This window comes from Aptenodytes patagonicus, chromosome 2, assembly GCF_965638725.1.
Source record: "Aptenodytes patagonicus chromosome 2, bAptPat1.pri.cur, whole genome shotgun sequence".
In the NCBI taxonomy this organism is placed as follows: domain Eukaryota; kingdom Metazoa; phylum Chordata; class Aves; order Sphenisciformes; family Spheniscidae; genus Aptenodytes; species Aptenodytes patagonicus.
Window position 1 is genome coordinate 35705932 of NC_134950.1, and position 144179 is coordinate 35850110.

At 40.2% G+C, this 144179-nt stretch overlaps 1 protein-coding gene across 3 annotated transcripts; it reads left to right on the forward strand.

Moving 5' to 3' along the window:
• Positions 1–2178: 2178 nt before the first annotated feature.
• JPH1 (junctophilin 1) lies at positions 2179–94610 on the forward strand. 3 transcript variants are annotated; one of them, XM_076329533.1, is made up of 6 exons: positions 2179–2601; positions 9262–10018; positions 62850–62968; positions 83094–83755; positions 91961–92056; positions 92222–94610. In XM_076329533.1, the coding sequence occupies exons 1-5, from the start codon at positions 2223–2225 to the stop codon at positions 92039–92041; spliced, it is 1998 nt and encodes a 665-aa protein (XP_076185648.1). In that variant the 5' UTR covers positions 2179–2222; the 3' UTR covers positions 92042–92056; positions 92222–94610. The 3 variants fall into 3 exon arrangements, with proteins under 3 accessions (XP_076185648.1, XP_076185649.1, XP_076185650.1); XM_076329534.1 differs by having other exon boundaries at positions 93926–94610; XM_076329535.1 differs by lacking the exon at positions 92222–94610 and adding an exon at positions 92163–92220.
• Positions 94611–144179: the final 49569 nt, after the last annotated feature.

Consider the following 144179-nt stretch of genomic DNA (forward strand, 5'->3'; position numbering starts at 1 on the left):
AAAAGCCACGCACGCAAGCAAAGCAAAACAAGGAATTCATTCACTGCTTCCCATCGGCAGGCAGGTGTTCAGCCATCTCCAGGAAAGCAGGGCTCCATCATGTGTAACAGTTACTTGGGAAGACAAACGCCATCACTCCAAACATCCCCCACTTCCTTCTTCTTCCCCCAGCTTTTTATATGCTGAGCATGACGTCATATGGTGTGGAATATCCCTTTGGCCAGTTGGGGTCAGCTGTCCCGGCTGTGTCCCCTCCCAACTTCTTGTGTACCCCCAGCCTACTCGCTGGTGCGGTGGTGTGAGAAGCAGAAAAGGCCTTGACTCTGTGTCAGCACTGCTCAGCAGTAACGAAAACATCCCTGTGTTATCAACACTGTTTCCAGCACAAATTCAAAACATAGCCCCGTACTAGCTACTGTGAAGAAAATTAACTCTACCCCAGCCAAAAACAGCACACCCATCTTCTCAGGGACAAGGCACATGTCTTTGATCTTGCCTTTTTCTCTTTGCATGCGTGTCTCCAAACATGTGCGCAGTCTTTTACCTATGCATTTTCAAGCAGAACAAGAAATCCCAAAGCCCCTTTTTGGAATGGAAACAAGACTTCATAGCACATACTTCCTCTGATGCAAGAGAAGACAACAGGTTATAGTGCTCAACTCACTCCTGGAAAGAGCAGAGATACTCCAGCACTGAACTGTGCGAGTGTGGCATAAAAATGTACACAGAACGGTGCCCTGTGAAGCACAAAGCTTGAAAATTTACCCAAGTTAAATGGGTATGTTTAGTATGTGCAATAGTTTAATTTCATTTAGGTTTAAGTCAAAACTGCTTGTAACTGGGCTGAATTTGGCATAAATTTCTGAAGCTTAACTGTCTCAACTTCCGATGGTTTGTGTTCAAATCCTTCATTTGCAATTAAGTTTCTGCCTTTAACTCACTGCTACCAACATAACCATTGCTATTTCCCCACTTCTCCAAACCATCTGTGTCCAGATAGTACCACGCCCCACGATTTAGAAGTATGATTCATGATTTTAACAAAATCCCCATTGAAGAAGAACATTTGCTTTCAGATTTTCTTCCAGTCCTGGTCTATAACTGCGAAAGAACAAAAAGCTAAGATGCCTTATGACAACAGCTTTCAATGCCATCTCCACTATTTTCTCTGCTATTTCTACACTTCCATGTTTCTCCTGTCATTTGCCCTTATATTTTTATCTGATTATCAAGTATCTGGCAAAGGAGTACTTGGCAGGATTTAGAGCTATTCAGTCACCCAGTGGCCATGGGGCTGAAGACATAATGAGAGATTCCTTACCAAGTTCCCAGCAGCACTGTCCTTGAAAGGCCTTGATACCTCTCACGTTCCTTGTGCCTCGTGTCTCTAGACCCATAGTACTGCTGGTTTGCCCCTTCGGGAAGGCAGGCTCCGGATGGGGTTTGGAAAAAGGGACAAAGCACAACCCTGCTGTGCTCTGCAGCAACAAGTTCAGCTTAAAACTAGTCTTAAAGCTCAGAGAAAGTAAAAATAAAAAAATAAAATTAAAAATCACAGGTACCACTTGAAAACGCTCTCCTGTTGCCTACTTGTTGCAGGCGCTGGCAGGTGCACAGAGGCAGCAGCAACCTGTCCGGGAACCCAAGGGACGGGCGGCGCTGAGGCCGGGCAAAGCGGCGCAGCCGGAGCACGTTGCCGCCAGCCCCGCCGGGCCGGACCGTGCCCCGCCGCCCCCCGGGCACCGCACGCCGCGGGGGGCCCCGGCGCGGCTTGCGCGCACCCCGGCCTTCCCCCGCCCTGAGACACGCGCGTCCCCGAGCACGGGGGGGCACCTTTCCCCGGGAGGGGAGGGCACCCGCCCACTCCCCGTCGCTCCCCGGGGACAAGCCCACCCACGCGCGGCAGCGGCGCGGGCCCCCAGCCAGCCCGCGGGGCGCGCACCTGCCCCGCGGCAGCGGCGCCGGCCGGGGGCGGTCCCGGGCGGGGGGCGGAGGGGCGGGCAGGGAGGAGCGGGGGGCGGGCGCCGCTTGCCGCCGCGGGGCTGCGGCTGGGCTGGGCGCGGGCGGGCGGCCGGCGGAGCGCTCGTAGTCGCGGGGAGCGCCGGGGCGGTCGGCCGGCGGGCGGGCGGGAAGGGAAAGCAGGGCAGGGCAGGCAGGGAAGGGAAGGGAAGGGAAGGCGGGCGGGAGGCGGCGGCGGCGCCGCGCTCGCCCCGCTGCCCTGGATGACGGGCGGCCGGTTCGACTTCGACGATGGCGGCACCTACTGTGGCGGCTGGGAGGACGGGAAAGCCCACGGCCACGGCATCTGCACCGGGCCCAAGGGGCAGGGCGAGTACGCCGGCTCCTGGTCCCACGGCTTCGAGGTGGCGGGCGGCTACACCTGGCCCAGCGGCAACACGTACCTGGGCTACTGGGCGCAGGGCAAGCGCCACGGGCTGGGCGTGGAGACGAAGGGCAGGTGGATGTACCGCGGCGAGTGGTCCCACGGCTTCAAGGGGCGCTACGGGGTGCGGCAGAGCCTCAGCACGCCCGCCCGCTACGAGGGCACCTGGAGCAACGGGCTGCAGGACGGATACGGCGTCGAGACCTACGGGGACGGAGGTGGGCGCCGGCGGGGGGCGCCCCGCGCGCGGCGGGGTCGGGGGGGCGCGCCTGCGTGGGCGCGCGCGCCGCGGGCAGGGCCCCTCCCCCCAGCCCCGTGCCCGACCGCCGCCCTCACACCGGCCCCGGGCGCGGCGGCCGTTTCCCCGGCACCGCCCGGCGGCCCCTCAGCGCGGAGGGGTCTCCCCCCTCCTTTCCCTGCCCGGCCCCGGGCGCCGTTCCCGGCGGGGAGCGTGCTTCTCGGTAGTCGGCCTCGCCGTCCCGGAGGCCGCGCTGGCGGACGGCTAGCGCCACAGGTGCCCGGCGCTTTCCCCGCCCCGCTCCGTGAGGAACCTCCCGGCCCCGGCCGAGCGTGAACGGCCGCGCCGGGACGCGGGCTGGGCTCCGGAGCGGGCGGTGCTGCCGGGCTCGTCGCTTTCTCCCGGCCAGCTGGTAGAAATCCGCATTACGACTGCCTGCAGACAGCTTTCCTTTTTCTCTGCTGAGGCGGCTGCCGGGCTCCCCGCCCGTGATAACGATAACCGGGGCCGGCAGCGCCTGTCTCGGAGAGAAAGCAGGCAAGCGAGCTCGCTGGCTCTCTGGCTTTGCACCGGTTTCCTGGTGAAACAGCAAGAAGTTAATAAGCGAGCCCTTGCGCCCTGGCTTTATACACCCAATACGCTCGGCTTGTAAACAGGACGCTAAAGGTAATGAAGTGGGTACGCAACCTGCGTAAAATCGACGAAACTTGGGTCCACCCTCCTGTAATAACTCATATGTTATTAAAATATAGTATAGTTTTAAACACACTGTTCTAAGTACAAGCTGTGTTGTGAAATTACACAGGCCTGCCTCTCACAGCCATCACCACAAAAAAGCAAATGTTTCTAGGGCTGAGGTCCCGGTAGGTGTGCAGAGAGGATCGGGCAGTCTGCCCTCCCCTTGAAGTTAGGAGCGGTCAAGAAGTCAAGGTTCAATAAGGTCACTTAGGACTGGAGCTTATTTGGGTAGTCAGTTACAGTCACCGTACCGCTGTCATTTCATGCACTGCACGAAAATGCACCTGATATTTTTGAATTCATCCTCTGCTGCTGTAATGTCATTGGCATCAGTGGAAGTGCCACCTGCAACTTCTGTGGAGTTGCTCTTCAACTTGGTTTGTTCCATTGTAACGGGAAAAGCTGGTCTCAGTTTTAGGACTAGAGAGTTGTTGGGTTTTTTTTTTTTACAGAAATGCTGCTCGCTTCAGCTTTGAGCAACGTGCTTAGGTAACATGCAAGAAATAGAATTTACCAAAATCAGAGGTAATGTTCACATGATGCGACTAAAGGACTAACCCACGTATCAGATCTCTTGATTGACGCTGTTGCTGGTTTCTTCAAGGAATTTTGGTAAGAGATTTGTGGTCAAACTTTCAGGATCATGTCAGAGAATAGGTATTTTTCTGTTAAGCAGAAGAAGAGATGTTTTACAGTTGGGGTCCTTTTTTTCCTTTCCGAAATACAAAATGTAGCGAGTTGGGTAAGATTCATTTCCTTCAGAAAATGAAATGTACTGTGGTTTTTGTACATTGAACTCTTTTAATCCCCTTGTTTATACATATTTGTAGCTGTCTGAAAATTGTTTTCTGGTGTGTAAAGTTCTGATGCTCAAAGTCAGCTGAGATATGTGTTTGGGGATTTTAAAAAAAAAAAAACAAACAACAAAGCATGAAAGAGATCAGAATTTTAGTTTCACTTTCACCACACAATAGACTTTTCAATATTTATTATATTTGTTTTGGCTAGTAAATTAGAAGCTGAAGAATAGGTGAATTTGCAGCGGCTGGCTGTCTTTTTTTTTTTTTTTTTCCCCCCCCCTTCTTCCCCCTTCTCTTTCTTCTTTCCGGAAAAGTAAATTGCTGTTCCAGTAAATCTTCTAGGAGTGATTTTCTCAAACTAAAGTTCCTTTTATCTTTTTCTTTAGGCTTCTTGTGGAATTTTTAAAATCTCTATAATACTGAAAATTGGAGGTAAATTCTCTAAATGTTTAGACTTAGACCCCACAGGAAATCCTTTGTCCGAAACAGCATATGAAGTGTGCAGTTTACACTGTAAGATTTTTAGTCCAATTAACTGAAATCTGTTACCATGGACCCAGTCTTTTACGTGTTGCAGTTCATATGAACAGAGGGAGTGAAGTCCCATTGATTTTAATGAAAGTACTCATGAATGAAGCAAAGCAGTACGTCACAGGTGTTTGCAGATGTGTTTTTGTTTTTGTGCTCTGGGTACAATAGCTGTATTTGTACACCAGAAGAATGTCTGAAATGTTTTTAGAAGGAAACCAGATTTACATACCTGTCTTTAACATACTGTGAAATATTTGCAGGAAAGTTCTTCCTTTATGTACAACCTGAGAATACCAGCATAGGGGAATAACTGTTTAGACTATGCCAACTGCCAGTTTGTTTTCAAGCCCACTAAATCCAGGCCTCTTTGCTGCTATTTTTTTTCTTTTCTGTTTTTTTTTCTTTCCTTTCCCCAATATGTTGTTTTAAAATGCATTGGTGGTATTAGATGTCGTTGAGGGAGGGAAGAGGAACATAAGCATTGACAGTGTTCCTCGGTGTTTCTGCATACACTTTGCACGACATGAGTAATATATGTCATGCTGTGTTTAAATGCTTAAAATTGTCAGTCAGTCAAATCTCTGAGGAAAACACTGTGAATTATAAACCATGATCCTCCATTCATTGCATGGGCTTATGCTAGGCCTTCAAGTGGCCTGTCAGGTTGTTTCCTGCAGCGGTCTGGACTTTTGTGCCTCCTTTAAACTCCCTAGGTTTTGTTGAATCTGTGTGAATCTGCGAGCCTGCCGGAGCATTTTTCACGGAGGGAGTAAGGCCTAATTGGAAACTTCAGTATGTGTAAATTAGTTAGCGGTTTATGGTCCTGCCAACAATAGCAATAACAGGCATCTTGCTGTAAGGTTGTGCGTTGTCGTTCCGCAGAGGTCAGTCAGTGGCAAATGAGTCCTTAAGCAAAGGTCATCAGTAGTACGTATGTTCACTGATTTCTAAGAAGTCTTCTTTCTAGATGTCTGCTTATCTAAGTCTGAAAAGCATGCAGAAATCTTGATGTAACAACAAATTTGTTAAACTACAGAAGATGTAAGTAAAGGATAAGAGCAAGTGGAGTAGTGAATAGGTCCTTGGCCTCCCAGCTTTTTCACACAGCATAGTTTTAAATTTTAGCCGCAAGTAGGCAATGACATTTACAGCTGTAAGATATACTGAGGGTTTTTTGGGAGGGATGGCACAATGTAACTCTAAGGAGGCAGGTTAGGAAATTATACCTTACAGCAACTTGCCAACAAAAACAGAAGCAAAATATATACTTTCTAATAGTGCTCAGGCTCAAAATATGAACACCTTTTCAGGGGAACCAATTAAGCACCAGGTAGATGGTCAGTAGAGCGGCTGAATGTTTCTTCAGTTACAAAGGATACCAAGCCTAGCTTTTAGAAAATTAATGTTGAACAATGTTACTGTTTTATGGTCAAATATAGTTTTAAATTAAATTGGTAATTACATTGTTAATTAAAATTTTAACAGTTGACCCTTACTGGAACTGCTTTGAACAGTCAGTTATAGTAAGAAATGGGGAAAGGTGTGTTTGTTGATAAATCATTCGTATTTATATCTATATAGAGATAGGTAAATATTGCATATGTTTGTGTCTTCATATATGGGAAAAGCTTTTTTTATCATGTCTTATATGCTGTAGTATTTAATTATATTGCAATATTAACGTACCTTATCTTGCGTATTTAAAGTTTTCTAAAATTTCTTCTGTTGAAGATGATACAGTTAAGAGTCTGATATTGTCAATCAAATTACTGTACAAGTCTCTTGTATCTGCATTCTGGACACTGTCCTCCATATGCCATTAAAATATTTTTCCTTTAAAATGTGAGTTGCAAAAATCAAGGAAAATGAGTCAGCTTTCTAGCACTAGTATCAGAAGACCTTCCCTTAATGGATTTGTAATGACAGAAGAGATAGTTGTTACCTGCAAGACTGCACAAAATTCTAACTAAATATCTTTGGTACTTTCTGAGGACCAATTCACTATGAATCTTCCATTTTCTCATTGACTATTTTCTCTTTAGAAGAAGCTGGCATTGATTTTATTTCCCCACTAGAAAGAAAAATCGGACAAGTAAATAGCACATCAGTTGTCCTTGTTTTAATGCCCTTATGGGCAACAGCGACAGCTTCCACGTCTTTCCACAGAATAGTGAAAAATACAAGTCCTAAATTAATTAAGTGCTTTTGAGCTTTGCATGTTTATTAATTAAATCAGAATATTAGTAAGAAAAAAGGCTGACCTTTTGTACTTTTTATAAAGTTTCATGCTGAAATAAGTTGATTCTACTTCGTCTGACACTCAAATAGCAACATGGAGAGCCATAATTATGAGTTGGTGCTCTAATGTAATATTGTGGTATAATCAAAATCAGAATTAGATTTATTATTTTTAAATGAAATTAACTGGTGCAGAATGTTAGACAGATTGTTGTACGTAGCAGTAAGTATACATAGCCAGATTCATAGCTCCAGCATATCAGTACGATACTAGTGGGATCCTACATGTAATTATGGAAAAAATGTAGTCAATTATGCTCATAAAATATTAACATATTTCTGGGAAATGTCTGTTTAATAAAGAAAAAAATGACAATGTGACTGTATTTTTGCAGTATTTACAGAATACGTCATACCAGTGCTTTGTGCTCATACTTCTATTTGTTCTTCTCCATATGCTGAGTTTTTTAAAATAATCATGTTTCTAGATTCAGCACCGTTACAACCAGTGCAGCAGTAGGTATCCAGGATACAGAGAATGAGAAAGAAGCTAAGGAAGTTGTTTGTTTGTGTCAGCAGCCATCTGTTAAAACAAAAACCTTCCACTTGGTAGAATTTTCTACCAACACAAAATAGTTATGTTGTGGAACCTATGTAGGATTACATACTAAAGAAAGCACACTTGGCAAATTTAATTGCATGTTAACATTGAAATATAAATTAGCAGAAGAGGTAATACAGTAAAGCAGTAATTGATAGATAATTGACATGTACACGACCAAAATAGTATGCTTATACAAAGGAGATCGAATCTCAAAGCAAATGAAGCTTTGAGCTACATCTAAAACTGCAGGTATTTCACAAATATTTTCACAAAAATTTAGTCAGTCACTGAATTTGACATTTGATATTTAGTTCTCTGAAGAATAGTTTGTAATAGGTGCTCCAGTTAAAGCAGATCAAAATCAAAGAAAGATATTTTAAAGATTGCTTATTCATCCTTCCGTAAGAATATTCAGACTCAAAATAGCTATTAAAAAAAAAGAAAAAAAGCGGCGCTAGGTGGGCGAGAGACTTCATTTTGAGGAGCTTAAAGCAGTTTAATGGGAATTAGAGTGAAATGATCTTAGAAAGCAAATTATATCTTGTATTTGCTGGTTGTGGGGTTCCTGGCACCTTCCTTTGCAACATCTAGTACAAATAGCTTTCAGAGACCAGACGCTGGAGTGTGTATCTCATCAAAATGAAAATGCCTTTTGAGAATACAAGAAAAAAATTGTCTGCGGTAGTAATCTGATAATGCTGGGTTTTGGTTCAGATGCAGCTTTGCATGTATTCCATTACATGGATATCCATGACTTCTCATATCAAATACCATGTTGCTCTTCCTTATATTGCTGTTTAAAAAAAAAAAAATTACAAAAATAGTTATGATTGCAACAATGAAATGTGTTTATGATAGAATGGTGTGCAATATTCTGTTTATTACTGCCTTGTCTTTCTTACGTACTGCAGAACAAATGGAAGGCAAAAAAAGTGCTAAAGGATTAATGTTTCTGATCTTTCTGTCACAACATAATGCAGAATGCAGTGCCATGTTTATGGTACTGGGGATACCAAAAAGTGTTGATATCAGGAGTTCATGAAGAGTAACATAAACTGAGGTTTTGTTCTGCCATTCAAGTACATGCAAAAACTTTAAAATGTTTAATTTTAGAATAGAGGTTTGTAACAGTGGATCCAAAGGCCCATCTGAAGACAAGACAATTTGGTGGATTGTCAAATATGTCCTGACAAGGAGAGGTCTGTAGTTACCTTAAACCCGGGATAACAGGACGTTTACTACTCCTACTTGCTCTTTCTGTGAGCAGCTGGAGGCAAGAGCCATGAGTGTTCTGCTCCCTCCCTTCCCTCCATCCCTGTCTCCCTCCCCAGCTGACTGCATATAACGTGGCTCTGCTTCTGCTGACCGCGTCCCCATCTGACCGCCTTAAAAAGGTGTTGAGGGAGTCCTGCTTTAGAAATTTCTCTTGAAAATTTTTCCATGGGCAGATCCATTCAAAAAATGCTTATGATTATAGCTACTGTGTCTTAGTTGCCAAAATAAATTACTTCAGCTGGGAAAGTGAAGGCTTTGTTAAGCAGAAAAATAATTTATAAGAAAAACAAGCAAGAAAAGTAGTTTATCTACTCTGTCATGTGCTGTGATTTTTCTGCATTTCTTCTTACCAAAACCAGAGCTGACAACATAGTATTGCCTGTAGCATACTGGATGTAGGGTACTAGGTCTTCTACAGCTTCCTAAATTTAATTTCTCCTTATTACTTTAAAAGGTACATACCAGGGGCAATGGACAGGAGGGATGCGACATGGATATGGTGTACGTCAGAGTGTACCCTATGGCATGGCGACTGTGATCCGTTCACCCCTCCGAACATCTCTAGCTTCACTTCGAAGTGAGCAGAGCAACGGCACTGTTCTGCACGACGTCACTTCAGACAGTCCGGCTGGAACAAGAGGAGGTTTTGTGCTCAATTTCCACAGTGATCCAGAAGCCATGGGCATTAAGAAAAAAGGAGGCTTATTCAGAAGAGGATCCCTTCTTGGTAGTATAAAACTTAGAAAATCTGAATCTAGGTCATCGATATCTAGCAAACGGAGCTCTGTCAGGAGTGATGCTGCTATGAGCAGAATTAGTTCTAGCGATGCCAACTCTACAATTAGTTTTGGAGACGGTGACTGTGATTACTGCCCTATGGAAGACCATGTTGATGCCACCACTACAGAAACCTATATGGGTGAATGGAAGAATGACAAGCGCAGTGGTTTTGGTATTAGTGAGCGTTCAAATGGCATGAAATATGAAGGAGAATGGCTAAATAACAGGAGGCATGGATATGGATGTACCATGTTTCCAGATGGCACCAAAGAAGAGGGAAAATATAAAAATAACGTTTTGGTCCGTGGAATAAGAAAGCAACTTATACCAATACGAAACACAAAAACTAGAGAAAAGGTGGATAGAGCAATAGAGGGTGCACAGAGAGCAGCTGCCATGGCAAGAACCAAAGTGGAAATTGCAACTTCAAGGTATGTTATTGAAAAATATATTTGTTCATCACTGAATTTGCAGAAACACAAATGTGTTACAATATGTGAGCTCTTATTGTTGACAAAAGACTCAAAAGTGCAAGGGCGTAAATGTTGTCTTTAGTGAGTACTTGCTCACCTTTCAGTTTCATATGCGTAACTCCATTGACTTTAGTGACGTTACGCATATGAAACTTAGAACTTCAACTCATTTGAGTAAAGATGTTCGTGTATGTTCCATAATATACTGTGAAAGTAATTTTCCACCACTCATACATTTCTGCTTTCACTCAAGAGCTGCTGCATTATGCCTTTAAACCTGTTTGGAAAATAAAACTGGTGAGGAAACATAAGAGCATGATTTGGGGGATGTGAGGTGAAGATTGAATATCTTCCCATAAGCATGCTCCAGTTATGCTTATTGTGTTGATGATTTTTTTGGGTAGCATCTGAGCATCTCTGAAGTTGCCCATTTGACATTGAGCATCTTAAGTTGCATCTGTTTATCTGAGAGACTGTGGTATGAACAGTGTAAGAACAATGGTCGAGGCTCTTGTGCTTAGAGGTTGTTGATTTGGTTGCCAGGACAGTATCTGCCAAAAGAGTTCTGTATGAGGACTCTCTCATTTTGGAGCATGCTTCTCCTGCAGTCTGAATTCATCTGGATCTTATGACCACCACTTCAAATGGTGGTAGTCATCTTCTCCCCACCCCCCTGCCAAGTGTTTGGGATGGGAGAAGGGTACAGGTATTAGTAGGGGGGAAGAAATGTTGTTTTCACTTTGAACTCCTAACCAACAACCAAGCAAAGTTGTCTGAAATGGAATTGTTACAAATTAAATCAGTATAGACAATTTTAATATGTTTTACTATTAAGTCTGAGAGCTCTTTAAAAAGCTATTTAATTTTTAATGCCTTCCAATAAGTTTCTGTGGCAGTTTCTCTGTTGTTGGTTTTAGTTTGTTTCCCCAGGCAGGCTTTTCCTGAAATATGCTATGGACCAAAAAAAGAGCCCAGAAATGTGCACGAAAGAAAATCTTCATGCTATTTTAGAAAGAGGATGTCACATTACACTTAGAGCTGAACAACTGATTCCTGATTTAGCGTGGTCAGTAGTGTGTGCTCAGTGACTATCCTTTTTCTGACAGTCATAAAGAATACAGAAAAGATGGAAAACTGCATAAGTGGGAAAGCTTGAATATATGGATGGCTCATTAGGTGAGACACAAACATGAAGAAGTTAGGTTCTTTAACAGTACGCTTTCTGAGCACTGGTCACCTAAGTAACTAGAGGGTAGCATATACTCAATTACTTCTATAAATATATGTAAGGCATTATATGACAGCATACCACATTAGCAAAGCAGAGCAGTAATAGCTAACTTTAAGAAATTACTGGATCCCATTCATGTTCTGTCAGTACATAAGCCCTAGTTCTGAAAAAGTTGAGGTGATGGGATGTGTTGATAGGGTGAGTCACCACTTTGAGTCCATATAAAGCTATTAAAAAGCTGTAGTCTGAGACCATTAGGTTACAAGGCACAGTGTATGCACTTCCTCTTTAAGAAGGGATATGTCTCTGAAGTGTTTTGTTTGCTGTTCCTTCCTTTCAATTTTAGGTGAAGAACAGAGTTCAAACTGCTTCTTTTGGAACAGTCCATGAAAACAACGTTTATTTCTTGAAAATATGTTTTTGAAAGTGCAACAACAGAAGGCATCAGTTGTAGTGCAGCTGTGACCGTGGGCTATTCCTTTGGTTTTTCAGCTGAGAATCTCTCTGAAACAGTCCCATGACTACCAGTACGGATAGCAAGGTGGCAGGTTCAGGTTTCCTCTCTTTTAGTAGCCTTTGCACTAACTGTACTGGCACTGAGTCAAAGGCAAAGAGACCTGACACCTAGTCAGGCAACATCAGGCATAAAGATTACATTAGTTTCACTTGCGAGTGCGTGTTAGATGCACCTAGTAAGGATGGCACAACCCTTCCCATATCACAAGTGTTCAGAACTGCCTTTAGTATCAACCAGTGGGAGCAAGGCCATGGCGTTATGTGAACTAAGGGACTGTCATACTGGCAGAGTCAGTAGCGCTGACTGTCTAAAAGCCAGATCCATCTGGAAGAGATTCTAGGAGAGCATTGAGAAAGAAACTTCCACTTCGGACGGTTGCTAAATTCTAGGCTGACCAGATTGGTACGGTTTCAGGATGAGAGAACTTGCTTCTGTCCCACTGAAGCTTGAGGACCAGTATTGATTTGTGACTGCTTTTTTACCAAACTGATATATTAATAATTTATTAATCCTTCAGACATTAGCATTCCTGCAATGTCTTAGATGAATGTGCGGATGGTGGTCTTGTCTGTTTCCTAATGATCACTACCACACAGAAAAATCCAGGAGGAGTGCCTTTTTTCATTTCTCTAATGTGTAATACAAAGGTGGTTCTGCCCATGTGGCATAACCTCACTGCACTAGTCTGTAAAACCTTCTGTGTTTCTGACCTGGCAGATGTCACCAGCAACACGTGCTTACTGTAGGTTTCCATTCCCTTAGTGGAAGAACTCTCCAGATAGAATGTTTCTCACCCCAAAAACCATCGAATGTACAGGTTTCCATTCCAAAGACCTCGAAACCCTGACTCTCAGCCAGAGAGAGAGTTCCTTTTCCACGCAACTTTGAGTTGTATGCTGTTCTTTGTGTATTGCTTATTCCCAAAATGTTTGCTCAGCCAAATGAAACCAGACCATACTCCTCTTCATAGCTCCCTGCTGGTCATGACAGGTTTGGCTGGTAGTTTGACCTGTGACAGATGTCCGCGCAGTCATCAACAAGACCAACCACTGTTTTGCTTTATATTCCTGATGTCTTTTTATGTCTAAAAGTCCTCCTTAACAATCTGTGTAGTCTTCTTTAATCTATCATGGCAGTTTGGTGTGCAAAGAAAAATCTAAAAGTTGCATTAAATGTTGCTTCTCTGAGCCTGAATTTACATTGGCTCCCGTGACTCAGCCTTTGGGTTTTTAAGGCATTTGTACTGAGGTGTTTTAGATGTAATAGCAGCATTTCTCAAGAGATAGCAGATCACAAAATCATGTGATGTATAGAAAGCTGCTGTATCAGGGAAATAGTTACCAGCCTCTGCTACACAGATCTGTATCCAAAACAGATTATAAATTAGCAATGAATAAAAACGCTTTTAAAGTGATAGCACAGCTTAACAGTCTTGATTGTGTATTATAGTTTTACTAGCTGTATTTAAGACAAAATATTAAGGTGTAAATGTAAAAATCACAGAATTTGAGGAATTTCAGAAGTATGTTCAATATTTTTCCCTTTTAAAATATTAAAAGGCTTTTTTTTAAAAAAAATCATTATTATAGGCAGTAATTAGGTCAAATTCATCTTTAATCCATTTGTGCTAAAAGCAGTCAGGTTTACTCTATATGCTTTTTGGGGGGCTTGGTGTCTAAAAGGAAAAGCTACCTTTCAGAAATTTTTAATAAATTAATTTCTCTGTTATTTCAAGCACATGTGAAATGCTTCAAATGCTGGAAGATGTACATTTGGAAGAGCCCTTTGAAAGATATTGAAAAGCCCCAATGTCCGCTCAACCAAGAGTGAAATAGGAACTTGTTTTGAGGATATCAAATAATTCTCACAGTAGGGATTTTGAACTTCCTTTTCATCGCTGTCATGTATCTTATTCAAAGGAGTTATCCCTTTGCAGTTCAATATGAACAAGAATTATATTAGAGCACTTCTTTCCTAGTATGAAAATCACTTAAGTTCTTATTACAGGAGCTATTTAGTGTATTTTATTCACTTTGCCCTCATCAATACTTATGATGGTATAAACTGTAATATTTTTGGAATTAATTTTCAGAGTTTGAACATAAACTTACCTTCTAATACTCAGTATCACTGGGTGTTTTTAAATGTATCTGTCCTGTAAGTAAATATGTAGCACTGGAAGCAGAAGGAATGATGTTAGTTTACATAAAACCCTTCATATACCAGATTCTTTCTAGAAAAGTCAATATTAGGGGTTCAGAATTGAGCTCTCCGAGCCAGGCCTTTTTTTTTTTTTCTCCCTTTGGATTTTTTCTAGCTAATGTTCAACTAGAAATTCTCCTTTAAGTGTTGACTCTCTGAGGGGAAAAAAACTTTTCAGGGACACAGAGGGGCAAGATAAAAGTACAGTAAGAGTAAGAAATATGAATCAGAAGATATTATGTGGAGGGAAAGGGCAAAATAAATAAAAAAAAAGTTTTCTTGTTGATATTTTCCTTATACTCCATTGATCTTTCAGGTCATAAAACAAGCAGGTTAAAGAATTTTATCTTCTTTTTTATTCTCTTTTCCACAGAAGCTAAACACTTTTAATTACTCCAAAGTTGTGAGTGAGTTTTAAGTAAGGTGTACTGTCATAACATGCTGTGAGAACTTTTGACCACCTTAAAAGCAATATTGTAATGGGGTTTCATTACATGAGCACCTGAGGTTTGGTGAAGGATAATGGTGCCTTTGTGTTAGGCACTGCACAAACAAATTACCCCCTCTAGAGACCTTGCAGTCTGGGAAAATGGCAGTGCGCAACAAAAGGAAAGAAACAGGCAAAAGACTGTGAAAGGACCCGAGATCAAGATAACAGTAAAATTAATATCTTGCAACTAATAAGATAGAGCAGTTCCTCCTTGTTAATTAGCTGTCTGTGTTGAGATAGCAGTGACTAGCAAGCCTCTAGTCAGGAAGACCTTTTAAGGGGAGCTCTGAAGGGGGATTCAGCAGTGTCTTTTCTGCAGAGATTTCTTTTTCAGAGTAGCTTTTTTAGACAGCTCAGTTTTATTTTTAACATGTTTGTGTCCAAGTCCACAGATGCTATGGCTTAGTTTCAGCCTTTGTTTTTTAATAGAAACTACTGAAACTCTGGGTGTGATCCTGTGTCACGAGCAGCCCGCTTTGTTCTGCGTGGCTGCGAAGGAGCCTCGAGTTGGTGGAGGGGCTGCAGGAGGGTTGACTTGGTAGCAGAAACCCAGTATAACAACATTTACTTCATTTGGGAGTGAGCCAGCTGCCACAGCCTGAACTTTCTTGGGTCCCGGCTCTCCCTCACTGTCATAGTGGCCTCCTGGAGCCAGTAGCTGGCTTGTGTAATGTTCCACGCTGAGGACAATTTAGAGAACTCCGATTTTCCCCGAGGCCTGGCCTGGCGCTGCCCCAGCCTGGGCCTGGGCCTGGGCGCTTAGCGTTGGCTTCAAGTCACTAGGCAGCACCTGCTCCTGAATGGCGTGGCTCAGTTGTCCGCCCCAGAGCACTAGCGTTTGCAGTACAGCGGCTATATAAGAAACCACTGCTTATATTTTTCATAACCTCAATGCAGAGTAAGTTTCAGTATGCTGTGCTGCATGTGGTGGGTTTATGTGAAGTGTGTGGAACCGTCAGGAAGGAGTACTAAATGGCTTAGTAGCCAGTTCCTTTGTTGCATTCATTGCCTTGTGTGACCAGTGCTCTCAGCTTGACCTGAACAAGCTGTGATTTCTAGGGAGAGCTGGAATTATATGCATGTGGGAGTATAGTTTGTGTCCACACTAGATGGCAGCTGCCAATCATTCCAAATGGCACTGAATTATGTGCACCGGACACAGCTTTCCATGATGGATTTAGCTGACTCTACCAATCTCACTTTACTCAAGAAACTAAACTGGACACTTTCAAGACTAGTGCCTCACACATCTTTGAGATGCTTTACTTATTATAGCTGAAATATGAACGTTGTGTTTAGGAATAGGATCCAACAAATACCAAAGGTATTTATATAAGACTGCTTGCTTTAGTACAAAGAGCTGCCTTAAGTTCAAAACAAAATCAGTTTTAATCATTTTACTACATAGTCTATTTGAAGATAACAAATAAAATGCTGTGGTAAAACTTAAAATAAATCTTGAGCTACTATGGATAGTAATTTTAATGTTAATTCTGCGTTCTTTAGAGGAAACCATATGTTCCTTGAATCTTGTGGGAGTTATAGCACTAACTTCAGTGGGGCACATTTTCACTCAGATTTCACAAACAACTCATTGGTAAAAGAATATAGGCTTGGACTGTTCCTCTGTTATTTGTTGGGGGATGAATAATACATCTGTTTGAAATATACAAATTGTATAAACATCGTCACACAGATTTGCTTTCTTTTCTTAGTAGAAAAGAATTCAGATTACATGGCTGAAAATACACAAAATTACTCCTGTACTATCCCTCAGCTGGAAATTTAACAAAGCCTCAAGTATTTAACTTTTTGATCAAATTACTGATATCCAAATACACCTACCTGCAGCCATAAGTCTGAATAGGGATATATTTAAAAAAAAAGGCAGTTCTGGAGTCTAGCCAATCTTACTTTGTATTTGTATTAGACATAGAATTGTTACCCCAGGGTTGCTTTTCTAACTTGTTTAAAATCAGGAGATGACTAATATAAGATTGAAAATATTCTCTGCTTTCAAAACATAAATGAACCGACACTGCACCACTGCTTTTAAAATAACCATCTAAGAAAGCCTTTTTTTAATACACAAGCCTTTTTGAAATGTTTCTTTGTTCAGATGGGTAAGGATTTTTTTCCCAGTTTCCCGAATATTTAATTTAGGAGCTGAAAGAATCTTTACAGTGGCAGCCCAGCAGATGTATATGAAAACACAAATGCTTTTTTTTTGATGATACTGAGATATACTAGCAAAAGACTAATATTTTTTGTAGCCAAAGAAGATGAGTTGTTATGCAGATTCTCGCCTTAGTTTTTACACAGCGTCTCCGTTTTGATCTATATTACAACAATTGTTCAAAAGCTAAGCTGCAAACAGCATCTGTCTCTATTGACTTTCAGGAGGGTTTCTGTGATGGAAATAAATCTCCATTTAAAAAACAAAATCTGGATCATTTGTACTGGTTAGTCACATATGAACCAGAGTGTAAAGCCATTAGACTTACATTATTGATTGCTATAAAAATATTCTCAAAAACAAAAAGATATTTTATATTTCTACTGTATTTAGTACAACTACCTACATATGGCTAGTAGTACTAGTCAGAGCTTGAGTAATTTAGTTGATGTTTTGCTCAAAGACTAAACCAATTAATACAGAACCTTCCCAGCTTCTTTCTTCAAAGAAATAAGAAAACATGCTGTCATCTATCTATAACATTGTTGATCAGTATTCTACAGAGTAGGATGTTTTTCAGTGAACAACTACAGCAGAAAAAGTCATTTAAATTATTTAGTTAATGCCCCCTATGTTGATCTAATTGTATATTTCCCAAATAATAATTGATTACTTTTCTGAAAACTGGTGTGGTTCAATGAGTAATGCTGTTTGTTTGAATACTAATTGATCAGTGATACATATTATGACTTCTGTTCTTTTTTCTGGCGATTAATGCATTTTTCTATTTTATATATCTAATAGATGTTGGTACATATTTTCATACACCAACTTGCTTTCTTTTGCCTACCTCACTATTATTTTCCTCTTTCATTGCTGCTCTTTTTGTACATTGTTACTTTTTCTGCTTCTTCGTTCTTCTACAGTTTTCTGCTCTCATTGTTGGGGGAGGCAGAGGCGCGGTCTCTTTGTGGCTAGTGTCCAGGAGTAGACTTCTCCTTATGAGCTTGTCTCCCCTCAAACCCATGTAAATGTTTAACATCTGCAACAACCTGTTGATTATTATTGTTGTCCTCTTTAGATGTTTTCCCAGTTCTACTACACAGATGTAGTCTCCCAAGAGCTCATTCCTGAGGTCACCTCAAAGCCTCTTACTCTATATGTATGAAGTTAGAGTTGTTCTGCCTTGCACATCACTCTTACACTTAAACTGAACTTCATTTGCCATTTAAAAGTGATCAGTGAGTTTTGTGCAGCCCTTCTTTGCAGTTGTCCCTCAGACTTCTCTTCTGTAACACTGACATTCACAAATTCTGCCACTTAGCTCTTCACACCTTTTCCCCAGCATTTATGAACGTCATGGATTCTCAGCCCTGAGCCCTGTGGATATCCAGTGATGAACCTTCTTGGTTGGGAAAAACAATTGTTTAATCCATCCCATTATAATCAGTTTCTGAACTAATTTTTTATTCGCTTAAGCATTTCTTCTCTTTTTTTTTATCTTAAGTTCCTCCACTTAGTTTTTTAAGAGTTTCTGGTGAGGAATGCTACACTTTGGTCCTACTACATTAAAAGCAGGGATTGATGGGAAAAGATGTGTTGTACGTGAAAGCCAGAAATTTCCTTATTAGCGTCTGGCTAATATGAAATCAGTTAAATGTGAGTTCTCAGCTCTTTTGTTCTAGGAGTTTAAGAAGAAAGGCATATACTTCTCTTTTCTCTTACCACTCTGAATCTGGTAGGCTGCTGTTAAGGCTTGTTTAGTTATCTTACTGCTGTAATGCAGCACCTCCTCTTTGTGATTGCCTCGGTTACTGGCATATATAAGATGAGGGAGAGGTCATTTTGCTGCTGCTTTTACAAGATCTTTCTTTCTCTGAATTTTTAAACCACTTCAGAAATAAATGTGTTGGATTATGTCTTACAGCTACGCAAAAGGACTTAAAATCCAAATGTGGAAACAAGCGAGACTCAAAGATTTTCACTGTTGAGGTCATCTTTTGGCAGATATGGGCATGTATCATACCCCTGATTTGCTCTTATTTGGAGCTAAGTTTTCATACCTGTTCATGGTTAGAAACTTGACTTTCATAGGGAAAAGAAATAACACCAATAAATCTTAGTTATGACTAAGCTGAAGTGACTTCACGGGAACTGGTTCTATGTGTGTACTCAGCCCAAGTTCACTTTTTAAGCTCCGTCACTTACAGGAATTTATGATGTCAATTGTATAAGCATCTTAGGAATATCTTGAAGACAAAGAACATATTGCCAAGCAGTAGGATACAAAATGTATTTCAGGAATAATAAGGGAACCAAAAGTTAAAGAGTGTGAGTCAACAGATGCCAGTTGTCAGAATGCTTTGTGCAGATGCAGTGGTGAACCACCTTAAGCATTTAGGTGTCTTTTTCTTATGTTTACTGTCTGGAGTCCTGCTTTTACCTTCACTTATCTTGACCAAGGGCTTAATTTCAATTTTACTGAAAATCCAGTAGTTATGCACGTTCTGGAATGTTCATAAATGTATTACCATTCATAGCATTGTTTTGTGCTTCAGAGAACAGTATGTTTCTGGAAATTACAGATTAGCGACAAAGGTGGGAATGGCATTTATCAGTTCTATAAGTATCAACAGAATAGATAAGCTGGTGACCTTTCCTGATATTCAAAAATGTTTCATTTGTACAGATCTGTTGAAGTAATAGTTGATAGTTTCTGGTGAAGAGGCTTTCCCTTCTCATGGTGGCTGGATTCCTTGTGCAGAAATAATTCATATTGGGAGGTCTAAGGTTGCCAGGCATTCAGACTTTCTTAATGGTGCAATGTACAAGTAGGACTATTGATATAAGTAGGTTTATATTCTCAATTGATAATGAATTATCAGAAAAAACTCATACTGGATGTTTTACAATCTCAAGCGATGTTTGTTAGGGTATGCCACATCAGTGAAGAGTCTGTTTTTTTTTTCTGAAGCAGAGTTTATACCTGTTTCAGAAACAGGTTTTGTTTAAAGACTGAAATGGGACAAATAAAAATAGTGTATATTTTGTATGCTCAAAATTTAGATCACCTGCAAAAAATCTAGTCATATTACTTGTTCATAATGGAACTTTATCAAAAATATAATTTGCTATATTACTACTTGTTATGAAGAAAAGACACTGAGCATTTTCATGTCAAAGTCTGTATCTGTGATACGCACAGATGTGATGCATTTCTGATGGAAAAACTGCCTAGTGGAGCTCCTGGGATGAACGTTTGTTAGCAGAAGAATTAGAAAAGTGGATAGCATTTGGCTTTTAGCTTTGCTGGGTCTCTGGACAGTGAATGCAGAGAGCAGTTAGTCAAAATGACGGTTCTGAGTAAGTTCACTAAGGAGTTTGTGCTAAATTTGATTTGATGTTTCCTTCAAATTTTAGTTTTTTAGAATATGCTCTAAATGACTTTCAACAGTTCACTCTTAAGTTCCAACTTTGAGATGTAATGGATATTTGATTTGAATTCATCTGTTCCGTGCACTTACAATGATTAAAAAGCTATAAAAATGGTCTTGAGGTCTTGTATAATAGTTAAGTTGAGTTAACTGCTGACAGATACAGTCCCTGCATAACATGATGAACTTTGGCCGTGGACCTTAGTGGTGAGTGGACAGTATGAAAGAGCTGATGTCTCTTTCAAGAAGCTCAGAATACAGTACAGATAGGTAAGCTCTCAGAAATCTCTGATACTTTGTTATACACCTAGATTTTTGCTGTTTCCAGCAAGGATAAAGCCAGACTGGGATCCTTTTGATATAGAACACTATTAAATTTTGGACCAGTATAAAAAAAGTCCTCAGAAATGTTGAATTGTGCCCTGGTGTTTGAGTAGGGGTTGTACAAGTGTTGGTCTGGCAAAACCTGTGAGCTGGCTTCCTCACAGCAAAAGTCCTTCCATTTATTTGCTATTTCATAATATATTTAATCAGCTGTTTGTAATAATGCAGGCATTTTTGGTTGACAATTTAAAGAACATCCTGAGTCTTCATAAGCCAGTCTGAGAAAAGTCAGCTTAAACTATTTTCAGAAACCTTGCTTGCTTGTTCAAGGCCCCTGACAGTTTAAGGAATTCTATTCTGCTTTCAGTACATCCAATCTGATACTTAAAAAGATACTTTTCTCTAAAAAAGAGAATGAATTTGCCTTGAATTTGCCGGTACGTGAAAATGCATGTTTGAGTGGTGGTATAACCTAGCATTGCTTAATCCATTCAAGAAAATAGTTCTGGTTTTGCATAGAAATGCACTTTACAGAGTTATGGTGTCAGTTTCCTCTTGGATTATCTGCTTTTATACACTCACTGTTAAACTTAAAAGCATTTGATATCATCTGTCTGACCCTGAAACCGTTTATTGTCTTTTCCTTAGTAAAACTAACTCGCATGTTCAAGATGTTCTGATCTTTTACTCTGTTCTTTGACACTGAATTGTCTCATTTTCCAAGTAGAAGTTTCAAGGGAGATGGAAATTGAACTTGCTTAGGTGCAAGTCAGCTGAGGAAACAAGCATTTTGTACGCAACTCTGATATTTCCGTCTATTAATAACCTTTTAACAGTTAAGTCCACTGTATTTTGTTTCAGATTAGAGTAAGGAGTGTTTTAACTCAGGTTATTTTTTTTCAAGCATATTTACTGTTCGGAAAAATATTTTTGGTGTGCTTTGCCCCTCCTATTCCCATGCTTTCAGTTTAAGTATGTTTTGTTCCTTCCAAGATGAATATGAAGTAAAATATAAGGGGAAATGAATAGCAAGATTCTGTTAATATCCCCAATAGTAAGCATTGTAAACCCACCTTTTCTTAGTTTTCATAGTCATATTTTTTTGTGAAAGATTTTTAAATACATCAGGAATTATTACTTAATATAATCATTTAACATTAATGCAGCAACAGTGTAGTAAAAAGGAGCTGAGAGAAAAAAATTGAAGTCTTGCATTTTAGAGCTATTATAAAATTATATTAGTATCTCTTTATGGTTGCTTTACTGTCTGTTCTCCAAAGAGTACTGTTTTTTTCAGAAAAAGTAGAAGTTGCTTCAGGATTCCCATGTAGCATAAACTTCATAGGTCACTCAGAAATTGCCTATACACTTAATTCTCTATTTGCTTCATTATCTTGAGGTGTCATCAGCTTGTTTTGCATTATGAGATTGCTGTTTGAAGCGTTTTTGTGAAAGTTTTCCTTCTTTGTTTTAGCTCTTCTGTTCAATTATTTATGTGTAAATGTCACACATTCCCAACCACTGATAAGCCTTGCTTAGGAATGGATACTGTCAGGAATAATTTCAGATACTTTTTTATTTTCTAGAAAATGTAAATTCCTTGTCAACACCCCCATGTTTTGACCCTGTTATTGCTATCAGCATAATGCATTTTCTTCTGTTGGAAAGAAATGCATTAGATGGATTAGCAAAGCACTAAAAATATCTTTGCTTAACCACCAAATTATATAACCATCCAATTTCTGTTGGCTGCTGGTCTCATGCTGTGGTGCATTTTAGAAATCTGCATTTTACAGCACATCAAGTGAAAAAAGTTTTTGGTTTATATTAGATCTTTTTTCAGAGTTTCAAATATATCTTTATATATATATATATATATATCATTTTTCATTCAAGAGGTTAAAAGTAGGATTTACTGAAAGCTTCTGATAACTATTGTCACTTCAAAATTTGAAAATAGTGCTGCTTTTATACGATATATTCCTCTTTTTTTTTTTTTGGTCACTCTGGGGCAGTATGTCTGATGTATTCTTTGGGTTTGTGGTTTGTTTTGGCAGGGGGGTATTTTTAATGAATAGTAATTTAGATCAGATCCACTGCTGAGGGCCATGGTACTCTGAAATAAGATGTCATTTTTCTAGAAAGCTCTTTACGTATGCAAGAGAGGATTTGGTCACAATGACCAGCTGTAGAGCTAAGCGTCGTCTTTTTTTCTGCACTTTCTGTATCATTTGAAAGAAAGGATTTTCTAGAGTTAAATCTATTCCAGAGACCTCTGTAAGGAGAGAACGAGAGGAAAATTGTTAATCTTCCCTTAGATTAATTAAATCTTTGTCATTTCAAGATTTTTCTCTACATTTATCTTAAAGATCTAAAGTGATTTATCTCTCAGTACGCTATTCCAGTACTTGACTGTATAAATAGGACTAGTAGTAAGTTGATGCAGCAACTCCAATTCTCTTTGCATTGGTGAATGAAGAAAAGAGGCTCAATTTAAACGTGTAGGTAATTGACTGAAATGCTCACCAAAAATGTTTGTGATGAGATAACTTTGTAGACTGCTAGCTTGCTTTTTATTTCTTCATGGCAAAAAGCTCATGTTGTACTGCAAAGGAACTGTTGCCTGTGGTCAGGTTCCCTGCGATAGGGCTGCGAGATTTTGTTCTTTGTGAATGTGACAAGACAAGTCCGCTTGTATCCCAAGGTCAACCAAGTGTCACCTTAGTCTGTAGTTACATCCTTTCCTGCTGTTTGTTTTTCTATTGTGTAGCTGTAATGAAAAAGAAAAAAAACTGAATGCCTGAAAAAAGGAAATGATGCCATCAGAGCAATCCCTTTGCATGTAAGGGAAAAGACTCCACATGTAATCAGCTGGCTAAAGGGCATGAGAACATCCTGAAAGGTAATTGGGCACCTTTTGTTGGAATGCTCTGGTATATCCTATTAACTTGTTCAGTGTTGCTCAGAAACAATGCCTATAGACAGAGGCACAATACTAGGCCTTTTTCCCTTTATTCAGTGCCAAAAAATGCGGTTATCATGGTATATACAGCATCATCTTAAAGCTAGTATCGTTTATGTACTGCTTCTGGAGGAATATGTACACAAAGGGTTCAAACTTTCCTCAGCAAGCTTTTTTGTGCTTTCACCCATGATGTTCTTTACAAGCAAGTGGGAGAAGCCTATGCCTTTTTCAGACCCTTCGCAGAGTTCATCTCTGCAGTCATGTGTCTTGTAGAGTACCAGTAGAGAGCTGAAGTTGCTACTATTTGTTTCTGACTGAACAACTTACTATTGCTCTTTTATTTGCTCTTACTCCACTCTGTCTGGAATATTTGTCTCCACGTGTTCCATCTCATCTTTTAAGTTGTACAGATTCTGGGGCCTGCTTACCGTGTATGTTTTAAATGACTGAAATGGTGGAACCTAGTCTACTTACCATTGTGCAAGTGTTAGCAAAATATATGCACTAATAATAACAGCAGCAATGAGAAGATGATTTGCTGTGGGGGTTTTCTTAGAACTCTGTTGTTTTGTTTAAATCCAAGAATATCGTCTTCAAAAGCACTGTGCTGGTGAGAATAAACAAGTTTTTTTCTCTCTCTCTCTTTTCCCTGTGACTTACCAGGAAAGAAATCACAGACTTCTACTCTTCAAGTCTCTAGTTTCTTCTCAAAAGGAAATAACTAGTCTCTGCCCATGGATGTTGGGGTGTATGCAATTGCTGCTAGCCACTAGAGGGAATGGTATCAAGGCATTATGGTTGTCTCTTCTGCCTTTCTACTGCTGAAATATGGCTTAATATTTATGCCAAAGAAAATAGTCACAGATTTTTATAATTTAAAAAAGAAACTTAGATAAGAGGATTATGTTGAACCTAGTGAATAAAGCAGTGAGTTCAAGCACAAGCATTTTAAAGTGGAAGACCTACCTTCTTCAATAGCAAGAACAAGGAAAGATTGGCATGATTCAGATTCTGGTATTTCTAAGTGAAAGCAGGAGAGTTTCAATAGGGGGGAGCCTTGTCATGCATAGGAGTGTATTAATATTATTAATATGAGAAAATTCTTTTCTTATTAAATTGATCTAAAAATTACAATCTGAATGGAGAGAATTTTGTGGAATTTTAATATGAAAAGACTCAAATGCTTCCATATTATAATTTGAAATAACCTGCCCTTTCATGATCCTGAAGGACACTTTAAGGTCTACTTTATTAATCCTAGAGGTCAATTATGCAAAAAATGATAATGAGACTATGGTAGTAAGGTAAGGTGTTTGTTTTGCTGCTTTTTATTGTACCTTTCATTCTGAAGGAATGAGCTGACTTTACATGCTCTGATCAGCAATTCATCATTGCTGTTACTCGGCTAATTCTGAAGTGAAGAGAAGCTGGAAAGGAGCATACAGCTTGCTGCTCAGCAGATGAAGGGGGAAAAATTGGTCAAGAGTTTTTAAAAAACTCACCTTCCTATTAAAATACTTCCTGTGATGTTACTCTCTTTAGGAGCAGACGAAACATCACTTTCTAAAGTTTTAATCAAAGAACAGATAAATGGCTTATGGTCCATTTACCCTGTAGCTTTGGAGGATAAAAGTGTGAGCTCAACCTGGCAGGTTTTTAATTTATTCTTCACATAATCCATTGGTGAAATACTAAATGTTGGTCATGCTGACATCAACAGCAAAAGTCCCACTGGTTCCAGTGATAGCAGGATAGCACTGATGAACAGTGTTCTTGTGAGCTGCATGTTTTGTGGGAGTCACAGGCAGTTAAAAGGCCAAAGCCAAGATACTAGAAGTTCCCAGCTGGACCATAAGGGATAATCAAGTACAAAGACAGGCCAGTTACCACTGAAGGAAACCTTTAGGTTCTCAGTATGCTGTCTTAGGTGTCCACTCTTCATAATTCCCAGAAAAACTAAAATTCAGGGCTTATTTTATAAATTGCAAAGGAACTAATAAAACTTTCTGAGATTTAGTCCTTCCCCTTTGCAAACAATGAAGCTTCTGTAATGAATCTGTATGTCACATTGTCTGCTGTTACTCATGCTGAATGCTATGCCATTCTACACACTGTCGCAAAAAACTCTGGAATTTGAGTATGGTACAGCTCAATATGAGTAAGGGTGACAGAATTTATTCTGGAAAGATAGGTCAGCTCAGTTGCTGAGGATATCCATATTTCTGGAAATCGGGGCGGGGGGGTTGCTTTGAAAAGCTTAACTGAGGATGCAGTTTTGTGTTTTATTGCTCTACTAGAGAATCTGGTTTCTGGATTTACATATCTGTGAGAAAAATTATTAACAGATTACATGGGTTTGCAATGGAAAAAGCTGATTATACAGGTTGCTGCTTCTTACTTCTTTTTGCAGTGCAGCTGCTTTTATATTGCAAAGATCCTCAGTGTACTAGTTAACCAGATAAAAGCATCTTATCAAGCATGATCTGTTTTCCTCAGCTTTGCTTGTTTGGCGCATGTTTCTGGAGGGTCATCTAGATCGTAGTGCCAAACTTCCTGGCTCGGTGCATGTACCGTTTACCTAGTGGCAGGGAATGCTTGGTGGCTTACTGCATATGCAATACGACAGAGGCTTCCAAGGAAAAAGAGGATGCTGGAGCCATTCAGGCAGCTGGCTCCCAGCTGTGCTTTTTCCCAAAGGATCTTTAGGAGCGGGCATGGCATGTGCTGTGAAGTTCTGGTAGTGGCAGCCAGCCAGCCTTGTGATAGAGGCAGCAGCTCTGGGAAAGACGATGATGAGAAGTGGGCTGCTATTACTTCCAGAGTAATTCAGTCAGCAATCTGCCTGTGTGCTGCTCTTCCCCGGGTATTCGTCCAGCCAAGACCCCAGCCCTGGGTTTGGTGAATTGGCCTGGTGAGCTGTGGATGCTCTCAGGCCACAGGCTGGACATTAGTCCAATGGATCTGGTACACAGCAGAACTTGCTTATGTGAGTTTACTTCCCAAGTATGCCACAAACTTCAGTGTGACCTTTCAGCAAATTAGTTATGGTGAGGCACCATGTTAGAGATATGTGACCTGGCTACAACTGCTCCGTTAGGTTTGTATGAAAGAGAGCAGGGGTATGCGGTGAGCGTATAGTTCTGTCCGAGGCTGTGATCCTGTTGCACTTTTGCTGTATTGTGGAAAACCAGCCTTACTTCTCACGGCTTTTACCAGCTGAGCTAACTAGCTCAGGCCCAGGACTGCGCTGATACAACTGTACAGCTTCCAGCTCTGGAGCAGACTTGTTCAGCGTTTCATTGTATATTGTATGTATTCTTCAGTTAAGCTTGTGCGCAGAGTCTCCACGTGTACAAAGAGAAGTACTGCCTAATCTAGCTGGTCTGCTCTAAGCATAAAATCTGATGAGTACTGGTGTACATCTGCAGCAGTGAAGGCCATATAGCCTCTACTAAAAAAAGTAGGATATGAACTGAGTTCTCTAGCTAACATGATTAATGGCATTGTCCAATACAGAGTGAGTTTTAATAGAATATATTATCATAGTTCCAAAGGAAGCTAAATATGTGACATTCAGTGGATCTCCTGTATTCAAGAGCTGACCTTTTGGCAGTAGTTGTGAAATAATATACAGCAGAATCTTGTTAATTCATGCTAATGACTTAAGAGACCCATCACGGATTACTTGATTTTACAACTTAGCGAGTAAGTGAAACTTGATGACAAAACTTCAGAGATGCACACTTGAACAGTATGTTCTCTGCTAATTTATCTTGATAGCAGCAGTTTAGTTGTAAATATATTTGCAATATACAAGTTAATGGACAGTAGTATCATCAATGAAAGCAACGATGATTTCCTTAAATGACACTTCAGTACAGCAGGCTATTATTAAATAACTTAAAGAAACAGGATGAACCTACTGGTTATGAGAGTGTGAGACCAGTGAAGTGGTTCTGAAGGTAACAGATGTCGTTTTTTAGCATTAATAAAAATGTTCTTTTCTCAATGTGTCATATCACAGAATAAATGTAGCTAAAGGTACTGGGAAAAGAGTTATCCTGACTAGCATAGTAGTAGTATGCAGGTATATACGTAGGTAAAAAGTGCATGAAAAGTTTTACCTTCAGGTTGAATTACTTCTAGAGAGCTAAACTGTAACTTACACTCATTCTTAAAATAGTAGTTGCCAAACTACAGGCTCATTGAACATCATCTCATATGTTCGAGTAAATTCCTTAGTCTTCAAAATAGAGAGTAAATATCTCCATTATGAAAAAGTCTGCAATTTTTTTATTACCCTTTTTTTTTCGGTCTACATTGTGTTTCCACGTTACGTACTATTAAGAATGCAGTTTCATTACTTGGCAGTGTGTTCTTAAATGAGCAAATAAGACTTTTTCGGTACGCTTTAGAAAATGACACTGAGCCATTTAATATTTGTTATGCTTTTAGTAAAAGAAGGAGCTGAAGCCTCTCTGTATTGGAAATATCATATGCACTTGTTACTGTGCATTGGTGTGTCAGCAGAGAAGTCTGACTAAATAAGGCAATGCATGAGTAGAGCTTATCAGCGTTTAACAGGACTATAGTCCACTAACAGCTGATACAGTAGCCCATCTTTTCTCTGCTATCATCGTCTCTCTACACTGCACAAACATGTATGTTTATCGTCTGCTTGGTTGCTGATTGTGCTCAAAACTTAGCCCTCCACCTTTTCTTTTCAGTTAGTTTATGCCAGAAGTCATGCAAATGAGATAAAACCCTTAGAAAGCCAAATGTATTTATATTTGTATTTATGTAAAACTGTATGTGGATTTGGCAGCTTTCAAAGTTTAGGAAAGAAGTGTACTGTCCCTTCTGTTTCTTCTCCCACCAAATAGTCTAGAGTCAATATTGTTTGATAATATAAATAAAAAATAGGAAACTTCATGCATATGGGTGCCCTTATGGTACTGCTGTGCACTAAAAGCTGCTTGTAAAAAGTGTCCATAACATTATGAAAGCAAGTCCTGACTGATTTTTTCCTTCCTCGCTCTGAGGGACTGATACTGCTCAAATGAGTGGCTAAGCTCCCAGTGACCTTTCTGGGAATAGTATTACACCTTGCATGTTTGTAGGTGCTTTTAAAAAAATCCAGAGTAAAATACCCTTAACATTGTTTCAGTATCAATTTACCTGTTAAACTGAGTTTGGTTGTCATTTTGTCCCTTTGTTGTGCAAAAGTTTAGGATTTGAAGATTTTATGAATGAAGTTATTAGGCCAATAAATAATCTTTAAGATCTGATGGCACCTGGCCTGCTACAGAATGTCCCAAAACAGTCAAACTGGTGACCTGCAAATATTTTTTGATACTGGGAATGAATGTAAATGTCTGTGCATGTATAGCCTTTTTTAAGGGATTTCTGAAAAATACCAGACATTAAATTCTTATCATTCCTTCTTATGAAGACAAATCAATGATTTGGGAATCCCTCCTTTTCTTGCAAGTTCAAGTCATTAAACTGCAAGGCCAAGGATGTTGAATTATTGGCAAAAGTTTCTGTTACCCGAAGTGATAAATACCTTTTACACTGAGGGGGAATTTAAGACAACAGCGAAAAATGCCCTTCACTTCTGTATAGCACACGTTTCATTTCTTGTTCCTCCTGACTGTCTTTCTCTACTATCTTCTCAAGTCAGGGAGGGAGGGAGGGATGATGTACCTTTTTTCTTTTTTATTTATTGCACTGATTTTAGCCTTTTCATATTAATCCTTTTACATCTATCTTGAGCTCAGATGTGTACCCTGAATTGTTTTTTACACATGCAGCTAAAAGTAGTCTTGATAAATGTACAGTTATTCTGATTTTACTGTAAATGCAAAGCAGACATCATAAACTTCTCTGTATAAAATGAGATCCAGTGTACTTCTGCCTTTATTTACTTTCTGCCACCCAATACTCTACTTTGGCAAGTTGGTATCTTGCTTATTTATTCTTCCATATCCCATCATTATTGTCTTCCTGTTTTCACAACAGCATCGTCAGTCTTCACTCCCTGCTTGTCCTCTTCTGTACAGGAAGCTAGCTGAGGAATGGAGAGTGCTTGGCATCCTTCTAAGAGCATTCAGAAAGTTCAAAGATTGTTATATGGTGTCCTGGTTTCGGCAGGTATAGAGTTAATTTCCTTTCTAGTAGCTGGTACAGTGCTGTGTTTTGGATTTAGGATGAGAACAATGTTGATAACACACCGATGTTTTAGTTGTTGCTAAGCAGTGCTTACACTAGCCAGGGACTTTTCAGCTTCCCATGTTCTACCGACTGAGAAGGCTGGAGGTGCACAAGAAGCTGGGAGGGGGCACAGCCAGGACAGCTGACCCAAACTGGCCAGAGGGATATTCCATACCATGTGACGTCATGCTCAGTACATAAACTGGGGAAAGCTGGCCGGGGGGGCCGCTGCTCGGGGACTGGCTGGGCATCAGTCGGCAGGTGGTGACCAGTTGCATTGTGCATCATTTGCTTTTGTGTATTATTATTATTATTATTATTATTATTATTATTATTATTATTATATTATTATTTTATTTCAATTATTAAACTGTTTTTATCTCAACTCACGAGTTTTTCTCACTTGTGCTCTTCCAATTCTCTCCCCCATCCCACCGGGAGGGGGGAGTGAGCGAGCAGCTGTGTGGTGCTCAGTTGCCGACTGAGGTTAAACCACGACATATGGGAACCTCACATTTTGTAAAAGTTGTTCCATTATACTGTGTGCAAAATGATACAGAGAAAGACTAAAACTCCCATAGCAGTTTAGGGAAGAGTCTTCTGATAACTTTGGATCAGTCATAGTCCTAGGAAAGCAGAATGGATAAATCTGAAAAAAAACACAGTGAGGCTTTTTGTTTTGGTTTGTTTTTTCCTTTTTCTTCTGTTATCTCTTCTCCAAGCTTGGAATGAAGAGTCACATTTCCTTCCTTCAAAAATTACTTTCCTGTCAGGATGAAGAAGGGACTTGCATCTCTGTCGTGGGAAGAATGCTTACCTGTGTGCACTCTAACTGGGTGCTGGAGGTGTTTGTTTCTTGTGCACCACTTAGCATCACAGAAGAATGAAATACACCAATTCCTGATCCAGAGTGATGCATGTAATCCTATCGGCCCTACAAGCGCTATTTGCTTTTTCCAAAGTTGGTTGTTTTCAAAGTGCCTTTTCATCATACCCAATGCAGTGCTTAAAAAAACAAGCCCTGCAATTTTAGTTGAGAGATCCATCTTCTTCAATTCAGTAGCCTGGTTTAAATGTCCTAATGTGAATTCACAATTCAGTAGCATTGTTGTATGCAGTATATTTAACAGAGATGTCTTTCTGTCCTCTGAATCCATCTCTGATAATGGTACTGAAAGAATAAGCAGTTGATAGGGAGGCGTGCCACTAGAGCACGTGTGAAGGGTTCGCAGTAGATGCACAGTGTAATGGACTGTTTGTCATGTGTGTAACAGCTCTTGCACGTGGCTTTATATCCAACTCGCCTCCAAAATAAGAGCACTTTTACAGAGCAAATAAGGACACTTTCAGGCTGCCTTTTTGACACTGCTCTGCTGTGCCCAAAATACTCTGCCGGTTTTCTAGAATGTGTTTGCAAACCCTCAGTATTGAGCTAGATGCAGTATCATACACCTGCGTGATCTGCATGGAAAGCAGTATGATGTGTCCATAGAGATACAGAAGCCGTATAGCCCTGAATTTAAGTGCAGTGACTATGCAGGAAAGCGTGGTAAAGCCATTAAAATTCTTTAGACGTTCAGGGATGCTTTATTTCGAGGAATTGATGAATTTTATATTTTCAATCTCTGAAAGTAAGTTTTGGAAATGTTTTGATTGTTGTAACCATATTAATTATGCAGACATGTAATTTTACATTTTCTGGTTATTTTAAAGATATTGTACTCTATAAATATTTTACTGTGTTTTCACACTGCACAATTTACTGCCTCTGTAATGAAGGCTGTCTCACTTTAAAAAAAAAAAAAAGCTTGAAGCAGTTCAGGTCTCTGCAAAACATGCCTTGTAGCACCTGAATATCTGCTCATATATGTCGTGGTTTTGGCTGGGATAGAGTTAATTTTCTTCATAGTAGCTAGTATGGGGCTATGTTTTGGATTTGTGCTGGAAACAGTGTTGATAACACAGAGATGTTTTCGTTACTGCTGAGCAGTGCTGACACAGAGTCAAGGCCTTTTCTGCTTCTCACCCCACCCCGCCAGTGAGCAGGCTGGGGGTGCACAAGGAGTTGGGAGGGGACACAGCCGGGACAGCTGACCCCAGCTGACCAAAGGGATATTCCACACCATATGATGTCATGCTCAGCATATAAAGCTGGGGGAAGAAGAGGGAAGGGGGGGGACGTTCGGAGTGACAGCGTTTGTCTTCCCAAGTAACCCTTCAGCGTGATGGAGCCCTGCTTTCCTGGAGATGGCTGAACATCTGCCTGCTGATGGGAAGCAGTGAATGAATTCCTTGTTTTGCTTTGCTTGTGTGCACAGCTTTTGCTTTACCTGTTAAACTGTCTTTATTTCAACCCACGAGTTTTCTCACTTTGACTCTTCCGATTCTCTCCCCCATCCCATTGGGGGGGAGTGAGCAAGCGGCTGTGTGGGGCTTAGTTGCCGTCTGGGGTTAAACCATAACAATATGTAATAGCAAGAGTTTGGCAAGCTATATTATTTACTATTTATTCTATATTATTATGGAAACAAAACCTTAATCAATAGTACTTGAACTTTAAAGAATAACCCACTCAGTCGCTGTCTTTTTAATTGCTAAATGAGGCAACATGATTAGCTTTTGTAGAAGTTTGGTTAATCATGTCTACACTGAGGTTTAAGAAAAGCATTATCTTGGGTTAGGGGCTGTACTTAGTTACAAATTTTTGTCCTGTGTCAACCTTCAACACATTTCATGGCAGGTGTGTTTGGCATACATCAAGGACTGATAGAGAAAAAGCATAACTTTAGTGTGCTTTAGAGTTGTATTCAGTCTATTTTTGTATTGAACAGTAATTAAAAAATACATGCTTCTGAGAAGGAAGTTTAGTCATCTGAGATGATCTACCTGACCCCACCCACACTATCATATTTTCTTTTTAATAATCTCTTCAGAATTAAATATAAATGTTTTGTCTAAAAAGCCAAACACGTATATTTGAAAATATCCAAGAATGATTTCATCTTCAAAAAAACCCGCAACTTTCAGTCCCTCTGCTGGGAAGATTAGAATTTGAAAGTTATTGGCAGAGTATGATGCCAATAATAATCAATGATAGTTGTTAATTGGGGGAAGACATTTTTATGCTGAGATGAAACACCTAACTTTGCTATGATGAAGCTATATTTTCAACATCTCATTAAAGTTTATTCTATACTTTTATACAGTTCATGCTTCTAATGACTTCTAAATTCAAACTTTTCTTAGGTGATTTTAACATTGCTGTTCATTAACTATGATTTATCTTTTGGATCGTATTATATGTTAATGAAGTGAAGTCCCGCATGTGTGGTAATTCATCCATTCAGAATTTGCGTCATCAGGTTCCAATGTTTACTGCTCATCCTGCAACTCCAGAAGGAGAGAGTCTGTGATGTGCAGACGTGATTTCATCTTTTTAAAATGAACCCATTTGAAAGCTTTCATACTGAAATCTGTTTAAAAAATAAATTTTTACTTCCAAAACTGTAGTTCACATTCCTTTATCTTTTTGCATAGAACAAATAAAAGAAATTTGATGGGAAAAAAGTCTCTCTTAATACATTTTATCACCTGCTCAGGTACATTATTGTCTCTGATGAAACTTTTAAGCTTTTGGTGGATGCAGTTTTCAGGTTGTAAACACAAATTCTGCTTTGAGGCACCAGAGCATTTCTTGTAGGTGCCCAAGTGCTACTTTGTGTAACTAGGCCTGAGACCTGAGGTGGAATATGCTGCTGCATATATTGCAAACTACGTCTCATAGTAAATGAGAGGGACAGGTCCTGAGTGCATAGGCTGTGTAATAAAAAGGCCATACTCTGTTTTCTCTGTGTAAATCTGTACTTTTCTGAAGATGAAATTACTCCAGATTTATGGTGACTTGTCCTCATTTTCTCATATAAACTGGCTTAATTTGAAATATTTCCTCTGTTTCTGGTAATGCTGAATTTACCAGAAGAAATCCTATTGCTTTTGTGATAAGCTTGTACAAATAATTGGCTTCCTTGCAGTAGTTCGTGTTGTGAGGTGAACCTCCTGGTATTTTCCGTATGGGCTGTGAGGGAAGATTGTTAAGAAGCTTGGGTAGTTCTTTTAAATGTATATGGGAGAGGTATTCTCTATGGAGAACCTATTCCTCCAAAGAGAAAGAGCAATATTCTTCTCTCCTGTGCTGTGAAAAGTATGTGAGGTTTGTGAGGGTTGTCTATAGTGTGCTAATATGGAGGAGTACTTTTTCTCTCCTATGCTCAAGTTACAATATACTAAGCAAATATTTATTAACGGATCTTTCAGAGGCAGTGCAATGTCAGCAACTGCACTCAACACATCCTGGGTAACTAGGAAGCTTAGTTGCTTCCTGCCCCTCTCGCAAATACCACCTTAGTTGCCTCATTGCATACGAACACAGTATATTCCCTCTTTGCTTCCATCCCCAACGAATAAGCCGCAATTACAGATACTGATGTTTCTGCTGAGCAGGAGCATTAGATTCATAATCTGCTCCTCGGCTCTGATTCTTTCCCCGTGTCTCTGAGCAATTTTTTTAGCACTTAAAACAAACAGCTGTAGCACTATCTAGTAATGATGCTTGTGGCTGTGTTAGTTCCTGCTGGGCTTTGCTAAGTGTATGACAAATTATTGTAGGGGTTTTTTTGCTGCTCTGTCCTGGCATTTCACACAAACGCAACAGTTTCTAATTATTTCTTCTCCATGTTTAATCCAGTACTTTTTCTATAAGCTAACATTTCTGAGGGTGACATTTCCTTTCTGGAGCCTTACTTCCTCACCTGTCTATTGTAGTCCCTTCCAGCCTTGGTGGGTGGTAGCTGGCTATTTCACAAGTTTTCTCCATTGTAGAGGTTTTAAATAACCAAGGGAATTGGGGAGATGCTTGCTTATGCAGTGCTAAATTTGTTCATTTTGAAAGATTCGTTGCATTGTCATTCTATGTTTGTCACTATTTCTGTTAGCTTATTTGTAGACCCTGGTAAGTTTGGTACTGCGATGTGCACCTGTTCCTCTAAATCGTTCTCCTCTTTTGCATCTTGTCCTTTCATGAAAATGCAGGGTGAGAAGGGGTGAGGGAAAGAAGATCTGCCACAGGAATTTCTCTTTCGGGGTTGTATTTCACTTTCAAGTTTTTACCTTTGTCGCTGTAAGATCATGTGCCGAAGTCTTGGCGATGCAAAAGCTAGAAGTTGTTAAGAATATACTTGGGAGTGGGGGTGACCATTCAGCCTGTCTGCAGCTGGCTCCTCAGTGTCCTTGAACAAGAGGGCCTGGGAGTAGGCTGGATGGATTGTCTTGCTGACAGCAACCCACTACTGATTCCCAAGGGTTCTCAAACACAGCTGAGAGTGGGTAGGGATTTACTGGATGGAAATAATGCAGACGGGAAACATCAGACTGGATGAGCATGTGCGTCATGCACTGACTACCTCTGTATCCAGCGGAGTAGTGGAGTGAAGGGCCACCACTGCCAAGTGCCTTAGTGACACGGTCCCTGCCCTGCCACGGCGGGGGCATTTAGACAGCATTGCTCTGTGGCAGGGGCTGTCACTTAGCAGCAATAGGAGAGCAGGAAAAGCATTTTTCTCTGCCTTTCCATTCTCCATCTTCCTGAGTATTGAGTGATGGGCAGCATGTTGTTGCCAGGCAGGAACGAACAGTGTCTGCATATGTAGATGAGGCCCTGCCATGTTCTTCGACCAGGTGCAGAGCTGTGCCTCTCCTGTGCCTGTGCTGATCTGCCTGAAAAGAAAAATGGGCTTCAAGCATAGCTAATGTGGCTGTGTTTATTCTGGAAGATCTCAACTGTTATGCTGCAGCCATTATCTGTATCTATAGTGTTCTGGATATCTTGAGTGCAGTGACAGATAATGACTTATTTGCATGCAGTTTTTGTGTGACAGCATGAGCACCGTTGATCCCTTTCCCCCGGGGCTCTTTCATGCAGCCATGCTACTGACACTCATGAGTGCTTTATGTTGTCTCTTTTCTGTAGTGTTTTTTGTAGTGTTTTGTTTAGCTTTTGAAGGTGATTAAACCCTTTGCACACGAAAATCCTCTTTATGTTTCTGTCATAGTACTGCTAGCTAGCTTTTTTTTCCCTTCTTAAGGCACTTTGATCAGAACTAGTCTGGCACCTCCTTCTTGTAGGAAGATTGCTTTAAGAACTCCTTTACCATTTTTGCTGTACTTGGGTGCATCATTCCTGACTCTTTTGAGCTGTCTCCAGAGTAATTACCCAGCTTTGCACAGATTTGCATTCTCTTGTAACTGAACTTCGAGTTGTACTCCCTTAGTATCATAGGTAATATTAAAAGACTTCTTTCCTGGGTTTGGATCATTTTTAGATATAACTATCATGGATGACCTTCTGTCCAAAGCTCTGTTCTGCACGCTTCCTCTGAAATCCCTCTTATGCTGGCGATTTACCTAAAGCCATTCATTCTATTGCGGCACCATATTTTAAGCACAGCATTGTGAATGTTTCGTTCACTGCTCTTAGTTTAGTCTTATGTCCTAGATATAGTATGTGGTGCAGTAAAAATTTGCTAAGAAAGAAAAAGCTTAAGTGATCTCATATAGTTGTTAGTGCCCCACAATGTTGCTTTGTGTAGATCCTGCATATTTCTGTTGCAACATTGGTTTGGGTTTTTTTACTTGGTTTGTTTGTTTGTTTTTCCCCTAAATTACTTACATTAATATAAACTCAAGTCACATTCCCCTGTTTCTTCCTTTCTTTTTGGACCAACTATTTTTGTAATCCTGGCAGCAGAGTGGCCCACCTTCAACCAAAAAGGTGGTATCTGATCTCCACAAAAGAACTCTTCAGTTTGGCGGCTTAAGTCATTCTCCTGGTATGTAGGTAGCACAGATTCAAACTGGGAGCAGGCCCACAATTCAGGTTTCACACTTACTGATTCAGTGTCCTAATTACCAACACAGAGACAAAGGATGTGTGGTACTGCAAATTCTGCCTTTGGCAGTGTTTTCTGAATACTGACCATAAGCCACTCATCCGTATTTAAATGTATGAATTTAGAGCTTAGATTCTTGAAAATTTTTATGACCTGAAACTCATTATCACAAAGTCACTTAAATCCAGATGAGAGAATGTATTTTGAGTATGTCTCTGAGCATTTCCTTTAGGCAAGTTTAAGCTTCCTAGTGTTTAATGTGCTGCCCAGTACCTAATCTGTACATCAGATTCTCTCCCATTCACTATAAGCATTATTTCTAAGCATTAGGATTTTTACTCCTCATATCTAAACTCAGCATTGCTGAGCTTCGCTCCTGATCCCCGTGTAGTGTAAAATGTGAGCAGTTTAAATTCCCCTATTTTACCAAGGCACTTTGAGGATAAAGTGTACATGCTGCAGAGATGGGGTTAAAGTACCCAGGTAAAATAATGAGTGGGTGGATGAGCTTAGTGCCTGCCTCAAAGGCTGAGTACCCAAAACAGCTAATGAAGACTCCGGTGCCATTCAATTTACTTCAGTGGCTGCTGAACAGTTAGTTCCTCGCTGTGCTCTTTTCATCCTAATGCATCTGAACAGTGTGGACAATACTGAAGATGATTGAAGTAAACTTCAAGGCGATGCAAGTTACAGATGTTGAGGTGTTCTTGTGTGCACGGGGAAGAGGGGCGGGAGCAGACACAGGAAAAACAGTTAAAGTGTCTTTTAATTATACACATCCTTTCTATGACACACGATAAATAACTCCAAAGAAGATTAGGAAAGCACACTTAAATCATATTTTTAAATTAGCCAGAGCAGTAATAGATACTGTTGTGTTGGTACATATGTAATCTTTATTTCTTTTAACCAAAAGATTTATTTTAAAATAAGTTGATAAGATCATTTAGGTTTTCTTTTAATACATGAATTACATTGCTGAAAACAAGCAATTTGTATTTTTGATTCATTACCACTTCACTGGGATATTTTATTCGTCAGTGAGACAAGCTTTTCCATGATCGCTTATGCTACTAAGGAGGATTTTTAATTAAAATCATCTTTTTTTTTTTTTTACTGGTACTGAATTTCTTGTCATTGACAACAGGACCAGCATGATGCTGAATGTAATGCTGTAGTACTAACTAATACAATTTTTTCACTGCGTATCTTGCTGAAAGAACAAAATACATAGCTGAACTTGAGAATTTTGAACTAACGCTGTTTACATGTGCAAGTAGGAAAAGATGATGCACCCTTCCCCCTTCATTGTTAAGTGGTAAATTGTTGCTATGGTGATCGTTCTTTCCATCTCATCAGCTATAACCTGGTTTTCCACATCAACTGAATAGCTGCAAGCAAAGCATGATCTTTATTAATTTTTTTTATATCAGTTAATATTGTTTTGCTACATAGTTACTGTCTTGGGACTTAACGTCAGCATCAAGATGCAGTGAATGTAAGCAAGATAGTTCTTATTTTGTAGTACATAAATCTGTGCACTCATTAAAACAATCTTCATGTAGCTGCCAAGAACTTTAAGCAGGTTTCTTAAAGGAAGCTTATTTTTGGTGTGTACAATTGATTTTTTTTTTTTTCATTATTTGAAAGACTATAAGCTCTTGCAGTAAATATGTGAAAAACTTGGTAAATCTCTGAATAAGGTCTCAGTTCAGCAATTTGTTGTTTGTTAGCTAAGGTGATGAAAACAGGGTAGTTGTAGTAAAATTTCACAAGACAGCTGTATTTTCTTGCAGTGTAAGTCGATACGCATGGTTCAAATGCAGAGAGGTGTCTGCACTGTGGTGAGAATGAGCCGGGTGACCTGTTGTAGAGTCACCAAAGGGCAAAACAGATAAATGTGGTCTGGATGTGGTCCTGTGCATATACACAACAGATTTGTGTCAAGAAAAAGGGCAGAATGAGCATGTGGGCCATCAAAATATTGCCCTGAAGCCAGAGATATCCCCTCTCAGCACCACCACCATGAGGTTTTTCAGGAAATGGGCCAGATGTTATGGCAAGCCCTGGAGCCATAGGTGGGACACTGTGGTATAGCACGATAAACATGAATTTTTAAATAACCTCTTTGAACTTAAATTGATGCTTTTAAAAGACAGTATTTGTCTGAACTCACGTATTGTTCATGATAATCAGTCTTTCCTTTTCATGTAAGATTTGAAGCATTTAAAAATGTAACCATATTAAGTTGTGTCCTGCATTGCTAGACAGCATATGAGCAACTCTGTGTTTCTGATTTTACTCATGTTCCAGTATTTAATTTTTATTTTGGTGGGGAACTTTTCCCCCTACATTTCATCTGCATTACTCGTGCCTGTTTTAAATTGTGTGTCATGATCAATAAAGGAGCAAGATCATATCTGTCTCAAATAAAGTTTTCTATTTATTGTCTGTTTTATGGTCCACAAGAGGACCTGCACAATAGAGAAGTGTTCTCAAAGACTGTACTTGAGTCTATCATTTCATGTAAAAGCATCCTAATTATCATATATGAAAATGTAAATAAGAATCTTGGTTTCTTTGTTAGTAGTCTTTTTGGGTTCTGTATATGAAACAGTATTTTTCATGTCTCAAAATATTGTGCTGCCATAGGCAGACTTCTCATTAGATGTTCCTGACCTATATTTGCAGTGAGGGATGTTTTGCTAAATAACGTCAAAGATCACCTCTCAGTAAAGCAGTCTCTTAAAGGATATGGTGAGAGTTATAGTACAAACATAAGTGCGTTACCTATGGAGGCAAACTAAGAATTGGATTGATATTTCAAGTAAGAAGGATATCATTGCACAATTTAAGTCTAGAGGAAGGTATCTTGAATTACTGAATTGTTTAAGTCTTTTGGAAGTACTTACTGCATGACTACCACAGGATTAATCCTTTTGGCCAAAACACAGTTCACTAAGTAGCCTGACAGAAAGTACTCCATGAAAGTGAGGAATGCCATCTTTCCTTCCAGCTGCAGAAGATGAGAAGTAAGTTACTGAGAAAGCATATTGTAAAGTTACCCGAGCCAAAACAGCCATTACAGTGTTCTTGTAGTATCTGTTTACTTTGCCTAACTTTATCGGGTATGGTATTTTTGTTTGTGAATCTGCTCATCATAGTTTCATGATCTATCTCGTCGTTTAATTTCCCATCACCAAATCTGTATGGTAGTACAAACTGAGCTCCTGCAAAAGAATGTACCAACCATATGAGGCATGAAGTCCTTGCACATATTTCACAATCACGCGAATAGACCACAGAAAGACTTTGTTGTCATGATCCTTTTTTGTTGGGGCAGGGATACAAACAATTCCAGCATTTGGAGCAAAAACTGTTTGTGAAAGAGAGGCAGCTGCTCCATGTTTTGTTGTCGCATTTTCCTGAGTCTAGCATTTCCTACATAACCAGAAATAATTCCTCACTGAACAGGAGCAGAGTGACCCAAGGCTCAGTAGCGCCCAGTGCCAAAAAAATAGTTGAATAGTCTTTATACCAAGCTCTTTACTTACTTAACCTTCTCACTTCCTTCCTTCTTTCCAGAAGCCTGTAGTTTCAAGTATGTTTTAGCCTGCAGTACCAGTGAACCAGAACCAGGGATTGGCTGCAAACGTGAGACAAAGACTGATCCGAGTGCAGGAATGACTGGCTGAGAGTGGGGGAAGAGAAGATGGTTCCTTTCAGCTGTGCTCTTCCTCAGATTTAAACATACATGAAACTATAGCCTTGCTTTGCCTGGATTTTTTGTCCTACACAGTCCCTTAAAGGGATCTAGTGTGTTCCTTTGTTGTATGAGTATAATCGGGAATTTGATGACCTGGAAAAAATGTATTCAGGCAAAATGCCAGCCAGAGAAGAGAATCCTCTGAACAGTAGGACCATGCACATGAGATCTAATATTTCTCTGTATTATTTCCCTTTATAATAATTGGGGTTTTTTAATACTTCAATTGCTATTGTTTCTGAAACCATGAACTCATTTATATAGTACAAAAATCATTCAGTAAAAGACAAACATAAAATCAAAACAAAACCACATTTGCCACATAAAAGGCCATAAGATAGCTGTTTTTCATTCCATTTGAATATGTAAAAGTGTGCACAGGTTGCCCTGTTTAATCTTGCTAAATTCTACTTGTTTTCTGTAGCTGGTGTTCTGTTTATTTTATCAGCCATTAATTCAAATAGCTAGTTCTAAATTCTGCATGTAGTGGTAAATAGACTTTGTGCATATGATATGTAAAAAATAATAATTCGAACATATTTCTTCGTGGTGTTGAAACAGATGAGAAAATAGAGCTACGATGATAAACAAGTTCCATATCTGAATTTATTATTTGTGAAAAAAAGTACAAATTAAAAAAAAAGATTACAGTTTTGATTAAGTATGAATGTGTTGGCAAGGAGACAGTGTTGTCTCATTGCCACTCATATAAGGAAAGACAGACAAAGAAGCTGTTGGTGCCTGCCAGAGAATATCTGTTGCTATAGATTGAAATGTATAGCATCAAAAACAGTTTAAGCTAGAAATGATAAATAGTGCTTTAAAAAGACCCAAACAAAACCAAACAAAAGGAAACCCCAAAAACCTCTTTCCCTCTGGATTCCTCTGGACCTGGTCAAGAATTGCAATTCTGTCTTCTACCCCAAGTGTCAAGGATGCAGCGTTTTGTCTGAGTGAATGTAGTTCTACCCCTGAATTCAGGGACTATCCTTAATGCTTTTCTTGCCTTCATAATTCACAAGGAAAAGACAAAAATGGCCCATATCAAAGATCATGTGGGTACCAAGGAATTTTCTAAGCTGTATTGTTTATTTTTTAGATTTATTGGTAAAATTTATCTGAAGATACGTTTTTCCTATTTGTAATTTTTATTTTCTTCACCTTGACTCAGTTCTCTACAGATACTCTCAAATACTTTCATTTCTTCTGTCTTTCCACTGTGTAGCAGCTAGCTGCTTTCACAGCTTAATTGCTGCTGAGCATATTTTATTTCTTTACTAACCTGTTTGGCTTCTTGCCTTTTAACATTTCTGTTCTCTGACATAAGCCTGCCACTGTTAAGAGGCAATACCATTGTTCAGGGAACTTGCTTAAACAACATATGCTTTGTTCCTCTTAAGCATTCTGAAAAAATAACATCTGAAGGATAACAGAGAGAAAAACTGTCAGACCTTTCATAAATATTTTCATCTGAGATTAGTGACACTGCTTCTGTGTCCCACAGCCTTTCATCCCAGCAAATTATGAGAGAAACGTTGCTCCATCCAAAAAGCATTATAATAAGGGGAAGAAAAATAAGTGTTTTAATTAAAATTAAAAAATCTGATTTGTAGTGAGTAAATCAACAGACAACACCAATGTAGCGATTGGTCTCCTTAGCTAAATTACATTTTAGCTGTGTAAAATTTTCTATATATAAAATATTCTGGATTAACTCTTCAAAATTCTCTCATGCACTTTCAGGGTGACAGTGCCTTTTCCTAGTGTGGTTTGAAAGTGGACTGAATTTTGCAAAATTGGGAAAGGTACTTGATGCAGAAGGCAGTTGGCTTCATGGATTTACTCCAAACTAACTGTTACATTTTACATGTAAAACAAATCTTATTCTGGAATCATTTTCGTGTCTAGGAAAAGAGACCACTGAAGAGAATAGATGGAAAGCATTAGTACTGTAGTTACCATGAAGAGCATTGGACTGTAGAAGGGTTTAAACATATGTTGATTTACTTGAAAGGACATTAAGAGGAAGTAGGTATAACTTACTCTTTTGAGTAATTTTAGTTGTGACATTGCCAGTACTAAGAGAAAAGTAGTGAAGTTTGCATTGATTATTAGATATTTTGCCATATTAATTGACCCAAATAACAGACCTTTTTTCTTTAGTTTACTTTAAGGACAGATGGATACCAAACATCTCTCTCAAAAAAAAAAATTAAAAAATTAAGGGTATTTAAGTTTCTGAATTCCAAACTTCATACTGTCAAAGTTTTTAAAGCTTGCGTTAGATATAATTCATACGCTTTGATGCAGAGATATTGTAGGAGGAAAAGTAATTAGCTGGAGGTGGACTCTTCTTTGCTTAATTATCCCATCTCCAACAGGGCTAAATTCAGCTCTGACATACACTGGCAAAAATCTCATTCACACAGAAGCAACACTCAATTGCAGCACTGCAGTACATCATGCTCCAGTCTCCCCAGATGGCATTTCTTCTTCAGGTATGTGTCACTCTAGGTGTGTATATGCTTCAGGCAGGTTAGACTAGGGGGCTGTTTTGTTTGTTTTTAACAGTAGCATACTTTTTGGACCTACACCTAACTTAGCCTTTTCACTCTTCCGTGTAGCTTCATAAGGATAGCATAGAAGGGGCTTCCTTATTCCCCTCTCACTGTCAGTGAGAGAATGTGGTGCGTATTGAAAATACTTGCTCTCAGCTCAAACGTTTCCAAAACCTTCCAGAATATCCAGAATTCTGTCTCTGTCCTGATCTAGTATTCTCTGGTTCAGATGCCTCTGCCTAGAGATTCCTAAATTGAGCAGATAAGAATCTGCATGCTTTAAATTTAGTCTACCTTGCAACTAACATACTCTTCCCTGCACAAGATTAAAAAGTCAGTGATTCTTTTGCTAGGGAAACGGCATGTTCAGATATTTTATATGCCTGCCCTTATCTGCTGGAATGTACAATATATGAGATTCATGACTGAAACTCTTCTGCAGCAACTCACAGCCTCATCAAACCTTGAAGTAAGCTCCAGCATTTCTATTGTAAGCAATTAGTGTCCATTAAGTACACCACTGAGCAGGCCAATGCCCAACTGCCATAGCAAAATGTCACAGAATGATAAAGTTAGTAACTTACTGATGCTCTTACACCCTGCTGAGATAAAAATTTCAGAATAACAGCACCACTGATGCTCCCAACTTGGACATCAGTAGCCATAGTTACTCCAGTATGGGTCTCAATATTGATCCCAGTTACAGATAATGAGATAGAGCCACTTAATCTGGTCCATCGCTGGTTTTGAGATAGCAATTAGCCCGAATACAAATTGTAGTACCAAGTGCACTTTATATCTATACAGCGTTCCTGGAAGAGGTTTGGTTCTCTGGTCTCTGCCTTCCTCACTGAACGGGGGGGTGTTCCCCTGTGCTCAGTGTTCTACCCAACACCAGCCTATTTGGCATCTTAAGGGGAGTGTCTTGTGAGTGATACTCAGGATTGACTAAGAGCTGGCGATTCAACTGTCCTCCAATCAACTGCTATCACACTTTTTTCAGGCACTGTCTTTTTAGATATTGGTCTGCACCAGCGAGAGACGAGTCTTCTTACTGTCATGATCTGAGGCTTTACCCTTGAGGAGGGTGTACGTGGAAGAATTAGGTAGTATGGCACATCCTTAATGTGTCTGGAGACTCAAAAGACTGAGGCACACGGGGATGGTTAACATCTGGGAAGTCATGTCATGTTAAGATTCTTATTTATGCTGGGTCATCTTCCACATTAATGAGTGACTGCTAAATTCAATGTAAACACTGTAGTGGATACCAGCCAATGAAAGATGTGAGTAATTTATAGAGAGAGGCAAGAAAAACAGCTTGAATATTTTTACAGTGACTCCAGTTGAGCCTCCTAAGTGGTATTAGTTGTACAGAGGGATTCTGTCAAGCAAAAGCACACCTAAGGACAAAGACCCCAAACGACTTGACCTTACTGTGAGGAAACTATACCTCAGCTTTGCTACAGCTGTTTGGCTGACTGCCAGGTCTTGCTGGCAAGGAATCATCTTTTCATATAGGGTGGGGTGACACCTTGTTCTCATGACAACAAAGAGCACAGTTTCAGTGAAACAAAAGGGTTCACTGTTAGCCAAGTTGCTTTGCAGGAAGAAATGGACACATTGGATATCCTGACCGTTTATGGCCTGGAGCGTGTAGCTGTATAGCTTCAGGTGCTCTAGAAGAAGTGTGACCTTTTTAGACCTCATGGTTCTTCAGTGTGTAAATTTGGTGCTGTCTGCTCGCCAAAAGAACTGGGACCTCTTACCCTGGGTGGTGGGGGACTGACACATCTGCTCTCTAACACAGACTGTACAGTTGCCAAAAGAATTGTCCCAGCATCGCAGACAGAGTCTTATGCCAAACACTTCTGAAATGCTGCCGTGGGAGTCAGCCTTCCTTTTTCTTTGACAATATTCTTGCTTCTGAGACAAGCCAATAAATTTAACAAGAAAGCAGAGATCTCTTTTTAACCCATGCCAGAAAATGTGACCCTGCAGTCTCTATCTTGCCCTGTTCCCTCAAGACTAATTGTTAGGACCTCAGATGGCTGGGTCCTTAAATATCATTTTTCCTGACCAGTCCATTCAGTTTCAATCTTTCATGCCAGAGACAGCTTTTATTTCCTTTCCTTCTCCAGAGATCTTTTTCTAGGTGGAGCCTTTTTCAAAGAAAATTGCTTCATGTAAGATCTATAGATGAAGTTCCTGCTTTCTTGGCACTGGGAACTCCGTGTATTTTCTCAAGGTAGATAAGAAAGGCCATTTCTTTCCTGTCCTAAAAAAATTCAAAGTTGTCCCCATGTTATCTCACTTGCAGGCTGGTAATACTTGATTTACCGTATCATGTTTAAAGTGTAAGGCTGATTCATTGTTTCTGGCATTTCTGTGGAGATAATGCATGATATACCTGAAATTATCAATAAAGGGTGCTGCATCTTGAACTTTTCCATGATGGTGTTACTCTTTATAAAATGTATGATGTGTTTAAGATAAGGAACTCCACTTCTGTTTTTACCTAGACAGCTAGGTGATGAGAGAGAACTATAGCACAGTGATTCATGTTGTGACCTGTATGCTTTCCGTCCAAACATTATGGAATTGAACAGCCCTGCAGTTTCTATTGCTATTCAAACCCATTAAACATGAAAAAAGGGTATCATTCTTCTCCCCAGTGATGGCTCTTTTAACAAACTTACAGAGAAGCTGAATTCCTGCACATATGAACTCTGATTAAAGTACATGAAAATCCTAGACCTAAGAACTGCTAAACGCTTTCTTTGTATTTCTGCCCGTTCTTGTGGAATTCTACCTTGATTGGTAGAAATCTAGTTTCCACGTTGACCCTTCAAAAAGAAGTCATTTTGTATCCTATTTTCTCACCAACAATTTGAATACTCAAAACAGTACTTTGCGACTAGACAGGTTAGTGATTCAAGAAAAAGAGTAAGTTGCAAGACTTTATAGCTGGACTCACTTGCACAAGAGTTAGAAAAAGAAACTGCCAAAAGCACATTTCAAGTTATGTTGAAGGAGCTCCACAGAATTCCTTGCAAACTAACCCATTACAGTACTTTAGCACGTCTTCTTTTCAGCACTGTACTTTGTAGCAAAAGTTTTCTTTATCTCAGCAGGCCTTTCACTGCACATCTGTTTCACAGAGAGTGAAAATGTTATTTATTTAATAGGATTGCAGAGTAAGTCTCTACTTGTTATCAAGTGACTTCTCCTTTCAAATGAGAAATCATATTCCGTATATATCCACTTGCTGCAAGAGCATGCTCGTGCTGGAGCAGTAAGACTGCTATATGGAACAGACCTTCGCATTTTATTGAATATTGTCAGCTAAGCATAACTTGAGGTCAAATTCCATGTTCAGTAGACAGACACTTGACCGATAGATATAGCTGAAATTCTGTTGTTTGTTGGGGGAGAGATTTTGTTATTATTTTCCTAATTCTGCAAAATGGGTTAATCTTTGAATTACCTTGCACTGATCATCTTGAATTATCAAATTCTTCAAGGAAGCGTGTGTTTACTTTCCTTGCTCTTCCAGTGGCTCTTTGAGAATGTTCTCCATTCCTCCTTTAAAGCCCCCAGCAACATAGGCTTCAGCAGAAGAACTGAGGCAAGACTGAGGCCTGCCCTGTTGCTGGCCTCTATGTTTCCCCATGGGATTCATAAAATAAGGTACATATTCAGGTGAAGGTGGATCTGTACGGACTCTAAGAAGGATCATCTTACCTTGGTACACAACCAAGATAAGGGGGAGGGGGAGGGACCTAAGTGACGGGGGGGAATGGAAACAGGTCCCTGCTCGGGGTGCCAGGCGAACCCCCGCCCGGCCTCCCTCACCTTCCCGGTTGCCCTTACACAACAGATATGGGGCCCTCAAACTTGAGGGCCAGGCAAACGAGGATGTAGACAAAGGTCCATCCAGGAGGTTGCCTAGGGTGAGGCAGTCAGCCCCACACATTATGACTGCCTCTGCTAAGAAAAAAAGGAGGGTAATTGTCATAGGCGATTCCCTTCTGAGGGGAACAGAGGGCCCTATATGCCAACCAGACCCATCCCACAGGGAAGTCTGCTGCGTCCCTGGGGCCCAGGTCAGAGACATTACTATGAAGCTCCCTGGTCTGGTACGGTCTTCCGACTACTACCCGCTGTTGGTTATACAGGCTGGCAGTGATGAGGTTCCAGAAAGAAGTCCTGCAGTGATCAAAAGGGACTTCAGGGCACTGGGGCGACTGGTTGAAGGATCGGGAGCCCAGGTAGTGTTTTCCTCAATCCCTACCATGGCAGGGAAGAATACTGAAAGGAACAGGAAAACACACCTGATCAACACGTGGCTCAAGGGCTGGTGCCATCGGAGGAATTTTGTTTTTTTTGATCATGGGGAGGTTTACACAGCACCAGGCTTGCTGGCGACAGATGGAGTCCAGCTATCTCACAGGGGAAAAAGGATCATTGCTCATGAATTGGCGGGGCTCATTGAGAGGGCTTTAAACTAGGTTCAAAGGGGGAAGGGGATAAAACCAGGCTCACTAGACATGAGCCTAGGGGTAGCATGCCGATGCTGGGGACGAAATTGATAGCCCAGCTCAAGTGCATCTACACCAATGCACACAGCATGGGTGGCAAACAGGAGGAGCTGGAAGCCATTGTGCAGCGGGAGAGATACGACTTAGTCGCCGTCACAGAAACATGGTGGGGTGACTCTCACGATTGGAGTGCTGCAATGGATGGCTATAAACTCTTCAGAAAGGACAGGCGAGGAAGGAGAGGCGGTGGGGTGGCCCTGTATGTTAGGGAGTGTTTCAATTGTCTAGAGCTCAACGATTGTGATGATGATACGGTTGAGTGTTTATGGGTAAGGATGAGAGGGAAGGACAACAAGCCAGATATCCTGCTGGGAGTCTGTTATAGACCACCCAACCAGGATGAAGAGGCGGATGAAGCATTCTACAAGCGGCTGTCAGAAGTCTCACAATCGCTAGCCCTTGTTCTCGTGGGGGACTTCAACTTCCTGGACGTCTGCTGGAAATATAACATGGCAGAGAGGAAACAGTCTAGGAGGTTCCTGGAGTGTGTGGAAGACAACTTCCTGACACAGCTGGTAAGTGAGCCTACCAGGGGAGGTGCCTCGCTCAGCCTGCTGTTTACAAACAGAGAAGGACTGGTGGGAGATGTGGTGGTCGGAGGCCGTCTTGGGCTTAGCGACCATGAAATGATAGAATTCTCGCTTCTTGGTGAAGTAAGGAGGGGGGCCAGCAAAACCGCAACCATGGACTTCCGGAGGGCGGACTTTGGCCTGTTCAGGACACTGGTTGAGAGAGTCCCTTGGGAGACAGTCCTGAAGGGCAAAGGGGTCCAGGAAGGCTGGACATTCTTCAGGAAGGAAGTCTTAAAGGCGCAGGAGCAGGCTGTCCCTGTACGCCATAAAAAGAATGGGTGGGGAAGATGACCGGCCTGGCTCAACGGGGAGCTCTTGCTGGGACTCAGGAAAAAAAGGAGAGTTTACCACTTGTGGAAGAAGGGGCAGGCAACTCAAGAAGAGTACAGGGATCTCATTAGGTCGTGCAGAGAGGAAATGAGAAAGGCAAAAGCCCAGCTAGAACGCAATCTGGCCACTGTCGTTAAAGACAACAAAAAAAGTTTTTACAAATATATTAATGACAAGAAGAGAGCCAAGGAGAATCTCCATCCTTTATTGGATGCGGGGGGGAACATTGTCACCGAGGATGAGGAAAAGGCTGAGGTACTTAATGCCTTCTTTGCCTCAGTCTTTAACAGGCAGACCAGTTATCCTCAGGGTACTCGGCCCCCTGAGCTGTAAGACAGGGACAGCAAGCAGGATGAACCCTCCATAATCCAAGAGGAAGCAGTCAACAACCTGCTACGCCCCCTGGATGCTCACAAGTCTATGGGGCCGGATGGGATCCACCCGAGGGTGCTGAGGGAGCTGGTGGAGGAGGTTGCCAAGGCGCTCTCCGTCATTTATCAGCAGTCCTGGTTAACGGGGGAAGTCCCGGATGACTGGAGGCTTGCCAATGTGACGCCCGTCTACAAGAAGGGCCAGAAGGAGGATCTGGGGAACTACAGGACTGTCAGCCTGACCTCGGTGCCAGGGAAGATTATGGAGCGATTCATCTTGAGGGCGCTCACAAGGCATGTGCGGGACAACCAGGGGATCAGGCCCAGCCAGCACGGGTTCATGAGAGGCAGGTCCTGCTTGACCAACCTGATCTCCTTCTATGACCAGGTGACCCGCCTAGTGGATGAGGGAAAGGCTGTGGATGTGGTCTACCTCGACTTCAGCAAGGCCTCTGACACTGTCTCCCACAGCATTCTCCTTGAGAAGCTGGCGGCTCATGGCTTAGACAGGTGTACTCTTCGCTGGGTCAAAAACTGGCTGGACGGCCGGGCCCAGAGAGTTGTGGTGAATGGAGTTAAATCCAGCTGGCAGCCGGTCATGAGCGGTGTTGCCCACGGCTCAGTTTTGGGGCCGGTCTTGTTCAATATCTTTATCGATGATCTGGATGAGGGGATCGAGTGCACCCTCAGTAAGTTTGCAGACGACACCAAGTTGGGCGGGAGTGTTGATGTGCTCGAGGGTAGGAAGGCTCTGCAGAGGGACCTGGACAGGCTGGATCAATGGGCCGAGGCCAACTGTATGAGGTTCAACAAGGCCAAGTGCCGGGTCCTGCACTTCGGCCACAACAACCCCATGCAGCGCTACAGGCTTGGGGAAGAGTGGCTGGAAAGCTGCCTGTCGGAAAAGGACCTGGGGGTGCTGGTTGACAGCCGGCTGAACATGTGGCAGTAGTGTGCCCAGGCGGCCAAGAAGGCCAATGGCATCCTGGCCTGTATCAGCAATAGTGTGGCCAGCAGGAGTAGGGAAGTGATCGTGCCCCTGTACTCGGCCCTGGTGAGGCCGCACCTCGACTACTGTGTTCAGTTTTGGGCCCCTCACTACAAGAAGGATGTCGAGGTGCTGGAGCATGTCCAGAGAAGGGCAACGAGGCTGGTGAGGGGTCTGGAGAACAAGTCTTATGAGGAGCGGCTGAGGGAACTGGGACTGTTTAGCCTGGAGAAAAGGAGGCTGAGGGGAGACCTCATCGCTCTCTACAACTCCCTGAAAGGAGGTTGTAGCGAGGTGGGTGTTGGTCTCTTCTCGCAAGTAACAAGCGATAGGACAAGAGGAAATGGCCTCAAGTTGCGCCAGGGGAGGTTTAGATTGGACATGAGGAAAAATGTCTTTACTGAAAGAGTGGTTAAATGTTGGACCAGGCTGCCCAGGGAAGTGGTTGAGTCCCCATCCCTGGAGGTATTTAGAAGACGTGTAGATGAGGTGCTTAGGGACATGGTTTAGTGGGCATGGTGGTGTTGGGTCAACGGTTGGACTCGATGATCTTAAAGGTCTCTTCCAACCTTAATGATTCTATGATTCTATGATTCTAACCTGACAAGAGAAGTTGTTGTTTGGGTTGTTTAGCCCAGAGAAGAGAAGGCCCTGGTGAGACCTTATAGCAGCCTTCCACTACTTAAAGGGAGCCTACGGGAAAGATGGGGAGGGACTCTTTGTCAGGGAGTGTAGAGATAGGACGAGGGGTAACGGTTTTAAACTGAAAGAGGGTAGATTTAGATTAGCTATTAGGAAGAAATTCTTTACTGTGAGGGTATTGAGACACTGGAACAGGTTGTCCAGAGAAGCTGTGGATGCCCCCTCCCTGGAAGTGTTCAAGGCCAGGTTGGATGAGGCTTTGAGCAGCCTGACTCAGTGAAAGATATCCCTGCCCATGGCGGGAGGGTTGGAATTAGGTGATCTTTCAGCTCCCTTCCAACCCAAACCATTCTATGATTCTAAGATAATTCATCCAGCCCACAGGCTTGTTCCGAGACACTGCCTTTCCCAGGATTTATCAGCCCTTTCCCTGCCATGATGCATGCCCTTGACATGGTGAGACTCCTTTAATGTCCTCAAGAAAAATAGCAGGCAAAAATATTTTTCTGTCGCTTGCCAGTGTTCAGACCCATGCAGTTACCACTGGCTGCCAGCTACATGAATTGCTGTAGTAGCAGCAGTTACTCCTGTAGTGTTATTTATTGAAGACATGAGGAGTGTAGAACTTAGTCGGGTGTGTATGTAGTAACGCCCAGCACTTCTGGGAAGCACTGCCTTGTGTGTGCAACACCATCATTCAGTGCAGGCAGAGCAGATCCAGTGCTGCGGGCAAGCTATGGTAGTCCTGCTATGCAAAAGGGAGAGGACTCAGCATGTGGCCCTTCTCCAATACTCATAAAAGCTCAGAGAGCTGCAATTTAGGAAGGTAACTTATTTAAGATACTTTACTGGGAGAGTGATTTTTGAGGCTCAGGAATTGCCTATGAGGGTACCAGGTCTCAAGACTGGGCCTTAGTAGGTGGGAGGGGGAGGGCATGGTATTGCCTGATAAGGGGTTCTTGTCTTACCAGCTTCTCCAATGTCATAGTCACGAGGGTCAGTAAAACCCATCAACCTTTAGATAGATCTGGAAAGTCTGATAAGTCTGTGTTTGTGTGAAGAGAGGACAACAAGACATTAGGATTGATTATTTTGGGACTTAATTCCTCCTTAATTCCTCCACGCAGTTGTATTTACACTAAAATTCTGCTATTAGTGACTCAGAAAAGAGAATACTTACTTTCTAGAAGAAGCTGGGGGAGAATATCAGGGCTCCATACAAGGACTGTAGTAAGGAAAAAAAAGGAGCAAATAGGCAATGACTAGCTCTGTTCAGAGAGTCTCAAAACAGTAGACTTCATGAGTGTGCAGTAAGTCGTTACTTTCACGAGTGGTTACTGCTAAATACATAAGAATACAGCAATGAATCCTCAACCTTACCGTGCAGATCTGCATGACTTCAGCTGAACAAAGCAGTCAAGGACTGCTCTAAGCAGGAATAAATAGGGTGCTGTGAACTCTTTTTCAGCAGTCTCTGGACTCCACAAAAGCCTTTTGGGCATCTAGGCAAGATCACCAGCCCTATGGGAACCAGCAGAGAGCAACGTTCTTGGTTTTTCAAATTTTCTGGTAGCTGACAGGGCATACTGGTTGTTTATTCAAATTGTGTGTTATTGGCAGTGTTGTAGGTAGCTACAGAGGGTAAATATATACATATATGTTTATTTCGGGAGGTTATGTATATGAGAGAAGATTATTTTAAAGTTGTTAACTGCATTTGTCATAAACCCATGTTTTGCATTTCCTTCATGTTGGAGACAACAAAACCTGTGAAATAGCTGTCACCTGCCCTGTGTCTGAAATGATCTGATGTTATTTTCAGTCTGCAGTGCTCTTCAATTAAGAGGAATTACATGTTTACAGATGGAAGTCAAAGTCTTTCCTTTGCTTGTTTATGCTGTTCAGTCTCTTGATGTTTAATGTATAATATGAGCAGCTTGATTCGTATCTGCCAGCCTGGAGAAAAGTCAAATAACATACAACCATCCCTACACTTGAGCATTTGTCTTTCCTGGAGAGCTTAGGCCTTTTGCTAATTAAGCTGTTCAGATATAGCATATCAGTGTTTTCTGTTATTCAAGTATTTCTGTGATTTTTTTTAACAGTTACCTTTAAACATGTCAGAGAATTTGTAACAACTGAAAATGGAAGAACTAATCCCAGAATGGTTTGCTAGACATTTTTCTATCAATACTGTTTTTCTAGACATCTGGCACCTGTTCGGGGAACAGAAATGAACCATGCAAAGAAAAATAAGCCCAATTCAGTTTTGGCTGTCAGACTGCTAAGGACACAAAGATTAAATTTGAACACGTACAGTTAATGCCTTTAAAAGGATGAAAACACTGCAGTTTTGTTTCCCCACTAGATTTTAATGCCTAAAGATATTAAAAGGACTGTTCAAAAAAACTGACATTGCCACAGATTATTTGAATTCATGTCAATATGTTTGTTATTTAAAGAGTTTAATTACCACATTCTTTTTTTATTTATAAATATACACATGCATAAATTGCACTATTATATCTCGTAAAGAATTATTTTGTTTGCCATTATGTTCTAGATTTTTTTTTTCAAGCCTCCCCAAAACTGTTCTAGATTAAAACTATATTCCGTAGTCAGTGTATCCTTTCTGTTCTATTTGTTATGAAGATTTCAATCCATTATTATTATTATTATTATTATTATTATTATTATTATTATAAAATGGCAGAAATAAATGTGTGTGCTACAGCTTTTGGAAGAGAGAAAGACAAATAAGCACCAAGCCACTAAACCTCTAGTTGTGACTTTTTTTTTTTTAGTATATTTTCCTCCAACAAGCATAGTAATGAAGTCTTTGGATTCAGATACTAGATCTGTAATCTAATAAGTTACAGAATGCCAAAGTCACTTAGGAAAAGCATGAAGCATATTCCTAGAAGTATTTATGATTGTGGAGTATATCTTACATTTTTGAAGCCAGCAAAAACCACTGAATTTTAAATAAATTTTCACATTTTTTCTGTAATTTCCTGTAATGTAATTTTCATGCAACCAGTGTGTTGCAAGTTATCTATATTATGATGTAAAGAGAGAACAGATACTGTTTTTATATTATGCATTTTGCTCTACAAATACTTTGGTATTCTTTGGTAAAATATCTGTAACACTGTGGACTTTTTTTTGCCCTAAAATTAAAAAAAAATTTATCCTTAAAAAAGCACATCAACTCTGTATAGAGGTGAGATTAAGAAATACATTGTCAAGGACAATGATTGACAGTTTTCATGAATAAGTTTACTGATTAATAGAGCTTCTAAAAGTTTTCTAACTAGAATTATTCTAACAAAAAATAATTTAAAATATATTGTTTTCTAAAAATTGACATTTCATTTCGTATTTTCTGATTTTTTTTCTTTTTTTTACAAGTGATTGATAGTGGTAAAAATGAGTAGAAGGCTGAAAAATATTACGATAATGTTTTTAAATTAAAAAAACAGTCCGTTTTGATACAAAAATAATTCCTAGTCTCTTCCTGTAAGCTGTTCTTATTTTTCATCTAGCTGTATCCCTGGTATGATGTTATGTTCTTGGTTTCTTCCAAGCAGAGTCTAGAATAGCTGCCAGATATTGGTGTTGATGATAGCAGTCATCATACCTACTATTTTATTTCATTTGTCCCAGGTAGGGAACAGTTTAAAAAAAAACCACATGTGGCAAGGGAAAAGTGCAATGCACGAAATGTACCTTGGAAATTCTCTGAGCAAATGATCACAACGGTCCATGCGTTCCCATTTCCTTGAGCAGGCTCGCCTTCTCTGTGCCAACTCCTTATTACACAGGCTTCTTTTTCCTTGAAGCTCATATTTTATGATGAAGGGAAGAGCAACATATTTATCTCCATTTTTTTCTTTATTTAACTATGTCATCAAGAGCAGCTGAAGCTCAAATGTGCATCTATTTTGTTATGCTTCCAGCTAGATTCAGAAGCTCTCTTCAGTCAACCAATATAATTGGCTTTAGTGATCAGAAACAACAAATTGTTTGCAGATATTCCTTTACCCCTTTCCAAAAAAACTCCTGTCTGCAGGAATTAACGTTATGGGGTCAGGAAACTGGAAGAAAATATTGCTCACTAAGGAGACTTGGTAATAAAATAGGATAGGATAGAGTCTATCCTATAAAGTAGGATAGGATATAGACAAATGCACATCAAAATTTATACTTTTCTCTAGATGTACTTGACACTTAGTGACATGAAAAGGTACTGGCAGTGAATCACCATTGGCAAAGCTGGGGAAAAAACCCTTATGAGCATAGTATACAGAAGTGTATTTTGCCCAAAGTGTAAGTTGTCCCACAGGAAAACTTGCTTTCTGCTTGAAATGATGCTGCTCATCTTGCTGGAATTGAAGACTCTGCCATCTTCGAGATTTCTGTGCCAGTGCTAGGGTCAAGTACAATCAATATGAAAGCAAAACTTCATTCATTCAAGCTCCTGACAGAATGATGGATAAAATTGAATACATCACATGAAGAGCCAACTCCATTATCCGGGGCAGATTATCCGGCATGCACATAAATAATGCCAGGCTAGCAGGACACCTAAGGTTAGGGAGAGTACCATGTAAATACAACTTCTCTAGTGATGCTTAACAGCCATCTAAAACCACTTTTTAAATTCATATATCTGCATGTGAGTCTTTTTCAAAACAGGTGAGCAAGAGTGAGGGCCTGAAAGACAGATTAGGGAAATTTAACTAATTTATCTCAATTGTTAAAAGTGAATTTTCAGAAATATCTTCTTTTTTGGGATGCTATCCTTCATTTACCTAAAACTTTTCTGAACTGCTGAGTACACATGTAACTAGTATAAGTACCGAAACGTGTACCTTGGCACCCCTGAGTTGCTGAGCGGTTCTGGTTTTATTGATGTGGACCATAGAAGTCTAAAGGAGAAAGCAAAGAGATTCTGAATCTTGGCGTAAGAAGGCAGCCGATTCCTCAACAAACACATAGATTGGTGTTTGCCGTAAGACTATTCATATATTCATAGGCACAGCAGAGCATGTTCATGCTGACCACTGCAGGAGTCTAACATCCACACGGTTCAGAGGACCAAACTGTAAATAGTTCAAGATTCTTATTCTTAATGGAGTGAGAGGGGTGCCTCCAATGAGATGATCAGAGCGCTTACGTCAGATGTCTGAAATACCTAATGTAAACAGTCCCTAAATCACCTAATATCAGTTCCTGTAAGCAAAAGGCCATGTCATTTTTTTCTCAGAAAATGGATTAAAGAGGACTTTTAGTACATTGCCTAATATCGTTTTAAAGACTTAGAAAGTTCCATCTTTTTCTCTGTAAAATATACCCAAAACATTTCAAGGTTAACTATGCCCAAGTTCAGCTTCTAATCATTGGACCGGTTATGTCTAACTGAAATGCGTCTTCCTGATTTTCCACTGTCAGGTATCTGTGTGTACACCATGATAAGTGGCTTCTCAGTGTTTCTTCAATAATGAGTAGATACGAGGCTCAAGAAGTTTACGTTAAAAAGCTTTTCTTTTTAGAACCTCAGTTATTCTGTGGTCCTGACATTTCTTTTTCCTTCTTGAGACATAGATGAGGAGGGCATTGTTCCATTAGTGGTTTTATGGATACTGGATTATGTAGTACAGCAAGAACAAACTCCTGCTTATACTTGATTTTCATCTCTACGTCTCTAAAGACCGCATTAACCATTCCTTTTGCCGTAGCGTGTGGGGCTAGCTGGCGTGGTTTCATACTCCTCCTGTGCTACTTTCCATGACAGCCTCCCATGCTGGCTGGACATTTTGTTTCCCAGTGTTCTGTTTCAATACAGTTAAATGCAATGGGTTTTGAAGTTGTTATCATTGAACTTTAGGTTACAGTAAAGTGTACTCTTGGGGTTTTTTGGAATCCAGAAGTTGTGTAATCCACGAACTCTACCATAGCATGTTTTAGCTTGTTTTGAGACATCATAAAAGTAAAATATTAAACAACTCTGGAGCAAAAAACAATTCCTAAGGTAAAATGCACATATCAACCCTTTTCTTTGATGTCTTCTGCATTAAGCTTTGAGATGTGTCAGAGAGTTAGCTTTTTAATCCATTTTGGTGTGCCTTATTAATTGCATGTAATTTATGCTGTTGTTTAATTATGTTGCCATAGGGTAGAAAATCAGAAACGTTGAAAACAATCCAAGTATGTTAAATCAAGGCAATCTAGATAAGGTATAGGACCCATAATCTTTACATGTGTATGAAGTGTTTGGCAAAATCTACTCTTTGTTAAAGCATGATGTCTGGCACTATATACTATTAGCCTGTAAATCTTTATGGATGTAGACCCAGTTTGTTTATGCTGTTATTTATGCCCAAGACTGACATCTGGCTAACCAGTCATCACCCCCAGGTTATTTTTTCAAGTACTGAAATCAGATTGGCCATTTGCCAATTGTAAGGAATTTCTTCAGTTTTTCAGGAGTTGTTAACTAAAGGTTAGTATTTTTTCAGTTCTTCTAATATGAGTTAGGACTGAAAAAAACTGAGAAATGGATTTAGGCTGGGAAGGAGGAGTTTTCAGAAGCAACATCCATTAGCTAAGATGATACGGATCAATGTGCTAGCAGCGTGCACACAATAGATCTGCTTATGCTTCACTACATGACACTTTACAGGTAGTACCAAGGCAGTCCAGTTCCTGAGTGAAGTCAGTTCATGAAGAAGGAGCGGCTGGTTGAAACTAAAATCTGGCAAAGCACAAAGGAGATTGATCAAGCAAAGCGCTTTGAAGAGTTTTTAAGTTCAGACTTCTTGATTGAGGAAATACATCTCATTTGGTCAATTCAATCTGTAGTTTAGGAGCACCTTAAGTTTCTCACTGACATGAAGCTCTCCTATTGTAGTATCTGTAAGTCAGTCTTTTTCCTCTCTCTGTTTCTCCCTGAGGCTCCCCTTTTTTGCTGGTATTCATTCGGTGACCTGCCCTCACTTCTGAGGTATATTACAGCAATGAGTTGCTGAGAGTGATGAAGCCAAGAGTTCTTAGGTAGCTCTACAGAGTTGTGCACATATGGATTTTTAATCCTACCATAGCAGAATATTGTTTTTCACCCAGTATTACCACTGAAAGAAGCTGAGGAGGATGACTAGCACACTTGATAAATGCCAGTCTCTCACTTGCGGTGTTAAAAAATGCATAGATGCTAGATAATTATCTAGCATTCATTACTGATACATAATATCAGAAGAATATGGAAATAAAATGGGGACAAGGAGAAAATTCAACTACCAAAGAATCATTCCTTAACGTTTTCCTCTTCCTCTCCAGCTCCTCCTTCCAGCTTTCCTCCTGGAAATGCTATTGATCACTGTAGGAATTTTATTACAGCTTGGTTTTGCAGAATTGAGCCTCCAACAGATAGAAAGAAATGTAAAAATGTTGGAAAGTTTCATACCTGGAAGAAAACAACAGAATATTCTTTGCTTTCTAGAAAAATCACTGAATTTTAGAATTTAGGAAGATGGGATTGTTTTTTAGAGCATTCCAGTGTCAAAAAGGATGATATAGGTAGTAACCCACAGTATGTAATGTTACTCAGACAAACCTGATAGCTGTCATTAATTAAATATATCTATATATCTCCAAGAACTTCATGTAGGTTTAGCCTTTAGTGATTTTTTTTAATAATATGGAAATCTGTTAATAAGTAACATTGTTAAGATTATTAATTTAGGATAATTTGATAGGAACATAATTGTGTTTCATAGGTTTGGCAAATAGAAAACAGAGAAAATTATTTGTATCATTTTAAGAAATAGGAAGCAAGCTCCTGGAAAGCTTTATGCAGGAATCGCTGTGTTTAATAAAAGCTGAAAAATGAAACAAAGTAAACATATGTTGCTTACATTTTTAGTTGACACTGAATGAGGCAGCATTACAAGTGCGTTGAAGGATACCATGGGAATACAAAATAATCTGGAGGGTAATGGGCAGTTCTAAATGGGGTTTAAATTTAGATAAACATTACATAATGCATTCCAGACACATGGCATTATATATAAGCATTGTTGCTGCAGAATGCTAGATAATGTTGTTTAAGCTCTTCAGCCCTCAATACTCCTCCTTCAAGTCACTTTTTAGACATAAGTAGATAGAAATCTGATTGTAGTATTGCTGGAAAGGGAGACTGCTTGTAAGAAGCCCCTGACTCTGTGCTTAAAATCTCTTGAGTGTAGCTAAGGTGATGTATATGTTTACCTACCCAGCCAAACACAGAAAAGAAAGGTATTGGTAACAGTATCAGTTGTCCCACAGTCTAGAAAGCTTAGGCTTCTTTCAAAATCAGACCCTGATATGAGTCCAAATAAGATTTCTAACAATAGCAAAGTTATTCAGTTAACCATTCGTCTTCCAGCCCTCGCTCACTGACGACAGAGACTGGCAGATATAGGGACTCCACGTGCAGTCACCTGGTACCAACACTCTGCATGAGCTATAGCTGTGGGTTCCTTTTTAATGTAACTACAGTTTGATTCCTGCCACAGATAGAACTTTGTTTTGTCCCTGTCTTGATTGCATTTACCACCACTGTGGACTCATTAGTTAAGCGGTAGATTGTCCCTCTAAATATGAATTGGTTTTGTTTTAAATACTTCATATTGGTTTGAAAGCTTTCAAGCACATGTTTGAGACATGACATGGAATATCAATGGTAGGATGATACTTTCAAGTAGATAAGCATGTAAAAACACATGGCAGTTCAAAAGTTAGTAATATGTATCAGGCGTTACAGTTGCTGAGAATGAATTTTTACGAAGGACTGCCTGTTCACCTAAAAGAAAAATCATTAAAGGTCCTTTGCTGTGGGTTAGAACCTGAATGCAGCATTGCAAAGCAGGTCACTAGTTATTTTCCCGTACTGTTTTGCAGTCTGTGGATTGCTGCCCACCTCCCTGCATAGTTTCTATTTTGCTACTGAAACTTCAGATTGACCCTTCCTGGAGAAGGTGTGGAACAGCATGCAAAGCCTACTGCGGTCTTTTTCTTGGCTGGAGGAGAGGAAAGGAGACTTTTTTTTGAGTTTTCTCTTTCGAAAGTTCTCATAAACATTTCTTTTCGCGGCAAAAGATGTAGAGCTCTCTGGGAAAAAAAGCAATTCTCAAGTAGATGGTGGTCATTCAAATGTGGGTCATTTTGACTTGGTATATCATAGGCTTAAATTTCCATGAATAATTACTGACAATAAACAAAACTTCAAGACTTTACAGTGACAAAATTACTCCAGGAACAAAAGGTAAGGAAGACTTTCCCAAACTGTGTAAAGCATAAATGGAGCAAATGGATTCGATTTCAGTGGGGCTACCCTGCTCTGATAGCTCTCCTTTACAAACGTTGTCATTCAAAACTGACATATTTCTCCATGGTCCTGATAAAAAACTCTGATAGCGTGGGGGTCAGTGCAAAGCAGAATAAAACAAGTACGAACAAAATGTAGTGCCAAGCAGCAGTAACTGTAAGCACGTAATTTGGAAAACATACAGCCAAATCAAGTGTGGAAATCAGAATTAAAAAACCAGGAAATTAAATAGCAACAGAAAAATTATTTGAGTCTGACACTTATAAGTAAGTGTGCAGGAAGTGAAAGAAATGTCTGAATAGACAGTTGCAAATTGAGATAATAAAGTACACATTGCTGAAGTTAGCCAGTGCAGCATCCAAATGCCAAGGTGATAAATAGCAAATAATGCAAATAATGAAGAGCCTGTGTTCACAGGCGAAGCACAGTGCTTCTGTTCTGTACAGAAGCACCGGCTCTGCCGGTTTCTCCTGTTCTTTTCACATTTGCCATATGTCGTCGATGATGCTTGCTGAAGAGGCCGTCAGGGAAGTGTCTCAGCACAGCCACGTGCACACACTTCTGTTTGGCTGGTCGAAGGCCTGCTCAGGAGCATAAACACTGTTCTTGTGCCTTACCCTCCTGTGCCTATTTAGTTCCTCTTGCTGCGTCGTCTCTCGGCGACAGTACAGTACTGAGGCTCTGCTCAAGTGTGTCGCTGAGACATGCCTTGGCAGCGTTCACGTCTGAACAGTCGCTCCTGTTCTGGTCTGCTGGAACTCCTGACTGTGAGTACAAAAGGGGCAGAATAGCAGGAAGTGCAAGTTGAAAAAAAAAGGTGAGAGATAAGGCAGCCAAGGAAAGCAATGCTCATTTACCTTCTGTTCCATTGGCTTCTTCCTGCTGTGACTTGCTTCTGCCCAGCTTCATGTGACAAAGTTTCACTAGCTTATTACTCATGTCACTGTTTAATTCCTTAACTAATTGATACTGTATGTTTGGACAGGATGTGTGATTTGCTTCTCGGATATAGTAATATAGAAAATTCACAGACATTCAATAAATAACTGTCCTATCCTGGCAGTATGTTTTCCTGATGCTGGTCATTTAGAACATTAGCTTTTAAAATGTCTATTGCAGCAGTGGCAATAGTATTAGACTATTTTTATATGGGAATAGTCTGGTTGTTCTATCATCACAAAAGGATGATCAGTGTCTAGTTTATCTATGTGCAGACTACATTATTGTCTCACAAAACAATGTCCCAGTGCTAGTATTGCTTCATTAAGTTTATGCTACATAGACATAATTATGCAGGAGCTAAGAATAGCTCATCTAATTGAAAATAATGATTATAGAGAAAGAACGGGTTTGATTACTGTTACTAAGCAAGCACATACCGCACAACCATTCATGAACTGCATGGAACACATATGGGATTATACGGTGTATTTGTTTTGATTAACAGTTTCTTTCCCCCATCCTGAGTACAAGTCGAAGGTGTTACTGCTTATTTGCTCATTATCTTTTTTCTCAGAGACCTAGAGGGACCTGCGAGAAGGCAGCATGAGCTGATATTTGTCCAGTAAATTATGACAAGCTAAGCTTTGAAATAACATTCAACATTTATCCCCGCACACATTTTAGGGAGGATGTAACTTAAATAAATCTTCTCCAGGCACCACAGATGAAACTGTCTATGTGGTTTTTTTATGTCTGTGTTTATACTAGTACCCTATGGGATTAAACATCCTTTTAGAAATGCAAAGTCTGCCATACTGTTAATCTCTTGGTGCTCATTCTGGTTAATGCTAACATTTAATTCTCGCTTTGTCTAAAACACATAGAACTCTTCTTTATTCCTTGAAAATAAAACTGAATTTTTACAGCAAAGTTGTTGAAAGTTTTCATTTATTTGATTGCTCTTGATTAGTATCACCAGGCACACGGGATAAAAGTTGCTGCTGTCCTCTTAACTAATTTTTTTCTTACTTAAGTGTCAGTTTTCTACTAGAATGTTATGAGAAAATTCCTGAGATCATGAAATTTAATATATCTGGTTTAGAATTGTTATTAATATCTCTAGAGGCTCAAAAAACTCTGCCGGTTTGCCATGTTTAGCTTCCCCTCCGTTCTAATGAACCATTTCATAGCTCTAAGCTATGTGCTAATGCTGTAGAGTCACAGAGAGATCACTGCCATCAGGAATTTTTAAACAGATGACTGTTTAATAAATGAAGTGGGGAGGGAAGATGGGACAAACAGTGATGCAATCTTGCAGCAACACAACTATCAATTTGCACAGTCTGGAATCAGAGGCACTTGCACAAGCTGTTCTTGAGGCTTTTTAAGAAATGGCAGAAGGAAGGAAGTGGAAGCAGAGAGCAGGTTACTTTACGAAAGTATTCCAAACTGTTGTCTTGACTTCAGAAAAGTTGCTTTTTCAGATTGTTTTGGATTTGAAATTCAGTGAGTTACAAGAATTGAAAACTGTTAAGTCGCCATTTATACAAATGCCTATTGAAGCATCAAACACGTTTTCCATCCTGTTCCTTTCCAACATGGTCTGATTGTGGAAGACATTTCTCATTTTTTTGGGCCAACATACCTCAATTTTGCCCTTCAAAAAATTTGATATGGCACCCAGCATTGAACATTAACTTTGAAATGTTGTAAAGGTAATAGCATTCCACAGTCCCCTTGAACACGATGTATCCTGGTCTCACAGACCCCTATTTAGGAGTCAGTGTGGTGACCCAGTCTGACCTTCTGTACACTTCTGTACATATTGTGGTAACGTGGATTAAAATCATAATCCTAGGTTTTGGTCAGATACTATTTTTTTCTAGTTAGAAATTTTAATTATAAGCTTGGGCTGTAAATTGCGTACCTACAAGTAAATGTGATACAAGGCTGAGCAGGGCTGAAGAACTGAGAGGACTAATGTGTTGATTCTGAAATACTTTGACTGATTTGCAGTTACTCACAGCAAGTGGGCATAAGAGTGCACTATACAGTATAGTCTATGGTAGCTGAGGACAGTAGTCCTTTGCTCTCACATTATTGATGCAACTCATAAAAGACTCCTCTGCATATAAACTGTTTTCTACTCTGTACAGAACTGCACATGCAAGAGCTAAAGCTGATGCTGCGGATCAGGCTGCTCAGGCTGCTCGCCAGGAATGTGATATTGCAAGAGCAGTTGCCAGAGAACTTTCACCAAATTTCTACCAACCAGGTAATTACAGATTGGGGTTTTTGTGGCTATTTTTTTTTTCTTGCAGTGAAAGGGTTCTGTGTTAAGTTAAAAAGTTGATTTCATTTTGAACGTTGTCATTTATACAGAAACAATAGTCATGTGTAGGTAATGAAGAGCGTACGTTGCTCAAGGAGATTTTGTTTTCATTTTTAAATCATTTGGTGACTATTGCTTTGTATCAACACAGTTGAGTGTCGAAAAGTCAGTATCAAGCATACAACTTTGCCTCAAATTAATAGCTTCTTCAAGACAGTGTCAGAGACAGACTTCAGAGAACGTAAATCAACAGAGATTTGGGTTATTTCTAGAATGTGTTTATTAGGGGAAAGATCCTTAGCTTTTTTACTGTCCAAGGGAATTCTTGACAGTCTTGGTTAGCTAAGGCCTGAGTTCTGGAGAAATCTTTACCATTACACATACATAAACTGTGGGGGAATCTTCTGTTATGCCTGTGGTGCTCTGTGGAACATTAGTCCCATACTCAAGATATCACAGAATTAATCTGTGTCACCTATATCAACATTGCAACTCATTTTTACCTGTCACATGGTTTGGAAAGTTGCTATAAAAAGAAGCAAAGTGGTTTTTGCTTTGTTTTTCTGGTGTCTTTCCATGAGGTTGATATTTCTGTGTACAGCTTTTTAGCTTAAGATTGAATAAATAAAATAGAACTCCACTTGCCAATTTAATGTATTTTCATAAGTCTGTCCTTTCTTTCACCTGTCAAATGAGTTGAGTCATATCTTGTTATTACTTTTCAAGGACTTGCCTGCACTTGTATGCTAATATAGATTATAGCTCTGAGATTCATTTTCACTTACCTTCATCTTCTGCACATCCTTGTTTCAGACACAAACCCCTTTATCCTTAAATGTACCCATATGGTGGATGCAGGCTAATATCATGACCCGGAAAATCAAAGAACAGCAACATATTCTAACAATCCACCTATTTCCTTCAATTTTTAGTATAAATGATCACTATATATAACTTGCTACTAAATCATTGCTGTCAGTTAGCTTAAAGAATACTTGTTTTCTTCTTTATTTCTAAGTATTTAGTTGTAGAGAGCAATCTGTGTATTTTGGGGTTGGGAGGGTTGGGGCGCTCTTTTTTATTTGTTTAGTGCATAAGTCAAGGGCTGGTGACCTCATGCAGGTTAGAATCTCCATTCCCCTTATCAGTCTTGCAGCCTTTCTTTGTACCCATCCTGATATAAATTCATCTTGCTTGAACATGGCTGGCCAGAACTGCAGGTAAAGCTCAACAGAACTGTTTCCAGCTAGTAAGACTTTACTAGCTTTAAAATTGTATCAATACGTACCTTTCACTGTTGGAAATTACCTCAATGCAACCTCTCCTGTGGACTTATATTAGTGGCCCATACTTACTCCTATGATACCCAAGTTTCTTTCTTTTTTCATTATTTCATTCTGCCATTAACTGATGAACTCCCAATTTATAGCAGCAGTTCATCTTATCGGTCATAAGTTAAGAAGTCGTAAGCTTAGCCATGCAAAGAACTATTAACAGGGACCCTGTCAAAGGAAAACTTGATAGAGAATAGAAGTAAGAGGGAATTAAAGCATTTGGAATGAAAGTATTTCAAAGCTGTCAAATCCTTGAAATAAAGAAATGGCTAGAGTACTTGAGACAAAATGCAAACATCTGATAGTGTGAAATTTGACACCAAGAAATCCCCCAGATCAAGAATTTGTTAGGTGTCTCTTTTTTACTTCCTACCACAGGATATGAAATAGCATTGCTGTCAAATTGGCTGAGATTTGGGGAGAGAAGGTGCGGGATTCTTATTTTCCTCTCATTTAAAACTTCTATTCCAGTTACAGAAGGGAAGAGTTTGTATCCCTTCCCCAAATGCAGCTGTGTATGTGTACAGTGATGTAACAAAACATTTCTCAAAGTCTACTTACTCTATTCTTTGTGTGGAAATGTCTTATCAGTTAGTTGGCTACCCTTCAAAAGATAAATACCTCTTTTGGAGTCTAAATTTTAAATTTCCTCGTTATTTTCAAGATGGCCAAATACAGCATATTTGTACACATTTGAAAAAAAATTGCTATTCCCATTGCTTAAGTAACTTTAAGATGCCAAGATGTTAACTAAATTTCAATTATCCCAAATAAGCTGCAGCAAAACACCAGATTCATACATCATTGTGATCCTTTCAAATACTGTCATGTCAGAGATACTTTCCATCCTCAGTGTTCACAATGCCTTTTTCAGATACATTCTTTCTGAGTGGTACCAGTTAACCCTGAGACTCACCTGTACACATACTTGCTTATTTAAGTATTTCCCAAGTGTCATGCCATGAGTTACTGGACAATGTTATCAATAGCTTTTGTCATTTATGGTAATAAAATAGATAAATATTTTTAAGTATTTACGTTCACTTACACGAACAGCAGTAAATATCTGCTTTTCAAATAGCATTGTTCGTATGTTTGAATGAAAACAAGGTAACCATTATCGCTTCCTAATAGCAACTTCTCGTTTTTCTTCTGTTGCTTGAGCTTTTTATTTTTACACTACCTTTATGAGTTTCTGTTAGTGCTACTAAAAGGTAATGATAAGTATTGTATCCCAGTCTCTGAAACTATAGTTAAGAGAAAACTTTCCATTGTGCTAAATTGTCTTGAAAATAAGTTATTGTGGGAAAGTGTGATTTTTCTCTCATTGCTTGAACTGCTTAGTACAGTAGGCAAGCATGCTGTCAGCATCAAATAAATGTATGTAGTATATCAATAAGTCTCTTGAAAGAGAGAAAAAAAAAGTGAAGTACAAATACCTCTCTGTAAACAAGTTGTGTTTTTTTCTGTCTAAATGAGTGATCTCTGCATTACCTGTGGCCTAAGTCCATTTAAATATTTGAAAATCTTTTGATAAAGCTCTTAAATTTCAGATTCTTAAAAAGCAACCTTCTGGGCCATACAGCCTAGTATTACACACAATTTATAATTGCAGTGAATATTCATCACTCATCGTACCATGGCAGTTCTTCCTTCCCAATTACTTTCTCTCACATTTCAATTTCATGTTCATTAAGACATTCGTCAGAAGCTGCCAAGAGGTTCTAGCTTTGTAATGTAGTTTAAAAGGAGATTGAAAGGAGAACAAAGCAGTAGGAAGCAAAGTAGCATTCAGCGGGGGAGAATAAAAATGTCAGTCTGAATCATGAATATTGAGGTACCGTAGAAATCTTGAGATTTAGCTTTCCCAGTAATTGATTACCTTAATATTTGCATATAAGGAAAGCAAGTATGATGGAAAAGGTCAGTGCCATGGTGTAAGGTCTTATAAGGTTACAGGGAGCTGTTTTCCCTAAGCTTGTTCGCGCTAGTCTCAGGCAAGACCCTGCTTCGACATTTGCTGTAGCAGAGATTTGGCTAGTGATTAATAGCTATGAGGATGGTGTATATTTGCAGAGCCCTACCCACAATGCTATACGTTTTGTAGATTTAACAAATGATGCAGTCTTTATAGAGGCCATACTTTACAGGCCTTTTTATCACCAAATAAAAAGAATTTTGAGAAATCCCAGCTCTGTTTGTTTCCTCCAGGCATCACTAAACTTGTAGATGTGTCAGAAGAGAGCATACCAGGACAGGAACCAAATGAAACCTGAGTCATATCCTTATTCAAGGGAGTCATCCAAGGACAGTTTGAGATTGTCTTTGCTTAAAGAAAAACAATAAAAGCTGTTTTGTGTCTCTTGTTAAAACAGAGAAGAGCAAATGACTAATGGGAGTGCTGTATCAAAGGTGTAACAGAAAAAAAAAGCTTTTGACGCCCAGTAAAAAGGGGGCATATTGTTCTACGCTTGCACAAGGTTAATGGATGCTTTGACTTACCCATTCATTCTAAATTCTAGAGGTCATCTCTAGGATATAGTCTTGTAAACTACTAGGAGGTAAGCTAAAGTATGGACTTGCACAGACTGGACAGCTAAGCCATAATTGTCTGCGTGCATATATATCCTGCAGCAAATGGATACTGCTCTTTCTTTCAGTTTGAATGAGTAACATTTGATTAAATGAAAGAGGGGTAGAACTACTTTGCCGCAGGGTAAGAGCAGTCTGGGCACTTTACCATGGAGCAATTAAGGTCTGGAAGTTCAGATCTGGATTGTTTTATGGCAGATTATTTGTCAGGCCAACCAGCTGCCAGGCGAACATACATGGCTCACCAGAACAATTAATCCAGCCTTTGACCTCCTAAACAAGGCAAGAGAGAAATCAAGGAGCAGTTTATCAATTAATGCTCTCTAAAGAGATGGACAGAATTTCTTTAGGTGAAATATATGAGCAGAGAACAAAGATTTTCTAATGAAAAGAATAAGAATTTGTCATTTTTTACCAGCATTTTTTCCTGTAACATCTGATTACTGTTACAGCATCAGTATTAACATGCTGAACATCACTTGTTTCAGAAATAAGCATTTTAAGCTTATGATAAGGCAATTTCTAATGGCCTCTAATGCCTTAAAGAGCAACTGTGTTTTCCATTCCCTTTTGACCAGTGGTGGATGTCTATAGCCTTGGAAGAAAACACATCCTTCCCATCTTCCTCCTCTCTGCCACCTCCACCTCCTCCAGTTCACAAAATGCAAACTCCATATGGACAGGAAAGAGAGATATCTGCCTGATGCTAATTAACTGGAATGTACTGGCTAAATGCATGTGGACCAGGCCAGATTTTTTTATTTAAAAAGCCAACTACAATGAGCATTTTGCCTGATTAGAGTTACCAGCCATGCCGTCAGTTTGTGCCTTAAAGCATACGGAAGCTCACTAGTTATTCTTAGTCATACGAGAGCCTGTTCATTTTCTGAAATTACTCGACATACGGCTTCATCATCCTCACACAACTGTTGTCAGGATTCTTGCTATGGCATCTTTTCTCTACGGTTTATTGCTTCCGTCCTCTTTCTGCACAACTCTGGAGAAGCCAGAGCCTATAGAAGTATCCTAAGGCACTACTGTTGTATCTAGTAATCAAAGAAAGAAGGTGTGTTAGAAGAAAAGGTATCAGTTTCAAGCTTTATTCTTGTTCTCCCCTTTCTTTTTATAACTCTTGTCATACCAGTCTTCACAACTTGACTTCCAAATTTATCACCAGTCTCACCAAGCCCTAGGTACAGATGCTCCCACCCTTCCACATCTTCCGTTTTGCCCAGTGTGAGGCTCATCCAGCTTGCTGGCAGTCTGCACCCATCCTGCCCCACTGCCGTATGCACATGCTGGCTCAACCCACTCCCCAACGTTCCTGAATGCATCTGGGACAAGAGAGCGTGCTTGGGACAAGGCAAAGGAACAAGAAGTTGCAAAGGAGTAGCCTTAATTCTTCAGGATGCTTTCTCAATCTCTCCAAGATACTTTTGAGTCACATAATCAAATGATTTGCTTAGGAAAAACTGCACATAATTAGTTTTGAGCAAATTAACTTTTAAAACTAATAACAGAGAACCCGTTTACTGTAGGGAGATAAAGCTGTTAGAATCACTGTAATTTTCACAGGCTTCCATTAAGTACTGAGCTAGTTAATTTGCATCTAGATACAACTTGTGGTTGCCTACTGAAGGCTACAGGATCTGACTACAAAGCTAGCTAGATAGCCAGGCAACTAGCCTGGACTAGTTTCAGTGCTGTCTCGGCTATGTTGCTATCTTGAAGTAGCTTCTTGAATTCTAGCCTAGGTATACCTATCTGAGCTGCCACCATGTCAGTGTTAATTACAGGTATAATCTGAGAGAAAGAGGTCAGTGCTACCTTAGAGTTTTAATTGCCTCCTTTCTCCTGTTCAAAAGTATTCATTTGCTCCCAGAAAGACCCATGCCTTCCAGGACACAGAACCTGCCCGCTGTTTGCCTGATCCAGTAAATTTCTATATTGGTCTGTTGCAGTGTCCATCAGCCAAGGACAAGATGAAGTAGGGTCTATCATATGGGAGTATTATCACAGTGTCTACATTTCCATTATAAATTCTATTTATAACTGCGTCACAAGTATTTGTTCCATGTTGAAATTCAGCTAACAAGGTCTGTACTGTGAGAACTTTCCTTACAGTGCTGATTTTCACTAGAGCATGCTGATTTATTTTGAAAGGATTTTATTATACTAGTGAAGGCTTAAATTATGTTGAAAAAGGTTAGGTTTCTCATGTTATTTTTTTAACATGTGATATGGGTTACATTAGCACATCTCTACAGCTGTGCTGGTTACAGTGCCTTGTACTGCTTGTCCATAAGCAGTTAGCGCTTGCTGTGGGCTTTTTTGCTGTTGTTTTTATAGGAAATGGGGAGCGAGAGATGTATTCCAGAGGAAAGGGTAGAACATTAGAGAAAAATAATATTCGCAGCTGCATTCTACGTTTGTCAAGGCCAGAGAAATAGATGGCTAATATACACGGCATTTTATTCCAAGAAAGTCTGCAAGACTTAAGACTTACGTAGAAGTGTAGAGAGTGTAGAGAGAGATCTGAAAAAGAAAGATGTTATTCAGATTATAGACCTGAGTAATGCAGAGTAATGTAGTATTGTTCAGTATGATGTAGAAGATCATGCTGAGAAGTTGGAGGAGATGACAATTTCTACCTATTAGTCTTGTAACAGTTATTCACTCAGATCATAATCTGAACAGGAGTCAAACCTGGAACTGAAACACAGCCAGCATGGAACTGGAAGTTGAATTTTTTTGTATGGTGAGATTAAACAGCATGAAGATTGTAAAAAGAGAAGGTAGAAGGACCAAGAACAGAGTAATCTGAGATTATCTTCCTTGAAAGTGTAGTTAAAAAGTGAAAGAAAAATGGGGGGGGGGAATAGAAGGATAAATCACAGAAGTTAACAGAGGAGAATTGTTGCAGAAGAGAATGGCCAGCTGTGTCAGAGGAGGATGAGAATAGAGTACTGATACTGAGATATCACTAAGAAATCAGCAGAGTATCCTCAAAATGTGTCAGATGAAGAGCAGAAGGTATTTTGTCAGGGGCAATTGCCAAACTGAAGAGTATGGGATAGATTGGGAAAGAGCAGCAGCAAATGGATATTGCAAACTTAGAAATTAGAAATGAAAACTTAGAGCACAGAGGTGAAGGGGGAGAAATGACACTGTGCGAGGTCAGAATGGTAAGTGGCAAGATGAGAGGTTTCTCTTAAAATACAAAAGATCAAGAATATGTTGGGAAAGAAGCCAGAATAGGATGGAAGACTAAGCAGATCACATGCCCTCGTTTTACCAGAATTAAATTGATTGTTGTATTTCTGTAGTTCTGGCATTTGCAGTGCAGCAGTCAGTTCTGTTAGCCGAGTTCAGACTCTTAAGCTTCTTAATTGATTCCATTGCTAGATATAAGAAATTAATTTTGCTACAAGTGCGATGCAGCTTAATGAAAACTGTTTCTGAATATTGAAAAATGCTGGATTAACCCTCTACCTTCCAAGAAAATTCATAAACCCATATATTTTAAAAGCAGTAAATTTGGAGTCTCTTTAATTTACTTGTGCTTTTGCATCTTTCAAGTTCATAATTTCAAGTGGTTTTTCTATAAACACAAGGGGATAAAGGAAACTTCTAAAAAAATGAAGTCTAACATTATCATATAATGATGAATCCCTTTGAAATATCTAGAGTTTAAGTAAAGGCAGTAAAGCATATCTAAATCTGTGACTACAATCAGTGGAGTCTAAAACTGTCTAGTTATTTCCATGTTCCTTTGCCCATCTGAATCATTCAAATGTAATTTTGGTTGTTTGGTGACATGCATATATTTCATGCCTTCCCAGTATTGAGCCTTATTGGCACATATTCCACAGGCGTAAGAAGTGCTGACATCTAGAACCCAAGCCCTGGGTGCATATCCTAGGGTCTGCTTTTTTTTTTTGAGTGGTAGAGTGGAAAGGTGTTCAGAGAAAAACAGTGCAGGCACTGTTTCTTTGACAAATAAGGATTTTAAAAGAGCCAAAAGTTAGAGGGCTTTGGCAACAATTTCACTCAGTTATTAAATTTACTAAAGAGCAATACCACTGTATTGAAAAGCATCTGACAGCTGTGAATGATAATTTTCTCCTCCTCCTAAAATCTCTAAATCATGTAATTTTGTGGTTGTTTCAAGTTGCTTGTGGAAGTGGTTGCAGTTTTATTCTGAAGCTGTTTGATCCATATCAGCAGAGCAACCACTATAATTTCAGTAATTTCTAATATCTATGTAAACCTGCATATGTGGACAGATGGACCAGGAGCTTGTGGGTTGGTTTGTGTAAGAAATTTTGTTTAAAATTGTTCTCAGTCTATGATATCAAATTCTGCAAAGACAGTCAAATGCAAGGAAGAAAAAACTGCTGCTTCCTCCATACTTGTTATGTGGCCCAAGAGGCAATGTATCCGATACAACTTTGACGGTCTATTACCAGTCTCTCACTGGGAACTGGGATGCTTATGTTAAAAGTTTTGATGTGGAATAGAAAGGCAAACCCATGAGTGCTATGCAAGAGGAGAGAATATACTAAGAGAACAATGAACAATAACTATTAAAAGCCATAAGTATTCTGTTTTTAATGTAAAGCATGACTGCCAAACTAGTTTCAGTTTTGATCCTGAACTTCATCAAATAGAGTGTATTTTCCTGTTTAGCTAAAAGACAAGACATAACACTTACTAATCTATAATGTTTTCAAAAGGAGAATCAAATGTGTTTAGATAGTTTTCCTGTCTGATTCCAATAGGAATACTAGAGGTTGTTGATGAGGAAAAAAAAAAAAAGGAAGTGAAAAATGGCAGGGAGACAGAAGCCTACTAAAATGAAAAGGAATTTGGTAGTCATCTCATCTGAGTCTTCACTAATGACTAGCCAAATATCATGGGTGATGTGTTGCATATTTGTATAATATGGTGAACAGCATTTTATTTAAATCAGCAGGTAATAGTAAAGTGGTATGTTGCAAACACAAGCCGGAACAGAGAAAAACAAAGTTCTCAATAACATTCCACATATAGCTGAAAGTAAGTGCTACCATTTACAGCAGTGATCACTCACCAAATGCAAGCTAGTTCGCAGAATTATCAGACCCAGTAGTTAAACTGAAGACAGAGACTTGCTCCTCAGAAGTGCTACGAGAAGTCCTTAAGAGCTGACAGACTTCGCCAGTTGGAGATGAGATGTGAACCTGCTCTTGGTGAGGTCAGTTGCCAAACTCCCATGGAGCAGGGTGATAGCCACGCACTTGAAATGTGATACGGCAGGAGAAGCAGCTAATACTCTGCCAGACTGTATATACAGAAGCAGCATGTCATGGAGAAGAAGGGTAATGGTCCCTTCTCTGCATAATCCCAGTGACGCTGAATCTGAAATATTGTGTCTAACTTTGGACATCATCATATCAGAAAGATGCGGACGTGCTGGGAGAAATGTAAAGAAGTATGGATTCTACTGGGTAAAGGCAGCTATTATGCCACGTTAACAGTCTCTTTATATATATACAATTCATCTTTTCAGAGAATATGCAGTTGTGATGAGAACAGAATTATAGCCTTTCACTTCTGGCCATCCTTTACGATAGATATAAAGGAGCTTAAAGAACATTACTGCTGCAGTTATCATTTGCTAAATTTTCCAGTGGATTTTTTTCTAGTTTTCAGAAAAATGTTCCCATGATCAGAGGTTCATGTACTGTTCTTAATAATAGCAGTAGAACGTCCACTGACGCTAGGCTTCAGTCTCCCTCATGCCCCAGTGCAGCTTGGCTGAAGTAAATTAGGCTTTAGATTTTCTGTGCAAAAGCTAAAAGCTTACCTTCTCAGTTATCTTATATTAAGCAGCCTGCAGGCTTAGAAGCATTCAAGTAGATTATAGTACATGTGTTATTTAGCTGGGAGCATTCACATTAAATACAATGCGTGTATCTTATCTAGCCTGGAAAAAATGAAGCCTGTCCTGTATACAGGAGCCATATGCAACACTATATAATCTTGCAGATATTTTTTGAAGTTCTGTCAGTATTCATCAACAGAGAGTTAGAGTAAGTAAAGCAAGCCGTAATTAAGATTGCTGGTCATGAGCAATTTCTGTGTCCATAAGCTGATGGCTGCATGGCACTCATAGGGCCATCTATCATGTAGGGTAAATCTGCTACATTTTTCTGATGGTAATGAATCCAAAAGAATAAGGGCCTACACCCTGTAATCTACTATGCAGATACAATTACGAATTTTGTACCCTGTTTCACAAATGTCACGGCTACTTCAGTCACCTACTAAAGCAGTCACAGAAGTGGAGCAGAGATTGGATTTACAGTCAGAATAAATAGATTCTGCTTAGTGCTGACTGCAGGCAGTTTTTGAGATTCATTAGTCTATTCTTTCCTGCCTTCAGATCTTTCAGGGTGTGTATGTCTACTCTATAATGATGCATTTAGAAACCTTTTGAGGAAGAAAATCTTACTTTAGGGATTCTTTCATCCTTAAAGATTTTAAATTATTTGTTGGAGAATACAAAAAATGAAAAGTACAAAAATACAGTTTATGTATTATCTTCAGGTATGTTAATGGTAGGACGACTCAATTTCAGATTTGGAGGAATTGATTGGAAAGGAGAGAAGAGGCAGTCTGGTTTTCGTACAGATAGGAATTGCACTAACATCCCTGTTTTCTCATCCTACTGCTAGACTCACAAGTTTGTGATGTTGCATATGATTTGGATCATTTGGTGGAAGTCCATTTCCTTTTTTGTTGTCATTGCTGTTGCTAGCATCTCCTGTTCGTGTGCTTGAGTAGATGTTTCAATATTTTCAAGAAGTTTCTTGCAGCGCTGTGAGATAACATAATGCCATATACTTTTCAACAAATACCTGTGTGAAATGCAGAGAGGCTAGCAGTAAAGTAGTCAATTCACAGGCCGCACCGATAGCTCTCTTGTGCTGTGTAAACATCAGAGCAGAGTAAACACAGAGGCGTGAAGAACTAGCCTTGGGTTTGGCCAAAGTGTATGCATGTCCCTGTATGTGTGGCTAGTAAATAAGTAACTCAGCACTCTTGATCTTTGTCTAGTCCATTACAGGAAGTGTTTGATGTGTGTTTTTAGAAGGCCCCGTCATTTTCATTGATGTCAAAACCAGGAAAATAAAGTACTGGCAGATATTTTAAAGATGGTAGATAAATATTCTAGCAAAACTACTTGGAAGTTGTTTATGATACTGCGCAAAACTGCTTCCTGAGCAGAGATAAAGAAAGTAGTTGAGAGGGCAAACTTGATACACAAGAATTTGTATGTTTGGAGTTCTTCTGCACGAGACAATAAGCAATTTCTACCAGCGATTACCTATTGTAGGTGCTTATCTTTACTTAGCAAGAGGGAAGGTTGCATTTAAGGCTGCATTAAAACCTGCTTGTATTCAGTGATGCTACCTTTTAAAGTTAGTCCTAGGTGGAAGATTTGTGTATTCTAACTTTTACATCGCTGAATGATGATGTGGCTTTGTCAGGTTGTGGCAATAATATCACATTATGTGCTCTCTCTGTCTTACATTTTTAGGTCATGTCGGTAGTACGTGGTTTGAAGTTCAGCAGGCTGCCAGATCAAATCACAACAGTTCCATAAAATAAATACATGTAGGCATCATTCTCCATGACATTCATGGATCTAGTGAGTGAGTAACTGTTGGCACATGCTAGTTTCAGTGTTGCCTCCAGTGCAGTAGGAGAAGAAAGGCTACCAGGAGTAGTGCTTAAGGAAGCAGCAATGCTAACAGCAGATTGAGAAGCCCTAGAAGTCTAAGCTGGAGAAAATTTAAGTGAAGGAAAGGTATTTTCAAGGGGGGATGAGGAGGAAATGAGGAGTTGGGAATAAGAGTGAATTAAGAAAGATTACAAAGCATCCCAAAGGGTAAACATTATATTTTAGAGTATTTTTGGATTATGCAAAACATGGTCTTCTCCCTCTTGTTTACCTTGTAGTTTGCTTTCCTAGGCAGCCTTGGTACTTCCATGCTAGTGGTAGTAAGTCCAGAAAAAAAAAAAAGTATTGTAAGGCAGACAAATGGAATTTAAAAGTTGATCCAGGCAAGACTTTTGATTTGCCCCTTGCTAGGGAAGCTGTTCACTAGTGTTTAGAATGTTGATCATGCCCCACCAAAATGCAGTTGCCATCAGAGGCTAAAACTTAAAGCAGGCATCCAGACTTGGGTTTCTTTTAAATCTCACCAGATAGTGTCAAGAATCCCTTCCATTTCAATTCTTCTCTTTTGTAACATGCTTTATTTTTAAACTTTAGCAAATGTGTGGGGTTTTTTTTCTGTAAAGCATTCTCAAGTACAGTTAAGGAGAGCCATTATTCCAGCTGGCATAACCAACTTTAGATGCAGCCGAAACAGGGCAACAGGGCCTACATATGTCATTTTGAATTAAGGAATTATTAAATATATGCATCACTAGAAGTAGGGCATTTCTTTCTAGGGAAATCCCACCTCCAACTTGGCAATCAAGTCAGGTTCCCACTTACTGTCGGGGGGCCAGAAATCTTACATACCTTGCTGCACATTGACCCAACCATGAAGTAGCTGCACCGTTCCATGTCCTATTGCTGGGGCACTATATCCATCAGAAGGGTATTGCAGACATCTGGCGTGATAACTTCTTAAACTACCATATCTAAGTCAGGCAGAAATGATCTTTCAGAGCCCTATGCCTCTTTAAGCACCTTGCATTATATCCACCAATTTCTCTATGGCTATAATCCTCACCCCTTAATTTCCAGCCCCATTCAGTCCCAGTTCAGTCTGCCAAGATGGCAGACAGGGCTGCCAAACATTACTAAAACCATAACCATATCTCTGCTCCGCTGAGTTCATCAACATATTTTACACATAACATTGCACAGCTCTCCATTCATTTGGGCTGAATTCAAGCCAGCAGCCTAGCAGTTAAAAGCTTTTTTTTTCCCTATTATCAGTATAACCTTCAGAAAAAATAAGAATAAAACAGAGGAAGTACTAATGACATTAGTTATAGTTCTTCCCCCCCTACACATCTCCACAATGAAGCAATAGTGAAAAAACCTGTCTTTCTAAAATTTACTGAATATAGTTATTTGCAGTTTCGTAATGACTCATCGAATCACTTCTTTTAGCAGACTGATAAACGATCTTTATTTCCTTCACCTACAGTTACCATCCTGAATGCTGAGAAATTATTATAAAATAGATGTCCTATCCTGAAAAATCCTAACATAAGAGCATTTTGGATGCTTGCAGGAAAAAAGATCCCGTATTAATTGATATTAATGGGTCACCAGGCTTTCCATGTTTTATTAATGTCATCAGAATAGCAAATAAATCTTATTATGAGAGCATAGATATTGTTGCCAACAGTGATACTTTAGAGAACCATTGATCACATCAGAAGATAACAAACCAGATGGTTTTCACCGGCTTATTTCTTGAACATTATATAGAAATGTGTAGTACCAACACCAAACTACATCTTTTCCTTTTTTAGTACAGTGCATTTAAACACAAAAGACTTCAGCTTTTGCTTCAACAATATTGTGCCCTGGATTTGTACTAGGATATAACGTGCGGTAATAAACTTACTCATCATTTACTATTTCCTTCTCCCGATCTTTGAATTCTGATTCAGTAGACAGTTCTCAGCTTCTCCAGGAAGATGACATTTATGAAGATATGTGACAAACTTACAGCTGAGGTGCTGTGTTGGCTTTTGATTACTCAGAAGACTTGCACTCCATTCCTAGATTTGACAAAGGCTTCCTGTGCAACTTTAGGCTATCACTTTACCAAAGATTTAGCAAAGCTTTGAGCATGACAGTGCTTTACTGACAACTGACCACTGAATTCAGAGAGATTATTCAGATGAAGCATGCGGTTTGGGTCATGATTTCCCTTTGTTTTAGCTCCCCCATCTGTAAAATGGGCTATTGGTATAACCTTTTTGCTATCTTTTGTATTGTACTTAGATTGTGAACTTCTCAGAGCAGGAATTCTCTCTCTTTTATAGAAGTGTTCAGTAGTTTGGTAAAAAGGTGCCTCTAATCTTGGAAGGTTTGCATATAGACTGCAATGTCCTGATTGAGCATATAGCTTTGATCGTGTCACCATTACCCCACAGACAATCGGTAAACCTTGCAGTGAAGATTGAGAGTCTTTCCGCTAACAATGCATATGAGTAAACAAAATTAGGGAGTGAAGTATCTACTTCATGGGTGGAATTTATCTATAGGTGCAACATAAATTTTTTTGTAATCACAAAATTATAATGTCATTTGTTACCTGGGTTGCTCTTTATACAGCACTATATATTTGATAACTCTTTATGTAGCACTAAAGATAGTTAGGTTACATCACATAATGTGTACTCAAGTTTAAAAAGCAGAAATAAGCGCATGCTTACCTAATAATTACTTCTAATATACTTTGAATTTGAATCACATTGTTTCAGGATCAACAGTACTTTAAATATTATATTCTGTAAATATTATATTCTAGAGCCTGCATTAGTGGCATTGCAATCTTTTTTTGCTTTCAAAAGACTAATAAAATTGTAATATGAAATGCTTGTTTTTCCTGAATTGTAAGAATGGTAAGGCTGTGGGGACAAAAGAGTGGAAGAAGTATCATGAAGAAATTATAAGATGTTTATAAAATTATGATAAAGTTGGGGGGGGGTTCATAAGGAGAAGCTGTTGGGTTTTGTTTTTTTTCTTTTTTACTGTAAAATTGCACAGAGTAAGAGCCTAAATGCTATTTCCATATATTAAGAAGGGGATTTTGCCATGTTTTTCATTTTCCTCTGAAAAACATATAGAGAGGACATGTCTGAAGAACAAAATCGGTCTCTACAGTAAAGAACACGTCAACCTCTAGGTTTTAAATATAGTTTTGCAAGTTATGATGACCTAATTAAGCACAGTCTCATTGGTAATGCCAGGTAATTCCCAAATTAGCATTTTTGCACAGGGTATATGATTACAGCACCTTCCATCCAAATCACTTTTAACTGATTTAAAGGTTGTGGCTGGGCCTTCACAAATTGGAGGGGCGTAAGGGGAAAGAGGAGCCTCACTTCTTGTGCAGCAGCCAACCAGTTTACAACTGGGAGTACTGATCCACCATGGGGACCGGAGACACACAGGTGACAAGGCTGCTAGAGTCCTACAGCCCGTGCTTACCTATAGGGACTTACAGGAACCTACTTCAGTCACGTATGAGTCCAGGGCTGCAGGAATAGGCATCTTCTGTCACAGTATGGTGAGAGGCTCTCATCTGTATTGCATAGTGTCTCAAGCTTAGCTCAGAGAAACCTACTCTCCCAAAACTTTCTTGCTGCTCCCAGAGAGTGGAGTTCCTAGTGGAGTCCTAGTGGAGTTTCTCACAACATTCCCTCTAAGAAGGAATGCATCTGGCACTGTGAAAATGTTTACTGTGGAAATTGTTTGTTGATATCAATAGAATTCCCTGTCTTAAACAATTTTGGTTCAGGGAAAAGCTTTTAAACCTGAGTGTCCACTGCATACTTTCTTTTTACATGTGGAGCAAGAAAGATGTTACAATGTGTCCAAAGTCGTACAGGAGTACATGGAAAGTTGCAAAAGAGTAGGATGCAGTGGATTAATTCTTAAAGAAAATAGTACTATACAGAATTAAAATGTACTAGAATATAGTATATTTTAGTTTGCATAGTACTATTTTTAATTCAATATTCTAGTATATTTTAATTCTGTAAATTACTAACTACTCTGTTACTTTATAATATTAGAAAAGTACAGCAGTGTTCTTGTATTACTTGAAAATGCATTGTCCTGCAGTCCTGCCACAAAACATAAGAATTTTTTATTTGGTTTATGTGTCACTACAGAAGTCCTTTTTGCCAGTTAAAAGAAGTATTAACTTAATAATTTTGAGAATATAGAAATCATTATACTAAAATGAGGCAAAAGCTCATTAAATTATGGAAATGAGATTTATGGCAGGTTACTCGGTTATGCGTATTGACTATGGAATTCAGAATTGCTCCTTGAAGGATCACTATCCCTGCTGTAAGGAATCCTTTGGCACTTCCTGAGCTCATCCTCATTCAGTCCCACCCTTTTCCTGTGTCATCATCTTTTCTCTTTCGCAAAGAGACCAAAATACGTGAAACTGGCTGGATTGAATAGGCAGGAGTATGACCTGAAGCTCGTAAATATAAAGATATATCTGCACCTTTTTCCTCACTATCCTAGGTGCATTCTGCAGTCCCTCTCAAGCTTCAGATTTCATCCTCAGCTGATAAGGCACAAGGTCTCTTCTTAGCCTTCTTCAGAAACACTGGCTGCGTTTACAGTGTCCTGCAAGATGACATTTTCAGACACTGCTTGAGCCACAATTCTGAAAAACAGCCTCGTGCTGCCGATATGTATACCTCACTAGGCCATGGAGGAAAGCATGCGGCTGTCACCTCTCTGAAAATGCTGTGGCAGAACCAGGGCACCCTTCTGTTCTCATTTACAGGGCTGGCCGTGCTGTCACATCACTTACTGGAGCCCTTCCAGGAGGAAGGACATGTTACACAAGAACTCCACAAGAAATTCTAGATTTAGAACAACTATGAGTGTGCAACCAAACCAAAGCTTCCCTCACCCCACAGCCATCAATGAAATGCTGTTCAAGCAGACCAGCAGACAGTATGAGACTCTACATGCATACATCGCACACATCCACACAGTCCTTTGGTTTTCAGAGGCTATTCCCCCCAAATACTGGCTAACTCACACTTTAATGGTGCCATCCAGCTGCTGGCATCACAACAGCTGTGTGAGCCAAAACCGCCCCATGGCTGACCTTCAGCCATCAAAGGTGCATCAATTTTGAACTAACGGTAGCAGGGCCAGCATGTCATCATAATAAAATACACAGGTTCATCCACAAAGAAAGCTTATCTTTACTTGGTTAGAAAACATTTCTTGGTTCTGCTTTCCAGACCAGGTTCTCCTTAGGCACTCAGACATATCATGTCTAGGAACATATCTACTGGTTGCTTGAACTGCAAACTGAAGAACAGAACTCCGTGTTTATTTCCTAGACAGATAATCCTACCTTACCTTCTTCCCACCCTCAAATCCTATTCTCCTCCTCATTAAGATCAGGCAGCTGAGAAATCTTGTAGGATCAGATGTTAGTGACTCCCTTTCCAAATTCCCTTGGCCCTGGTTCCTTTAAACTCATGCTGTAGAGTGCTGTTATGCTGAAGAAAAAGGACTCTGTTGCCCATGTCTGTAGTGTTAGATAATGCCTTTAACGAAGGGGACAAGGTAAGTCCTGACGAGTATTCTTAGTCCTCAGAAGGGAGTGGGAACAGTGTTCTTGCTGCTTGGAGTCGGTGGTTCAGACAGGTGCATAATCTGATTGTAGTGAATACAGTGAACAGACGTAAAAAAAGTCCTTGGACAATCTCCAAAGCTAACTTCAGCATAGAGCCAAGAATTTGAGTGTTGGAAAGACCTGCCTGGCAAGACTGGAAGCAAGGGATGTATCTCTAATAGCCATATGTGATGTACTGGGGGGTGGGAGGGAGGGCTGCTGTGTTATGTTAAGGCAATTGCTGAATGTCTGGTCAGACACCCTCAGACGTTACTTGGATGCAGATGGCTACAGCTTTCTCTGGTGGGGCTCAGTGTCACTTAGCATCAAATATTGCCAAATACCCAGTAAAATATGGCATTGTTAGCCTGTTGACACTTAACTTCTTTGGGAAGCTCCAGTTAAAGATGATACTTTTGTTTTGGTTTAAGTTTTTTGTTTTTCACTCTACCGCTCTCTCGTGGAGACATGGGCAGCCGAGACCTGGCTCCCTTCTTGTTTCAGAAATTCCAACACAGTTTGGAGGTCTCAGGAGGAGATAGAGTCCCTCTGGCCAGCCTTGGGAGGCTTTTAGTTGATCGTAGGAAACAGTGGAGAGGGGTGACATTCCTGAGGCCCAGATGTGTTCCTTATGAAAGTGCCTTCAGTCTGTCAAGTGCCGTCAGATATTAGTAAAAGTCGTATCTTTACATATATTGGGCTATATGTCACAGGCTGTGAATTTTCTAGGTAGGTGAGGAACAGATCAGGTGCCATTTGAGCAGCATTGTAAAGCTGAAGAGATGGTATTCCAATTGGGATGCTTTCACCGCAGCAGTCATAAGGAGCAAGCTAATGTGAATGTGGATGTGTCCATAATAAACAATCATTGCAATTTGACAGCTCCACGGCTTGGGCTTAAAGGTTAGGCAGAGCTCTTTTAGCTATCCTTTTCTCTTTACACCCCTAATTATATCCCATGTGAAAAGAGAAGGAAACCAAAGTTTATTCATGTTAAAACCCTCAGCATTACCTTATGCATCTCAGCAAAGATGGAAGGAAATCCCCTACATGATGGAGAATTCGGTGAATGGTGATCGTAACTGTAACTTTATATATGGCAACTTTTAATTTGTGTTGTGCTGCCTTTCCCTTTTACCAGGAAGATTATTAAAAACCAGAAGAACCAAGCCTCTAGTCCTCTCCCTCTGCGCAGGCTTAACTCCTCAGAGCTTCCTCCTTAAATGTCGTTTGAGAACAAATCCTGGCTTGTCTACGTCCAGCCTTCTTTCTCAACACCTCCCTATTTCCACCCCTGGTTTTCAGAGATGCCAAAAACGTTGTGATTTTCCTGCTCAAAAGACATTGCATGCCAAGTCATTCTTTTTCTCAGCAATACTTACTTACCAGATGACTCAGTAACGTCCGAAATCTTCATGCTGCTCTTCCTTTCCTCTCATCTTAGCACTGTGTAGTGATGCATATGCTTCTGGCATCTGTAAAAACACTGTATCTGCCTAACACAGTTAGAGCCGCCTTTAAACTCAAAAGCAGAAAAATGTGTGCAGACATTCTTCTCTGGGCACAGAATTTCTCTATGACATAAAACACAGATAAGCCTCACTTACAGAAGGTAAAAAAAATCAAAGGAAAGCAGTGGTGCTAGCAAAGATAGAAGTGGAGAAACAGTTGCAATGTATTTGGCAGAAGCTGTTATTGAACATACAGAAAGATGGTTGCAGTTCTTTGTTCACAGAGCTCCCCAGCTTCTGACTTCACCTGACCCTGGAATCTGGGATGTGGCCTCTAGGAAGAAAAACAGAAAATGCTGCCCACAATACAGACAGATTTATAACAATTTTGTTTCTTCAACAGAGTGTTTGCTCAAGTCTTAGCATTGAACTGTTAAATCAGACAACCAAATCCTGGAGCAAAGCATCTCAGCCAGCTTGTCTTTATGTAAACAGCTGCACAGAAAAGCACCTTGATAAGTGAGTCCTAGTGGTGAATGTGCTCATGGGTGTTTAGCTAGGATTTGGGGGGGAGGATATTCTTCATACTGGCTGCTCTGTAAGTATTTCCCTAGTGAATGTGAGAGAATTTGTCTTCCTAGCTTCTAAGTAGAATTGTGTTACCCACTAGAGTGGTTAACCTGGATCTTCATATGGTAAGTGATCAGATTAGGAAGACAAAGCCGGTGTGAGAGAGTTCAAGGCACATATATATGTATATGAGACAAGCTAACATGCACACAAAGGGGAAAAAAAAGTGATTCAAGCCCTATTTCCTGTAGGTTATAAGGGCAGAAGAGACATTTCATTCTGATGGTTAATTACTTCCATGTCAAACAGATACTATGATCATGAGGGCAGAAGTTAAATAGACTAGGGTAATTAAGCAAAACATACCTCAAAACATGCCTCTCAGAAAAAGAAAGAATGATGGATAAGTAAGGTAAGTCGGTCTTCAGTCCCTCAGACTTCACTCAGAGACAATTTATGTCCTATGACCCTTTGCAAAGCTGAAGACATAAAGTGACTGAACCAAATTAGTAAGTAGTCCCAACAATTACCAAAAAGTACAGTAACTTCAACTACTGAGCGATTTAGAGTAAATCACTATGGATGTCAGTGAATTTTTGGTAACACCCGCCAGCATTTTAGCAAGGCTGTCCAGTCTGACGTCCCAATGCAATAGTTTTACTGTGAAGTCTTATTTTTGTTTTAATCATAATATTTCTATTACACTATTTTTCAGGCCCTGATTATATCAAACAAAAATTTCAAGAAGGAATGGAGGTGAAAGAAAAACCTGAGGAAAAAGTTCAGGAAAAACCACCTACCCCAAAAGAGTCACCTCACTTTTATCGAAAAGGTACTACACCCCCTCGAACCCCAGAAGCAAGTCCAAGGCATAGTCCTCCTCTTTCTTCTGAGCCTTCTCCTTCAAAACAACTGAAAAGGCAAAGCTCCACTTCTGGGGCAAGACTCAGTCAAGAAAAAAAGCTTTTAGCCACGGAGAATATAACACCCACAATTAACAAGCCTTTATATTCAAAAGCACCGATGAAGGAGGAAGTAGCTGTGAAACACCAGCCAAAGTTTTCAGCCCATCACAATCCCATCAGCGCAGAGAATGGGGAGCTGCATGGTCACTACCATGGCTATTATGTAAAAATCAATCCAACAGTGCTTCCACAGGAGCTCAGGGAAGAAGATGAGTATGTCAACCCACCACCGTCAACACTTGCACAGATACCACCCTCACAGAAGCCAAGTCCTGCTAGATCTGGGGGTAAGCCAGATGCCAAAGAAAACAAACCTGACACAAAAATTAAGAAACCAGAATTTGCTGCACCAAAGAACCCAGCTAATAACGAGTCACATTCAGCAGTGGAAAAAGAAGTAGAAAACAGCTCGGTGAGTACTGCAAGAAACCTTTTCACTTTCACTGCCCTTTTGCCTCCTAGTGCTGAGCTTTGCAACCTAAAGACAGGCAAAGCTCACTTCTGTCAAATCTTCATCTGGATTCAGTCTGCTAGCTAGAACCCACTACACCAGACTGGAGTGAGGAACAAATATTCCAGTCCTTTATATTATTCTTTTTGAAAACTGGGAAGGGATAGGTGATAGCCAGATACTGACAGACTTTTGAAACATGGATTCCTATTGCATTCATAAACACAAAAGTGTGTTAGTGTGTGTATTAGTGTGTGTATGTGTATATATGTGTGTTGTGTGTGCATGTAGGTACATATTTGCAGATATACCTATATATATATTAGCCTCCCCCCCCCCCCCCCCAAACAATGTTCGTTGTACTTCAGTGGATAATTGGGCAGTACTGGGAGTTACACTCATGCTCTTCCCCAAAGGTCTACTGTTGACTACTGTTGGAGACAGGATGCTGGCCTGTGGTCTGACCCAGTCCAGACAATCTCCCATTTTCATTTTCTTCTCTGTGTTGACTATAGGCTCTAAAAACAGGCAATTTGCATCAAAATATGAACTGTTTTAAAATGCATACTTCTAACAATGCTTGCATTTTACAGTGACATGAAAAATTTTACTTTCTTTTTCATCAGGAAATGAAGAAGGAGTTTTAAAACTATACATTCAGATCAGTGTGAATCTGAATCTCATTATTATTTAGAAATAATAGAACTATCAATAGTTATGCAGAAAAGGAGAGATGACTAATAGCATTGCTATTCCATGTTAGAAGAAAAAGCCAGGTTATCGAATTCAGACTCTCTGATGACGATAAAATTATTTCTGGGCCAAGAGAAACTCGGGAAAATGTTAGTTGTAGATCCTAAAGTTAATCTTTAGCCAATGAAGAGGTCTAGATAATTGTCATAATGTTTCTTTTTTATAAGCATTGTTTCTTTGAATCATTTTTGGTACTCCAGTAGAAAAAAAATGGTGTCATTGTTGATGGGATAAACAGAACGACCCATTTAATGAGATCCAGATAGCCTAGCACAGAGCTCAGGCAAAACAGTTGAATAATTGACACCAGACTTCATTAATAAAGAATTCAAAAATAAAGAGGTGTAAGAATTTCCAACTAACATGCATTGTAAAAGATCTTGTCAAACAAGGTTGACATCTTCAGGTGTGACAGAGGAATCATACCCTCAATCAAGAAGGTCACTTGATTGGCTTTTACACAGTTATTTATTCTGACAAGGAAGCCAGAATAATGCAAAAGCCAAATGTCACATTAAAATATTTTTTTAAAAACTGACTGATGGTTCTCAAAAAGTAATTAGCAAAACATCAGTACTTTAGTATTATTCTGGTGAGGTCATTCTTGGATTAATTCTGCTGCTGTATTTTATTAACATTCTTATTAATGACATGGAAGAGGACATAAAAGTATTACCCATGAAGTTTACAGAAGACACAGAGACCAGGAAACTGATAAATAATGAAGACAACGGATCACAAATACAAGCTGATCCAAATCACCTGCTAAGAAAGATGCACGTATAATTATCCATGTGCAGGACAGCAAAATGTAAGATTGTATATTGAAAGACAGTTAGTAGAGCCTGGCCATGCAGGATCGGAACTGGAAAAGGTTGGTGGATCAGGAGCAAGAGAGGCAACTGAGCATGAGCTCCCAGTCTGCTGCTGTTGTTCAGAGATGTTAATATAATCCTTAGATTTATCAACAGGAAAGATTAAGCAAGTGAGTACATGGGAGTCTGTTTTATCTGGTTTTGGCACTGGTGCAACCACTTCTGGAATAAATACAGTGTCCATAAATCAGGGATTTAAAATGAAAAAAAACCTTAAGGGAAAGTCCCACGAAGAGCTGCAAGAATGATTAGAACATATCTTAGAATGAAAGATTCAAGGCAAAAAAATCTGACACATTAAATCACTTTCTGTAAGTACACTTTATAAAATAGTTTCCCAAGCTAACAGGCAAATGTGTAAGAAGGTCCAACAGCTGGACAGATTTAGATAAAAGTTTGTTTTAAGTTGCTTTTAATGATATTAATTAAACGTAACATCAGTTTTCAGATGCCGAGTTTTTGGAGCCATCACTGAATAGTTCAATAATGAGCATTTTGCCAAGATTTCCTCTAGTTCAGCAGGAAGCTTATATTCTGTTTTATGCGGATCAAAGCAGATGTTCACAGTGGTTTTGTAATCTGCAAATCTGTATTACAGCTGATATCAGCCCTCTAACCTTTCAAATGTCACAGATATGACTCCTATGTAGGGTAACACAAAGCTGTCAGGCTTGTAAATGTTGAGTGAGCATGCACAGAATTTTAGCCTGAATTGGAATTTTTTGTTCAGCTCTGGTGAAAATAAGTGTCTAGAAATAGTCCTTATTTTTCCTACATTCCATCCAAACCATGTAATGGTTTGGAGCTGGGGGAGTCTTCACCTTAAGAAACCAAGTAGGGCACCTAAACAGCAGTTTATTGACCTTCTAGAATAATCAGGATAAGGACCATGAACCTATAGCCTGTAATCAGGAAAGGTGGAAAAGTGATGAGATATTGTACATTAGCTGCTGTTTGTTTACTGATATTACAGGTCATCTGGGAACAGTCCATCTGCTTCATTTGGAGCCCCCTAATTGCATTATTCTTATTACCAGCGCTTCAATAAGGAAGGAAGGTAGAGTTTAGGAACTCACTTTTAATATAACGGCATTTTAAGATATATGTAGATGTATACATACACCAGATGTATCTGGTTTTTTTCCAAGATGTCTTCCATATGTATCTATAAATTTGTCCTTATAGAATAAATTTCCTACATACTTATTTCTTTACAATGCTGAAATGAGTAAAAATCCTAAAACAATTAAAGCAGAAAGGAGTAGTAGCCTACTGGCCTAGCAGACTGAGGGAGAGAATTAGTACAGAATGGCTGTTAACATTGCCTGGAGACTTTTCTTTTTAATTTTTAGTATCACCTTTCAACTTCAGAAGAACAGTAGCCTGTTCTGCAGTGCTCCTGGACTGCGCTCGATAGTGTGCTGGAGTTACGCAGTGGCTAACCTAAGAGTGCACAGTTACTGAGGAGAAGCCAGATTAGTGTACTTCTCTTTATCCCAAACACTTCTGAATGTTGAGAGACTTCAGAATTCTAGGGCTGCATTGCGGAATTATTTTGTTATAGTCAGTAATAGTAATTGCTTTATAGTCATCCTGACAAATGATTTTGTTGTGGTTTGAAAGTAAATCTGCCTTAGATCCTTCATAAAAGTTTAAAAATATATTTGTTAGGGAATATAAAGAGAAAAGAATTCTCACTCTCACGAAAAGAGAAACATGGTTTTGGAATGCAGAAATGAATCTGTAACATTTATTGAGCACTTTCATGAGATGATCCGAAAGCGCTGTATAAAACTGTGCTCTGCTTTTTCCAAGTTTCCAGTGATAATGCATTAAGAACATAGATACAGAATGTAAGACTTTCAGTTCTTCCTTCCATGTATCTAAATCAAAGCCATTTCTCACATCTGAATGAAACATAGACTTCAATTTGGATTAAGAACTTTAAACAACTTTATTTACAGAAGAGTGTGCAGCAGCTGTTTTAGTAATCAAATTCACGTTTCATATTTTCTGTGAACCTGTTACATCCTTAAGAATGTCATTGAATATCATCTGCACAATAAGTTAGTTATAGGAACAGTATTGATTCTCTAGATACCCCCATTTGTGGCATTATATCAGCATGTACTTCTTATGCCACAAAATAAATGTGTTTCTCTATGTGCTTATTTTCTAATGTTCAAAAATCAAAGTTTAAAATCATTTCAGAGCTCATAAGAAAGAGTCATAGTTTTATCAAGGTGAAAACATGCATAAAGCACAATGACAAAGTCACCATTCATCAGCTGCTCCAAAATAGCTCTCTGTTTGCAGACGTTTACCCTAACAAATGAGAGGTAAATCACCCTTTTTTCACTGAGAATTAGGCACCTTCAAATTACCTTATATTTACCACAGTGTGAAGTGTACGCAGAGACACTTGACCACAAACCAGTACTAACTGTTGTTTCTAATTGCTCGTTAGCAGCCTCTAGCCCCAGTATCAGCGTGCATGCTGCTATCCCACCTTGAATATGAGCTAATTTGAGATTGTCTTGGATTTGGGTTGGAAGTAGGATTGAATTGCAAAAAATACCATCGTAGTGTACGTTCATGAATACACATTTTATTTGCCTGATAATGTGTCCATGTGTTGCCCTAGGTCAGGTACAAGCCCAGGCACAAGTGTTCTACTACATTGTCATTTTTTCGTTTTGTAGGTAAAGATTTTTAAGGCACACAGAATGTTTAGCCTGGTTTTTACCTGTATCTAAAATCATTATGTTTTGCTGAATGTTACTCAGTGTGCTTCTACTCTCGTCTCTTTGTTCACGTAACATCCAGTTAGTAAGGGATATAACTACCATGATGTTAGAAAAATAGATCAGTATTTGCCTGATCTCAAAAAAAACCTCTGAGCAAGAACTTTATGCTAAATGTAATGGACATTCCTAACGCAATGGGATTACAAGACTAGTCTTAATACTTCCTGGCACTACATTTTAGGAAAATAACTTTCTTCCCTCCCCAAATGAAAGCTAATCGTATGGTTATATTTTTAACTACCTAAGTGTCTGACTTACTAGAAGCTGAAAGGGCAGTTTTTAAGCAGGACTGGAGTTTTTCTACTACAGCTTCTATATTGCACCTGTTCTAGTCACTCTTGGACTGTTCAGACTAATTTTGGCTTTTGCTATTTTAAGCCCTCGCAGGACACTAAAGTCTTATTTATGGTATTTGTCTTAAAGCATTAAATGCTCATTTCATAGGTGTCTACAAAACAGGTAGTAGTTTATTGCATAATAACCATGTGCTCCACAAATACTGTTTGATCTTTTTTTAGTATATCAGGAAATTCTGCTTTGGGCTAAAAGTTCTCGTTATCAGAAGAGGAAACAAAATGCACATAGCAGGCCAAAGGAGATGAGATGTACTTCTTAGGATAAAGCTTAGACTCATTATCATAAACAGATAACACATTTTTCTTTGATCTTCATATAAAAGAGGCAGCCCAGTTCTTAAGGTGTCACTTTGTTCTGTCTTTGTAGATGAGATTTCTTGATTCAGACCATAGCCCCTAGGTTTTTCAGCCTAATTTATCTAATGTTATGGTGGTGAGATTGTTATACCTAACCTGACTGACAGATGCATCAATAGAGAAGTCCCCTCCCCCTCCACCAAGCTTAATTCTGTAAGACTGTGCCCTAATGATACCGACTTGCTGTTTGAGCTGCAGTCCCAACTTGCCATTCAGCCAAAAGCTGTCTTGCAGTTATCAGGATGCTGTTTCAGGATATCTTTCAGGTAATGAATGAATTCCTGGCTCCTGTGAAGTTCCCATAGGTCCAAATTTTTCGTCAGTAGTAGTAAATCAACTTGATTTCTATGGATGTTATTTTCAAATATGCAAAGCATTAGACGGCCAAATCCCGGTGAATTTTAATGGTATTAGGCAATGATCTCCTTCACAGTTCCTTGCAATTCCTGGTGCAGTTTAACTGTAAAATCTTTAGGTGGGATCCCAAACTATAAAGGAGCTATTGACCTGATTTTGATCACACAGGGAGTCCCTATTAGAATCATAGAATGGTTTGGGTTGGAAGGGACATTTAAAGATCATCTACTCCATCCCCCCTGCCACATCTTTCACTAGAACAGGTTGCTCAAAGCCCCGTCCAACCTGACCTTGAACACTTCCAATGATGGGGCATCCACAACTTCTCTGGGCAACCTGTTGCAGTGTCTCAGCACCAGAGAGAAAGATGCTGAATCCAAATCTTAGTGGAAATTAATAGTGTAATCACACTTCCTATAGAGAGAGACGTAACATTAGCATGTATCTACTATTCTTGTTTGTCATGAGATTCTGGAATTTTTTTTGCAAAAGAAGAAGTCATTAAATGGAAAGTTCACTCTAAGGGCATTGACACTGACATTCCAAAACGGCAAAAGTGAGAGATTCTCAAAGTAGCTGTTGTTTCAAGTAAAACGTGTTTTATTGCTCAACGTCTTCCAATATGGCTTTCATGCATAAATCTCACAGTTGCCAGATGCATTTGGTGGGAATCCTGACGGGAGCTTGGATTTCCTTCACAGTAGAAAAGCATAGAAGTACCCAAGCTAGCACAATTGTGACCGTGCCAGAAGGAGAAAGAAGAAATTAACCTTGAGTTACACACTACTACAGCAAGGCTGCTTACAGTGCTGTGGTCAGAAACGTAACCATATCTGGAGTCATCCTTTCCTTTTATGGCTGTTCTCTGTCACCAAGTGTCTCGTATTCTTTGGCACATAGTGGCTCACTTCCGGTAAGAAGGAAGGAACATGGTTCCACTTCTGTTCTGTGACCCGCCGGTTAAAACATACCACTGGTAAGTGGGAACTTGTTATGCAAAATCTCTTTGACTAAGGTGACCTTAAACCTAGTCTTCAATTTCCTAGTGAATATTTTATACCTCCTGCCATTAAGCAAAATGCAAATGTTGCTGCCAATACCATTACCCCTATGGCAACATTAAACTAGCATCCCGATAGTCTCAGTCATTGTTTGAACTTGAGCACCTAGTCCTTCAGCATGTGAACAGATACCTCTGAATAGGTGCAAAGGGAGCTTTATGGCCTTTATGGATAGAGGTGCTGATTGGGTTTAGACTCCCCAGAGATTTAAGGAGTACTTGACATAACATATTCTGTGACTCATTCAAGAACTTAGCAGTCCACATCTGGCCTGCCATCTTAACTACTGTCTAAAGGCGTGTTCTGGTAGAAAGCGTTTAATGAGACTGTTTCAGGATGAGAGCATGTGATATAATAACGACACAAGTACTATTCAATAGCTTCCCAGTTACACTGCTGCAGCAAATTAATAATAGCAAATTCTTACACCTTAACATTCCAGAAATTATATAGCTAATGTTAGCATTGTCATGAAGCATAATGAACTTCTGCAAGGCATGCCTCATGTGGAAAGTGAAAAAAATTATGTCATTTCTAATGAAATATATACCTTCTTATGCAAGCCAGTGATCCTTATGTAGCTCAGAAGATAGTTTTCTGCAGAGATTTTTTTGGGTGGCTTTTTTGTGATTTAGGAAAGTATTGTCTGAGTGAAGAGTTTTTCTGTTTCTACTTACAGTAAATGTGCAACCTTAAAATATAAGCGTATACAAATCTTTGTGAAAATATCTTGTAGTAAACCAAGTATGTTAAGAGAACAGAAGAATTGAGAATTTCCATCTGTTCAGGACATTATTTCAAGTTGCTCATTAGAAAGCATCCATGTTTAAAAAAAATTATCCAAAATTGCTGAACAGAGTTAAAAACTTTGTTCTCTGGCTTCACAGAAAGACTTTTGATTAAGTTTTCTAACCAAGTTTACTTGTAGCTGGGAAGGGAAGGAGTATTTTGACTTTTCATTTCTTCAGTACATAGGTCTGTAAGATAAGTGTCAGAGTAAATCAAAACAAGTTTAATTTTGCAGGTGTAAAATTGTTTTTTAATCTGTAATGGAAACATTGCTAGGTATGTTAGTGCAATGCTAAGTAACTTTTTTTTTTCCCCTTTGGTTATCAAAAAAAGGGTATTCTTTTCATAAATCACATTGTCATGACTGTTTTGAAACGGGTTGGAATTAGAGAAGGAACCTACTGTAAGGATGAAGAGCAGCACTCCGGCTTTCCTAAAGTAGTTCAAGTTCTTTGTTTTGCTTTATTTTAAGCTGATAATAGTTTTGTGTTGATGGGTTTGTTTTCATTTGTTTATGCAGTCATATTTGTCAGATGGTTTAATCTCAGTGTAATAAAGAACAGTGTAATAATATACTCTCACCTGTATTTATCCAGCTCGTTTTCACACATCATATTTAGCTCACCTGAATATGACAGGTGATTTTGTATGGCTATGGCTATGTTTCAGGAGCAGAGTCTGTATCTTTAATATTTAGGTAGTCTTTCAGAGCAAGGTCAAAACAGGTAGAAAGGATAAAGTCAGGTCATGTTCATTGCTGTGCACTGTGTGGAAGGTTGCATTAATTCTGATATCTTTATTTTATTTTCAGGGCCCTAACTCAGTCATGATCGCCCTGGTAATGCTGTTGAATATTGGTTTAGCCATTCTTTTTGTCCATTTTCTAACTTGATTGGAATTAGGAAAGGTAAGAAAGGTCTTGTTTTCATATAAAATCACCATATCCACCCCACCTCAAATGATAAAGATTTAATTTCTTTGCACACTTTTTATGTTCCCTACTTTAATTTTAGCTATGCCTGAATGTGATTCAACATAGTTATTTAATAATGTAACTGTTTTGACCCTTCAGTGAAGTCATGACAACTAGTGGTGTTAGCCCACAGTTCTCTGCAGTTGTGTCATCAGCCTTTTAAATGGCACCTGTCATACTCAGACACAGGGAAGGAGGCTTGGAATTAGGATGGGACGCAAGAGAGATGAAACTTGGAAAATTCAGCCAGGGGCCCAGATCAGTTTCTCTGCTGATGGCTCGTGGCTTTGGGGTCTTCTGAAAGCTGAAGCAAGCAGCCATGTTGGAAAACAAACAAAATAATCTGCTGAAGCAGCCCCGCCAGTGAAGTGCGTTGGCTTCTCCATCTGTTCCAGCAGAGTGTGACTAAACTGGAAAAGTACGGAGCTGCACTTTTTGTTGATGGAAGCTAACAGCTGCCTTACTATTTTACCGTCTGATGTTTTTAGTGGGGAGATGGGAAAACGACTGCCAGAGGAATGTGGTCAGAGGATTCTGTTGCTGTGGAAGTGATTCCAGCGTTCACTCCTATCTCATTAGAAGAAATAGTTAGCAGCATCAGTCACCAGTCTTATTCCATTACCTGCTGCTTTTAACATCTCCTGCAGTGTTCTGGGAGATCGAATTTCATTTGCCTATGCATGATTCTGTTCATTCGTTGTTTATGAAATTTGATGTATAGCCGTAACATAGTGTCTAATCCAACCCGGAGAAAGCTACCAGTTCTGCCTAGCAGCAGAAGCAGAAAATGAAATATCTTTTTCTAATCCGGAGACAAAATTCTTCAATTCATTTTCCTAAACCTGAAGAGCTGTTTTGCTTTAAGGTTTAGTAAGTAATACACCATGACTGCAAAATTTTAAGGTGTTGATATCTTCCTAAAAGTGCTCAAATGCTTATGCCAATAGCAAGCGAAACTTTTCATAATAAAAGAATAAGAATCTTAAGTTGATATCAGCACCTTCTAAACAGGAGGTGGAATATCGGAATAAGCCAAGAAAGATGAGATACAGGGTTTGCATGTTGACTTTTTTTTTCTTCTTTTTTTTTTTTTTTTTAATTCTGGTGCTGTGGTAATTGATTTGAATTATTATGTTTCAACACTGAGGTATTTTGCCAGCGGTTAAAATAAAGTCTGGTCTGAGTGCACATTGATGCCAATGACAGTTAAGCTAGCTAATGCTCATAATAAATTATCATAATTTTAAAATACTAGATTTGTGTTGAATACATTCAGGTAGAGCGTTTAGAAATGTTAAGTGATTGTTTATCGATTTGATGCCTTCAGTGTCTTTAAAGTCCATTTATAATTTTACCTCAGCATTAAAAACGCCTCAAAATTTTTCATTTGGAAAGTTTGTCTTAAGTAGTTTCACAGCCCTTTGTTCAAATGATGTGATCATGTTTCTTTTTATGTGCCATTATACTGTAATTATTGTACCCTATATTAATCAAAAGCATGCTTATTGACTGAAAATATGTGGTGTGATCATTTGGCAAGTAAATATTTTCATTTAAAGCTACAAAAAGCAAAGGGCTTGTATTATGGTTTATTTTATCTCTATTAGAAAATCTTTCATGCAATATAGTTTTTGAACCTGTTTGTAAACTTTCTAAGTGTTTGCATGGTTTAATGGGCGACATTCTTACAAAGTACCTTAGCTATCTTTTGATGCAGCATATTGAAGTAACGTAGGTGTGGACTGAATATTGTGCAGCAAAGCAGCTCCGAGCAGGGCAGTAACACCATGGTGTTTTTTACAGAAGTATGTTGAGAATCCTGTGTTTTGACCAGTGTGGATAAAGAAGAAAGCAGAAAGAGAGCAAATGAAAATAAAACTTGTATATTTATTTTTTAAAAAAGTTTAAATTGTGTTTTAAATTTAGGAAAGTAATTTTTAAATAAGAACGAAATTTTAGAAGTTACTGTGTAAGCCTTGACATAATGGACGAAATGTTCCATCCAACAGTGAAATCACCCCCGTCTCCTTACATGGAGAGGTAATTTTGTAACTGACGTATTTAATTCCTATTAAATGTTTATTTAAAATACTTTATGCTCTGGAAATAATGGGTAACAAAGCTTATGAAAATGTTTATAAATTTAAGTAAGCATGTTAGTACCATTTATAAATATGTATGATTTATAAGCTTTTTTAAAACAAAGCTCAAACAAATTGTTGGTATTTTTCTAAAATGTGCACAGCTGTATTTTACATGAAAGGCTATTTATAATTGGTTGTTATACTGTACACTACATTTTGGACAGCACAATGAAGCCTGCCAATGTACTTAATAATGTCATTTTGTCTATTTAAAGTTTCTTGCTGTCAAAGAACAAACTCTTTATCTATGAGTTTCTCTATTTATAATTCTTGACCCAAAATGTACAACATACAGTTTTCACAACTGTATTTGCTCTAATAAAAATAAGTTGGTTATTAATAGAGTTTCAGACTAGTTTTTCCTGTTTATGAATTACTTTGTTCACTCTCTGGAAACAGTTTTCCTAACAAATTCAGTAAATGAAGAGCGAAGCAGGAAAATGGGTGAAGTCCTGGCCCCTTTGAAATCATTGCGAGTTACTGTTTTTAAAAAAATTATTCTGGGAAACAATTCAAAATTTAAAAAGACGCAAGTTTCCTTATGTGTCTTCTTTTATCTGCTGATGCAGGATTTTTGTATCTTTATAAATTTAGTATCTTAAATTATACTCCCACTACAGGGATGGTTTGATCAATCTTGTTTTAATCACTGAGTGACTGGCCCATTAACAGCTGTTCCTGTAAGTGAATCAACAACTTTTTTAGACTTCCCTCCTTCTCAAGGTCTTCATAGGTTCAAAATTAACATGAAGTTTGCGAGCCAATATTCTACACAGAGAAAATTCACCATTACAACTGTCTTAAAGCCACCACATTTGCTGAACAAGTAAATCAGCTGAGAATTTTATTTTCTGTGATTCCAGTTCAGATTACTAGCCAACTGTACTGAAATCCTAATGTTTAGTTGAAAAGGAGAGCAAGTGTTCTTAGTAGCTCCTATTTAATGGAAACATATTTTTAGGAAGTAATTGTTACTGTCTTACTCTTTAAAATAATTCTACCTCCGTGAAGCTTAACTTTAAGAATTTGTGTTTTCTACACAATAACCCACTCCCTAAAGAAAATTTTTGGCTCTTCAAGTAGAGAAAAATACATTCTCAAGAAAAATAAACAGAAATAACTGTAATGCCAGAAAATTTTAAAGTCAAGTTCACTGAGACAGCACTTCTCTGACATTTTGTGATCCACATTGTGTAACATGTTCAATAATGAAAGTAAATTTGACGTATTTCTTAAGTTCTACGAATGTGATAGTATACTCGGGCATATATAAACCTTAATAGCAACAAGCAAAGGATTTGCTGAGAAATAGAAGAAAAAAAAGTTTTCATAATCAGCTGAGAAATATGACAGCTTTCCCTGTCCATCAGTGTTCATAATTCTCAAAAATCAACATGTATGTAGAAATACAACATTTTTTCTATGGTGTCTGAAAGCAGATGGACATTTCTCCTCTGAGATATTTTTACCAGTGGTTTATATCAGTTGTAAACTTACAAATGGGTTTACGTGGGTATGCATCTGCTATGCCCAAGGGGAAAAAAAAAACAACGTGGACACAAAATGCAACTTAATGCTCCAAGATTTGCTCTAGCACGGGAAATTCTACCCCACTTCAGTGCAAGGAAATTTTTTCCCAGGCAAAGTAGTTTCTCCTGGCACGGTTGTGTGTTTGCCCACAGATGCCAGTAGGCAGTGAGCGCTCACCTTTGAATTTGAGGTCTGGTTTCTTGGGCAACTCCATTTATCTGATTAAACAATATATATGGCGTACACAGAAAAACAGCAAATGAATAATGTTGAGGTGCCAAAGGCTGAAGAAAAAAAAATCATGTTATCATTGCTTTTTAGTGTATCTAGTCCTTTCTTTACGTAGTATGTATATAGTCCTTACTTTACCTTCCCATCAGAAAAGCAGTAAGGAGCACAAAGAGTGTAGAATCTTTTCCATTTGCGTTCCAAAAGCAGGGATTCAGCTTGAAAGCAGAAATTTCATGACATATGACTACAACTCGCCTTTCAGATACAGACGTATGTTAAAAAAATCGTTAATACAACTGAGTGCTGACTTTAAAAGGAGTAAACGCCTCTTTACGAGCATTTGATTAAAAGTCTTGAAATAGTCATTTACTTAACTTTTAATGACACATTACATATCTATTAAAAGCTCTATTAAGATACAGTTACACAATACTAAAAGATTCTGACAATAATGTGGATGCAACGATAAAAACGTGCAGAAATTCACTACATATTGAGCTACAGTAACATTCTTACTTAGTTGTTATTAATAAAACACGGTTGTGAATTATATCTAAATGGTTTTACTCGTAGCTCATTTGAACCGTTTAGTCAGGGGAGACAGTTCTACCTACCGTTCTCCTATGGAAATGTAATTCAGTTAACAAAGCAGATGAAGAGACAGGAAATGAAATAAGCCTTTCAAATGAAGTAGTCTTCTCATTCTCTCATTTAATATTCACAGAAACGGGAGAAAATAGAAATTATGTTAAGTCTGAGCAAGAAGCTGTGTATGGCAACATGCTGTAGCTGAGCCATCTACAGTATCCATCTCATGTTTTTTTTCTACTGGACGCAGAAACTGCAAAATGAGAGACATTACACCTCCTACCACTGTAGGAGGTAAATATAATTTCCATACACAACATCTTTAAGAAAAACTGTCTATAATGTCAATGGCTTTTAGACTAGGGGGAAAAAGCAAAACCTTCATCTATCTAAACAGTTATGTTGTGACCATCGCTGTAACAGCTGAACAAATCCCTCCCCCCATAAAACCAATAGCAAAAATGAAGCTGGTAACAGAATTTGTTAAAATCTCTCATGTTTCTTCCTTTTGTTTGCTAGAAAGAGGGAACAGACAGGGCTTCTTTAATCTGGTAATCTGAATTTCATCATGTCATGTGTTTGTTTCAGCTAATGTTTTTCACAATCACTTGGGACTGTTGATCTAGGAGATTTTAGGTGCAAACTGGCAGTATATTGAGTGCCGTTTCTCCATGAGGAAGGTTTTGAATTTTTTTCAGTGGTGGAAAAGAACAGGATTTTCCTTATCACCCGTGAAATGGTTTTGGTTGTATTTTTTTTCTGTGCTTCCAGTATTTTTTTAATTACCTTTTGTCCTCCACTGCCCACCCCCACCCCCAACTCTAGCAAATTCAACTCGCTCTCCTTTTCCCCACACACAGCCATTTGCCCCCACACTTCAGCCACTTACTCCATTAACTCATGCTTTTTCTATTGGGCATACTTGTTTAAGCAACGAGTTTAGCTCACTATGGCTATGGAAGCCATCTCTCTTGCAGTTTGTCCTACACCAAATTGCATGTGTCATGTCACAATTTTCATTTGGTCCAGTTTTCTGCACACTGTTGATGCTGATTTATGCAACTGTATTGTAATTTCAAATCTACACTCACCGTCTCCAATATCAGGACAGTGATTTAAACACAGTATGTGGGAATTGAAGAGGAAAGAAAATGGCTGAAAACTCTATACACCGAGATTTCTAATGGCTCTTCGTAATTCGTGGAAACCAACGTAATGCTGTCATCGCTGAGGAAAAAATCTGATATCAGCTGGGTTATGGACTCCACTACAAAAGTCCACAGTAAGACTGTGAGAAAGACTGGCCGAAAAAAAAGCTGCTACTGAAAAAGCTGTAGCTGAAGCTGATCTCAACTCAGAAGACCAAGGAGTCCTGTTGAGGGTTGTGATTTACTGGGATGGTGTCGTATGATGATTTCTGGACTTGATATACAAACATGTGGATTGTTAGATGGAATAAAATACACCCTGTGTTGGAAATTTCGTTTTGCTCACTTGCCTGAGCTTTCATATGTCTCCCTCCATGTCTTATACTGATTAATCAGACAGCTCTATGGAAATTGAAGCACAAGACATTTAGACAAGGACTAGGTTTTGCTTTCATAAGTGGCTTCAATGTTAATTAAGGAAAGAGCAATAAATGACAGAGAGGTGAATTATAGGCTATAAGCTATAGGTTTTAAACTCTGCTTTTTTTTAATGCTGATTTATCCAAATTGGAAGAAAACGCAGAATGTAGTCAAAGAGTAGAGTTCCAGGTGTTATCTTTCACAGTAATAATTTGTATGGTAATCCATGACAGTACCTGAATTCCTTTGAGATCAATACCTGAATTTGAGAGAGGAGACATGTCTTTCTGGTATTTCCGAATTGTGGTTCACTGTATAGTGGCTTGGCAGAGACACTGTATTAGACCACAAAAGACAGATCTTGACCAAGATTTTTGAGAATGGTTGCCTGTATTTAAAGTTCTTAGTCTACATTTAATGACCTAAATTTAAAAATTTTCCAGCTCCTGAACACCTCACCGTTACTATTCAAAGACATTTGTGGGGAGGGGAAGGAGGGAAGTGGGAGGAAATCGGGTATTATGCTGAAAACTGCAGCCTATGAAAATGCTATATCTGGCCTACAAATTTGCCAAAGGTTGAAAGCATTCAGATCTGGATTTTGGATAAGCCATTGGAGCTACAGGCTCTAAGTGTGGGATTTCAGTCAGAATCCAAATCTGGGTCTGATTCCAAGGGCACACAGGAATGAAATGCTTGAACTGGGAGTGCTTTTAAGGAAGCGGGGGGAAAGTTAGTTAAAATCAGGCTGCAGTAACTCTGGGTTAATTAAACCATTGCGTTCTGTACTTCTGGAACAGTGTCATTAACTGTATTTAACATTGCAATTTTACTATATTCAGGACATGTTCCACAGAATACCTCTTAAAGTATCATAATTTAAGATAATGGTGCTTAATTACTTATCCATTTTTAGCTGCAAAGTACTTTTATCATGTAATACCGCCCAGTCTTCAAAAATACTGTAAACTGCCTTCCATTTTAATTATGACAGTTCTAGATTTTGTTTAGGCCACTGAAGAGAAAGTCAGGAAAGGATGGGATCAGCTACCATGGAAACGATGAAAGCAGAAGAGCACCAGCAGCATTTCACAGGGGCTAGGACTGAAAAAGACATTCTGCAAAGAGAAGGTAATTGAAAGACATTTACATCACAGCGGATGGCTTCCGTGCATTCCTGCCATACCACGGCAACACATTCCTGGCATAGATTGCAACAAGCCTCCACATGCACCCATGACATACAGCAGAACAGGCATTGTCAGAAGGATTGGAAACGAGTATTTAGGAACAAGGAGGTATAGACATGTTAAAATCGAAACCAGAAGAGAGTAGAAAGTATGGGGAAAGGGAAAAAAGTGAGGGGAAGGGAGAAGCCATGGGGCACCTATATGTGTTAAAGAGAGGGGAAAGGACTGTTTATGGAGACAAAAAATACAAAGAAAATGGATGATATCAGACACAGAAGAGAGTGAAATTTGTTAGATAGGAATATGAAGAGGGTAGAAGACTGAGTAGTAACCGTCCTCGGTACACAAACAGCTGCTCTAGAAAGCTGCTTTCTGGGCCCACGGGGATTAAGACAAAAACAGATGGACTTAAATTGCATGAAAATTGAGATCCAAGTTAGGCATAAAGAAAAATTCTCTAATTGTAAGAATAATATCCTTGAATTAGATTACTGTGGAAACAGTAGGATTCAATATTTTTACTCCGGACAAGATTACAGATTGAAAGATTGCTCAGTGTCCCTTACGGCCTATTTTCTGTGATTCTGTGCTAATTATTATGGAATCTGGGCATTAGGCAGAGATGTGATAGGAAGGAGCTGGGGGACTGGGGAACGAGCCCTTCTTTACAGGAACACGTAAATTACACAGGGGGAAGAGAAACTTAAAGGAGGGTGTACTGCAAAAATAAGGTAGGAGGTCGTTAGGACAAGACAGATGGTAGGAAGAAGGAAAGGTGAGCAGTAGAGAGTCAAGAAGAATGTGGGGATTTTGACTGAAGGCTGCATGAGCGGAGGGGATAATTGGCCAAAACCCACAAATGCTAAACTGAAGAGGGTGTGTTGTGCGGAAAGGAATACAAGCAAGAAGCGGGCTGGGAAGCTTCAGGCAGTCTTGCAAGAACACCACACTGAAGCACAGCAAAGATGGCTTACGAGCCCAAAGAAGACCCAGGAAGCAACACCAACAAAGCATCAGGTCTTCAACGACAGCACAGGTGTCCATCTCCTTCATTTTCTCAGCTGAAGATATTCAGTGGACTTTCATACAATTTTTAAATTGTGGGAATAATTGAAGTTATCAGGAGGCCTCCTTTTATTAAATGTTCAGGAAAACGCATGTCCCAAACCTGCAGAAAACAACAGCTTGCTGTTGCAGCAGGCTGGCTTGAGTTCCACTGAAAGAAGTCAATGATGCAGACGTGGTAGCAGTACGTTTTATTGACTTTTTGCTTAAAACTGCTCTAAGAAAAATACTTTATACAATGGGATTTTCCTGCTATTATTAAAGCTTAAGAAAAAAATTAAACAACCATATAATCATACAAGCTCCCTATTGGAAAGAACATTAATGCAAATTTGCAGGCTTACTTCTCTGTGAGCACCTCCGAAGACTACAGAAACGTTGTTGGTATTTACACTGATTTGCTGCTGTACCAAATGTTGCATATGCTCTATAGACTGTGGTGTTGTGAGTCACGCAAGAAATTCTGTAACATTTGGAAATACATTCAGTCATCTGCGTGCTACAGAAATATTGCTAACAGATTCTTCACTTTCTTTTATCTCTACAGTCTTTATCACCCTTGTTAAGTGTTATTTTCATGCAACTTCCTCAGGGGGAGGTGACTCAGCTGGAGAGTAAACTATAGTGCTCCATTGGCACCGATGGCCATATGTGCTGGTAATCAGGTACTGCCATCCCCTCATCCTTGACAAAGCTATCATCTATCGCATGGGGTTTTAACTGCATCCAGAGTACTACTCTGTACTACATACTAGTGCAAATGTTAACATGAACAGAGTGAATGGCTACAAACGTGACCAGTTAAAGGCACGATCATACATACAGCCCTCCTTCCAACCAAATCTCAGTTCTCCAAAGCATCAGCATTCCCTCTCTGACCATGCACCTTTCAGCCTGTCTCCTGCCTGACCACGCTGAGAGGAAAGATGAGCTTTTCCCTAAAGGTGACGAAATCCAGGGTCAAGGACAACTTCTAGCCAAGGACTCCTTCCAGTAAACGAGACTTCACTCAATCTCCTCTGATTTATCTGAGTGCTAACCAGTTTGTGCCAGGTCCCCAAAAGGCTATGTGGGCACCTGCACACCTTTGAGGATTTGGGGCTTCATCCAAGCCCCACTTCTTCATGGAAGGCAGGGGAGGGGGGGTTAGGGTTTGGGGTTTTTTTTACACACGCACACACGTGTGCGCGCGCTGCTGTCTAGTGTCCTTTCTTCTCAGACAGAAAGAAACAGCAGTTTCACAATTTCTTGCCAGTAACTGTGGCCATTTCTCTCAATCAAGCAGCCTGAAGGCAGCAAAGACATTCCGGAGACTCAGCATGGACATGTGAGCTTCGTCCTTTACCCAGGAGACTGAGCACTTCTCTAGTCCATTGCTGCCAGATAGGTAAAAATACTGGATGCATAGAGCATATAGCCAGCTGTAAAGTCTGTCATTAATGCTTCTGGCCACTTTCACAAACACTTTTTTATTTTAAGCATCAGAGTGTTTTTAATAGTTGTTTAAATTGCAAGTCTGTAGTGATTGACACAAAAAATAAAAGGATGGCTTCAGCTGCCAGAGATACAGACTGCTAAGTGTTCAGATATGTGAGATGCCGTCTTACGAAGACAAAAATAAAGGAAAAACATTTTCAATTCACCTTGTGACTACTAGCTAATTGGCTGACATTTCAAAACCCTGTGTTCACCCATCTCACATCCTTCACACTAAAATGAGAGATATTGAAAACACTGAAGAAAACGTATTTTCAGGCATAGGAAGAAGCATTATTTGAATTTATTTTGGATGGAAATGACAAGAGCCTTTAGGTGACATTTATGAGTCAGAGAACCTCAAAGACCATTTGTACACAGTCATATTATGTCCACTGAAGCCAAGCCTGCGTCTCAAAGGCTGGCTAGACAGGCTGCACACAAATACCCTACTGAGGACACCCTCTGTGTGGTGACAAGGCTTCTTTCAGTTCACTGTTCGGACAACAGTACAGCTGCCAGCTGACTGTAGATACGAGCTTTAGGGTAGAGAACTTGCGATGCGACCTACAGCTGGAAATCAGGAGGTGGTGGAGCAGCGCCCAGGGCTCAGCCGCCGGCGGGCAGAGGCCTCTGACACCTACGCTCACCCCACCACCGCTGGGTCTGGGGCACTGTATCCTGGAGAGGGCAGCGATGAATAATGGCGCGTACAGCAGATCTGCACACGTGCCCGACTCTCGCAGCTGCGCCGGCCCCCGAAAGCTAGGTGCTTACAGCATGCCATGAATATTTTGCATATTACAGCAGAAACCAGTTGTTGTGTCTAGGCACCTATGGAGTATTTTCAGTATTCCAAGTACGCATCTATCAAAGCCCCGTTGAAATACCGTGAAATACTGATGGTGGAGTAAAATAAACAGGAAGACTAACAGAAAAAGTTGCCGCTTGCAAGACAAAAACAGAAACAAGAGGCGCTTCCGTCCTTACAGTTTGCACGCGTGACTTGGGAACAAGGCTGGCGGCCAAAAGCTGCCCGATTGCGCCTATCGAGTGTCCCTGTGTTGGGAGGGAATGTCCTGAGGAGCTGGCTGGCCGCTGACATTTGGAAAATGAATGAATTGTGCCTGCCAGGTGCTTGAGAACAACATTTGGCACGAAATAGCTGGCATGACATGAGCTTGCAGGCTGTGTTATTATTTCCTATTCTTCTAGACCTTCTCATTGTATCGGGGGACTAAACTCAAGCCTCTTTCAGAGCACTTCAAATATTCCAAGGGGGATAGTTACAGACCTATTTACAGTATATTAATTTTATTAACATATTTAACTAGAGTAGAATTACATATGGGGTATTATCCCAAATAATGACAGCGGTGGAGACCTGAAATGCATCTGGAGTACACGCTGTGGAGACACTGGGGAAAGCTGAGAAAAGCTAAGGTAAGAAAACGTGAAAAGTGGCGTTCTGTTGTCCGTAGTGGCTGTATGGTTGCATCCTCCCACATTTCTCTTACTGCCCAGAGCCTAACAAATAAAATGCCTTAGTCACTTTTCATAACAGGTATCCTTGAACCTGTTTGAGATAACTCTGTTATTTCCAGAATTTATGAAACAGATGAATGAATTTTGCAGACCTGAACTGCCATTGTTGTTTAGAGACCTGCTTTAACTAGGAATGGGATAAGCCCCTCTCTCCTTCCCCACCCTTAACAGTTCCCTTTTGTTTTTTAAAATGCCACTCCAATATTTCTAACCTTAATACTCAGCACGGCAGAAGTAATTGAAATCAAGCATAAGATCAGATCTAATACAGCAGTCTGGCACACATTGCTCCAGAACAACCTTTAAATCCTTAGCAATCCACGTCTTTTAAAGAAGACGCTAGGTCTTTCCTGAAGAAGAGGCTTTGTTCCTGGAAGCCACAGGTGCCGCTCGTGGCACATCCACATCAGAGAGCCTGTTTTTACCTGCCTTTGTTGCATTACTCAAGTCACATAAGATAGAAAGTTAATATTCTAATTCGGTGGCAATGGTGACTAACCAATACATTTATAAACTGTAGAAAATGCAATTGCAGTCAAACAGAATTACTCTATAGCTGGATAGGAGCTCTTACAAGCTGATTTGCTTTCTGCAAGGAAAAATTACTTGATTTTGAAAGAATGTTGACTAGCGACTTTGGATGAATGGCGCAAGTAGAAAAGCCACACCAGAAGTAAGAGCTACCTATTTCCTTCTGACATGTTAAGATCTACCTGTCTCACCTGAGTTTCCTGAATTTTCCCACATTCCTCAGAGGTGCACACAATTTGGCTTTTTAGTCTTTAAAATAAAGGTGAATCAGCAATGCAAAATGTAATGTGTTACTACTGAATATGCAAGAGGTTCCACTCTTCACTGATTTTCCTTTTAACTACTGAGGGACAAACTTCACTTAGGACATGGGTACAAAATGTGCTGCACTGGCACAGCTCCAAAGAGAAGCAACAGAAGGGGTCGATAGTAAACATTCACACCATTCAGCCTGGGAGACTTCAAAGGGCTAAATTTTCATCCTGCTCATTAGTGATATGAAAGTTACAAATGGTAGTCTTAACCTTAGCCTTTCCTTCATCTCCCTCTGGCTCATCAATAAATCTCTGATATTTACTGAAATTTACAGCTTGTTTAAGGACACTCAGATGCTAGACGTTGTTTCTCCTTGACTTCACAGAGACTATTCTTGTCAGGATCATATGACTTCAAAATGAATACCCATCCACTTGAAAAGTTTACGTAGACCAAAACATTAGGTGACTTACCTTCTCCCACTGATAAATCTACAGGTTTCACCAGAAACAATAGGAAATCTAAGCTTTTATACCATGTAAACAAAATCAGAGTATGATGAGGGCGTAAATAATTACTTGGAATCTAATAAAAAGATAGACGATCATTTATTACATTAATTCAATTGCATTAAGGTGTAATTAGCATCTGCTTAATCATAGTGTTACCGCAACGAATGAATAAACAAACATTCAGGAACGCTCTCTTTTGGGGAGGAAGGGACATATATAGGACATTTTCAGCTTGTTTGCTTGAAGATTATATCTCAATCAAGATTAAATAATGAAATTAAATGAAATCTCTCAAATTTTGGTATTTCACTACCTTTGGAAAATAAATCCTTCATAAATCTGCTCCTAAACGTTCAGCAGAATTCAAGCAGGGCTTTGCAGAATCCACGAGTCTGGGCAGGCACTGTGGTAAATGTTGGGATGCTCATCCTTGAAGTAGAAACTGAAGCCTTTCTGCTGACAAATTTGGGACAGCATTTGCAAAGGGACCTATATTTCACTGAAAGGAGAGGGGTGTGAGCTTTTACATGTTTGTGTCATTTAAAAATATGTGATACTGATGAGATTTCAATTCTTCAGTAGGCACTTTTACAGATTTTACACCTTTTCATAGTAACAGGATCTGTGCCAATGTCAGTGTAGTCAAACATGAAACTTCAAAGCAGTATCCTGATTTTCTAACACTGTGCCAGCTGCTGCTTCTGCCTGGGATCCTTCATCATCCTGCATTTTAACAAAGTACCTATGGAAACGGTCCTACCCAGCAGGACTCCATGTACCAGTTCCATTCAAAGCTTAGCCCCTTGCAACACACCATTTAAAGAAAGAGCAATACAACAAAATGGGCGTATTCACCATTTAAACCTTAAATGAAATACCTACAAAAGCAAGCAGGAAATGTTATCATGGGGACCGGTACCAGAGGTATCAAACAAAACCCTGAAGCAAGAAAGTAAAAATTTCTTCCTAATTCTTGTAATCAATTATGTATGTTCAACGGCAGGAGAGTGCTGATCCCTCTTTTCTGCTGAGTAACCCTGTGAATATCCTCATTAATCACAGCCTTGCTGCAGTAGCAGTTTGGGTGACCCCAAGTTCCATGTCTCCCCTACCTATCTTTCTGTGTGCCAGAGAGCTCAGGCTAATGCTGCCAGCAAGAGCCAGTCCTCTCTCCCCGCAGCCCACGATGTGGTGAGCGCTCCAGCCATTTGCCCGTCCAAATCTAATGACTGGCTTCATACACCTACCCAAAGGAGTGGAGTTGCCTAACATCTCAGATAATTTATTTTATGTGGCAGAGATTTCACTGATTCATGAGCAGAATACAAAGCCAATAGATCTCAGGCCTCAAATCACTGTCTTGCAATGGCCACATCCCCTTCACCTGCACAACCACTACCAATGGACAAAAACGCTCAAGAGTAGCAACTGATCAAAGAGACTAGGATAACAAACCCAAGTATCAAACCAGAATATACCTACAGGTATGCCTGTCAGGTTTAAATGCATCGGTGGATCTGGGTCTAATTTATAAGCCATTGTACAAATTCAGATGCTCTCTAACTGCTCATTTTGTTTAAAACTATCAGTATCTTAGGCATCAAATGTGTCTGCTTGCTCTTAAGTGAAATAATAAATTAGAGGAATATTTCACTTTCTTTAGTCTTTTAAATAGGTGTGTACATTTCTGTCTTACTCTTTGGCTTGTTGTGCCGAATTGTCTTATTTCTTAAATTTGTTATTCATATGATGTTCCTTACCTCCAAGTCTTTTCATCCATCTTCAGCTCCCTTGCTCCTACAGTATCCTTTTTTACTCAGTATTATCACTGCTGACCAGGTTGTATTAAGCACCAGTATGTTCAAGACTATTCTCTATCCCTTTCCTGTTGTGATACAGCATTCTCCTTTGTGACCTGTGTTACACCTCCCAGGGATCTGACTTATTCTAATGTCACCTTCTGCACTAGCTTTGCTTTCATTTCTCAGCAGAAACATGCCCTTCATATGTGCTGCTCACTACACAGCTTGCTTAGCTCCCTGTGCCCCTGAAGCCTCCTCCGGTTACATCACGCTGAGTTAACTGCATCCTCTGACTCCGGGCTTTCCCCTTTTTAGCTGTGAATTGACAGCATTCTGGGTCAATTAAACCATTCACAGCCACAGGACCGCAGGGGTTCATCTTCAAGCCTTGGCAGGACCAGAGTCCAGTTACCTGACCTGATCTTGGTCTTTGGCTGGTCTTCCAAGAATAGGGATCACAGGGAACGTTCATCAAAAGTCTGTGAAAAAAGTAAGTACACTAATGCTCTCTCTCACCTATCCTTACATCTGTATATATGCAGCACTAACTTGTATGAATAATTACGAATCATAAGAAAATAATACGCAACAAGGCTTACAAAAATGCACTTTTTTTTGTGAGGGAAAGGATGACAAGTTGAGATTTGGCCAAGGCGGATCCCCTGTTGCAGACCTTCAGCCAGGTTCATGTGCTGCTCAGGAACTGGTTTGTGGAAGTCAAGCCTCGGGCCTGCCTAGTCCCCATCTTCTGCCAGAAACAAAAATAGGTTTATGGTGGCAGCTGGCGAGCGAGGCAGCACGTAGTGTCATTGTACATCAGGATGAGGTGAAAGAGCAACCAGGGGGTTTCTTGTGTGACGCAGGAAATGGTGCTGGTCCTCGGGCATCCAGAAAGTTGGGACTCGCATGCCTGTGTTTTGGAAGTGCGAGCCACACAAGTCAGGAGGCACATCAGCACGGGCTGGTCAGACCTACACAGGGCCTGCAGTAATTTGCAGTCAAGGCACGGTACTACAACAACACCCCAAAGCACTGGAGTTTACACTGCATCCCCCCACGCTCAGGAGCGCACTCTGCTTGCAGCTTTGATACCTGGCATTTAAAACCCCTTTGCAAGTCCTGCCACCTCACCTGCAGCTGAGCTAAGAGGCTGCTGCATCCAGCACCCGGAGCACATTAATAGAACAAGACCATCCATGCAACGAAACCAGTCAAAGGGGTTCATAACTTCCACTGAGGAAGGGGGCACGATGGGCAACTTTGGCCAGCAACCTCACACGCCAGCTAAGATCAGCAGGTGTGAGAGCAACCAAAATTGCGCAACATCCCTGCCTAGAAGGTCCTGCGCTCCCCCAGCTCGTCATCTCTGTCTCCATCCTACAAGGGGTTGTCCCTGTCATCCATGGCAGCGGAGGGGGGAGACTCTGGCCCCCACACACTGTGCTTCAGCCTTTAAATGGAGACTTCATGCTGAGAGTCCCTCCAGCTGAGACAACCTAAAGCTCTTAAAAACAAACTTCAGACACTTCACTTCAGTCAGACATAAGATATACCGACCAATGCCCCCCACCAGCATGACAGGAGGGTGCTGGGCAGGTCTGCTCGGTGGTTACTTTCAGAGATAGCTGCGCTCTTCGCATGCTCATGTTTCTGAGACCTATGAATTTATTTCATGTAGCCAGCACTCATCTATTTTCTGTAGTATTTTGAAACTGCCTGGCACCAAAATTCTTACTATTTATAGTTTTACATGCAACTTAATATTTATTTCAACCTCCAATAGGGATGCTTATTGTAAATGTCAGCAGATTATTTACTATGGCAAATTAATTAGTTACGTAAATGATTCTCTTTTTAGGGAGGAGACACTGTTGATACTTGTTGGATTACTTGAGCATTATGATCCTTTGAAGTTCTTCAACATTTTTTGATGTTTAGTTCAGGACCGTGCAACTTTAAATCAACCAGTGCAAATAATATCCCAGAGCTCAGGCATAAAGAGAATTATTTTGTTTAACCCAGGTATTAACAGTACTTTGGCTCAAAAGAACATGCCAGTTGCGCTAAAATACAATGAAATTCCAGTTAAAGCATGTAAGATGGGAACATTTCATGAATTTATTTTGATGAATGTTATTAGGGTGACTATCTGCTGTATTAATAATGATAGGACAACTGAAATAAAGTGTCACCAGCTAAAAAACAGTAATTTTTTTCCCCTTGTTCCCTTTTTAAAATACATTTTAAAAAGAGAAGAATGAATGCTGATAGATAGAAATTCACATTGTTTTGTACTTTAACTCCTTTTGATGTTTTTGGAGTGTAGTCACTTACATTTTATTTGCACAAGATTAATACATATGTGAACAAATGATTGCACAGAAAATGTATAACTGGTGATACAAAAGGGTACAGTTCTCTGAAATATGACAGGCTACATGCTCACAGCTAGCACCAGAAATAAAAAAAATAATTAAAAACCAGCAACAACAGCCAGCTGCTTGCTAAGCTGGCAAAGTGCACACACAACACGGATTTTCAGGTGCAGAGTGCTGGGGTTTTTATATATGACAATAGGGAGACCATGCCCAGAAATTCATTATTATTGGAGGCCCTGCTAAGCAGCCAGACATGCAGAGCAGCAGCAGAGGCAAGTTTTCTGGGATGGGATTCGATGGGACTGACGTAATACTTTTATTTTGTACAGTATATACTGCACTTGTAGAGCTTACAAGTAAATATTTACTTCTTTGTTACCACCATTTGGAGTCTATTTGAAGATGCAACTTTTTTTTCCCAGCGTAATTTTACTTTATTCCTTTTCAACTGAGAAACAAAGGATTCATGTTTTTGTTTAGCAGACTCTGTCAGTCCACCCTACTTTTAGAAACCCCTCAAGAGCAAGAAGGATGGGAAGCTGTCAGGAAACGGCTCCAAAACCTGCTCTACTGCAAAGCAAGGCCAAGCTAGAGAAAACACATCTGAAGGAGCTCTCCCCGATGGGGATGGTTGGGGCAGGTCTAATGATCAGCCCAGAAGAGCACGCAAGCAGGAAATCGGGGAAACAGATGGAGCCGTGAGACAGTGAGAGGGGAGAGCGTAAAGCTGGTGAGCTAAGCAAATGGGCACCATTGTTTCCAAACCCAAGAAGCTCTTCTACCGGAAAGATTACAGATTGCAATTAGCATCTGAGCTCTTTGGTGTCCTGAAATCTCTGCACTCAGGGGTCCCATCGAGGGCTTTGGAAGCACAGCTTCCCATCTTAGAAATAATGGAGTTGGTAGGAGATTTTTGCCATAAGATTTATCTGTCTGGAAAAATGTACTTAGCATAACCAAAACACCATGTAGGAGCTCCCACCTGGGAGCAGACACGTGTCCCTGGCAGCTCCCCTGTCCGCAGCTTCCTTGGTGCGCCTGTGAGGGCGCTGGGCAATGAGCATCCAGCTCAGAAACAGACGCTGGTCCCATTTGAGGACCTGTCTGAACGGAATTCAGTTCTTGTGCAGGCATGGTGGGAACATGAAAAGTATCTTCCACCGAGGCCCTACAAGATGACAGGTTATCCATACCAGGGTTGTATGTTCACTGCTTGTATGTTCTGACCATTGTTTCTGCTTGTTCAGAGTCATCATTGCTCAAAGTTACATTAGCAACAACACAGCTATGGTAGGAAGGAAAAAAAATAATTGGCACTGTCTGGTTCACACATATTCAGCAAAATAGTTATCTAGTACTGGGAATAATTAGTGAATTTAAAACACTATTATAATTATCATTACTTTATTGACACTGCTTGTTAACTTCAAGCCATCCTGAGGGTCTGGCATAGCATAGCACTGTTCAGCAAAACAAACAAACCACAGGCAGCTCTGTTAAGCCAATTTTTCATCTCAAGGCTATTAAGGACTTCAGAGAAGTTGCATCCCCATTACTGAGATGGGAAATTGGATCATGAGCTGATCTGGTTGATTTGATTGGACATGGCCTCTTCTTTTCATAGCAAGTCTCCATCTAGCTGTGAAAAGAGAATCCTAAGAGATCTGAAAAGGCCTACTTTCAAATTAACAATAAAAGCTTTCGAGCCCATAAAGATATTTTAAGTATTTGGACTAAGTTTATCATGCAAAAAAGGCCCAAGTTTATCATTTTAAGACCAAATTATATATTCTACATTCTGGATTTTTAAATACACCTGAATAGGTTTGAGTAGTCCTGCCAATGACTACAGAAGTGTTTCAAGTACAGGCTATTTTCTGGTGTGTCTGTGTTATATGTCTCCAACATATCAGCATAATTTAAAATGAGATATGCACAAACCATGTCACATATGTATTCAGCAGGAAAGGAGCACGTAACTCAGCTCACACTGCTAGCAGAAGAGTGAATGGAAATCAGCCCATTTTAAAGATAATATTTAGCAGTTTATGCCATGAAAGCAAAAATTGCAAAGAATCACTCTGTAACAGCTACATAAATCTTCAGTCCCTTCAAGACTTACCAAGTCTTTCCTGTTGACTGTATTGACAGTAATCTACATCCTAAGACCAGAGGAATGTAAAAACCCTTATAATTTTGACAGTGACCATTTCATCAAACATATATTTACATTTAAGTTAATATCTATTTGGTCTCCTCCTAAATGAGAGTCAGCTAATCAATCTGAACATAATTTAGGAGGTTCTTCAGTGTCAGCTCAAAAAATACAGTCTCTATGTTAACTATTTAAGAAGTCATATGTATTGGCCTGCAGTAAATAAAAGTACTGCTATATGAATAAAATAGCAAATTTTAATTCTAGCTACATAAATGACCGGGTCCTAGGTAAAGTCTTCCTGATTATATGGTTCATCCATGGCAGATGGTATTGTCGCAAAGAATTATGAGTTTTGTAGTTTGAACTCTCCTGCAAATCGGTCTAGGATGGAATGTAATTAGACTTCCAGCCAGCAGAGGTGCCTTTACCCTCAGCTCCCACTTACAAACATGGAGATCTCTGCTAGAAACCCAGGACAGGTTCAGCTGCGAGCTACTATCTCTTAGCTCATCAAAATGATGCCATCAGGGTGGCTCACAGAAAACCAGTTTGCAAAGGATCTCAAGAGGTAAGTTCAAGAGGTTCATGCCCCTTTCTAGCAGCTACAACTACACTGCACCAGCAGTGTCTATGCTGCTTTCAGGGCGTCTGCTCAGCCTGGTCCCAAACCTCTCCAGGGACGCAAATTCCCCTGCCTCATTAGGCAGCCTGCTCAGAAAGTCCTATGTGGAAAAAAAATGTTTGTAATGTCTAAATGCATGAATGTTCACACATTTCAGATGAGATTACTTCAAATTCACTGGAGTGAACACTCAAGCAGAGTAAGTTTCAAAAAATCCATGACCAGTCCAAGATGAAAGATGGTTCAGATACATTCTCATAAACAGGCCTGTGCTAAAGATGGGTAAAAAAAGGCCTGTCTTAGGATGATGCTTTTCCAGCAGGTTGCATGCTACAATGAAAAGATGATTCTCGTCGAAAGGTCACATGTATTATCCCTTCTGTACCTTGTGACAGAGCCCCTGATAAATTTGGCAAAATGTTGATCCAGATTTATTCTGGGCTTGTGCTTTGAGAAAATTACTTTCCCCTAAGGCGTTCAACTTCTTAATATTTTCTTTCTATATTCCTCGAGTCATTCTATATAATGCAAAAAGCAAGCTACTTAATAAAATATTTCAGATCTTCATGTCTTATTTTAAATGAAAATACTGTGTAGAAAGAAAGGGGAACAGATGCTGAAGATACAAAGTCTCGATCACTCCTAGCTGAAGTCTGACAGTTGTCATCAATATAGATCTCATGACGCTGCTCCCAAATTGGAGGGTAAACTTGTTAGCCAAAATTTTTCTGTACGTAACATTAGTGATATTCTCACAGCAGTTTTGACTTAATATGATATTCAGTACTTTCTGACAGAGACTGTTACATAGGATGCTGCGAGCTTTCAATCTGTTGATGCATTTCTTTCTGGAAGTGAGTGTATTTAAGTGATAGGCATAAGGGATAGACAAATAAAGACAGAAATCTGAATAAATCGGTCTCATAAGTGGGCAGTGCTGCATGCCCAGTGTGAAGCCTTTTTGTACACCCAAATCACAGGCACGCTTTTCCCACAAAGTGCAGCACATTGTTACTCTCTTTACAACTGACCTAGACGAAAACATGTAGTCCTTGTTCAGTGGCGCACCTGGGGGCACAAGCAGTTGATCACCGAACCAAGAGGAATCAAAATCTCGGTATTGCCAGACTGGTGTTTTCATGCTTAAAACAGCACCAGAGAAATGAATTTAATGCCAGCATTGCTATCTGGCATCCGAAACTAGCTCTTTGGCAGGCTTGTGTTGAGTATTTATATTGAACCTTTTTCTAGTCCTGTCTCTGGTAATACAATTTTTTTAGTAAGATACAGTGCATCCTCAAAATAAAGCAGTTCCTCAAAGCTATATATTCTTAGTCTCCTTCACAAATGCTATGTTTTAAAACAGAAATTTACCTCTACGTGTAGAATAGAAACCTCTACCAAAATCACATCTACTAGGCAGGAATCCTAGAGAAAACGTGGAGGCACCCTGGGCGTGTGACTGTGAACACAACCAATAAACAACCTATTTTACCACAGCCCCTTCCATAGCCACTTTGAAAGTTGCACTGCTGTACCAAAGTAACGATCTGCGTGGGACAGCGTATAAGCATCCTCACGCTTTACAGCACTGTGATCAGACTTACAGGTCACTTCAGTGCTCTGGGATGTGATCGCTGGCTGATATGTGGTGTCTGGCAAGATCATATAATGGGATTTCCATAGCTCTCTTGAAATAACCCAAAGATAATGCCCACCAAGCAAAAAAGAAGAGTGAATGTTGTTTGGCAAAGTAAATCAATGTCAGATTGATTTCTAGGTGCACACTGCCAGCTTTCTACAAAAGTCTTTACATTACTGGCTTTCTGGAAACCAATAGGAACAATTCAACAGAAACGGGAGCTTTTTCTCAAGCTAATTCCAAAAAGCACAATCTCCCAGTGATAGCACAATGTGTTCATCTTTGAATCCCAAAAACTAGAGAAGAGCAGGACCAGCTCTAGTTTAGGATCGGGGAAAAGTAGGAGAATTTAGGGGGGAAAGCAGTTCCTCCCCTCTCCAGGTCTGGTCAGCTGTCTGCACCACCACAGCCCAAGCCCAAGCCCAGTCACGGCCAAGCGAGGTGTCAGTGGTCCTTCCGTAGACACGAAGGAGAAGAAAGAGGACTCTCCATCAGGCAACTCATTCTAAGAATTCAAAACACCTTTCTCAGGATGGGGTGAAACACTCTCCAGATGCATATCTCCCATAAATTTGTGCTAAAACACAGTTAATCTCTCTGGAAGTGCCCATCCACAGCGAAATGTAAACCATGGGTTTCTCCTGACGGCAGAGGTTGAAAAAACCCCAACATTTAGGATACAAATCCTCATCCTTGATTACTACTGTAGGCACAATTTTGTGGAGTTAAATATGAACTTTTAAGAGAAGCTTATAGAAGAATGGCTAGGCAGCGTGCTGGGGACATGGCCACTAATGGAGCAATCAGCACCGTATCTTTGGGACCTTGGTACTCTGTGTCTTGCCTGGAGATGGCTGGAGAAGTCCAGCCATCAAACCCCACGTCACCTCACAGGCACAGCCCTGAGAGCAAGGCTTTCTTTTTACACTACCTATACATCAACCATCCAGCTGTCAGCTCACGTTTTCCTGTTGCAAGTCTTGGGATATTTCACATTCACAGCTATTTCATTCATATCTGCTAGGACTAGACACTAGACACTGAGACTTCAACTCCTGAAGCCGCTCAATTGCATTAAAAACAGAAAAACTAAATGTTGTTTGTCTCTTGTTGTTACAAGGAAAAGAATGGAGACATGATTCTATGGCATTGTCAGGCTCAAAATCCAGGAAGCAAAAAAAATCCAGGATTTTAGTGTATTTCGAAATGTCATGATTTTAATGTTCTGATTCACGCATTTTGAATGTCTAGGGATGGGAATTGTATAATGTAAATACAGACTTCTAGCTCGCAGGCTGTACATCTGAAAGGAAACAAATTTAATCAGATAGAAGAACACTTAATATGTTTCTTAAAAAAATGTGGAAACAGTGTCTCAGTTCATATTTTGCTGTCACACCAGTGCAACTCTGATATAAACAATGATGAGTACGTCCTGAATTCAACTTTAACTTCTTAATGCATTACGTTCATGTCTCGTAACTTCCTAGCAATAATTAAAATGCCACATACTGTATCCATTTCTTAATCCCACCGTCTTATTGTTTTTAAGGCTGAAGTAGAACTCCCACAGATGTCGGTAAGACCAGCAAAACCCAAAGTGGTTTCACAGCTGGGCTCAAGTGTTTAAATCCCCCCCCCCTTTCTTTTTTTAAAGAGGACTGAAATCTTTCTTGAGAAAGATTATGATTCATTTCAAATACCAAAAGCCCCTACCTCTTTATTCCAAAAAGAGACTTCTTTTCCCGTATTACAATTTCCCAAAGCATAGAAATAACTTACTATTTAATCTGGAGATTTCAGAGTCAATATGTTAACAAAATCAGATTTCTAATAACATTTCAAAGGACAAAGACAATAATGCTTTACTTCGGTGTTCTCGTTTCAGAACTCCTGAGTTTCAGAATACACAGATGTCCTGCACTTTATTTGCATCCCCAGTGTTACAAAACAGAGTTCTGCAACTTAATAATAATAATAATAATAATAATAATAATAATAATAATAATGAAAATGAGCCTGTCTCTCAGTAATGCTTCCAAGATTCCTGATAATCTGTGTATCTGTTGCATCACCACTGAGCCCTGAGCTGACACTTTGCAAGATCACAGCAGCTCCCCAAAAATCTCTTTCTAGTAGGTTATGCAAGTTTGACGCATGGATATAGTTGAACTTCCTTTTCCCCATGTGCATGTTTTGCCCTTATCAGCACTGAATTTCATCTGCCTTTTTTGACTTGTTACTGTGAGATCTTGCTGCAGCTCTTCATAATCAATTTTTTAGAATATTCTGGATAATTTTGTATCTTTTGTAACCATTATCACTGCTATTCTCTCAATTTTCTCAGAAATGTAAGAATATATTGAGGTCCTAGTGATGTCCCACCAGTGAGCTGCCTTCGCTGTATAACCTGGTTGTGTACATAGTCTCTGCATCCCAAATTTAAAATGTTTTTTGGGTTTTTTTTTTTTACCGAAGAGAGGATCAGAAGTTACTTGCTAGTGAACTGATAAAACTGTGGTGCCCTCTTTGGTCTGTCTGTCTGTTCCCCAAATCCATGATAACTGGTGAAGTTTTGAAACTGAGAAGAATATAAGACCAAGACGCAGATGGGGGGGTGCTGTAAATGTCAAGATTTTTTCTGTTCACAAAAAAATACTTTTCTGTTCTGTCTCATTTATGTTCACAAACTTGCAAATGCTTCTGTTTAGATATTATCACCAGAATACAGAGTATGCAGAGAGACGAGGGACAGCTCTTTATGGCAAGATTTAAAGAGAAAAGTGTTGGAATTTCCTTTACCGTGGGGCTCAGAGCATTAACAAGCCCAAGAGCTCACTGAACATAATTGTTTTTTTTAACTTGCCGTCCACCAACACCTAGGAGCTCAAAGACTGCTGCCAAGGGGTCTGAAAGGATTATTTTCAGTAGAGTTTACTCTATGGAGTCTGACCCAACACTGGGAAATTTCAAGGGGATATAAATCTAAATATAATAGACCTATTTGGGGGCCCTTGTACAGCATAAATCAGAAGACAGGCAGAATGAAGGGCTAGGTTTTCTATTCACCCTTAGAAATAGCTAGTGGTAGCACTGAGTAGATAGAGAGTAGGTAAGTTTAGGTAGATAAGGAGAAACCTATGGATTGGAAGAAAAGTTCTCATTTTCTTAAGAGTCAACTCTGGGGTTACGCTGCTTGAACTGTCAGAAGAAGTATTAGGGACAAGTAAACACATGGGAGGGACAGAGCTTTGCAGTAACTTGCAGAAGATCAGAGGGTCGGTGGCAGAGCTGAAACTGTCACGTTTCCAGTCTCCCCCACCCGCCCCAGTACCTTCCCAATCCGTTTCCCGGGGTTTTCTGTGAAGTCTGTGAGTCTTGTTTTTCAAGGCAGCACATAGGAACCCAGGAGGCATCACTCTCGTAACAACCCATTGCTGGGCTTCAGCTGCTGCCTGCTAGTTCTGCTGGGGACTTACCTGGTCTGTTCACCAGCAACCTGCCTACCAGCCACAGAGAAAAACCAAGCAAAGAAGAAAAATAACTATAAGGAGAAAAGGGGGGGTGGAGGGAAGGACTAAGATACTTTTTCTGTCTGGTGTAAGACAGCTATTCTTTTGAAACTGTTCTTTATAACCCATGAAAAATATAAAGTGACATGTAAGATGCAAACGATTTCTAAAGCTACATTATGAGAAAGTACAATTAATTCATGCTGTGTCAACTGGAATTGGAGTCTAGTCCTTCTCTTGAGCTGTGAAAGCAAGAAAACCCAACCCCTAATTACTACATGCTGTTTCTGCTGCAAGAAATACCGTGTATTTTTTCAAAAATAATTGATAGTTTTGTCATTCATGTAACTTAAGAATTCAACCAGTCGATGAACCAATTGTTCAATTAAGTTGTCTCTTGACTTCCCAAGCTTGTCAGTTGAGCACAAACATGCTCAGCTTCTTCCCTGTTCACAAGAGGGGCTTACACTTATTTTGTTTCAGTGTCAGTACATTTCTAATGTCTGGAGATACATGTTGTAAGAGGAAGGCTATGCTTTGCAGTTCACTTTTACTCCAGTGGAATTTGATGCCATCACATGAATCAAAGAACTGGAAATCATCGATGAACTGAGTGTATTAAATTAGCATTCTAACAAGCACATTTCTGTGTGAAAAAATAAGCCAGTGCTCTCTACTTAGGCTGAAAATATAGGACAAAATGTCTTCCTGAGAATTTAACACTATAAATTCAGGAAAAACAAACTAGATTCAACCAAAGAGTTGCACTGAGTTTTTAGAAGAACAGACAAAATGGCCTTTCAGTCACTCCTGAACATTGCCACTATTTTCCAAAGTAAGCACTGTAGTTTAACAGTTATTAGACAATGTGGCTCATGCACCACTGATCACGGCAGTCCAACCATAAGCCTGACCTGTGCGACATGCACGACAAGCGCACAGTGGGGCAGAAAAGCTGAGACCTGCTAGTGAGGAGCCGGAGCTGATTTTGGACACTGCCGTGTGCACAAGTCCTACCCCTACCCTCCAACCCCAGCAGGACCAATGCCCAGCACAAGTGCCCACCAGGCCGTTGGTTTGACCTCCTTGCAAAAGCTGGGCGACCAGTGGGGATCCCCATGACACCAGTCCCGAAAGTTCAATGCCCCTTGTTCACATGGGCTGACACCAGGATGAGCGAGTGTGCAGGGGGCACCTTGGGGGTCAGGAGCCCTCCCTCCTTCACCCCACGCACAACCTCTGCCAATTCTCTCACAGCAGAGGTGAGAATGAACCAACCATTTTTATTTATGGTAGGATATTTCCATAAGAAGAGCTTACTGCTGAGGACAAGAAGAGCTCAGCTGATGTATATGTGCTGACTAATACCAGCCCAGGATCTGGCTCGGAGCATCTTGTATAACATTTTCTATCAGTCAGGAAAGAAGGAGCTTTTTGTACTCATCACTTCATGGCACCAGGAGTAGAGACATTATTTAAACCAGTGCTGGTGTGCTGCTAGGTGCCAGAGATGCCAGTAAGAGGAGGTGAAGAGCGCTCCTCAAATGGTACAGCTCAGAGAAAGTCCTGTTTGCGCTACTGCAAGCGTGGCAGAGATTCTTGATTATTTTGTGGAATTTCTTTTCTGTCCTGTGTTGAAGGAGCAGTAGGCAGTCTGCAGGAGGGACCATGACCTGGTGCTAAATACAATCTCTACCACATCTGAAGGCAACAGTATTGACATTTTGCAAACAAATGAAATTTGGAGGGAGGTATTAAACAATTTCACAAGGGTACAACAGAAGTCAGTGCCTTATATAGCACAAAGAAAGGCACTGCCCAGTTTCTGTCCTCCCTCTGCATGCGTGGACCATACTCCATGCAAATTAGGAATAAAGGGAGAACAAAGAACTCATTCAAATTGAGGTTTTGTACATCAAAGTGACTCTAATCTAAGTTTTTCCCAAAAGATGCCCATATGGCACAAAAACAACCTAAAAATGGTACAGAAAAATAAGAATCATATTAACTGCAGTAAAATACTGGTAACAGTTCAGAAACTAACAGATGTCTATGGCTCAGTATTTCAAAATTTGTTATTCTGTCACAGTGACATTTACAGTATGGTAACAATAATTCTATAATTCGATCAACTTGAACTACTTTTCTTTTTAGCATTTGTAACGTATACAGTCTTACCAAAACACTTTTGATAAATAACTGGTAAGTACTTTTTTACCAAAATACCAAATTATATATATTAAAAAATCAGTATATGTGATTCAAAAATAAGTGGCAAAATTTTTCTTGAAACAAAATATAGGAAACCAGTGATTCATCACAGAGATGATGGGTCTGCCATGATAGTAGTATCATGGCAGCGTTGCCAGATCTTCTCTTTATCTGAAGCTCTAAATTTTAGGTTCTCTATCTTTTTTTCTTTTTTTTTTTGCCTAAGACGCTAACTTTTCCACTGGCAATTTCAGATACATATTTCTGAAAAGCACTGCTTTTCTCTGCAGTCATTTGCTGAAGAAAGATTTTAAAGAGACTTATATAAAATAGCTATTGCTATTCCTGTGTTTTAAACACTGAACTAATCAGTTACATACCTCTCTCTAGCCCAAATCCTTTAATCTACAATCTTTTTTCCCAGTAATTTATAAAGTCCTGCTTTCAAACAATGTGGTCACTGACTTAGTAAATTAATTTAAAACAAAGCCAAGGATTAGCTAGCCCTGCTCAGTAATTGTAATTGATGAATTCTTTTTCTAAGATCTCTAAAGAAGTCGTCTTTTTACACACGCAAATCATTCTAACTTAGGTTATTCCATCTGTACATTTATCTCCTAGACTAATTATTCCCTAACCACATATTATTTTCCATTATTCTATGATTTCAGGCTTTCCAAATTATCAACTCAACTTCTCTTGCAGAGATGAAGGCCCATGGGGCTTGGGGTTGCTCACTTCAAGCAAAACAATGGAGACTTCTGAACAGCAAAGGTACTCAGGAAGATGACAAAGGATGTAAATCATCAACAGTCACTGAATTATTTTTTTTTATAGCCATACAGATCTATTTCCAAAAGCACTGAGTACCTCTCTCTTCCACTGATTTTACCAAAACTCACGAGAAAACTTTTTGGAGCAGCATGGCCAACAAACAGGAGTTAGAAGCCACCATGCTGCTAGAAAGCCACGACCTAGTTGCCATTACTGAAACTTGGTGGGACGAAACCCATGACTGGAGTGCGGTTATCGATGGCTACAGGCTGTTCAGAAGGGACAGGCAAGGAAGGAGGGGCGGAGGGGTTGCCCTCTACATCAAGAAATGGATAGATTGTGAAGAGCTGTCTCTGAAGAATAGCCACAAGCAGGTTGAAAGCTTATGGGTAAGAATTAGAGACCGAGGCAACAAAGGGAACCTTGTGGTTGGTGTCTACTACAGGCCACCCGATCAAGGGGAGCCTATTGGCAAAGCCTTCTTACTCCAGCTACAGGAGGCATCGTGCTCGCAGGCACTCGTCCTGCTGGGGCACTTCAACCACCCCGACATCTGCTGGAAAAGTAGCACAGTGAGCTGTAGGCAATCCAGGAGACTCCTGGAGTGCAATGAGGATAACTTCTTAAGCCAGGTAATAGACAGCCCTACCAGAGGGGATGCGATACTGGACCTGATGGTCACCAATTCAAGTGAGCTAATCGGTGACGTCGATTGGAGGCAGTGTGGGCTGCAGTGATCATGCACTGGTGGAATTCACAGTCCTGAGGGATATGGGTCAGGCAAAGAGTAAAGTCAGGATCCTGCATTTTAGGAAAGCAAACTTCCAGCTGTTCAAGGAGTTAGTCAGTAGGACCCCCTGGGAAACCGCCCTCAGAGACAAGGGAGAAGAACAGAGCTGGCAGATCTTTAAGGATGCTTTCCATAGAGCACAAGAGCTCTCGATCTCCAGATGTAAGAAATCAGGAAAGGAAGGCAAGAGACCAGCATGGATGAGTCGAGACCTGCTGGTCAAACTAGAGGGCAAGAAGGAAATGCACAGGCAGTGGAAGCAGGGACAGGTGTCCTGGGAAGAGTATAGGGACGCTGTCCAGTTGTGTAGGGATGGGGTCAGGAAGGCCAAGGCACGGCTGGAGTTGAACTTGGCGAGGGATGCAAAGAATATGAAGAAGGGCTTCTATAGGTATGTCAGCCAGAAAAGGAAGGTCAAAGAAAGCGTACCCCCCTGATGAAAATGACTGGCAAACTGGTAACAACAGACAAGGAGAAGGTTGAGGTGCTCAATAATTTTTTTGCCTCAGTCTTCACTGGCAACGTCTCTTCCCACACCTCTCAAGTGGATGGACCACAAGACAGGGACTGGGGGAGCAAAGTCCCTCCCGCTGTAAGAGAAGACTGGGTTCGTGACCGCCTGAGGAACCTGAACATGCATAATTCTATGGGACCTGATGAGATACATCCCAGAGTCCTGAGGGAATTGGGTGATGTCATTGCCAAGCCACTCTCCATGATATTTGAAAAGTCATGGCTGTCAGGTGAAGTCCCACTGACTGGAAAAAGGGAAACATTGCACCCATTTTTAAAAAGGGTGGAAAGGAGGACCCTGGGAACTACCGACCTGTCAGCCTCACCTCTGTGCCTGGGAAGGTCATGGAACAGATCCTCCTGGAAGCTATGCTAAGGCACATGGAGGACAGGGAGGTGATTTGAGACAGCCAGCATGGCTTCACCAAGGGCAAGTTCTGCCTGACTAACTTAGTGGGCCTTCTATGATGGAATGACTACATCAGTGGACAAGCTACGGATGCCATCTGTCTGGACTTCTGTAAGGCCTTTGACACGGTCCCCCACAACATCCTTCTCTCTAAACTGGAGAGATATGGCTTTGATGGGTGGACTGTCCGGTGGATGAGGAATTGGTTCGACGGTTGCATCCAAGGGTAGTGGTCAACAGCTCAATGTCCAGATGGAGATCAGTGACAAGTGGTGTCCCGCAGGGGTCTGTATTGGGACCAGGACTGTTTAATATCTTCATCAATGACATAGACAGTGGGATCAAGTGCACCCTCAGCAAGTTTGCAGATGACACCAAGCTGAGCGGTGCGGTTGACACAGCAGAGGGACTGGATGCCATCCAGAGGGACCTGGACAAGCTGGAGAAGTGGGCCCGTGTGAACCTCCTGAGGTTTAACAAGGCCAAGTGCAAGGTCCTGCACCTGGGCCAGGGCAGCCCCCGGTATCAATACAGGCTGGGGGATGAAGGGATTGAGAGCAGCCCTGCCGAGAAGGACTTGGGGGTACTGGTGGATGAAAAGCTGGACATGAGCCAGCAATGTGCGCTCGCAACCCAGAAGGCCAATCGTATCCTGGGCTGCATCAAAAGAAGTGTGGCCAGCAGGTCAAGGGAGGGGATTCTGCCCCTCTGCTCTGCTCTGGTGAGACCCCACCTGGAGTACTGCGTCCAGCTCTGGAGCCCTCAGCACAAGAAAGACACGGACCTGTTGGAGCAGGTCCAGAAGAGGGCCACGAAAATGATCAGGGGGATGGAACACCTCTCCTATGAAGACAGGCTGAGAGAGTTGGGGTTGTTCAGCCTGGAGAAGAGAAGGCTTCGGGGAGACCTTACTGCAACCTATCAGTACGTCAAGGGGGCTTACAAAAAAGATGGGGGCAAACTTTTTAGCAGGGCCTGTTGCGACAGGACAAGGGGGAATGGCTTTAAACTAAAGGGGGGTAGATTTAGACTAGATAGAAGGAAGAAATTTTTTACGCTGAGGGTGGTGAAGCACTGGCACAGGTTGCCCAGAGAGGTGGTGGATGCCCCATCCCTGGAAACATTCCAGGTCAGGCTGGACGGGGCTCTGAGCAACCTGATCTAGTTGAAGATGTCCCTGCCCACGGCAGGGGGGTTGGACTAGATGACCTTTAGCAGTCCCTTCCAACCCAACTATTCTATGATTCTATGAAAACTGACTATATTTTGAAGGAATCGAGGATATGAAAAGATGCTTGTTTGATTTATTAGAGAGTTAATTTATTGTTTTTACATAGTGTTTTCCAAACAGCCACCATTTTGGCTGCAGATTTAATTTGTATTGTCTTCTTATTTACATTTAAATAAAAGCATTTGGATGACTAAATTCCAAAGCCTCCATTTAAGAGCCATTTCAGCCATTTCAGCATGACCATTTCAACATGGACATTTCAACACAGCCTGAACTCCCAGACCACTTTGTTCACAGGTGCTTGTGCACCTGAACAGAAATAGCAGTAGTAAATGCAGAGCAGCAGCGACACAAGTCCCCTTGCAGAGCAGCAGTGGGAGGACGCAGGGTCCCATGTCTCCCACTTCTACGACGCTTCTTTTCACAGGCTGCTCCCAATTGTCACCGAGCCCTGAGCAGTGCCAGCTACCCCAGCTGCTGCCAGGAGACCGCATTTTCCATCTGGCCACGGAGTCTGACCTGGCAATAACCCGCTGTACCCACTTACCTTTCCTCATCCAGCTGCTTTGCTGTACCATGGGAAAAGCGTTTGAACCCCATGATTCCCTTTTTTGCACAAGGACTTGCTGTCCATCATGCTGAGGTTTTAATTGGAAGTGAGTTTCCTATTATGGCTCCATAAAGGTTTTCTCTTGGTAACTGCATGTTTATTACCAATTTGTTATAGAAACATAGCAGAAATATTTCAGTACCCTATAGTTTCCCCACTCTGCTGAAAACCCACACTGTGTATCATGTTTTTATTCGTTTATTAACCATTCTTATTCATAATTATTCCTGCAAAGCCTCATTAAAAGGAGCCTAAAATGTTCTCTGCAGCTTCCTCCCCTCCCTCCTCAACCTCACACATCTGCCTTTTCTCTAAATTGTGCTGGCAGGCTAATGAAGAGTCGACTTCACATTGCCATCAAAGCATCTCGCCACAGAAGGGCACCTGAGGTCACCCCGGCCCTCGAGGAGCGCTGCTGATTTCCTGGCGGCAGGAACGGCATCACCCACGGTGACATCTTATTATTATTATCATCCTCTTTCCATCATCATTTGCAGTTTAAACTGTAAGCCTGGCCAGGGCTCTGGGCGTGTAAGACCAGACTAGATTATCGCTCGTGCCCAAGCCTGGCCGATCCTGCTTCCACCACTCCCACACAACCTCCAATTACATGGTTTCTCGTGGTTCCAGAGCAAGGAGCTCTCTCCTTAGGACAGCATAATCACATCTGACATTTGACAACCGGAGAAGAAGGAGCAGGCTGGGGAGAAAGTAAAGGAAAAGCTCCATCTTCTCTTTCCAGCTGGGAATCTCAGGATGGGGTTCAAAACAAAGCAGGACAAAGGGCCCAAAAATTGTGGGCAGCATCTGATGAAGGGGTTGTTAGTTCAGAAGAAGGTAATACATTTGGTAACGGTTTATTTGTGGCATTATAATTTACTATGGAGAAACAATATAAAGAGAGAAAAAAAATGCATTAGAAGGGACATCAAGAGCCAGTCACAGGAAAAGCTAGGGAAATAAGGGATGATAAAAAAATAACCACCTTAAAAATACGACACATGCACCAAAAGGGAAGTTCCCCCTATTTTAGCTCCTTCTAGCAAGCAGTGTCACTGAAAGCCCCCTGTACATCCTAATACAAAAGCTCTTATGTCTGGTATGTCTGTTTATTTGTTTATTATTTAGCTGCCTTAAATTCCAAAAGAAAAGAGAAAAAAAAGCAAAGATTACTTTCAGCCTGATCTGCACCTTTGAAATACACAGGGACGCCATCACAGAATTTTTCCACTCTCATTAACGCCAGCACACATTTGCTCTTCCAGAGAGGGAATATTAACAGCTCCTCCCGACCCAGGCTGCTTTCCACAGGCTCCCTTGAAACAACAGGAGGCGAACAGCCCCCTGGCGCTGCCATCCCCTTGCAAGGACTATCAGTTTGCATTTGTCACAACAAACCTCCTCCCATCGCCCAGCTTTTGCAGGGTCCTTTGCTTGGGAACAGTTGCTGGGCTGAGGCTGCTCCGCTCTTATCTCTTTGGGTTGCCAACAAAAGAAATTATAGGTGACTGACAGGCAGGACCACACTCGGTAGGGTTTTGGGTTTTTTTGTGAAAGAGACTTTGTCGTCTGGAACTGCAGCCGTCAAGCTTTAGCCCGCAAATCCCAGACACATGGAGGGCCAGTTTCTAAATCTGAAAGGCAAGCATAAAAACTTGATTATGAGAAGTGGAGATTTTTTTAATTTCATGATTTTGAAAGCTATTTCTTAGGAGACTATAGGGAGTACAGCTTAAAACTTCATTCCTGATACTTTAAAATTGACATTTTAAAAAGTTGTGGGTTTTCTTTCTTTTTTTTTCTTTTTGCCAAAAAAGAAAAGGGGAGAGAGCAGTGAGGACAAGATCCATGCATATTTTCTAAGAAAGAGGTGCCTTTTGCAAAAGTAAATTTTGCAGCTTTTATGTTTAAAAGCACTCAGCTGGACCAATTTGAGAGCTTCCTAGAGCACAGAGCTTCTAAAGCCAGTTCCCGAGCTGGTTGCTTTCCCCACCTTGCTCAGGCCCGTGCTTCTCGTTTAGTATTCATTTCAAAGCCTGTTATTTCCAACAGCACAACCTTTTCACTAGGGTGGATGCGGTGACGCTGAGAAGGCTGGTCATGCTTTAGCAGGTGTTAGTTAACACCCGTTACTGTAAGTTAGTGTTAGACCAGACACTAACATTTGTTCTTAATCGTATTTAAATTTAAGATAAGGAAAAATGTGCTATATTATAAATCAGGATTCATTATAGCACTAATCCTAAACAGTAAAATTAAAACAGATTACTAACAGTGGTTTCAGAATAAGTACAGAGTGACAACAAAGACAAAACATGAGGTTTGTTTCTGGTGGAAGTTTTTTGGTTTTTAACCGACTAATGAGATCCAGGAAGATGATGTCTCCTCTTCCAAGCCAGTAGTGCTGTTTCAGTCTATTCAGTGAGAGGATCACCTTATCAACGCTAAAGTGTATATATTTGTCTATATGTGTCAAAGGAAATACTTTAAAATCCATATATAGAGTATTCTGAGATTAATTCAAAGCACTTAAATTTTGACAGGTTTACATCCTGCCATGGATTTGGAAGAAGTGGGGACAACTAAACAGTGGCCAGAAAAACACGGGCAACAGCAGCAAAGAGCCCACAAACAGCACAGGGCAAGGAGGAGAGAGAAAAGGAGGGGTAGAAATCCCCAAGTTTATAGTAATTTCTGTTATATAGAATTATAGAATGGTTTGGGTTGGAAGGGACCTTAAAGATCATCTAGTTCCAACCCCCCTGCCATGGGCAGGGACATCTTTCACTAAGTCAGGTTGCTCAAAGCCCCATCCAACCTGGCCTTGAGCACTTCCAGGGATGGGGCATCCACAACTTCGCTGGGCAACCTGTTCTGGTGTCTCACCCCTCACAGTAAAGAATTTCTTCCTAATAGCTAACCTAAATCTACCCTCTTTCAGTTTAAAACCGTTACCCCTCGTCCTATCACTACACTCCCTGACAAAGAGTCCCTCCCCATCTTTCCCATAGGCTCCCTTTAAGTAGTGGAAGGCTGCTATAAGGTCTCCCCGGAATATATATTTATAAAGTATATATTTATATATCTACATATATATAAAAAAGTATATTTTTATATATATACTTTATAAAGTATATATTTATAAAGTAATTACCTTCACATAGCTAGCCAAGTCAAGAAAAGGCACTGAGCAAATCGCAAAGAAAAGGGAGGAGGAAGCACATTAAAAAAAAGTCTGCAGGTCTAGGCTCCATTTCAAGACATTTGCAGCTTCAAGCAAGCGAGGCCAAGGTACAGATAGCACAGGAGGGCAAAATCTGAGAAGCAGAGCCTTGGCTGCATCAAAACACAGCTGGCATCTGTGCTTAAGGCTCGTTCTTGTACCTACCTGAGTGGTTATTTAGACTCGCAGCAGCAATGCACAAGCTGTTTTGATTTGTGAGATGCTAATATGTGCCCAGTGGTTTGCTTATGGCTTCCAGTCTCACGAATTTAAACCTACCCACAATAGCTTCACTTCTGACAGTTGCCTTTGGCTGACCTCTCGGAGGAAGACCAGCCATGGGCCACAGGCTGAGGCTGCCTGCCGTAGGGTAAGTCTCCAGACACAGAGAAGGGTAGGAGGAGCAGCCGAGACATCCGTTAAGTAGTAGCAAAACCACATTAATTCACACATAACGATGCTAAATCACTCATCACTACCATGCAAATGCTTAGGCTTATTTTCTGCATTGATTTTAGTGGAAGAAGAGAGCAATTCCTACAGCACTAACATTTCTAAACAACCGTGATTTTACCCGGTAATTATATATATTCCCAAAACTCCATGTCCAAACAAAGGGACTGCCAGGACAAGAACGTGCCTGTTGGTCATCTGTCTCCAGGCCACAGCCCCTCACACAATTAATGAACCATTACTGTCCACCTGACGCATGGCACAGAGGGATCACATGGGCTGAGATTAATATGATCTATTTTGCCTTATTGCCTACTTGTGTCACATTACATTATGCTTGCTGTATTACCTTTATTTACATTTTAATGATGATAAATTAAATGAATCAGGGCACTACACTGACACCTCCCCTGGAAATACAGGATGTTTTTATTTGAGTGGATGGTTAAGATGCTGGCTTAAATGTCATCCAAACCCTCCATTTTTCATTCACTGGATAGGGAGAGCAAGAATATAATGTAGGGAAAATCACTGATACGCTCAGACCACAGCGTGTGAAGCTGCCCATCACTGACTCCAAGCTTCCTTCATCCTTCTCCACCTGTCTGCCCATTCCCTTATCATCCGGACAGGGTGAAAACTCCCCTCCCATCTGGTGTACAGTGCCCACCACAGCCCAGTCCTGCCCCAGAGCTGCAGCTCCTGGTCAATAACAGAAACAATACATTTGCCCTCACAGCACATCAAGAAATATGGTCCTATTTACTTTGTATAAAAATAACTTCTTTTGAATATCTGCAAGCAAATAAAGTAGCTGCCTGCAGTGGGAGAGCCAGAAAACCTCGACACGCTCATCCAGCACCTCTCTCTTGCACGCAGGAGCCCTGGCACTCTCAGGACACTCGGCGATACCCAGCCTAGCTTTTGAAACTCCTCACCCAAACCTCCACGTGCTTTGGGGAGTTGTAGTATCATAATACTGACAGCGTGAAAAACTGTGAGCTTGCAATTTGAAAGCTCATCTTACCGATACTTTATCCCCTCTGTAAAGCTAAGGGGGATGAATTTGCAGCACTCCTCATGAGCGCTCTCTTCCACCATCTCCAGCTGCAGAGTGATTACCAGCAGCTCTGTTCCAAGAAAGCTGGACAAATAATCAAAAACAGGCTTTCCTTCCATGCCTTGCTCAAGCCTATGAATGTGGAAGTCTAAGACCTCACTACATCATATTGCTCAGGTCTTCTGCATGAAACTTTCTCTATCTGGAGCTCAGTAACAATGCTGCAAATGATCTGCTGCTGGTCTTACAAGTAAGTATAAAAACAATTGCCTGCCTGCCCTGCAAAGCCATTTCTCTCGCTAAGGTCCAGGTCTTTCAGGTGGTTATAAGGCCCGTTTTTAACTCCTGAAAAAGGACACCTTAAGATGACAGGTACTGAAACAGCTTATTTACCAAGAGCGGCAAATTTTCACTCAGCTAAGCAGGACAAAATGGCAAGGTGAACTGCAACAAAGAGGAATTTGGAGGAGAGCCTCTTGAGCACTTTTATCAACATTCCCTTCAGTGGGGGTGCCTGACTCCGAGACCCCCTGCAACAGAACCTGTGCACCAGGCACCCGCCTCCCTGCGGCAAAGCCAGCTTGCAGGTCACCACAAAGCCCAGGGAGCTGCCAGGGTATGGGGGATCCTCTATTTCGGCTCCTCTGCACATCCTTGGAAAGGGGCTCTGGCAGTCTGCTAGCAGAAACTCCTGCGCTGGGCTTCTGTTTCATTCACAAAGCACCACTCATTGCAGTTTGGCTTGTCCTAGCTGGGTGGTAATAATCATGGTAATAACTGGATTTCAATAAAATGTACATGCAAAATAATTAAAGATTGCAAAGGCTGTTTTCCACTGATTCTGCCTTCGACTGGCCAGATTAAATCTACCTTAAAGAGAAGGAGACCCAAGTAACCCAGGTCTCTTACACAATGACCACTTCTGTGTAGCTTCTCACATAAATCTTGTGTAACTCCCTGTCAGCCAGGTGAGTCTGTGGATGTGTTCCGTGTGGAAGGTGTGGACAGGCGGAGGTGCCGGTGCTGGGGCAATGGATGGCCTGCTCAGCTGGAGAAGGCATCTCGGTAAGACCATAATTTATTTTAGAAAGGAAAATAAGTGTTACAGACCACTAAAGGACTACAGGGGACAGCACCACAGAGAGTAATATCAAGCAGCAAAAAACTTGTTTAAGCATGCCGACCTCTCTGGCTAAGCCCATTTTGTCAGGGCTGGACAGTGCATTTTGCTATCCCATTGCGGTTCCCACATGACAAGCCCTGTCCTTGAGATATCCTATCTCTGAATCAATAACCACTGGCACCGGCTCTCTCTGGCTTATCCAAAGCTGCTTTGCAGGAATCCATGCCTGATGCAGTAGCACATATTGCTGCCTCCATTACTTTCTCCCACCACATAAATCTGTGTTACTTTAATTACCTTCATCTGTGACCTGATATTAAGGGATGCACAGGGGGCCACCAAATTCCCTGGGCTCAGCAGCACCAGAGGGAGCAGGACTTTCAACCTCTCAAGGTATCAAGCCTTTCACACATCTGACAAAGTTACAGAGAAAATGGAAGAGGGAGTTTGCTTTCCAGGAAGGCTTTTAAAAGCTCTCCTTTCTCTGTTATGCATCAAAATCTGTTTTTCCTTTTTCTTTTCCCATCAAAAACAAACATCCCGTCTCCCTTGAGCCACTTTTTCTCATTGCGCTGTTTGCCCACTTCTAGCTTATACTATTGATATTCCTCAAACAAATAGTATGCCAAGGCTTTCCTAATTCACTTGTCACTGAATTTAAGCCTTTGCTCTTCCATACACTTCGGAGATATTTTTCAAGCAAAAATCTAGCACTGAGTACCTTGATTCTATGATGCAACAGTTTGATAAATATAATTTTTTAAAATTTTTATTTTAATGACAATAATTTATGAGGCTATTTTTAGCCTTTATTAAATTAAATCTTTTATTCTTTGGTTGTTCATCTGCATGTTCAGATTACTATAGTTTTTATCCTTATTGAAATTTCAGATTTTTTCCAGTGCATAAAGTCTGTATTTGTATATTTATAATTTTGTATTTATACAAATATATTTATGTTCATATTCATGTGTTCATTTTATACTCAGCTTAATCCTTTTCATATATGCTTAAATTCTTTGTTAACCTGAGATCAAAAAGGAGGACCATTCTATGTGTTGTCTGGATTATGAAGACTACGAGAAATCTCTTCTTAAATTATTGTATTATTCAACATCTTTCCAGGAATTTTAAGATATTTCAAAGATTTTGTTACGTGATTATCTTTTTTTTTTAATTTTTTAAAAGATTCTTAACAATTATTGGAATTTTAGGAATTATAAGACTAACTCTGAAATAGTGAAAAGCATTGATAATTTAACTGCTAACTTAAATTACTTCCAGTATATTCAAATACAAATATACTTCAAATTTAACAGCTGTTAATTAAAAACACTCTTTTTAAACTTAAAAGATATAGTGGAGGTATATTTTCTTGTTCCTGCAAACACTTTTTCTTTTTCATACAGCTAGAGTTCACCTATAAACATATTGCTGGCAAAATATTAATATTGCCTCTATCTTTTCTGTTGGATTTACTGTAGTTCATCCACTGCAAGATGAATTTCATATACCCAGGCAGTATTGTTTTAAGTTATCTGCAGGCCAATTACTTCGTGCACTTACATTCTCAGAGTCTTAGGTCAAATCCTGCTTTACCATTGGATTTATTTATCTGGTTGTGCTTAAGAAAACCTAGAAATTTATCACCAGCCTTAACAGTTTCTCAGGTTTAATAATCCTATTAATAAAGGATTGAAGATCTAAAGATTAAAGACCCTAGTTGTGTTAAAAAAAAAATTTAAAAAAAAAAAACCCAAGAAGTAAGAAAAATAAAATAATTTCAGAGACCGAAAATTTATTTCTCTAGAATTGGAGGCGATCACTGACTCCATATGGTATCAAAACTTCTGAGACTTTTCGATACTAGCTAAAAATACTCCATGCAAATGCTCATTTGTACAATACTGATGCTAGGACAGATGGGAATTGCAGTCCCGGTGCTACCCCTGCCTCCATGGGGTCTAGGAAAGGCTTACGTTTCACTCCTGAGGCTTCCTTGGATTTCATGCCAAAGGGTAAGATGTGGTACCAGATGAGGAAAAGAGTTCTGTCCCAAAAAACCCGTATCAGGAAAATTCCCCCTAGCTTGGCAGAGGGCGATGGGCACAGAGGCCCCTGTGCTCTCCTGTCCTGCGCTCGGTCAGCCTTTCGGGGGTCTGCCAGGCAGGTGAGGGCTGAAGCCTGAGCATCTTACACACCCGCACAGCAGGACGTGTTACCCACCTGCTCTGGCCCCAGGAGGAGCCCGTGGCTGGGGCGCAGGGGGGAGATCTGTGACTGCAGAACTGCTTATTTTTGCCTACAAGCCCTGGCACAGAGACCCTCTGAGCTTTGCTCACCTGGATGCCGAGGGGTTCCTCAAGCCAACCAAGTGCCCTCGTGTTTTGTTCGCTTCTACAGGGGCAATTCTCCGCTGACCTGACCAAGCTCCTGTGCCTTGGGTTGTGTAATATGAAACTGGGATTTTATGGATTGACGTTTCAAAATCTATCACCGCATCTTCCTGCATAAAATAAATTCCTGACAAAGGTGTCTAGATACGATGGTTAACTGCAACTAAAGGCATTTTTCCTTTTCCTCTTTGCTAAGCAAAAGACTAGAAGGGATCTCTTCAGTCCCAGGATATCACAGGCAACCATACCACATAATCCCTTTCATCAGCTGAAGGAACTCCCATGAGGGAATTCATATTTCTGTCCTCAGACTCTGTTTGGAAGACTATTCCAGAACCCCACTTCTCCAACATATAGGAGTCATCTAGTTTCAAGCCTACAGTTTTGGCACAGAGATTTTTTTTAATTATTTATAAAAATAAATTGTGGAAGCTATCTTTAAATCTTTGAATAATTCCAAAACAGCCAAACACAAAGAGCATAACCTTGTACCTGTAGCTGATGCAAAGGCATCCACTGGATCCAGGCCCTGAATTAATAAACAAGCCTGAATATTTAAGTCTGGTACTATGGGAACAGTTTGTGGGTAGGAAGACAGACCTGCCATTAAGGAACTTTACTGAACTGTGTCACTTTGTAACAAAGGTGTTTGTCACTCATGAGTTAAGGATAACAAAAGAATGCTAGAAAAATTTGGTCCTATATAATGCTGTGTTATTGGCAGGTAGGGAAGTTCAGTCACTTACATGACAAATTTTCATGGCTGTGAATTTTCCCTGTTAGTTACTTTATGACAGCAAACGTGGAGATACCAAAGGACTGAAAAAGTCCAATATACATTAAATGTTTCATACAAGAGCTGTCAGAGATCCATAATGCTTCAGTACTAAGTACTGTTTGCTGTGGGGGACGATGACATAGAGAAACCTTGGTCAGTCTGATGCCAATGCAATGTTTTTCCTTCGGTACTCAGCATAAGTGAGGTGAATGTCATTGCCCGCCATGTCCCAGAGAAGAAGAAAATCTGGATAACCTGGGAACTGAGGAAGTGCTGATGTTCCTGCTCCCTCAAATGTCTTGGAGGCACAGGGCAAGACAGTCTGACAGAGAGCAAGGAGACAGGAAAGGACAAAATACATTCCTTACCCCATAAGCATTACCGTGTTTCATTAACTATTGCAAAGATCTTTGAAGATGGTGTGAGTGACCAAGGTAGATGAACTGTGGCTAGGCTGGGAGTAAATACAGTGGCGATCAGTGGTCCCCCGGGAGGAGAAAGGGGAAGGAAGAAACGTGGCAGAGCAGTGTGCTGCTTCTGGTCCGGAGGCAGAGGTAACGGGTCTGGCTTTCTTAATAAGGCCTGTGTGGAAAGATGAAGGTTTAAATGAGAGGAAGTACAGTTATAAGTTTCCCTTTGATTGTGATTCAGGTGGGTTTGAGCCGCTCCCAGCACCTTCAAAAATCCCCAGCAAAAGAAGATTTTCAGGTGCAAAGCCGTGCTGTGCCTGTTACCATACCACAGCTAGAAAATCACCACACAGCCAACCAGTGAGTCGGTCTTACTGGACGGATTATGAACTTCCACCAGAGAGGTGGAACAGAGAAGCAGAGATGTCACCTGAGAGATGCACTCAGAGATGACCAAAAGGGCTATAAAATGTAGTTCTCCCTGTAACAGCAAGAGTCTCTCTTACTTCCAACGACGTGAATCAGCGTGTGCAGTCCAGATGGTGCAATGTGGAGTGCTGCAATGCCTGAGAACAAATGAGAAAGGGAAGGGGATATTTATCAGAAAGGAGGAAACCACAACCTAGCAGATCCAAGGCTTGTTCTCAATAAAAGAGCCGTCCAACTCACTGGCTGACGAGAACAGTCTTCCCCACATCCTGGGAAGGTGCAGTTATTTTAAATTCTTAACGGAACAAAATAAAACTACACAGCCACAAAATATTGCAAACAGAAATGTCTCTTCTGCGACAGGGCTTACTGCTTTTTTACATTCTTACTAAATCAATAATTCATTAGCCAAAAAATATAGACGGGGTCAAAGCAAAGAAAACTCATTCTTTCTTTCCCAGTATAGGCTCTTTGGCTGATGATGTAATAGCTCATCTGCATGCATTATTACTGCTAACAGCAAAATAGATGAGCAGATATGATGTACAAGAGACAAGCTGCAACAGCAGGATTCTTACTAAGAGCAAGAATGTTCATTCTTCTTTACCCTGGTACTGAGAAACACAGATGGTCCCTGGCAGAAAGAAAAATGGCAGAAAAGGAATGGAAAAAAAGTGTTATTAAAGGCTTTCTGGTCCTGCCCATTTTTCAAGCTTGCCTGCAGTGAAAAGTATTTTTTTCAAAGTTTCATAAAACAAAAATACCCCAAAGTGTACCTGCTTTGCACTCTTTCTACATGGCACCGTCCCAGCCTTCAATATTCTCACAGCATGCTGTGGTAAACCAGTGCCTCAGCCACTCAGGGGTTTGAAAGACACATTATACTCAGGTTATCACAGAGCACCTTTTACTGTAGAGCTTTACAATCACTTGAAGGTCTTAGGAAAGAATAAAATAATAACATAAACCAGCTGGCCTATTTCTGGGTCAGCACATTCCTTGCTCCACCTTTCACCTGAACATCCTGTGCCCCTTGTAGAAGTTCCTTAATTAACCCTTACTTTATCTTACAACTATCAAATGTAAATTAATAGTCATGTGGGGTCATCTTTCCAAGGTTACGCTGCATGGCATCCACCTGCTCCTGCCTGTCAGAATTAAATCTGGAGAGTGCTGAGTTGCTCCATAATCTATGTCATTTGAAGATGCAGCTTTTCACCTATACAGCAAAGTGCAATCTTAATTTGGGCTTTATGATGTGAGCAACAAAGTCCCAGGAAGGAAAAACCCTCTTTACAAGACTTTTTTTTTCCCCTCTAGGGTGGAAAAAAAAAGGATGAATATCCATTTTGAGATTTTATAGCCTTGCTTAACTCTCTTTTTTTTACACATGGTGGATTTATTTTAAAACAGCTTTCATTAGTAAGGAACAGAATTCCCTTAACTGACCTCAGGCATGTGCAGCCTCCCAGATGGGAAGGAAGGGTACTTTAGGCTAAATAAGCAAGTGATGTATAGTGTATAAAACGAGGAGAATTCTCCCGTTCTCAGGCAGCACAGCTACGAGTGGTAACGTAGTGAGTGACCAGCATGCAGCATCGCAGCTCTGTGAAAGAAGTTTTCTTCCCCCTGAGTCACCACAAATGGCAAACACAGCCGTTCAGATGTAAAGCATTTTCAAATGCATTAGTATTAGGCTGTTGTTTCCCTTAGAATAGATACGCCTTCTGTTTGCTTGGAAAAACTCTGAGGGCTAAATGTGCTGTTTGAAAATAGTAAAATTTGAGGCAGCTGCATGTTTTTATTAGTGACTTCTTAGCTAGGAACTGTGAAACAGATTGAATGTTATTACATGGTGGTAGATGGAGTAAACTGTATTTACAAAGTCACCCCTCTAGTAATCATGAGTTAACAACTGAGGCAAATAAATACCTTAAAGCTAATAATTTTAGTAAATATGACATTTCCCAGTACAAATTTTTACCCTTTGGTCCTGGAAAAAAGTGTAATAATTGAAATGAAATTGCTATATATCTTCTCTTTCACTCTCTTCAAGTTTTTAAGCTTCTTTTTTTACTGTAAAATATAAAAGAAGAGACAAGGAAAAGAAAAGAAAAGAAAAGAAAAGAAAAGAAAAGAAAAGAAAAGAAAAGAAAAGAAAAGAAAAGAAAAGAAAAGAAAAGAAAAGAAAAGAAAAGAAAAGAAAAGAAAAGAAAAGAAAAGAAAAGAAAAGAAAAGAAAAGAAAAGAAAAGAAAAGAAAAGAAAAGAAAAGAAAAGAAAAGAAAAGAAAAGAAAAAGCAGTGAACAAGCCTTAAAAATAATCCTGTCATTTCAAAGAGCTTATAACTGGATTTATTATTTTGCTTTTCACTTCCAGATCAACTTCTCTGTTAAAAAGAAAAAAAGCACACAATACCTTGTAAACATTGTCTTCAGTAGACATAAGACATATCTCCCTAAATATAACAGTTTTACAAGCTGAAACACTAACACAGACTTCTTAAAAGACTTCAAGAATCATCCAGTAAATCTGTGCCAATGGACTACATAAATGAATCTTCTCCAAAGCCTTTGATCTAGTAGTTAATAATGCCATCCATCTTGTACAGGTTCATTTTAATATCTAAATTAATCAGAATAATAACTATTCCTCCTAAATTGTTAAATTATCTATGTACCTGTAAGTTCATGTAAGTTCATAATAACATCCAAAATTAAAAGTATTTCCATTACTTCTCCCAGGTGGCATTCTTCATGAAGGTAAAGTTGCTTAAACTTTTTCAAAATAAAATCAAAATAAAAATGTAAGGCAAATATATTGAGGAGACCACTTGTAACAAGTACCTCAATTCATAACCCATGCCAGCCAAACCTCAAAACACTCCAAAATAGAGCCATTTCTGCACCACAACAACTTCCCTTTTCCTTCCAACACACAACCACGTAGCGTGCACGTACTCCTTCAGTCACATTGATAACCCTATGTCTGACCCCAGGAAAACTGATCAATATTGAAATAGGTATTTGTTTCTGCTATTCCCTAATAGACCCTGGTTGGAATTGAAGGCAAGGTCCATTAGTAGGTAGATTAGTATACTTGTTGGCCAGAAATGGGGAATTCAGTGAATTCATTGAGCCAAAAGACATCTGAGTGTATGGCCTTTCTACCTTTCCATCGTTTTCTCAGACCTGCTTATTTGGCTCATTTCAGCTATTGTTATATCATTTATATAATTAATTGCTAGTAAATACTTTGTAAATTAAACAAAATTGTTAAAAAGGCTGGGCTAGTATGCACACACAGACTCACACTCAGGTGCATACGCAAAAATAAGGGATAATACACGTTTGTGCTTTGGGTTACACCCACACCATGTGTGACAGGATCTGGAGAAGATAAACTTCCTTAATCAAGGTACAACAAGAGTTATTTTAAGAAAGACAGGATGTCTGGAGGGGTCCGGCCTTGGACATGACGAAGAGATCCTTTCTGCTTGTTTTCTTAGTGAAGAGGAGACAAGTTGGTTAGATTAAAAAAACTATATCCTGTTGAAACCTCGAAGATGGCTAATAACTCATGCTTCAGTTTCCAGCGAGATACTACCGATAACACTTCTGTGAGGCTAGGTGTGCTGTGTAACTCCACCATTGCCCTTTACTGAGCAGAATCACATCCAGTATGCTGTGGCGCTGGGCCTTACGCTGCTAACAGCTAGCAGAAGTTCCCAGCTGGTTTAAGTGGGTGTAGTTCCATCAACTCAATGGAGATGTGTCCAGTTACATCACTTGTTGATGTAATTGGGCACTGCATTCGAGTTTTTGGCACATGAATGTCACTCCTGTCCCCATTCTCACCATGAAATTCCAGTGGATCATAGTGTTGGGATCATAAGTGCATCCTTCTTAGACCTCTCTGAGACATCCCATCAGGGTGGTATTTCAGTGGCAAAACCAGCTATGAACTGGCAGGGCAGCTATTGCAATAGAACCGTAATGAAATCACTTTTGATATTTTGTGACTAAAACTTTATTCTGTTAAGCTTAGTCTGCTTTTTAACCATCGCAGCTCTTTGCCCATCTCTGTCAAACACTGCTGTTGAGGAGGAAGGGGTAGGATTTTTGGCCCTACTACTCCAACTAGACGATCCGAATCCTCATTTCTCTGTTAGGAACTTCTTTCTGTTCTATATATGCGTTTATTGCAACGTCAGCATTGCGCTTTAGTTTAAGTAGTTCCTTCCCTCCCTGGCCTTTGTACCCTTGAGGCTTTCCTAGAAAGCAATTCATTTTGCTGGGCAAAGTAACATGTTTTTAGTAGGTTCTAAATCATCATTGGTGTCATGGTAATATTGTTTTCTGCAAGTATTATAATATGAGTTCATAATACTTGATTATGCGTGACCAGGACAACACCCAGCCTGCAGGAGAGCTCTCTCCAGTGCCTTGCAGGGGGGTGTATATAGTGGAATTTATCCCTGTGGAGCTACTCCCTATGGAAATCTCTGCTGGAAGTGAAACATTTGATCTATTTCAGTATCCTAAGTGATTTTTTCTCCATTACTACTATACATGCTTCTGACTTTTTTTTCTCTGTAATTTTCGACATATGAACTCCTGTCATATTGCAAGAAACTGCTGTTATTCTTCCCTAAACACATGAGCTTGCATTTTGTAGTGTTAAATCTAATCCTATTTCTATTACCCCATTATTTATCACAGTCACCCCCTTTTTTCTTGTAGGAATCCTCTCTGTCCTAAAACCATGTCGTCAGCAAATTCCATTAGCAAACAAGTACTCTCTGTGACAAGGTCATTAACGAACACATAAAACAGGACCGGAGCCAGAGCTACAATCATGACCTCTTCCCAGTCTGACGGCGACCCTTCCAACACAGCCCACGGTTGTCTTCCTGTAGCTGGTCCTTCAGCCCTTTTCTCCAACTGAAATGACTTCTCTTGTGGTCCTGTATCAAAGGCATCAGTGCAGGCAATAGGGGCTAGGTACTGCCCTACTTAGCAAAGGTTATCAAAGGCAGATACCTAGTTAAGTTTGTCCATGTCTCACACACTGAATTTTATCCCTTTAGAATTTGCTTTCATCCCTTTATTTAAATTCTTCCTTCAAAATGTCTTTTAAATCCTTGCATACCCTGAAGTCAGAGTAGCATACTCATACTAATCTAGGTGAGGGTAAGGGTGAGGTTTAGGAAAGAAAAAGAGTAGAGCTCCCACTGGAGTGGGGCTGCCGCCCCTTTGCAGCCCCACTTCAAAGAGACATCCAGCCTCTCCTAAGAGTAAGGGCTTCAGCTCTTTTCCAGCGACTTGGTAGAAAAACTGTCTGGGCAGATTCATCAAACCAGCCTCATGGCTACAACTACCATCTCTACCACACTGTGACTGGAAAAGTCACTTCTGCCTGCACTGAGGGCGGGGAGCTCATCAGGACTCCTTGTGCCCTTTCTCCCTACCCTTCGGAAGGGCTAGCATGACACAGATCCTCCCAAAGCTTTTTCTCAAGACAGTTGTTGATGTAATGAAATTCCAGGTCTCCTCAATGTTGAAGTCTTCGAGTTCCTTTCCCCAGTTGATATCAAGGCTTGTTGGTTCAGCAAAAAGAGTTTCTCTGTTGTGTCCTCGCTGCTCACCAAAAGCAAACACAGAAATGGCATTCCCTTTTGTCGGATCAAAGTCATATTGGTGAATAACTGTTATTCAGTAATAACTAAGATGTGTCATTGCTCGTAACATGTTCTCCAGTTCATAGCTCAGAAGATGAAGCTTTTAATCATAATTTCCAGAAGACTGTATCTGCTATCACATTATTATGTGATATTATGCTCCTTATATACTGTGAGGTCAGAGTAGCAGCTCTGTAGTTACCTAGATCATTTTTTCTGTGTGCCTCACCTGCTCCAGGGACTGTAACAACTATTTCTCATATCCCTTCTCTAGTCCTTCATCCCCACTCACTTAGATTGGTATGTTATTCCCAAAATTAAAGCACCAAGCTTTACTAAACTGTGGTTCATGTATGCGTGATGGTTGCCAGAGTACATCAAGCTGCAAGCACTGCCCGAAGAGCTGAATGCCTCCTCTGGTATACCACAAAGTAAAACTTTGGAGTTGTTGCTGTTGTCACCATTACTACTTCCAACAGCAGTAAACCAAAATAAGTTTAAGAGCAAATGATCCACATAGTTGCTCCTGCTTGCCTGCGTGCCCAGTTTTCGTCTTGTAACCCCTATCACTAAGACAGCTTTCTTCAATGTGCCTTTGGTTACTAGTTAGCAATGGCTTTTTCCTTTTTCATTCTGGTTTTATACCCCTTTTTGTAATGGGCTCGTATGTGCCATGTTTCTCTTTTTATCTCCTACCTTAAAACCCACTTGTCTTTGAAGGGATTCATCAGTGAAATTACCTCATTGCTACCTTCTCTGTGAACGGTTTTCACAAGTACTATCATAAACCGATTGAGGATAAAAGGTGTTTTTTTTTAGAAAAGGCACATGAGAACACATTTCCCACCATGTCTTGCATGAGTAATTATTATTGTTAGATACATCACTACAATTTGCAATAGCATCAGACCTGGACAAGGACCCAGCTGCGCAGGGTGCTACATAAATGCAAAAAGATGATCCTTGAAACAAGGATTTTAAAGATAAGAAACATCAAGTATGTACAGAAAGATGGAGAATGCAAGGTGCTGTAAACTGCCGGCATTAACAGAATCTTAGATTAACCACAATGGAACCTCTTTAAAAGCTAAGCTAGTTCTCATCATTTGTGTCATTTGCTTCCTTTTTATGTTTCACTCAACTTGAATGGTGACGGTTTCATTTGTACTTCAAATGTTCTGTTGTCAGGCAGCAAACCTACGTTGCAGTTCTTGTGTTGTAAATACATAGAAGGAACTTTTTGAAATAAACTTTTTAGACAGAATTTGAAAGAAAATCTTGAAAACCCCTTATCTTGAGGATTTTACAGGCTAAATATCTAAACTTTGGCTCAAAACTGACATGATGCAACTTCCCTTGGATATTTAACAGATCTATAATGCATGGACACCATTCTGCCTTTGCACAAAATACAAGCATGTGACTAAATTAACTCTTATTTTTTATTCATATTCCACTCTACACACAACTGCCGATTATAAAAGTAAAAACTGTGAAAGGTTACTTGTCTGGAGAACCGCTAGATTTGATTTTCTTCTCGAAACTGGAAGACTTAATGCACAGAGAGTAGCACAACATGTTAACCCCCACATTTTTTGGTGTGCTGCTGCTCCACACTGAACACAACAGGCCGAAAATAAGCCCTGTTGTTTTCCAAAGTTGAGTGTAATCACAAGTTGACTTCAGTGATAAATTTGATTTTTCTGCCACTCCAAGCGTTAACATCCCCAAAACCATCTTTGAAGAGAGCAAGCATTCCCATCAAACTGCAAGTCATCTTATTAATGATCCAAAACATAACATGGAGATGAAATATCTCTGGACTCTTGAACTGATGACTTCTTGAAGTAGCTCAGGATTCAGAAATTTAGCTGCAATAATCCAGAATTTCTGCTCTTAAAAAGAAAAAAAAAAGAACTAGATATTATTTAACAATGACAAAATAGCTCAGAAAAGACCTAAGAAGCCTTACTGCCTCTGCAGCAGCATTAGTGTCTACCCTGGAATTTGGAAATGAAATAGTGTTGGTGCAGCAAATATTTACCCCAGGATGTGAATGGACGTCAGGACAGAGAGGAAAGGAGAAGACGGACACACAGCTCCGCTTCTTGACCACTGCAAGAGCTGAGCTGGTAGATTGTTTTGCAGAGATTGGGAAAAGGTGGAAATATTCTGCTCTCCAAAAAACCCACTCAAACTGTTTCTTCCAGTACAATAGAAGAACTATGTGAGAGTTTTTGCCTCAGCTAAATCTCTCATGTTATTTCCCTTGAATAAAGTTAGAAGAAGTAAAGACAAGGAAGTCGTCAGAGCTCCTGTAGTCTTTGCTCAGGAAAAGTCTACAGCTGCAGGGGAGCTGATTCAGGGTATCTCAACAAGTAACGTTACCAAAAGCCTGACTACCAGGGAAGGGCATTCAGAATAGTTGCCTCTCAGTGACCTCTTCGTACATCCCCTGCACTGAGATTATGGAAATGGTCATACAAGAGCCTGCTACGCCGGCATTGTGCTCCCTGGGAATTAATCACGGTATTAATTACGTAGAACAGGAATGGGTCCAAAGCATACGATTCAGATTCAAAATCTAAGTCTCTCACAGATTGGATAAGTTTAAATTAATGAATCTGAACTTCTCCATCTCTGTAGAATTACAGAAATAATTGCTGTATAATGTTGCCAAGGAAGTTAAAAAATGTATGAGTATTGGATCAAAATATACGTAGCTTAACTTTAAAGTAAATCTTCTTTTTGCCATGCCATATAATCAGACTGTATAAATTGTAATGGAGCACATTTTTCCCTGAATCTGTCTTCACCTTCAGCCAAGTTTCAGTACAACTTCTTCCCAAAGCTGTAGCTTTGGAGAGATGATAGATATCTGGAGCAACATGCTTTGTATGGCTCAAGAATTAAGTTTCTGATGCAAGTTCTTGTGATTATCAAATCCAGTCTCCATACTGTAGGGTAGTCAACAAAATGAGTTCGAACTTTTTTCCTGACAATTCAAGAATGCCCACCTAAGTGAATATTTCTACCTTCAAATAGAATGTACCTGAATATTACAACAATATTCAAGATGAGGGAGCACAAAAGGGAACCCAACATGGACAATAGAAATACTTCAAAAAATTCCAACAAATCTTCATGAAGATTACTTGTGCTACTCTCTTTAAACTTCATTTAAATTTCAGTTAAAAAATTGACAGTAAAATTGTTGCAGTAATAAAACTGACTTCATCCTTGCAACAAAACCAGGAAGTTTTTTCCCAGGTTGGCTGTGATCTACCCTAAAAAGAGATTTTCACCATCAATGCCAGAACAGACACTTGATTGCTATGAAAAGCTGGGGAGGTATAATCAGAGTAGCTTTTCTAGGCATAGGTGCAGGATGCCACATATCAGATGTTTATGCTGTTAATCTGCAGTGTGAAACTAGAAAGAGGAGGAGGAAGAGAGAGGAGCTGTGCGACAGTATCGTCAGCCCTCGTCTCTGCAATCCCTTCCCTCTTCCCTCAGAGCTTTAGGCCGTGTCTACATGCAGAAGTCATGTCAGCCTTACTGCAACTGATACACTTAAGCCAACAACTTGCATGTGTGCAAGCATGTTTCAAATTAACTACTGACACAACCTGAAGTGATAGGTCAGTCTTAAAACCCACAAAAAACTCTTCCCATTTTAATTGGCACCAGATTACAGCATTATTTAAACAACAGAAATATTGCAAGACCTCCATCTTGCTATCTCTGAGACACAGGGCAGGTAAGCTTAGCTCTGGTTGGGCTCGTTGCTCTGGTCGGACAGTGCAAATCCAAAGGCAAAAAGCATAGGTAGGAGGGTTCAGAGAAGTTGGATGAACTTAGCCAGTGGGCCTGGTACAGCAGACGTTTATTTATAGCACAGTAGTAGTGCACATGCATTCCCTGAAATACAAATCCAGCTTGCATGAAGCAGGCATGTTTCCAAAGGTGTTTGGAAGGAAGGCAGGACAAGAAATACAGACATGCTACAGTTGGAGTTTAGCTGTTGTTCTGCTATTTTTCCTTTTACATAACATATTTCCTAGCTTCATATTTATTTTTTCTTAATAACTAGCTTCCTACTTATTTGAGCTTGGAGAAGGAAGGGGCCTGGGGAAACAAGGGTTTTCCTGGTGACTAAAAGTTGGTGCAGAAAAACACAACCACGTTCCTTAGCTGGTGAAAACAACTGTATGGCGTGAACTGGCATGGAGATACTAGCGTGGAAGCTGCTTTCCGTAATTAAGCATGCAGCAAGGTAGATACAATTTAGACTGGGGTGGGGTGCCTTCAGACAGGCCGGCTCTGGGCTTACCAGCGGCAGCTCTCATCCCCTGGCTGGGATCAGCCTGCGTATTGCTGGTGGCAGGAGGCTGCAGCCCTTGCTGCACCCCTAGCTGCTTTGCTGTTTATCTCTCTTCTTCGCAGGCCTTTTGTCCACGTGTTCAGACATTTATATACTTAATGGCACTGACTATGTTAGAGATCGGACCACGAGAAATGGTGTGAATGCCTTGCAAAACTGCAGGCAGACTGTGGGTGGGTGCCAGCCAAGGACAGAGGATGGGAAGGGTACAAATTCCTGATGATTAGCTGTGTCGCTTGGCCACACAAGGAACTGGCTGCTGATCCCACAGACAAAAGTTCATGTCCTAATTTGCCACCTGCCTTTTGTCCTTCATCTGGACTTTTTACGCACTCGGGGAGGCGGACGCTGTTACTTCGCACCTCCATCTCTCTCACACCGTCCCGCAAACAGAGCTCTCAGAAAGACATACGTGATCTTGCCAAAAGCCTTTAAGCAGAGAGCAGTGTAGGTCAACCCTGGAGATTTATACAGATCAGCGGGTGCCTAAAGAGAGCACAGCACTGGCTGCAATCAATGGTGACGAGGGTAGCATGCATTTCCCTACCGCTGGGTCCTGCCAACCACAGATAAGGGGTGACAAGTAACTCACCTAAAATCCATGCAACATCTCCTTCCCTCACCTTTTAGGAAGCAGATAGTGGTCTCACAGGATACCATCTAACTAAATAATTTGCCAGTTAATTCTTAGGCACCCTTCAGATGCAAAATAATGAATGTAAAAGATCAATGGGTGAATTATTGATCCTGTCAAAACTCTTTATAGCTAATTATAGCACTGAATGCTAACTGAAGTGGCTATTGGCTACCTACCACTCACAATAAGGTCACTAGC

Excerpts from the sequence above, each read along its gene's own strand:
- JPH1 (XM_076329533.1), top strand. The coding sequence starts at position 2,223 with ATGACGGGCGGCCGGTTCGACTTCGACGATGGCGGCACCTACTGTGGC. Across the intron at positions 2,602-9,261 it reads CGAGACCTACGGGGACGGAG|GTACATACCAGGGGCAATGG; the intron begins GTGGGCGCCGGC and ends TTACTTTAAAAG. Across the intron at positions 62,969-83,093 it reads ACCAAATTTCTACCAACCAG|GCCCTGATTATATCAAACAA; the intron begins GTAATTACAGAT and ends ACTATTTTTCAG.